Source organism: Ochotona curzoniae, unplaced genomic scaffold (assembly GCF_017591425.1).
Source record: "Ochotona curzoniae isolate NIBS_2020 unplaced genomic scaffold, NIBS_Ocur_1.0 contig_1274, whole genome shotgun sequence".
Lineage (NCBI taxonomy): Eukaryota > Metazoa > Chordata > Mammalia > Lagomorpha > Ochotonidae > Ochotona > Ochotona curzoniae.
In genome coordinates, this window is record NW_024465023.1 from 29681615 (window position 1) to 29825793 (window position 144179).

A 144179-nucleotide genomic window follows, 5' to 3' on the forward strand; every position below is an offset into this window, starting at 1 on the left:
CCTGCTGGTGACCTGGGAAAGCAGTCGAGGACGGCCCAAAGCCTTGGGATCCTGCACCTGTGTGGGAGACTTGGAAGAAGCTCCTGACTCCTGGCTTCGGATCAGCTCAGCATCAGCGGTTGTGGTCACTTGGGGAGTGAACCAGTAGAAGGAAGATCTTCCTCTCTGTCTCTCTTCTTCTCTGTATATATGACTTTCCAATAGAAATAAATAAATGTGGGCCCGACGCGGTGGCGCAGTGGTTAAGGTCCTCGCCTTGCACGCCTGGGATCCCATATGGGCGCCAGTTCTAATCCCAGCAGCCCCGCTTCCCTTCCAGCTCCCTGCCCGTGGCCCAGGACGGCCCAAAGCTTCGGGACCCTGCACCCGCGTGGGAGACCTGGAAGAGGCTCCTGGCTTCAGATCAGCATAGCATCGGCCGTTGCTCTCACTTGGGGAGTGAATTGGTGGACAGAAGATCTTCCTCTCTGTCTCTCTTCTCTGTATATCCGCCTTTCCAATAAAAAAACCACTTGAGCAAGAACCTCAGAGCATGCCCTACATCCGGGACCTGGGGAGGGTTGGAAATTGGGTGGGCCTTCCCCCTTAAATACCCCCCTTTAAACATGAAGGTAACAATATGGAAAACATACTAGTATTATCCACTTTCCTCTAGCCCTTGAACCTTCTTACCCTAATTAACTATGTAAAGAATGTCAAAATAAAATTAAAAAAAAAAAGAAAGAAAGAAATGTTTTTTAAATAAGTATTTTAAAAAACATTTTAAAAATAAGAAACCGTTGAACTTATCTGGACAATAAGATGCTGGACTCTATGCTTGGGCTTGGTATATGCTTGCAATGAAGGAATCTCAACTGAACTTGTACTGTAGTAAAGCAACAAGGTGGATGAATCCATAATTGGGGGAGGGTTAGGGGAGGGGTGGGGGGAATCCCAGTGCCTATAAAACTGTGTCACATAATGCAATATGTAATTAATTAAATAAAAAGTTGTAATTAAAAAAATAAATCATTAAAAAAAAATAAAAGCTTTTTATTCTAGCTGTAGGCAACTGCCTAAGGTTGCCTTGTACCTAGGCAAGTGTTACACTGCTGGGAGAAAAGCTGCCAATAGCTGGCAGGCACTACTGCCTGGTTAATGCCAAGTTTATGGTAACTATACCAGTATGGCAGCATATTTGCTAACTCTTTATTTCCTTCCTTTCTTCCTTCCTTCCTTCCTCGCTTCCTCCCTTTCTTCCTCCCTCCCTTCCTCCCTTCCTTCCCAGCCTGGGACATGCCAGCTAGGTCCCAAGATTGGGGGGATGTAGATTGCATTGGGGAGGGGTTCTCAGGTTATATTGCAGTTGGAGCAGCTAGGGCCATGTTTGACAGGGGAGGAATTATTTCTGCAAAATCCCACACACTGGGCCACTGCACTCACACCTAAGGGAGGGAGCTGACATGGAGTGGTTTAGGGAAGACAATGGAGGGCATGTCTGGGTCAGGTCAAGGTACCTACCCACATGGGAGACTTGGGCGGAGATAAATAGCATCACCTACTGCCCACAGGCACACACAAAACCTGGGGCTGGAGGTATTCCTGACTGGGCTAGGCTACAATATGCACCTTTGAGGGTTAGAGCAGGAGGTGGGTCACATCACCCATCAGAACACGAAAGAACTGGATCTGGGCTCAGATTATGCAGGGGAACTGTGGGCTTACTTCTGTGGGACTATAGCATCTGATGGTTTGCTTCGATAATGGGGGTGGTGACATGATGAACCAGGCTGGACCCCGGAACTCACCTGACAGGAACCCATCTGACATAGGAGCTGTGGTAGGAAGGAGGCCAGGCTGGGCCAGGCTGCAGCATCCACCAGCACAAACAAGGGCCAGGACTGAGGGCAGGTCATGCCAAGCAGGGCTACAGCACCCCACTGACACACATGAGTTCCGGGGCTGGGAGCAAGCCTGGTAGGGGAATTTGGGGAACTTCCCTATGGGGCCATAACTCTGGCTGGGGAGCACAAGAGCTAGGGCTGGAGGTGGACCACTTCCTAACTCCTGGCTTCAATCTGGCACAAATGCTCCTGCAGGCATTTGTGGGATAAACAGCAGAAGAAAGACAACCTTCTCTTTTCCATCTCCTCCCTCTCCCTCTATCATTCTATCATTAATTTTTTACTATTTATTTATTTTTATTGGAAAGGTAGATTTACAGAGAGAAAGGTCTTCCATCCACTGGTTCACTCCCTGAATGGCTACAATGGCAAGAGCTGAGCTGGCTTTTGGCTTCAGATCAGTTCAGCTTTGGCCATTGCAGCCATTTGGGGAGTGGACCAGTGGATGGAACTTCTCTCTCTCCCTCTGCCTTTCAAAATTGAAAGAAATGACTAGATTTGAACTGTAATACTGCAATAAGGTGGAGCAATCCACCATGGGGGGCGGGCAAAAGGAGGGGAACGGGGAACATCAGAGCCTATGAAACGTTGTTGTAAAATTAAATGCAATAAAAAAAGAAGATAAATATTTTTTAAAAATTTATCTCCATAAATGTGTATGTTTAAAAATCCCTTCCTTACTAGTGCATTTAATAGTGCACCAACAGTACACAGAATTTCTAGCCAGTATCCTGAAGCATGATGCTGGATCTCTGGATGCACTGAGGTGGACTTTGTCAACCAGTAAACCTTGGAAAGACTTTCTCAGCCTTGGAGCAATAAAGCCAACACAGAAACCCGCACAGGTTTGCATCCCTCTCACATATATAAGCAATATTAAAAAGAAAATGAACAATAATAGAAATCAGAACGATACTGACACTATTACATATAGGGTATCATAAGAAAATGCAGGTGACAAGATCTGTTTACCTGATACAGTGGGTTCAGGTTAGTCCCAAGATCTTTGCATCATAATTTCAGGAGTAATACACGTAAGTGCTTCTGGACATAAGAAGCCATCATTACTACTATATTATGGTCCCCAAGTTCCTGCAATAAATAGAGCTGAGCAAAGCAAAAGCCAATTCAGAACTCCATCTGGGTCTCCCACATAGACAGCAGGAACTCAAATACTTGGACCATCATTAGTTGTTGGGGTCCGTGCAGTAGATGTGGGGGACTTGAGGGGGTGAAGAGTGTTCCATTGCAGGCAGGGCCGCAAGGAATTTCCCGCTGTTTGGCAGATGTCTCTACAACCACCTGAATGCAGCTCCACCTTCTTTTGCATGGACAGCGGACCACCCTGCGGAAGAATTCTAATCCATCCTGGCATTTGCTACTGCGAGGTTAACCTTTTGCTCAGCCTGAGCTTGGAGGTCAATATCTTGCAAAAAGGGCCCTTTATCATTCCTACTGTCTTGGCTGTCCCCATTGAACCTATGCTAATCAAGGGACCTGTATTTAGGCTTTCATTCTTTTCCTTGATCTTTAAGTTATCCTTTTCTTTGTGATACAAGATTGAATTGTAGGATAAGAATCCTAGCAGGAACTTCTAGGTACTGGCAGCAGGAACTTCTAGGTAATACTATGGCAAGAGTTATCTTTAGAAACACCCACTTGACCATGACGTAAAAAGTCTGGGCCAGAGTTTGACTGATTTTGTATAAATAAAGCGGACAGCTTTTGTGCGTTGTCCATTATGATCATGAAGTCCTAGTGGTCCGTCTCTTTCTTTCCTCTTTGCGCCTCATCCACGCACCCTTCTCGAGTTCCGAACTCAGCTGGAGCTGGACTCCGGCAATTAGTTGCTTCTAAGGGGCTTCCACAGGGTGCTGGATCAGAACAGTGGTAAGAGGACTTAAACTGGTACTCGAATGTGGGATGGGGTATTGAAGGTGAGGCTTAACTACAATTAACTACAATGCTTGCTCATAATTTTATTTTTGGATTCCATTGAACGGCAATTTACAAAAGACATGAGCATAACCTGTACTTGAATTTTTCATTTTTTTAAATTATTTTTTTAATGGTTTATTTATTTATTTATTTATTTATTTTGGAAAGACAGATTTACAGAGAAAACTTCCATCCACTGGTTCATTCCCCAAATGGCAACAACAGCTAGAGATGAGCCCATCCAAAGCCAGAAACCAGGAGCTTCTTTCAGATCTCCCATTCGGGTGCAGGGTCTCAAGGCTTTGAGCCTTCCTATACTGCTTTCCCAGGCCACAGGCAGGGAGCTGGGTGGGAAGTGGACCAGACAGGACATGTCTGGAGTTCATATGGGATCCAGACACTTGCAAGGTGAGGATTTAGCCACTGCACCATTGTGCCAGGCCCAAGACTTATTTCTTTTCTAACAGAGTTACAGAGAGAGGGGGAGAGACAGGGGTAGAGAGTGAGAGAATGATCTTTCATCTTCCATTACTGGTTCACTCCCCAAATAGCTGCAGTGGCTAAAGCTGGGCTGCCTCTAGGCTGGAAGCCTGCAGCTTTTTCCAGGTCTTCCCCCCACATCAGAGCTGAGATCCAAGCAAGCACTAGAGCCACCATCCTCCACTGTTTTCCCAGGCACATTAGCAGGACTCTCCTAATATGCACAAAAGCTGGGACTGGGCTGGGCCAGGCCAGAGCCTGAAGCCAGGAATACAATCAGGTCTCCTGTGTAGATAACAGGGACCTAAATATTTGAGCCATCACCTGCTGCCTCTTGCATTAGCAGGAATTTGGAATAAGGAGCAGAGCCAGGACTCAAACTCAGCTACTTCAACATGGAACATAGTATTTCAACGTCTACTTTAACTGCTAGGTCAAAGGCCTGCATTGGTCGTGTCAGACTGGATGGACCGCAGTACTTCCTGGAAAGTACAAGACCTGGGACTGGGAGTGGGCCTAGTATAGAAACTGTGTGCACTCCTCTGCTGGGCTGCAGCTCCTACTGGTGTGCATGAGAGGTAGGGATAGGGGAGGCTAGACAAGACAGCAGCACCCATCAGCATTCATGTGGACTGGGTCATAAGGTAGGATGGGCTGAGTTAACCTGCAATACCCATAGGCATATATCAGAGCCCAGTTAGGATGTGACACAGACCAAATCAGTTTGCTGCACATACTGGCGTGCACAGGAATTGGGGCTAGGTGTGGGTCTGGTGGGGATTATTGGGGGTTGCCCCAACTAGGCTGAAGTTCCCACTGGAGTGCACTAGGGCCAGGTCTGTGGAATGCTGGGTTGGACTGGGCCACAGCTCCTGTTGCTTTGCATAGGACATGAAGCTGGGGACAGAACTGACCAGGCAACTACAATCACCAGTATGTGAGCAGTCTGATGTGAGTGATGGGCTGAACTGGACCTCGTACTGGTTGGCACTTGCAAGAATCAGCTCTGGGGTCACTTCAAGTGAGGTTTCTTGGGGGACTATCCAACAAGACTACTGTACGCAAGCCGACCACAGGGAAGATCGTAGGATTTATGATCCGACCTTGGAATGCACATGTTGGACCTCCGCAATTGCATCCTTGTAATCTATGTAAACAGCATCAAAAATAAAATATATGTATATTTTAAAGGCCTAAATCTGTGCCTTTAAAAAAATATGTCCTCCGGAATGGGTGCTTATCAGCTAAAATACTGGTTAAGATGCCCACCTCCCACATCACCATATCTAATTTCAATGTCTGGCTCCCACTCCTGACTCCAGTTTCCTCCTATGTCGACCCTGTGGAGCAGCACGGGATGACTCAAGTAATTGAGTATTTTTTAAAAGATTTTATTTTTATTTTATTGGAAAGTCAGATATACAGAGAGGAGGAGAGACAGAGAGGAAAATCTTCCTTCTGATGATTCACTCCCCAAGTGAGTGCAACGGCCGATGCTGTGCCGATCCAAAGCCAGGAGCCAGGAACTTCTTCCAGGCATCCCACATGGGTGCAGGGTCCCAAGGCTTTGGGCCATCCTCCGACTGCTTTCCCAGGCCACAAGCAGGGAGCTGGATGGGAAGTGGAGCTGCCAGGATTAGAACCGGCGCCCATATGGGATCCTGTGGCGCGTTCAAGGCGAGGACTTTAGCCGTTAGGCCACGCTGCCGGGCCCAAGTAATTGAGTTTACTATCACCCATGTGAGAAACCGCAAATGAGATCTGCTTCCCAGCATTGGTCCTGGCTCATTCCCAGTTCTTTGTGGACATTTGCAGAGTAAATCAGCAAGGGAGAACTTTCTTTGTATCTCTCTCCCCACCTCTCAAATAAGTAAATGAAATTTAAGGGGCAGGCATTTGGCTCAGTTGCTAAGTCACCATTTAGAATGCCTGCATCCCATATCAGAGAGCTTAGTCTCAAGTCTCAGCTCTGTTTACAATTCCAGCTTCCTGTAAATGCGCACATACCCCAGGAGAAAGTACATGATTGCTCAAGTGGTCTCTGCTACCCCCATGGGAAATCCAGATGGAATTCTGAGCTCTAGCTTAGGCATCGGGAAACCAGCAGATGAAAGATTCTTCTCTCTCTCTTTCTCTCTCTCTCTCCCCCAACCCCTTTGAATAAAATGAAAAATAATATTTAAGATATTTTATACTTTTAGGGCCCGGCACAGTAGCATAGCGGCTAAAATCCTTGCCTGGATCCTGGCTTTGGATTGGTGCAACTCTGGCTGTTGCAATCATTTGGGGAGTGAATCATTAGGAGGAAAAACTTCCTCTCTGTCTCTCCTACTCTCTATATATCTGATTTTGCAATGAAAATACATAAATCTTAAAAAAATGAAATTTTATATTTTAAAGAATGTAATTGCAATTTTAGTGTAGAAAAAGAAAGTTTGGGGACAGGCATTGTGGCACAGTAGGTTAAGCTGCTGCCTTAAACACCCATATTTCATATTGGAGTGTGAGTTTGAGTCTTGGTTACTCCGCTACTGATCTAACTTCCTGATAATGCACCCTGTTTCTTTCGTTTTTTGAGGTTTTATTTATTTTTCGTAGAAAGGCAGATATAAAGAGAGGAAGATCTTCCATCTACTGGTCCACTCCCTAAGTGACCACAACAGCCGGAGCTGAGCTGATCCGAAGCCAAGAGCCAGGAGTTTCTACCAACTCTCCTACGTGGGTGCAGGGTCCCAAGGCTTTGGGCCGTCCTCTGCTGCTTTCCCAGGCCACGGGCAGGGAGCTGGATGGGAAGCAGGGCGCCTAGGATTAGAGCTGGCGCCCATAAGGGTTCCCGGAGCATTCAAGGAGAAGATTTTAGCCGTTAGGCCACCACACTGGGCCCCAAATGCAAATTCTTAAATTTGAAAATGAAATTATACTCCCAGTAATAGGCAGTTTTGTTGTATTGTCTAGTAAGTGGCAGCTTCCATTTTTCCATAATGTTGTATTTCTAAAATAAAGTTTTGGGAGTGGGAGTTTGAAACACCTCTTTGGACACTTGCATTCCATATTAGGGTCCAGGTTTGAGTTATCCTTCTGCTCTCAAATCCAGCTTCCTGATAATATGCACCCTGGGAGGAAGAAGGTGATGGTCCAAGTAGTCTCTGCCACACATATGGGAGACCAAGATGGAGTCCCTAGCACTTGTCTTCTGCTTGATCAAGGACTGCTTTTTTTTTTCTTTGAGTGAATCCCCAGGTTGGAGTGAATCCGTATGTGCATCATCACAGGGATTTTACCCTCACCCTACCTATCCTTTAAATAAATTTTAAGAATAAATACATTGAGGTAGGCTTGATGGTTCAACTGGCTGATCCTTTACCTGCAGGTGACAGCATCCCATACGGGCATTGGCTTGTGTCTCAGCTGCTCCACTTCCCATCCTGCTCCTTGCTTATGGTCTGGAAAAGCAGAACAAAATGGCCTTGGGACCCTCCACCCGTGTGGGAGACCGGAAGAAGCTCCTGGCTCCTTGTTTCAGATGGGCTTAGCTCCAGCTGTTGTGGCCATTTGGGGAGTAAACAAGTGGATGGAATATCTTTCCCTTTGTCTCTCCTTGTCCTGTAAATCTGTAATCTTCAATATAAATCTTTAATTAAAAAAAAAGAAAGAATACTATGGATTGCTTGGACCCTTAGCACTCACATGAAAAGACCCAGATGGTAGCTGCAGCTTCTGTAGGCATGTAGGGAGTAAACCAGCAGATAGATGATATTTCTCTCTCTCTGCCTTTTACATTTTAAAGCTAAAAGAGCTTGAGGCTGGTACCGTGGCATAGTAGCCTAACCCTCTGCTTATGGTGCCAGTTGGAGTTCTGAGTGCTCCACTTCTGATCAAGTCCCCTACAAATGCACCTGAGAAAGCAGTGGAGAATGGCTCAAGTCCTTGGGACCCTGCATCCATGTGGGTTTCTTTCTTTAAAAAAAATTGTTTTATTTTTATGGGAAAGTCAGATATACACAGAGGAGGAGAGCGAGAGGAAGATCTTTCTTCCCACCCAAATGGCTGCAATGGCCAGAGCTGAGCTGATCCAAAGCCATGAGCCTGGAGCTTCTTCCAGGTCTCCCACACTGGCGCAAAGTCCCAAGGCTTTGGGCCATCCTCTACTGATTTCCCAGGCCACAAGCAGGAAGCTGGATGGGAAGCGGGGCTGCTGGGACTAAAACTGGTGCCCATATGGGATCCTGGTGCATGCAAGGTGAGGACTTTAGCTGCTAGGCTACTGCGCTGGTTTCCTAGATTCTAGTTTCAAACAGGCCCAGCTCCAGCTAATGTGTCCATTTGAGGAGCGAACTAGCAGTTAGAAAATCTTACTGTCCTTCCTTCTCTCTGTAAATCTGCCTTTCAAATAATAACAGAAATTAAAATAGAAGGGCTCAGATGTTTAGGTCAGTTTCTCCCAAGATAATCTATTTTTGTAGTCAGCAGTGCCTGGAACTGTGTTTGCCTTATTAGCACTAGTGTACACTGCTGGTTGGGTTATGGCGATATGGAGGGCCCACCACAAACAGCATGAGTAACGCTGAAGGAGGGAGAGTGCTAATGGGAGTGATGGGGAAGGATCAGATAGCTCCGGGCACTGAGTTGGGCTTCTGCTCTTTCTTCTTACCACATAGCCCTCCAGACAACCGAGCACTCGGAAAGAAGCAAGCCTGTCTACACAACCAATAATGGGAAAGAGGGAAAGCAGCATGATTCCACAGCGTTCAAAGCACTAAATTCTTGTCTCAGATCAACCGAAGGATTTGGAAGAGGGAAACACTAGCAAATAAAGAAAACTCCAGTATCTGACATCAGAAAATATTAGTGAGAGGGACTGCGTTGTCAACAGTCATGACAGGTGGTTCTGGAATAAAGAGCTGGGCTGTAAAAGAACACGAACAGAAAAGGAAAACTGACATGGCCTCATATTGCAGGCTGAAAATAGGTGAAAGGGTGGAGAGCTGTGAGAGCACAGGCAGGATATCAAAATAACTCTGCAATCCACCGCCTACCTCTGCTGCCAGAGCCACACCCCCTCCAGTGCGTTGAGCAATCAGCACAGCTCTCTAACAGAACTCTGGGACGCTAGCCCTACATGACTTGATTTTCCCACTTACCCTTCAAAAACATAAAAGAGAAAAGCAGAATGAAGGCAGTTACCCTGCTTCAAAACTCCACAGTGGTTCCGCATCAGCTGGCTTTAGTGCACAAACTCTCCCTCCATATGTTAGCTCTGCCTGCTAATCCAGCTTTGTCAGCTGCTATGTCTCTGTACTCACACTTGGCACCACTCAGACCCGTTTTACTTCCTTAAAAAGATCAGACTGCTTCACACTTCCAATCATGCCTTTGCCCAATTTTCACCCCTCTAGCTAGAGTGGTCATTCTCTGCCCCCACCCCACCCCGCTGCCCTCAGCCTAGTCAGCCTAGCAAAATCTTGCATATTCCTCACTATCCCCTCCTTAAGGAAAGATATCGGTAAATGACCCAAGATGCCCCTCCTCACTCTAATTTCTGGTCCTCCCACATCACTGTCTGTGGAAGTGACATAACCAGCCATGTCTCAGTCCCTTACCTTTCCCAATAACCCTCCCATCCCACTTCAGTCACAAACACCCACAGCACCACATCTTGAACCTTACTGTGGTACAAAACTGGTCACGTTTCACAAATGCAACTCCAATGTTACAATTTAATCATCTGCCTCCCTTTCCTGCTCCATCAGGCCCTCACTCACATTGGCTATTCTTTCAAAAATGCATTCAATTTTTTTTTATATGATAGGTAGAAGGAAGGGAGGGAAAGAGAGAAATAAATTGGGCTAAGTCAAAGCCTGGAGCCAAAACCTCAATCTAGGTCTCCCCTGCGGGTGGAAGGAGCCCAATCACTTGAAAATCATCCCCGCTGCCTCCTATGGTCTGCAGCAGCAGGAAATTGGAATCAGAAGCTGGAGTCAGGTGTTGACCCCAGGGTCTCTGACATGGGGCATAGGTTATCTTACCTGCTAGGTTAAAAACCCACTTCTCTGTGAGATTCTTTTATCCCTTATGAGCCCCTATAGCCCTTTGAACTCTTCATTTTCTCCCAGCCGTCGGTTCCTCCTGGCCTTATTTCCTTCTCTTCCCAACCTTTCTTAACTCCAGGTTTGATCACCTACATGATTTTGTCATCTGTATCCTTAATTTCCTTCACATCCCTCTCTGTCACACCAGCCCACAAGCCTCCAACCTTCAGGCAGTGCAACAAACCACCCCTTCTCCTTCTTCCGTATGCGTGTTTGCAGCCTGCTATGCAGGAGCCACACAACCATATCAATCACTACCAATGTATGAACTTCAGCCTCAGCTGAACCTCTTCCACAAACAACACTGCATTCACGGCCATCCTTATCTCCATTCCATCTTCAGGTTCAAGGTTCATCCACTCACCTATGCCCTACATGCCCTTCCTTTCAATCTCTTTTAGAGCCCTGCTCCATTAATTACCCCTTCTCTCTCTCATTTTTAAAGAGATAGGTAGTCAGATTTTATTTATTGCTATTATTTTAAAGAATTAATTTATTTGAAAGGTAGAGTAAAAGAGAGGGCGAGATCAAGAGAAAGAAAGAGATCTTCCGTTACCCTCAGGCCACAGCCAGACCCATGAGCTCCATCAGGATCTTCCAGATGGTCAGCAGGGGCCCAAGCACCTGGACCAGCCTCCACTGCTTTCCCAGGTGCATTAGCATGGAGCAGGAGGAGAACAAAGCATTGGGCCTGGCGCGATAGCCTAGCGCCTTACACACCTTACATGCAGCAGGATTCCATATGGGTGCCAGTTCGTGTCCTGGCTGCTCCACTTCCCATTCAGCTCCCTGCTTGTGAGCTGGGTAAGCAATGAAGGACAAAACCTTGGGACTCTGCACTCCCATGGGAGACCTGGAAGAGGCTCCTGACACCACACCAGCTCCCCTTCCTCCACTCCACCCTCCCACGCTGGCCCATCCATTTCACTCTATCATGTCTTTCCTTCACCCTTAAATATGGTTGGGTCTTGGGCCTGGCATGGTAGCCTAGTAGATAAGGTCCATGACTTATACAAACTAGAATCCCATAGGGTGCCGGTTTGTGTCCCAGCTGCTTGATTTCTTATTCTTTCTTTTTTTTTTTTTTTTAAGATTCATTTATTTTCATTTGAAAGTCAGATATATAGAAAGGAGGAAGGACAGAGAGGAAGATCTTCCACCCGATGATTCACTCCCCAAGCAGCCCCAATGGTTGGAGCTGAGCCAATCCGAAACCAGGAGCCAGGAACCTCTTCCGGGTCTCCCCACGTGGATGCAGGGTCCCAAGGTCTTGGGCTATCCTCGACTGTTTTCCCAGGCCACAAGCAGGGTATGGGAAGTGGGGCTGCCGGGATTAGAACCAGCGCCCATATGGGATCCTGGTGAGCAAGGTGAAGACTTTAGCCACTATTCTATCACGCCAGGCCCCCAGCTGCTCCATTTCTCACTTCCAGCTTCCTGCCTGTGGCATGGAAAAGCAGCAGAGGACAAGCCAAAGCCTTTGGACCCTGCACCTGCGTGGGAGGCCAGGAGCTATTTTTGCCCATATTATCACAATAATGTGATCTCTTAACACAAGTTACAAGTTTAACTTTGTGATATTGAAATGTATTTTGACATGACAAAGGCAAAAGTAGAAAACCTAGTATCATAATGTAGGGGTGTATTTATAAATTTCATTGGGAATCTTACTTTTATTTGGAAGTAGAGATGTCTACTGCATTGTACCTTTATGCACCTGTATGTTACTTTCCCTGGTACAGTCCCTCTGTGTGTGTGTGTGTGTGTGTGTGTGTGTATTTCATTCCTCTTTGTGGCTGAGTGTATTCCATTGAGTGGATGTACTGCAATTTCTTTATCCATTCCTATGCTGACAGGCATCTGGGTCTCTGTAAATTAGCCCTTCAAAAAAGAAAAATCCTAAAAAGAAAAATCCAGGACCAGATGGCTACACTGGTGAATCCCACCAAAAATTTGAAGTAATAATAGCCCTTCCGCAAACTCTTACAAAAATGTTGCAAGGTAAGAGTTTTAAAACAATTGTTTGGAAAGTCAGAGGGGGTGGCAAAGGCAGAGGAAAGAGAGAGATCTGATAATTTACTCCCCCAAATGGCTGCAATGGCTGGAGCTGGGCCAGGTCAAAGCCAGCAGCTTCTTTGGGGTCTCCAACGTGGGTGCAGGGGCCCAGGGACTTGACCCATCTTACCTTACTTTTGCAGGCCTGTTAGCAGGGAGGTGGACTGTAAGTGGAGCAGCCAGAATGTAAATTAACATTCATATGAGATGTTGGCACTGCAGGAGGCATCTTTACTCACCATGCCACAGCACAAGCCCCCAAGACTTCTTTATTTAACCTATTAAGATAATACCACTGTGATATCAAAGCCAAAGACACTATAACTACAGACCAACATCTCCTATGAATGTAGGCATAAATATATTCAACAAAGTGCTACCAAACCAAAGTCAGCACCACATTTTTCTCTTGTTAAAAAAGTTAATTATTGGACCTGGTGTGGTAGCCTAGTGGCTAAAGTCCTGGCTTTGCATGCACTGGGATCCCATATGAGTGCCGGTTCTAATCCTGGTAGTCCTACTTCCCATGCAGCTACCTGCCTATGACCTGGGAAGGTAGTCGAGGACAGCCCAAGGCCTTAGGACCAAGCACCCAGGTGGGAGACCTAGAAGTTCCAGAAGCTCTGGGTTTGTGGGTTCGGATCTGCTCAGCTGTGGCTGTTGCGGCCACTTGGGGACTGAATCAATGGACGGAAGATCTTCCTCTCTCTCTCCTCCTCTCTGTATATCTGATTTTACAATAAGAATAAATAAATCTTTCTTTCTTAAAAGTTACTTATTTTGGGGGCCAGCACTATGGCCTAGTGGCTAAATCCTCATCTTATAAGCACCAGGAAATCAAATGGGCACTGGTTCATGTCCCAGCTGCTCCATTTCCCTTCTAGCTCCCTGCTTGTGGCCTGGGAAAGCAGTAGAGGACGGCCCAAAGCCTTGGGACCCTGCACCCACATGGGAGACCTGGAAGAAGTTCCTTGGCTCCTGGGTTCAGATTGGCTCAGCTCTGGCAGTTGTAGCCATTTGGAGAGTGAACCAGCGGATGAAATAGCTGTCTCTCTTTCTGTCACTCTGATTTTCAAACAAAAATAAATCAAAAAAAGTTATTTTCATGTTACTTAGAAGGCAGAAAGACAGAGACAATGAGACAGATCTTATACTCACTGGTTCACTCTGAAATGCTTGCAGCGATGACTAGGCCAGGATGAGGTCAGGAACCTGGAACTTAATCCAAGTCTTCAATGGGGCTTGAGCCATCATCTGCTCCCTCACAGCGTGCACATGAATGGAACGAGGGCTTGAACTCAGGTTCCGTGATATTAGATGCCAGCCACCCAAGTGGTACCCTACTCACTGCACTAAACATCTGCCCCAAGCCATCTTCTTCAGAAGTCTGTGGCAGCATTCTAAAAATATGGTAATAACAAGAAGTAAGCTTCAACTTTCTAGAAGGAGTGGCACAGGTGATAAGGGACAACTAAAGCAGATCTATTCAACTTCTGAAAAGTATCCTTAAGGATCACAACCCTGTAGTTGTGCAGACTCAGAGTTCCAAAGATGTCTGTGTGGTGTTAGAGGGATGGTGCCCATTCATGGCTGTGAAATTGAAGGATGCATCAGTCATATTGATTTCATAGTACCTGGACCTCAGAAAACAGATTCTAACTTATGCAAGGTATATTATGCTTCTAGTGCATAATAATTGTCGAAATGAGTTCACGTATCCTGTATGTGGAATTTTTGTGTCTATATTTTTAGTGAGGTTTGTTCACTTTTCTTTGTGGTGCTATATTCACTGGGTATGGTATGAAAATGAGGCTGACTCTTTCCCTCTCTCCATCCTTGTTTTTTGTGTGTGTGCTGAACTGTTCTTATCCTTTTTAAAATTGTTTGCATAATTTAGAAGTTAAGAGGGATGCACGGCCATGTGGGCCTCTGATCAGGTTGGACATGCTCAGGTATGGAGGAAGGTGGGTGAGACAAATGTTTCAGATTTTTTTTTCCTCCTGTGTCCACAGTGGACATTAGTACCTGGGGCTGGGGGATGATCCTTTAATAATGCCTTAGCAACACCATGGTGCAGAAGAATGCTCTGAGGGTGTTACTTGAATGTTTTTGGTATTTCTAAGACATTGCTGGTTTTGGCGCTCCAGGGCTAAGATAACCTTTCCAAAGCTTATTTGATTCACATCGAGAGACCCATGCTGCAAAGCTTAGCCAGGAGGATTGTACAACCTGTTCTGTTTTTCTTCCTTTGAGAGTCAGTCAATGACCTCTGATGGCCTGGATGAGCTGGCTTTCCTGTCCCTCATATGCATTTGGGCATGCTGTCCACTGTACAGGCATCAGCAACTGAGATGGCCCAGCCCTGATTACATGTACTCTAAGGTCAGACAATATATCCTGTGAATTTTTCCTATGGCTGCGGTCTGCATCCAGTGATCTAGCTGGGGAGTCCCTCAAGAAACCTTGCCTGGGGCAAGCTCAGACTTGATTCTTGTGTGTACGAGTCAGTGAGGAGTCATGGTTGGTCTGTCACCTGTGCCAGCCAATGCACATACTGCTGGATGTAGCTGCCTGATCAGCTCCTCCCCAGCCCCATATGCACACGGACTGACAGGTACAATGGTCTAGCCCAGAGAGAATCAAGATGGCAGAATAGGATGAGGACACTTTTAAATGGACAGAGAAACATTTAATCAGCATGAAGCAGAGAGGGCACATTCCAGGAAATAGGAGAGGACAGAACAACAGCAGAGGGGTACCTGGAGACTGACAGACACAGGAAAGCAGCGGGCACAATGGTGTGGTGTTGCAGTGACTGATTCTCCAGCGGCATTCAGCGAACAGCAATCTAAACTTCACCAGCACCCAGAACTCCACCAGCAACCAGGTGGGAAGGGACTTTCACTGGGAGCTTGGGAGGTGAACCCAGACAAGGAACTGTCTGTCCTGCTGGTCCATTTGATTTGACCAGGAGCAGAGACAGAGCAGCAGATCCCAGATGGGCAGTGTGAGAACAGGGTGGATTTCACAGCCCCGTCAGCCCCCTAGAGCTGAATTGGGTGCCATTTTGTGTAAGGAGACAAAGGCAAAGGAAGGGACTGAGCATACGCTGAGCTGGGAGTGAACTCATTTCTGACTCAGTGAACTGCAACAACATGGCATTCTACAGGTTCCACCCAAGACAGGTCTGGGTAGCACTCAGATCTGACCTGACGGCCAGCAGATCAAGAACTGCAGTAGTGATACGTTAGGCACCATTTTGTACACTATGGCAATAGCTTTAGGACTGCAGGGGACAACAGTGAACTGCACATGTGCTGAGCTCGCAAGAACTCACTGAATTCATTGGATTATACGGGTCCCACAGGAAAACAATACCGACTGTGGCATCGTATGGGTCAAATAGGTCCATGTGGCACCAGACCTAACGGCAAACAGGTTCCAGCAAGATCAGTGCCACCAACAACCTAGCTACATAGGACACCTGTGTCTCTCTAATCCTCCTCCTTCTTTGCAACCACCATATCATGGACTTGAATCTCTACAACTGTGACATAAATAACTTTGTTTCCTTTTTAAAGAAAATTGCCTCCACATAATAGTCATCAAAAAATTATCAATATGCACCTCATGCTTACTGACTTAATGTATTGTGCAGCTAATAGAACTCCCAAAGGTAGTCTATAAATATAATGCAATCTTTATCAAAATGTCAATGGTGGGGGTGGCATGGTGGCCTAGCGGCTAAAGTCCTCGCCTTGAGCCCGGGATCCCATATGGGCACCGGTTCTAATCCAGGCAGCTCCACTTCCCATCCAGCTCCCTGCCTGCTGCCTGGGAAAGCAGTCGAGGACGGTCCAAGGCTTTGGGTCCCTGCACCCACGTGGGAGACCCGGAAGAAACTCCTGGTTTGGATTGGCGCAACTGTGGCCATTGCCATCACTTAGGGAGTAAACCAGTAGATGGAAGATCTTCCTCTCTGTTTCTCCTCCTCTCTGTATATCTGAGTTTGCAATAAAAATAAATGTTTTAAAAAAATGCTAATGGAACTTTTTAAAAAAGAGTTAAATCCTATTTATTAATAGAAAAGTCTATTTGAAAATAGCAATTGTCTCAATTAACACATAAAGAGAGAGCAGGTACATTCTGTGACAAAACTCCAAATTATGCCCAATGCTAGCAGCGCCCAGGCCTGTGCAACTGCACAGCTCACCCACCTCCCATTCACACTGGGGTTAGGATTCCAATTGGGAAAAGTATCTTGGACTTGCCCTATGGCCTTCCTCACAGTAGTTACTTGGTCCTCATGACTAGTATCATCAGCTTTTCCTTCTCTGTCTCATAATAAGAACCACAGACACCGGACCTGCTCTGGTTCCTTGAGACAGAGTGGTATCTGCTATGGTGGCAACCCCTAGGGCTTATCTGGATGAAGAAACACCAATGACTTTTTTTTTTTTGCAGAAACAGACAAACCCATCCTAAAATTCAGATGACACTTAATAATTTCAAAAGAATCAACACAATCTTGAAAAAGAAGCATTAAGTATGAAGATCCATACATTATCATTTCAAAACTCACTGCAAAGTGTACAGTAATCAAAATAGTGTGGGTCGGGCCTGGCACAGTAGCCTAGTGGCTAAAGTCCTCGCCTTGCATGCATGAGGATCCCATATGGGTGTCAGTTCAGATCCTGGTAGCTCCACTTCCCATCCAGCTCCCTGCTTATGGCCTGGGAAAGCAGTCAAGGAAAGCCCAAGTCCTTGGGACCCTACACCTGCATGGGAGACCCGGAAGAAGTTCCTGGCTCCTGGCTTCAGATTGGTTCAGCTCCAGTCATTGGGGATTGAATCATTAGATGCGAGATCTTCCTCTTTGTCCTTCCTCCTCTCTGTATATCTGACTTTCCAATAAAAAAAAAATAAAAATTAAACAATGAGGGGGCCCGGCGTGGTGGCGCAAGTGGTTAAGGTCCTCGCCTTGCACACCCGGGATCCCATATGGGCACCGGTTCTAATCCTGGCGGCCCTGCTTCCCATCCAGCTCCCTGCTTGTGGGCCGGGAAAGCAGTCGAGGACGGCCCAAAGCTTTGGGACCCTGCACCCGCGTGGGAGACCCAGAAGAGCTCCTGGCTTCAGATCGGCATAGTATCGGCCACTGCGCTCACTTGGGGAGTGAATCATCGGAAGGAAGATCTTCCTCTCTATCTCTCCTCTCTGTATGTCAGCCTTTCCAATAAAAAATAATAAAAATAAATCTTTAAAAAAAATAAACAATGAGGGTCTGGCATAAGGAAAGATATACATATATAACAGCATAATAAAATAAAACATCCTAGAAATAAGCCCTCATGTTTGCAGTCAATTCATTTTTTATAAGAATGCCAAGATAATGAGAGCAGCGGAAACAAAGATGTGGTGTTGCAATGACCAGGTACTCTAGTGGCAGTCAGCAAACGGTGATCTGACTGCACTGGCGGCAAAAGCTCCACCAGCAGTCAGGTCAAAATAGGTCTGTGTGGCCCTCAGATATCACAGCCAACAGGTTCTAGCAAGATCAGCACCACCAACAACCTAGTTATTTAGGATACCCGGGGTCTCACTAATCCTGGGAACTTTTCCAACAGGAAGTGAGAGAAAGGTTCTACAGACAACGGTGCAGCTTCAGCACGATATCATGGGAGGTAGAGAGTGGTGAGCCAGGAGCTGGGGCTGCAGAGACCATGGTGGAAGCCGAACATAAGAACCCAGCCCTGGAACTTGTTGGAGAGAGTGGCATTAAGTGACAGCAAACAAAGAGCCATGTACCAACTGCAAGAAGCAAAATTGAATTGTAGATCTGTGGGTGACACAGCTTAGAAACCTGCCCCAATGAGAAGAATCTGATAACCAGAAGTACAATGACTAAGAGCAAAAGAAGAGACAGGGGCACAATGAATATTACTGAAGACTCCCCTGCAAAGGAGCAAAAGCCTCTGCCAACCTGAATTAACTGAGGAATACATTGAGAAAATGAGGGATACAGAATTCAAAACACTTGTTATAAAGCTTCTTATCGACAATGGGAAACACATACAGGAGTTCAAGGAATTTAAGGAATATGTCACACAGGAAATAGCAACACTTAAACAAAATCAGGCCGAATTACTGGAAATGAAGGATGCAATGGAGCAAATTAAAAATTCCATGCGAGGGCCCGGCGTGGTGGCGCAAGTGGTTAAAGGTCCTCGCCTTGCAGCCCGGGATCCCATATTTACAAGGTGGGCATTTAGCCACTGAGCCATGGTACCGGGCCGAGCTGAACTATGAAGTGTTCCTTTGCTGAATGTATATAGAATGGAACCCTGGAAATAAACTGTCAGTTGCCCCAAGAGAGCACTGCGCCCCATTTATTTCCAGTCACATCTCCTCGCCAGGAAGCCGCAAGGTAAACTTGCAGATGTGAGTTAGAAAACTGAACGGGGGCCCGGTGCCGTGGCGCAAGTGGTTAAGTCCTCGCCTTGCACGCCCAGGATCCCATATGGGTGCCGGTTCTATCCCGGCAGCCCCGCTTCCCTTCCAGCTCCCTGTCTGTGGCCCGGGAAAGCAGTCGAAGACAGCCCAAAGCTTTGGGACCCTGCACCCGCGTGGGAGACCCGGAAGAGGCTCCTGGCTTTGGATCGGCATAGCATCGGCCGTTGCGCTCACTTGGGGAGTGAATCATCAGATGGAAGATCTTCCTCTCTGTCTCTCCTCTCTGTATATCCGCCTTTCCAATGAAAAAATAATAAAAATAAATCTTTAAAAAAAAAATTCCATGCGAAGTCTTCATAATAGAATGAATCAGGCAGAAGAAAGAATCTCAGAATTGGAAGACATTCTGTTCAACAATGGAGAAACTATCAAAAAGCTGGAAGCAGAGCTGGGTCAAGCTAAAAAAAGTATTCAATAATTAAGACACCATTAAAAGGGCAAAAGTAATAGTTATCGCTGAATGGGACATGTTTGAACAGAGAATCATTAGCCAGGATGAGGCAGAGAGGGCTCGGTCAGGGGAATGAGAGGACAGGCTGATGGCAGTGACACCGGTAGACCCTTGGGCAGGGGAAGCAAGCAGAGACAGCCGAGTGGTGATGCCATGATCAGATACCCTAGAGGTGGTTAGTGATTAGTGATCAGAGCTCCACCAGCAGCCAGGTGGAAGAGGAGTTCACTGGGAGCTCAGGAGGAGAGCCCAGGCATACAACTGCCTGTCCTGCTGATTTGTTTGATTCCACCATGAGTAGAAGCAGAGTGATAGAGCCCAGGTAGGTGGTGCAGGAACAGGGTGAATATCATGGTTCATAACCCCCTATCAATGCCACATTGGGTACCATTTTGTCTACTGAGGAAAAGGCTCTGGGGCTGAAAGAACAATAGCGCAGCTTTTATTAAAAAGAGCAGCACAGGTATGATCTAGGAGAGAACTCACTTCTGGCCTGATGTGTTGCACTGGTCTCACAGGGAAAACAATACCGACTTGGTATCCTATGGGTTTCACCCAAAACAGGTCTGAGTGGCCCTCACACCTAGCAGCCGGCAGGTTCCAACAAGACCAACCATCCAGGATCGCTGACAACCCACTTATCTAGCATAGCTGATGTCTTCCTAATCCAGAGAACTGCTCAAATCAAGAGTGTGAGAAAGACTGTGCAGGCAACGGTGTGGCCACAGCACAGGATCACAGAGGGTATAAAGTGGTAAGTCAGGAGCTGGGGCTATCCAGACTATACTAGAAGCCTAACACAAGATTCCAGACTTGAAACTCACCGGAGGAAGTGGCACAAGTGACTGCTTTTTTTTTTTTTGAGGTTAACTAAATTTATTTTTAAATTTATTTTTAAAGCATTTCTTACAAGAGCATTACATTCTGCACACTGCTCCGCACAGATGCCATGGATATGTGAACTAGCTGCTTTTCTTCCCTGTCCCACCCGCCAAATATTATAGTGACCACAAAAGCAAGGTGTTCACAATAATTCCATGGGGGAAATTTTTTTCTTTTAAACCACCCACAATGAACAAAAAATAAAATTCCCTCACTCTGCTGTTGTTTTAAAATTTCGATGTTAATTTTTGCACTCCATCCCATATCTATATATATTTTACTTTTGAAAAGTATTATTATCATTTTATGGTACAGTTCTATGGGCAATGGGATTTCCCTTAACCCTTCCCCAAGTCTCTTCTCCCTTGCAACTGAGTTCCCCTATATTTTTACTATAGCATAATTCTTTATAAACAGTCATATGTACATCATTGGCAGGCACGGACAATGCAAGAGTGTCCAGCATCATATTGTCAAGACACAGTTAATAGTTTCATTGGGAGCCCATCTTTGATGCAGAGATGCATACAGCATTGTATCCTCACATCTGGATATGATAGTCTCCATCACACAGTTACTGTACCTCCACTTAAATGAAAAGCCACAATGCAAAATCAACAATAGGAAGAAAAATAGAAATTTACAATGCCATGAAGCTAAATAACATTCTACTGAATATGACAGTCTCCATTACAGTTACTATATCTACCCTAAAATGAAAAGCCACAAAACAAAATCAACATCAGAAGAAAAACAGAAATTTACAATGCCATGAAGTTAAACATGCTACTGAATGACCAATGTGTCGCTGAAGAAATGAAAAATAAAATCAAGAACTTTCTTGAAGAAAATGAGGCTACTGCATGATCTATGAGTCAGTGAAGAATTTAATCAGAAGAAAGTGTTCTGAAGAGATAAAACTAAATAAAAAATCAAAACTAAAAAAAAGAGTTATGGGAGTTCCAGATGGTACAGAAAGAGAAGCTGGGTTTAAAAATGTATTCAATGAAATAATAAAGGAAATCTTCCTTAATCTGGAGAAAGAATTGGGAAACAGATTACAGGAGAGGCACAAAACTCTCAACAGGGTTGACCAAAAGTGAGCTTCACCATGACACTTGATAGTCAAGCTCTTCAATCGAGCATAAGGAAAGGATCCTTAAATGTACACATGAAAAAGATCAATCGGCCAAAAGAGGAATGGCAATCAGACTTACAACAATCTCTACAGGCCAGAAGAGAAAGGAGCAACATATTCCAGATTCTAAAAGCAAAAAAAAAAAAAAAAAGGTCAGCCCAGTATAATGTACCCAACAAAGCTTTCCTTTGTCTTTGAAAATGAAATAAAATTCTTCCACAGTAAAGAAAAGTTAAAAGAATTTGCCTCTTCCAAACCTGCCCTACAAATGATACTTCAAGATGTTCTCTTGACAGAGAAAAGGAAGAGCACCCAACAAAACTAAAGGCAAATGTGAAGAACATCCCAGTAAAACGACAACAGAAGACTAAATCAATGAACAATCCACTGCTAAAATGACAAGACCAAGTTACCACCTATTCATATTAACCCTGAATGTAAATGGCTTAAACTCATCAACCAAATATCATAATTAGTAGACTGGATTAAAAACAAAAACAAAACCCATCTATCTGTTGCCTACAGGAGACACATCTCACCAACAAAGATCAGCAGAATTTATCTCATGGATTTTGATGGTTTTGTTTTTATACTTTCATTTCTTCAGAAGTTTTTCCTCACTGAATCTTTCACTGACCCATAGGTCATACTGTAGCATCATTTTCTTCAAGAAGGTTCTTGGTTTTCATTTCTTCAGCAACATATTAGTCAATCAGTAGCATGTGACTTAACTTTGTGGCATTGTAAATTTCTATTTTTCTTCCTGTTGTTGATTTTGTTTTGTGGCTTTTCATTTAAGGGGACATATAGTAGTAATTGTGTAATGGAGACTATCATATCCAGATGTGAGGATACAATACAGTATACATCTCTAATTCCAGATCAAAGATGGACTCCCCATGAAACTGTTAACTATATCTTGACAATAGGATGCCGAACTCTGTCATTGTTCATGCCCACAATGGTGGACTTATTGTAATAATACAGGGAAATCGGGGGGGGGGGGGGGGGGGGGATTTGGGAAGGGGGTAAGGGAAATCCCAGAGCATATGGAACTATATCATGAAAAAATAGTAACAAATGGGAAAAAAAAAGAATGCCAAGATGATTCAATGAGAAAGGATACTCGCTTCAGCAGATGGTACTAGGGACTCTGGATATCCATAGGAAAAAGAATAAAGACCCTTGGGCCTGGTGCCGTGGCCTAGTGGCTAAAGTCCTCGCCTTGAACACGCCAGGATCCCATATGAACACCAGTTTGAATCCTAGCAGCTCCACTTCCCATCCAGCTCCCTGCTTGTGGCCTGGGAAAGCAGTTGAGGACAGCCCAAAGCCTTGGGACCCTGCACCCGTGTGGGAGACCTGGAAGAAACTCCTGGCTCCTGGCTTCAGATCTGCGCAGCATTGGTTATTGCAGTCACTTGGGAAGTGAATCATCAGGCAGAAGATATTTCCCTCCATCTCTCCTCCTTTATATATATATCTGACTTTCCAATAAAAATAAATAAATATTTAAAAAATGAAATGAAAATCAAACCATCTAAAACTTTTTCATTCTGAACTTGAAGTTTGGAAATGTGTTAAGCAACTTGGAAGAAAAGCTAACAATATTTAAATCTAAAAATTTTAAAAAAGATTTATTTATTTTTATTGCAAAGTCAGATATACACAGAGGAGAGACAGAGAGGAAAATCTTATCTCTGATGATTCATTCCCCAAATGATCGCAACGGCTGGAGCTGAGCCATTCCAAAGCCAGGAGCTCAGATCTTCTTCTGGGTCTCCCAAGTGGGTGCAGCGTCCCAAGGCCCTGGGCCATCCTCTACTGTTTTCCCTGACCACAAGCAGGGAGAGCTGGATGGGAAGTGGATCAGCTGGGACACGAACTGGTGCCCATATGGGTTCCTGGCGCATTCAAGGCGAGGACTCCAACCACTATGCTATTACACCTGGGCACCCAAATTTAAAATTTAATCATGAACAATATCATACACTTTTTATTATTTACAACAGTCTGTGTTATAACATGAATTGTCTAGAACTCTCATGTTTAGATTTTAGTTTTATATTTTATTTTATTTTATAGTATTTTATAGTATCATGAAAGGGCAGTTTATATTAAAGGAAGGTCAAATAACCTGAAAACTTAAGTTTCCTAGTCCTGCCTGAATTTGGAGATGAAGTCAGTCACGTAGTTCTGAGGCTTTTCATCTGTAACAGCTGCTCTCCAAAGCACTGTTTCCAGTCAAAGGTGACAGGGGAAGCAAATTTGAACATGGGGAGGACTAATGGGGAAATGAGAATTTTTGAGAAGTCTCCAAGATAGTTCTGACAAGTACTCCACTCCCCACTTTTTTTTTTTTTTTTCCTTTTTGGGGATTTCAGTTTAATCTGGAGCACAAGATAAATAACTGGTGTTTTAAACCTAACCTAAAGAATTCACAGCAGGGGGCCCGGCGCGGTGGCGCAGTGGTTAAGAATTCACAGCAGGAACAGAATAACTTAAGTTGGTCTACATTTCTATTTATTTAGAATAGATAATAATGACAATAACCGGTATTTATAGAGTGTTTTATTAGGTGCTAGGCCCTAGGATTTTTAGGCAGAATCTCCTTTGATTCTTATCATTGCTGTTGAGAAAAACTTAGTGAGTTCCTCAAGGTCACAAGTAAGCAGTTTAAACATTACACTCAAGCTTCTATTTAAAACCAGCATACTACTACATGGATTCCGAAATGGGATTTTTGTTTATTTATTTATTTTTTAAAAATTTCTAGCCCAGAAAGGGATTCTACTGGAATCTGGAGTTGTAGCTGGCATTTAGAAGGTTGGAGGAGTATAAAGACTTGCAAATTTGCCCCAGGAGTATGATAATGTGTTGTGCTAACTTTTCTATGACACACTGGGCAATCTAGTTTGCAATTTGCTTAAGTTTTTTTGTTAAGATACAGAAGCATTTAAATCATGCTCTGTTGTTCGAAATTTAAGGTACCTTTTGAGGGAGAATAATCTAAACCTCAGTACATAGTTCTCTTTAAGTTAGTTTAAGTTAAGTTAGTTTTCTTTTTTTTAAGTATTTTGTTTTATGGTATAGTTCATAGGCTCTGGGGTTGCCTGTGCCCTTCCCCAAGGTCCCTCCCCTTCAAGTTATTAGTTTCTTAAGCAGGAGTTGTAGACATAATCTGGTATTATATATAAAACTTTATGCATAAATGTATTTTTGGGGACAGTTCATAGCTTTTCTTATAGCTGAAATTTAGCAATATTGGAGAAACCTCACAAAATTGTCCAAATCAGGTATTGAAGGCATTGGGGACAGACACTTGGAAGCTTTAAAAAGAACCTCCCTTTTCCCCCAGCAGGTATCTGACAGGATCTCTCCACCTTGAGAATCTTTGTTTGCCCTGAAAGCTTATCTTAAACTTTCAGGCACACTGGGCAAAGAAACAAAGAAACAGGGCTCAGTAACGCACATACTACAATTGAAAGAGCAGATTAGCAAGGCTCCAGAGCAAGGATGGCATTGCATCTATTCTACATTTTTTAAAGGAAGGAAGGAAACAGGACGGAAGGGGGAGGAATGGTAGGAAAAAGTCATTACTGTGTCTGTAAACTACATTGAATGTTAAAAATTTTTAAAAGAGAAACAAACAATAAGGTTGGTTTGCATTATGCTGGTATTATTTTCAAAAATAGACAAACGGTGCACATTTAGGATTAAGGAATTCAAGAAGTGAATTGTCTAAAACAAATGGCTTCTGATACACTTACTACTGATATATTTTCCAGTTTGAAGAATTGAAGCAAAGTATCTCTGGCACCCTAGTAATTCTCATTTCTCATTTATAAATTCTTTTCCTTCTTAGGTATTTAACTATTTCTCCAGGTTTGGTCATTTATCTCTTCCAATTTTCCAATATAGCCTTTTCCTTCCCTTAGCGTACTTAGTGTATTCTTGATTTCACTGGAAAAGGAAAAAGAAGAAGACAGAGTAATTTTGTGATCATTGATAGGACATGTCCTACATCTATTCAAATAAATTTTAAATCTTGCTTACTACTTACCTATATGACACTAAGTCAACTTTTTGGTTGAGGTAAGTTCTTATAACCTTACGTAATAGACTCACAAACTTAAGATAAAAGCACAGACTTAAACTTTACTGCAAATCAGAATGAATAAATATTTAAAGAAGTTGAAAAGCCATAAGACAAAGCTGCCTAAAAAACACTGGATTTCGAGTCACCAAAGTGTGGTAAACTCAAAACTATGTAGGTAAAATTTAAAAGAAATAATTTTGAGAGTTTTTTACAATCATTTACAGCTTATGCATGATATTTAGAGATAGATGAAATATAAAGAGCAATTTGTTAGTCTAAAAAATGCTTGATAATTAAGTTATGAGCCAAAAAATTGACAAGTTTCTAATCTACCTGATAATTTTAAAATTTTCACTATATTTCCTTCTTTTCTAAAAGATTATTTATTTATTTATTTAATAGAGATCTTTTTTAAAACTTATTTTTATTACAAAGTCAGAGATACAGAGAAGGGGAGACAGAGAGGAAGATTATCTGCCCGTTGATTCACTCCCCAAGTCACTGCAATGGCCGGAGCTGTGCCTATCCAAAGCCAGGAGCCAGGAGCTTCTTCTGGATTTTCCACCATGGGTGCAGGGTCCCAAGGCTTTGGGCCATCCTCCACTGCTTTCCCAGGCCACAAGCAGGGAGCTAGATGGGAAGCAGGCCGCTGGGATAGAACTGGTGCCCATATGGGATCCCAGAGCTTGCACGGCCAAGACTTCAGCTGCTAGACCACTGTGCTGGGCCAGAGATTTCTTTATTTTTATTGAAAGTCAGATTATGCAGAAGGAGATACAGAAACATCTTTCATCTGCTGGTTCACCTCCCAAGTGACCACAGTGCCCGAGACCTGAGCCTATCCAAAGCCTGGAACTTCTTCTAGGTCTCTGATGCAGGTGCAGTGTCCCAAAGCTTTTGGGCCGTCCTCAATTGTTTTCCCAGGCTACAAGTAGGAAGCTGGATGGGAAGCGGGGCAGCTGGGACATGAACCAGTATGCATATTTCCCAGGCATGCATAGCAAGGATTTAGTCACTGAACCATCACACCAGGCCCTCACCAACAGATTATTGCTAATAGTGCTGCTATTACTTAGGGAATATGTGTACCAAATATAAAGTTATGCAGATCATAAATGCATATTCTAAGTCCAAGAATAGAAATGTACAGTGAGAAATTGCTACCTCACTTGACACACACTAGTTTAATAGCCAAAACAAAGGATAACATTCATTTGGCAATGTTGCTCTTTCACAGTTTCTCAAACTCATCATCAATTTGGGTGTTCATACTGTGGGTATAGCAAATTAAGCTGTTGCCTAAGATGCAGGCATCATATACTGGGGCTGGTTCCCTCCTGGCTGTTTCACTTCTAATCCAGCTCCTTGAGAATGGCCTGGGAAAGCAATGGATCTCAGCCCAGGTATGCGGGTCCCTGCCACCCACATGGGAGACCTGGTTTTCCATCTGGCCCAGCCCTAGCCACTGCCATCTTGGGAGTGAGTCAGCAGACACTGTCTTTATTTCTCTGTAATACTACCTTTCAAATAAATCAATCTTAAGTAATTAAGTAAATAAATCTCTAAAACACATCACTTGGCCTATGGTAAAACACAGACTACCGTCTTCCCTAGATTTTCTGATTCAAAAGGGCTAAAATTAGGGTCTAGGTATCAGTGTTGTTGTTAACAAGCATGGCAGTTGTTTATCCTCAAATTGAGGGAAGGAATATGACTGTATTTAGCAAATATTGTACAGAAATTCCTAAGGACACAGAATTGCACAAGGAATAGTAATAGAAAAAAAAAAAAAAAAAACAAGGGGACTGGCACAGTGGCTTAACTGGGTTAATCCACCATCTTGCAGTGCTGGGATCCCATATGGCTCTGGTTTGTGTTCTGGCTGCTCTACTTCCCATCCAGATCCCTACTTATGGCCTGGAAAAGCAATAAAGGATAGCTCAAGTCCTTGGGACCATATACCAGCATGGGAGACCCGAGGAAACTCCTGGCTCCTGGCTTTGCATCAGCTCAGCTCTGGCTGTTGCAGCCATTTAGGGAGTGAACCAGCAGATGGAAGACATTTCTCTCTGTCTCTCCTTCTCTCTGTAAATCTGCTTTTCAAATAAATAAGCAAATCTTTAAGAGAAAGAAATATGGCGTCGTGCAGTAGCCTAGCAGCTGAAGTCCTTGCCTTGTTCATGCCAGCATCCTGTATGGATGCCAGTTCTAATATCAGCAGCTTCATTTCCCATCCAGTTCCCTGCTTGTGGCCTTGGGATTCTGCACTCACGTGGGAGACCTGGAAGAGGTTCTGGGCTCCTGGCTTTGGATAGGCTCAGCTCCAGTCACTGCGCTCACTTGGGGAGTGAATCAACCGACAGAAGATCTTCCTCTCTGTCTTTCCTCTTCTCTGTGTATCTGACTTTCCAATACAAATAAATAATTCTTTAAGAAATGGCATTTATTAAAAAAAAAAACACAAGAAACTGCTTACTTTCATATAGTTTTACAAACACAAACCTAAGATCACTTCCTGGTTCTACCTCACTCCCACTGAAATTTCCCTTTATTTTCAGGATTAAAACAAAAACAGTCGAGGACGACCCAATGCTTTGGGACCCTGCACCCATGTGGGAGACCTGGAGGAAGTTCCTGGATCCTGGCTCTGGATTGGCGCAGCACCGGCTGTTGCGCTCACTTGGGGAGTGAGATTCATTGGACGGAAGATCTTCCTCTCTGTCTCTCCTCCTCTCTGTATATCTGACTTTGTAATGAAAATAAATAAATCTTAAAAAACAAAAAAAACTCAATGGGGTATACAAAGCTCTGTGGCAGGGTTTGTTCCCTTTCAACTGCTTATACTATCTCTGATGGGTATCTTTCTGGCCTTAATTGAAAGGCTGCCTTGGGTCTAAGGCTGATCTCTCTACCTGAACAAGTTTCCTTATTGGAAACGTGGAAATTTTAAAACCTGCTCTCACAGATTAGAATTAAATGTGGTCAAGAAAGTAGAGCACTCTGCAAAGAGGCTGGCACAATAAAATGATAGTTATTATTCAATCAAATCATCCTCCTAGAAACCATCTGTATTTTGTCACATTCAGTTCTCCAACCCACTTGCCATCTGATTTGTGTATCCATCATTCCAAAGAAATGGCTTTCATTTGGTTCACCAAATGCCAAATTTCGTTCGTCTTCTGACTGACCTTTCTGCTGCCTCCTCCATCCTTGGAAACTCTTCTCCTCTGGCCTGCTTCACAACAGCACATTTTCATTCCATTTACTCCTCTGGCCAGTTTAAGAACTATTTTATGGTTCTTTCATTGCTTATCATTTCAAACTAAAAAGATCTCAATTTTATCAAAGTCATACATGCATATTTATATGCAATAGACAGCTACTCAGCAAGGCAGCTCTAAATACTAATGTACTATAACATTAATACCCTCACTCCCCATGTCTCCAATAACTCTTACTCTTGTTCATCGTCTATCGCCCCCAATGCACACTAAACTCTAAGTTCTTTTCAGGGTTCATTTCATTCACTGCTGTATTCAGCTACCCGGTACCTAATAGAGTCAATGACTATTTCCCACATTTCATCAGTCACCAAGTCTTACATCTCCCTCTTAAAAATTCCATCAGATCTCTGCCCATTTACAACTGACTCATACCTTGCTTGCAAGACTGCTGCAACTAAAGTCTACAATTGCTGACTGAAGTCATCATAGTCCTTCTTCAATAGATCTCTACTGTCTTCAGAATCAAGCCCAACCCCAGCTACTTCCAAGAAGCTTCACTTCTTGCCAGCCCCTTCCTTGTACACCACGCTCTCATCCATCCCTCACTATTCACCATTACGTGCTCACTGCATATACATTCTATTTTCTCTGCATGCAATGTTGCCCATTCCCAATGCCTTCTCAGTACAGCTAACTCAACACTAGTCATCCATGGGAAGGTCTTCCGTAGGTCCAGAGTTGGAATTACACCCTCCTCTGTACCTTCAAAGTGCACCGTATGTATTTGATCATTTTATTTATCACACTCTTGCATGGACTTGCCCAACAGCAGACCAGTTTGTATTCACAGCACCTAGCACAGTGTTTGATATAGAATAGTCAAGAAAAGGATACTGAAATGAAAAAAAATCTACCAATTTCTCTGATAATCAGGTCTTCACCTGAGATGGCATTACCTTTTCTGCTTCCATTCCCTGACAGCTGTGTTGCTGAAGCACCTCTGGAGAAGAACCACACAATAAATAGTGTCACTGAAAAACAATAGTCTTTAACCTCACTTGGGGACTGAATACTCATTTTTTAGGGACCCACAGTCAGCTCCAGGTCCCACTTTGCTCTGTGACCATGAAAAATAAATTACTGAATAAAATGTTCCAAGTTAAACAGAACGATTTAGAGTGAAAAGAGAGTCTGTCCCAACATTTTACCTTGCTACTAGATATGCTCACAGTATGAAATATTTTGCCCAGTCTTTTTACACATTCTGTATGGAAATAAGAATTCCTATTTCTTTGTCCTCCAAACAAATGAAACCAATCCCTTCCTACTATTCTAGGACTTAGTTTTAAGAATCTTTGAACACTTAGCACATTGATTTTCCTTTAACAGTTGCACATTTTACAATGAATGGACACACAGTAATTCAACTTTGCTATGGATGGACACTGAGTTTGTTTCCAACTTTTGTTATCCTCCTCAGTGATTCAACACTACTCAACTTCACTTTGTCACAGAATGCTATCACTCGTTTCACAGAGGACACTGAAGCTAGGAACTTCTCTGACTTTCAACTAATCTAACTGCATCCATTTTTCTTCTCCCTATATAAGACACATTTCCATACTGAAGTTAGCTGACATCCTGTTTTTACAGATCCTTCCAATATAAAGCCTCTCTTGTTTTTTTCCAGCCTCTTCTCTACTGGCTTTCTCCTCCTAGGCCTATGTAAAACATACTTATCTCTCATCTTTTATTCTTTACAGCCTGGCTTTCTGTCCAGATCACTTATCATCACTTCCTTACCTCCCATCTGTTCCTCCTACTGTCAATGGCTGGAATTCCAGTTTCACAGCTCTGCTAAAACTGTTGGCTGGCTCAGGTCACCAGGGACCTACTAGTTGCCAAACCCAAAGGTTCTCTCTTAGGCTTTCAGTTTACTTCTCTGAGGTATGTTTTATTTTTCTCCTATACTCCATAAAAACCTTTTCCTTAGGAAGAACTCATTCTCTTCAGATTTTCCATTTCTGATTGTCCCTAAATATTGATTTTGACAAAGACCCCATTCTTCATCCTTTTCTGACTCTATGCATGCTTTCTGGGTGATCTCCCAGGGTTGCGTAAATGCTCAGCTTTATATCTATCATCCTTCAAATTTACATGTTGCAAACTGAAGTTAGCTGTTTCCCCCATCTTCCACTATCAATGTGTCTAGTGAATGAAATAACTTTTTTGTAGTCATCTACATAAGAAACTCAGGTTCCAGTCTCTGCATCATGCAATCACTAAGACATTCCTACTATTACTATCTCACAATTTCTAACATTTCTCATTTGGCATCACTTCTGTCACACTGCTGCCAAAGTGATGGTTCTAAAATGAGCATTTCATCCTGAGCTTATCATCATTATGCCCCAGATATTTTGTTACAGCCACTCAGAACTACTTGTAGTACCATGAACATGTTTTATGCTCCTAAGCATTGTTTTCTCTATTTAGAATGCCCTCCTGTCCTCACTCCTTAAGTGTCTAGTAAACTCCTTTCTCTCTATGATCTTTAAGGGTATCTTCTGTGAAGCCTCTCTGTTCTTAAGTGGAGAAGTCTTCCCCATCATGGGACCTTGCAAATAACTACTTATTTTGCAACGATCACTTTTTATTAAACTTATTTATTCCTTTATCTCTTATTCTGCATAAACAGTAAGTGCCTTGTAATCAGAAATGGCATCTTATTTCCCTATCAGCATCTGGCAAACTGCTCAACTAAATAGTTTGATAACTGCTGAAATAAATGTAGGGATATTATATACTCAATTCCATCTCCCAAACCAAAATTCTGGAAGCTACCTCTCCCTATTTCTTCTTACCCACCCCCAAACACCCTTTGGCCATCAAGTCCAATTTATCCTACACCCTAACGATCTCTCATATTCACCCCTCTTCTCTCCATTTCAGTGCCTCAAATCTAGTCTGACATCCACTCCCCTCATGAACTAAATATGCTCCCCTCCAAACCATTTTCCACACTAGTGCTGTAATTTTTTAAAGTTTTATTATAAATAATACATATTTATTAAAAATTCAAATACAGAAATAAAAGCACAAATCCCACCCAGTATACAGACAGCCACATAAATCCCCTTCCCTCTAATCCCATTCCCCAGAGGTTATCACTGTGAACAAGTTAAAGTATATCCTTTGAAACATTTTCCTTTGTATATACAAGTATATATAAACACACATAAATGTACTTTTGCCTTTTACAAAAATGAAATCATGTAAATGTACATATTAATCTTCAATTTCTATCTTCATTCAATATACAAAAAATTCACAACATATCTGATTATCAGTCCTCTTGGGTTCGTTTTCCATTATATAAAATTCATATTCAAGCATCAAGTACAAAACTCTTAATAATATAATTCCTGCCATCTTTGAGTCTCATCTCTAACCACTCCAGTATGAAAAGACTGGAACATAAATTACCTTAAATTCTTCCTGAAACAAAGGCAGTACAAACAAACAAACAAACAAACTAGGAACACACTCTGTCATTCCTAGATTTTGGCCTTTTCACTTTGTGTTACATTCTGCCTGGACTTTTCCATCTGGCAAGTCCCTAAATCTTCCAACAATCAGCTTAAAAATGATCTCTAGAAAACAAAACTTCCCAACTTTTTTCAAGACATAATCACTTCTCTATTTACCCCTATACTTTATAGCTAGCTTCTCCATTGTACTTATCTCACAGTACTGCAGTAATTCATTTACATGTTTTGAGTTACCTTTCCATCCAAAGGATCTGATGGAGTGTTTATCTTGGAGTAGGTACTCAGTAATTTAACTGTTGAGGAATCAATGCTTTAGGAACATTTGCTGAGTACCTATTATGCACAGAACCATATCCCAAGCATGAAAAGAAACTTACCATTTTGTCCTAAGGAACTTACCATTTTCCTATTATTTCCCCTGGGTGGATGGGGGAGGGACAGAACACATTTATTATAAGACCACATATTGCTTCTGACATATAGTTGGTTTCAAAAATCTATAGTCATTTGCCTCAAATCCATTTAGGAACAAGGCATTGCATAATCAAATAAATCACAAAATCACGTGTAGTTTGTCCAGCAGGTCTGTTAAGTGTGGCACAGAGCCTACCAGATCCCAATTCTCTGTCCCAGCAGGGGAACTCTCACTTGTTCAGCCTGCAAATTAGAAAACTGAGATGATATTATGCTAGGAAAGTCCTAATACATCAAGAGGACATAATCAGTCCTTTTATAATTTCTCCTTCCCAGAGGAAAAATTAGATCAAGGGCAACAAATGAAGTTAAAGGAAGACAACGAAGAATGAGCTTGTTTTCTACCTGGTAGTGGTAGGGGAAGGGAGTTGCTTTGTTTTGATCAGAGGGTAACATTGTCCCAGACCAGGAGAGATGATTTATTCCTAGTTACTCACTATTTTTTAAAGGCTAAAGGTGTTAGTTATTCTAGTGATTTCAGGATCAGACAGTATACAAATAGAAACAAATTAAATTGGGGAATGGTGAATCACCTAGGCTGGAGAACAGGGAAGGCTGACCAAGGAGGCCCAAAGGAAGCCTCATTCATCAGAGTCCAAGTCACTGTCCCCAGCAATGGAGTGGAAATCCTCACTGTCCTCCTCGTCCTCTGAGAGGTGGACCTGGCTTAGTACACTCGGCCCAGAGCGCTGCTCTTCCTCCTCCTCATCGTCTTCCTCCTCTGATACCTCATACCCACCGATGCTGCTGAAGCTTGTGTCTTGGGTGTTCGACTTGGGGTCAGGCTCCTCATAGCTCCCATAACTGAGAAGAAAAATATGTCATCTCTCAAGCTCGGGCATCGTCCGCTAACTGACCATTCCCATTCTCATGCCATCAAGGGATCAACCCATCTCACTTCCCCTGGACACTAAAGTGATCGTTTCTGGACTATTCTACAGATCCTCAAGAGAAAAAGGATCCTGTTCAAAAACATCAATTTGCCAACATCACATACACAAGAATTTGAATGGAAGAAACTCCTCTATACGTGAACAACATACACTTCCAGCTAACTTAACCATAAACACTCCGACAGTTTCACCTACCACTTAAGTTTAACTTATCTATGTAATCAATTAGTCATTAATTCTGAAGATTCTTTCTCCAAATATATCTTGTCTCTATACCTTCCTTTCCATCTCTACTCTCCTGCCTTAGCTTACTGCTTTGTTACTTCTGGTCTGCAATGCCAAAATAACGCTTCATGGCTCCAGTCTTTCTCTCCTCCAATTAATTCTTCACACTTCTACCAGAGTGCTCTTTATTTTTTTGTTTGTTTGTTTATTATTTTAAAAATCACAAGTAATGCACATTCACTGGTTAAAAAAAATTAGTACACATGCAAAAATAATCACAAAACAACAGCAACAAAAAAGGGAAAAGTTACCAATAACTCCACCATCCAGAGATAACCTTTTGGTTATATGACCTTTCAAACTTTATCTATACACTTCAGCAGTTGTTTAAACATTTTATTTACAAACTTGGGATTCTCTATCATACTCTTCAGGAATCTTTTTTTCACTAATAACAAACATCTTTTCATGTCAGTGAACATACATCTATAGCATTTTAATAGCTGCATGGTTCCACTGTATGGTTGTAATATCAACAGTTTTCCACTAGAACATTTACACTGTCTCCAGTTTCTCTATTAGAAAACAACACTCTGATACACATGCTTATACAAACGTCTTAACGAAGGTGTTTTATTACTCCCATAGAATACTTTCCTAGATATGGAATTATGGGGCTAAAGAGGATGGACATTTAAAAACTTATCACAATAATAAATTGCTATATCTCTCCTCTACCCATCCTGTCTTATCATTTTTATTACCATCAGTAATTTGAAAATCATATCCCCATGGTCTAATCTTTACCAATTTGACAGGTTATAAAACTATACTTATTTTACTGCATTTCTATTGTTAGGGAAACTAATTTTTAATATAATTATTGGCCATTTACATTTCCTTTGTGAAATACTAGCTCATGTTTTTTGGTCCATATTTAGGGGGGATGGGCAAGACAAAGAGCAATCTCATTCAATACCTGCCCAAAGCTTTGGGCTACCTACCTCTTCAAATTATTTCTATGGTAAAGATCATCTTACAGGGAATAATGAAAAGCTGCAGACATGCTGAGTGAGACTTGAGTTTTCTCAAAGTGTTTTATGCTTCTGATCTTCACACATGCTGTTCTTGGTCTCCGGGCTGTCTGTTGCTTTCTTCTTCATCTAGCTAACTAATATTCCTGTTCTGCTCAGTTTCTTTCTTTAACCACCTCTCTTCCTCCTCCATCCATTTTATATTCCAGTCCTTTTAATCATGTTCTACTTTGACTGTTTGTTCCAATTTTAAGTTTTATGCTAGACTTAACTCTGAAAGTGGCCATGTCTTAGTTGCTTTTGTACTTATGGTAAGAATTATTGAATGAACAATAAATAAATAATAAATAAAACACTGCCAACTAGATGTATCATATAAATATTAAATCCAACATGTCCCTGAAGCAAATTCATATTTTCCTCCTTTCATATCACATCTAATATCTGCTCTTCCTTTTTATTTCAGTGACATTCCTATTTATCATTTACCTGAACTCATTATCTCCTAGATCCAACTGATATATCTTTTAAATAGCCTCTGGATAAATACGTCCCTTTATTTCCCTTTCTTCCTGAAGATCTCTGCTGATATTCTCAAATCTGCTCAATATTGCACTAAGGGTTATTTAGTGGGTAAGATATTATTTCCTTTTCCTAAAAGTAATGACTCACTATTACTTACAGAAAAAATCCAAATGTCTTAGCGTGCCATTTAAGGTCCTCTACAATGCTAATTCCTTGCTACTTCTGCTTCTAAACTGGCCCCCTACCCCAACCTCCCTTTGCTCTGTAACATACTTTATATTTGTCCACCTTTGAACATACTGTTATATCCCCAAGAATCTTCCCACCCACGATAAATATATCTACTTGGAAGTGGAATTCTATTCATCCTCAAAGCCCAGTTCAAATGTTCCTTTCATTTGTGAATCTTTCTCCGAGCACAATGAGACACTTCCTTCTCTTAGAGGTACCTTGGCACTCTGAACTTACTTATATTGTAACACTTATCACATTGTACTGGTTATCATTTGTTTGTGTTAGTCTTTTCCACTAAACTGTAAACTCCTCAAGGGCACTGTATATGTCTTGCTCCTCTGTGTATCCCCAAGGCCTATCACAGTACACAGCCCTAGTAGATGCTCAGAAATTCTTTGATGATGAAAGTAATCTGAGGCTGGGCCCTCTGACATCATAGTTGGGCACTGATGCCACTGCCCTGTAGCATGTTGCTGCCCATTACCTGATGTTGCTATCCTCCAAACCATGGGAAGCCTCCCCACCGTCTCCCTCAAAGGACATCATGCTTTCTTCATTTTCCATGCCCATTCTTGTGTTCTCCTGAAGCACACGGGGCTGTTTAGGTCTTACACCACCAGATCCCACATCAGAGTCACTTCCACTCTCACTCAGCTGGATAGCTGTAGAAAGACATAGATCTTCGTTCATCAAGAGATAAGCTTAACAGAATGAACATAAAGGCTTGATCTTTCAAAACAAGTTACATTCACACATCTATAAAGACATCTTGACTATATTCCTCATCTCACAGATCTGTTTTGCAATTGCCTAGGTTCCACAGTGGCAAGATTTGTGTTTTAGAAACTAAATCAAAATAACAGCCTCCTTTTTCCATCTCAATTTGTTTCTTATGCCCTAGGATCTCTTCAAATACTATTCCCCTACCACTGGCATTAACCCACAAAACATTCTCAAACAGGATATTTTCCCTTACTTTTTCTTCACTGTAGTCACATCTAATATTTGTTCTCATTTTCAGTAGGTACTCAGGTCAAAATTGGGCATTCCCTTTTCCAACATCTTCTGTACCACCTGTGTTATATTTTTTCACTTCCTCTTAAGTTGATGGACAAGATCATCTGACTAGGCCCTTCAGTACTCAGGTCTATTAACTTCAATAAAAGAGGTTGCTTCTGCTCACAGCATATAGGGCCAACAGCCTCCTCTGCATGTCTAACAGTGTTATTGTGAGCTACTCAGGAACAGAAGTGAATTATCAAGACTTACCAGAGAAAGGATTATCTCCTTCCTCATCACTTCCAGCATCTTCCTCATCATCTTCTCCTTCAGACATAAGCAAATCCTCATATAGGACACTGGCTTGAGAGTGTTGCACAGTTCTCTCCTCTTCATCTGCAAGATCACCATCTCCATTTTCAGATTCCTGAATGAGACCAGTTGGGGGTCAAATTCTTATTAAAATGACCAAATCAACAACCAGAAGCCACCACCAGTAACCTTTTTTGCATCATAAGAAGGTAAGTAACTTTGGATAGACTCATTCAGCATTAAAGTCAGATTGGAGCTTATAGGAAGATGTTTAATAGTAACCTGGGATTTGGCTTGCCCTATACCACAGGGACTCTTACCATATAAGGGTAACCATAAGCCCTTTATAAGCATACTCACTGGCACTGTAGTCTTAGGTTTCCCATCCTCCTCCTCCTCCTCACATCTTTCAATATCTACAATAGTTTTTTTGACCAGCCTAACTTGGCCATGGCACATGAGTAAGGGACATCATTAAGGGATATGCCTGCAGGAGTTAACCAAGGGCTCTCACCCAGGGTGGATGCTCCTGGTATCTCAGCCAACTTGACTGCTAGTTGGGGCTGTTAACACAGCTCAAGGCATGTGTATTTTCCCAAGTCATTCTTTGGAAATCACTGCCAGAGTAAAAACACCAAAGAACAGGAAAGCCCCTTGGTCTGTTCTTACTATATAATCATCAAAAAAAAAAATGACTATTCCTTTCTTTAAGAGAAAAAAATTCATTCATTAAAAAGGCAGAGTTTAGAGAAAGGAAGAGACAGAGAGAGTTGCCATTTGCTGGTTCATTTCCAAAGTAGTTATAATGGCAAGGGCTGGCCCAGGAGCCTGGACCTCCACATGAATCTTCCACGTGGGTAAAAGGGCCCAAGTATTTGGGTCCTTTTTTGCTGGTTTCCCAGGCAGATTAGCTGGGATTTGGATTGAAAGTGGAGCAGGTAGGGCCCAGCATGGTGGCCTAACTGCTAAAGTTCTCGCCTTGAATGCACCGGGATCCCATATGGATGCCGGTTCTAATCCGGTCAGCCCCGCTTCCCATCCAGCTCCCTGCTTGTGGCCTGGGAAAGCAGTAGAGAACAGCCTAAGATCTTGGGACCCTGCACCCGCATGAGAGACTCGGAAGAAGCTCCTGGCTTCAGATTGGCTCAGCTCTGGCCATTGTAGTCATTTGGGGAGTGAATCATCAGATGGATGATATTCCTCTCTGTCTCCCCTACTCTCTGAATATATTTGACTTTGCAATAAAAATAATAAATCTTTAAAAAAAGAAAGAAAGCAAAAGAAACCAAGAAAGCAAGAAGGAAGGAAGGAAGGAAAGAAAGAAGGAAGGCAAGAACGAAAGAAAGAAAAAAAAAAGAGGAGCAGCAGACTTCAAATGGTACCCATATGGGATGCTGGCATCACAGTGGCAGTTTAATATGCTGTGCGATAACACCAGTATTTTTTTAAAAAAAATAACTATTTGACCTGGCTAGAACCTTTTTTTTTTTTTTTTTTTTTTGGTAAGACACTTATTTCAAAGGAAGAACTTTAAACAGAGAAGGAGACAAAGACATCTTCCATTGGTGGTTTATTCCTTAAATGGCCACAAATGTTAAGAGTTTGGGCAAGCTAAAACCAGGAGCCATGACAGTGCCATATTTCACTAGTCTCTCTGGCACATTAGCAGGAGGACTGCTCCTTTCTTTTTTATTTCTTTCTTTTTATCGGAAAGGCAGATATACAGAGAGGAGGAGAGACAGAGAGGAAGATCTTCCATCCGATGGCTCACTCCCCAAGTGACTGCAATGGCTGGAGCTGAGCCAATCTGAAGACAGAAGCCAGGAGCTCTTCCAGGTCTCCCATGCGGGTGCAGGGTCCCAAGATCTTAGGCTGTCCTTGACTGCTTTCCCAGGCCACAAGCAGGGAGCTGGATGGGAAGCAGGGCCGCCGGGATTAGAACCGGTGACCATATGGGATCCCGGCGCATTCAAGGCGAGGACCTTAACAACTACACTATAGCGCCGGGCCCTGTTCGTTTCTAATTCAAACTTTCTTTATAGATTGTGCCAGACTCCATGGGATAAAAAAATTGTCCTGAATTTTGTACTAGTAAAATCCTGAGCATAATTTTCTGATAACTCCAGAATAGGCCCATTTTCAAAATTTAGTTTTACAAATAATTTTGTGTCATACAAAAAGTAGCAAGCGAATAATCTGAATCTTTCTTGAGTACAGTTTTTTTTTTTTCTGTTACATCACTCTGATGCTTTGAACTCATTTTCACACTTGCACCTTTCTCTGAAGTTCTGCTACATTGGACTCTGCCCATGCAGACAGAGGACAGTGTCAGTGATGCAACTTGTTCATCATTCCATCTTGACATCATATCTTTAAGGCTTCATCATGAGGGTCAAGGGGCCCAATAACCCTTAATGTATGGCACATACGATCTCCACTTTCCAGGATACTATCAATCTCATAAAGAGAAACAGAACATCCTACCTGAATTACTGGCTTTTCTGCAGTGGCAGTGGGAATATCCAGGACAGAAATATTGCTCTCATCTTGATATACAGAGGCATCTCGAGACATACTGAGGGATGTGCTGGTATCATACAAATCAGGAGGCTGTGGCACAAAACATACAATTTAGCTCATATTTAGGGAAGGAAAAGAAATGCAGATAACTCTCCTATAGAACAGTCATTCTAAAAAGGTTACGCAGAGCAACCCAGCTGAAGACAAACGGAGTTTGGCAGAGCTTTATGGACAGGCTTTGGGGACTCATAGAAATGGTGACTAGCAGACATGTATCTGTTGTATGTGATCAGAAGCCTGCAGCAGAAGGTCACCAACACTAAGGAGCACTTTTATGTCCTAACAGCCTCCCTAGTCATTGGCCTAATTTTTTTCTAAGTTTTCCCACAATTTTTTAGGGCCAGGGCTTTTATACATGTGTGATTTTGACTGTTTAACTTAAACCTAAGAGGAAATGAAATAAACGGATTTCAATTTTATTGAGAGCATGGAATGGTTTGACAGTTTATGAGCTTATCATAACATGCTACAAAGCAAAACAACATGATAAAAAGCCACGAACTTTGGAAAAACTGTCCTGGGTTTGAATCCTGGCTCTATTATTTCACAGCTGATAACTTCAAAAACTATTACTTGGTTACTTTAACTGTAACACATAGATGATACTATCACACAGAGTTGTGACAATTAAGATAGGTATACCCAATGCCTACATTCATAACTAACATTCTTTTTCTTCTTCTCTCTCCTGAAAGAAAAATTTATTAAATTAGTTATCTGTGAAAGAAGGGATTAAATAAAGTGTATATAATCTAATACAAAGGGAAAAGAGCAAAATACAAAATCTCACTTGTTAATCTCACTTTAAAAGTATGTCCATAGCACAAATGACATATAATAGGTATGTAAAGAAACATTTAGGCCCGCCAAGATGGCTCAGTAAGCTAAATCTTCACCTTGCAAGGCATGGGATCCCATATGGGTGCCAGTTCAAATCCCAGCTGCTCCACTCCCCATACAACTCCCTGCTTATGGCCTGGGAAAGCAGCAGAGAATGGCTCAAGGCCTGGGAACCTGCACCCACATGGGAGATCTGAAGGAATCTCCTGGATCCTGACTTTGGATCGGTTCAGCTCTGGCCACTGTGGCCATTTGGGGAGTGAACCAGAGGATGGAAGATCTTTCTCCCTGTCTCTCCTTCTTTCTATAAATCTGATTTGCCTTTCAAACAAAAGTAAATAAATAAAAAAAAGAAACACTCCAAATATTCACAGGGGTTGGTGTTCTTTCTGAGTGGTAGTACTAACTACAAGTAACTTACTTCCCATTTTTCTTTTCCAATTTTTCCTAGTGAACATGTTGTTTTTATCAACAGAAAATGCACATGTCTGTTATTTTGTGAAGAATTAAAAAAAAGAAAAAATAAGAAAGACTGATTCAGATGGTTTTGGGAAAGAAGCAAATAGAATTAAAAGCATTAAAGGGGTCCTGACACGATGGCTCAGTGGCTAAATCCTTGCCTTGAAAGCACTGGGAACCCATAGGGGCAGTGGTTTGTTTCTGGGAGGCCCTGCTTCCCATCCAGCTCCCTGCTTGTGGCCTGGGAAAGCAGCAGAGGACGGCCCAAAGCCTTGGGACCCTGCACCCACATGATACCCAGTAGAAACTTCTGGCTCATGGCTTTAGATGAGCTTAGTTCCGACTGCTGCAGCCACTTCGGGAGTGAATCAGTGAACAGATATTTTCAATAAAAAATAAGTAAATCTTAAAAATCTTAAAATCTTAAAAATAAAAAAGCATTAAGTAGCCAGTGTAAATCAAAAGGGAAATGAGGTAATGGCATTTCTGCAAAATATAACATGGTATAGCAAGTACGAAGACCTGTGTGGGAAACTATAAGTTTCAGACAAAGTATTAAGTAGAATGCATGTTGCAATGGAAGCTAGGTGCAAGCAGTCTAATGAAAATACATCACTGACTGCCATTATTTAGAAGTGGAATGTAAGGGATGATTACCATCATGTTCCTGTACAACCAGAATTGCACTGTGACAGTCAAAGAGACATAAAAACTAATACTTGGGGTTGGAGAATCTTAGTATGCAATGTGACTCATGCACATCTTCCCCAGATTAAAGTACAATGATGAACTAGACTTGCTGTTATTTTAAACAGTTTATATGTAAGTGAAGGGAATGAGAGGGTGGACAGGAAAAATGAAGCAATTCTTTCTACTGCACGTTTCATAATGAAGCTAACTGAATCAACAAACTGCTACTTAAAAGGGAGACCAGTTGACATCTTTCCCCAGCTGTATGAAGTAGCATGGGCAAATAGATGTAAGAAACGAAGATGACATTTGGTTCGTCAGCTTTGACTCACCACAGGATCAGGTTACTCATTATCCTAGACCCTGAGCAAACCACTGGCACTCAACGGGCTAGACTCTCCTGGTGAATGATGGCTTTAACTTACCAGAAAAGTGCCTTGCTGAAGCTGTGGGCCTATTAGCATATAGGTACTTCTTGAACAACATCACTCACCCAAAGCCCCTTTGACCCAATTTGCCCACTTGTTCTGGGCCTTGAAGAAGTACCTGAGGGTTCTTTATACCCGGCCCCTCAGGAACCTGGGTTTGGGGATGAAAGAAAGTAAAAAGTAGGGAGCATGACCGAGACACAGAGACAGCAATAACCCAACAGAGATCACACAGGTGCATTAGGTCAGAATGAAACATAGCTAGAATAAACAAACAAACAAACAAAACAAATAAACAAAAAACCCCTTCTATTAGAAATTTGGGCCTGGAGCAATGACTCAATTGGCTGGTCTTCTCCCTTCAAGTGCTGGGGTCACATATGGGTGCCGGTTTGTGTCCTGGCTTCTCCACTTCCCATCCAGCTCCCTGCCTGTGGCCTGGGAAAGCAGTGGAGGATGGACTAAGTCCTTGAGATCCTGTATCACATGTGGGAGACCCAAAAGAAGCTCCTGGCTCCTGGCTTTGAATCGGTTGTTGTGGGGGCCATTTAGGAAGTGAACCAGCAGATGGAAGATTTTTCTGTGTCTCTCTGTAGACCTGCTTTCCCAATAAAAATAAATCTTGGAGCCTGGCATGGTAGCCTAGTGGCTAAAGTCCTCACCTTATATGTGCTGGGATCCTGCTGCTTCACTTCCACCCCCCCAGCTCCCTGCTTGTGGCCTGGGAAAGCAGTGGAGGACGGCCCAAAGATTTGGGACCCTGCACACGTGTGGGAGACCTGGAAGAAGCTCCTGGCTCCTGGGTTAGGACTGGCTCATCTCCAGCCATTGTGGCCACTTGGAGAGCAAACTAACGGACAGAAGATTTTTCTGTCTTTCCTCTGTAAATCTGCTTTTCCAAAAAAAAAAAAAAATTTAAATAAATGTTTAAACATTAATAAATAAATCTTAAAAAGAAAAGAAATTGGTAAATTTCTGCATTAAAATATCTGGTTAAACTTTAAAGGGCGCCCAGGGACTTGAGAGATAACTTTCATATAGAAAGGAAACAAACGTTTACTGAATGGCTACCATGCCTCAAGTAAATTAACTCAACTTGTGTTTACAGCAATCTTGAGAATTAGTTTTTGGAGAAAAGCAAACTGATAAAACTGAATTACTGGAGATAACAAAATCAGACAGCACCAGAGCTGAGATTCAAACCCAGGTCTGTTTTTTGTGAAACTTCACATACTTTCAACTCTATTACACTGCCTCCAACGCAAACACCAAGTACCAGATCATGTCTTCATTTACTAGGCGAGAGGATCAATCTAGAAAAATGGGTAACATCTTGATTTATACTAAGATACCTCTGAAAAATAAATAATAGGTCTATAAGTAACAGGACAAATATGTGTGACTGAGAAGTCTGCGCTCTAGAGCCCCCAAATTCAAGAAGGAAACTTTAGAGACGTGAGATGTCTTTGCCTGTAACAGTTGGGAATTTGGTATCCTCAAATGCAACCTAAACTCTAAGGCACACTAAGGCCCCACCCCACTCGTTCATCCCACAGCTGTTTGTTCTGGATTCACCAAGGCCACCAAGACCCACAGCCCTCACTCACCTTAGCCTTTGAGAAGACAAGAAAGCACACGAAAGGCATATGAAGAAGGACAGAGAAGAATGGTATCTCAGTAAATAGATCCATTAATGCATCCCCAATTTCCAAATATAAAAAAAATCTGTTAAGATAAAGTTCCTAGTCTTCAGACTCACCTGAGGTGTGTAGGGCCCAGGAGTCATAGGGTCCAGGCTTTCTAATTCTGCTTCCTCCAATGCTGCTTCTTTAGCCGTACAAATATCCTTCTCAAGTTGAGTCAAGTGCTCATCATACTGAGAAATAAAATCAATGAATCCATTCAACATGGATTTTAGGTACAAGGGTATAGAAGCAAACAAGAAAGATGAGACTTCGGTCATCATAATCGAGTGACAAGGCACAGGTGGTAATCAGAATAAATAAAGTAAAGAAGGAAAAAAGGAGAGGTGGAGTGAGGATGGGTAGGGCAGTAGGAGAGTCAGCGAATGCTCCTCACTTCAGGGATTTCAGAGCAAGATCCCAAGGGAGCTGCATCTTTCCCACCTACCTCAGTCAATGTCTGGTAACAGACATTCACGATTTCCTGAGCAGTCTTAGTATACTGACTCTCGGGCCCTACAAATAAAATAAGAAAATGTCACTGACTCTGCAGTCTTTATACTCTTCATATTCAGAACTTTATATTTTGTTACTGGCATTGTGACCCATTATCTCAGACGCAGAATAATCACCTTTCAGCTTTAACTTGGATTTTTGGTGTGAACTATAAATATAGTAAATATATTAATACATAGCAAACCTATACACCAACTTCTCAGACTACTCTCAAAATAGTTTGAGGCAAATTCCAGTACCTTCATCCACGCTGTTCACTATGAGTCTTGAGGAATTTAAAAAAAAAAAAAAAACGTTTATTTATTTGAAAGTCAAGAGTTTAACACAGAGAGAGGACAAAGAGAATTTTCATCTGCTGCTTTACTCTCCACATGGAAACAAGGGCCTAAGTCCTTGGCCTCTTGCACCCACATGTGAGATCCAGATAAGGCTTCTAGCTTTTGACTGGCCCAGTTCTGGCTGTTGCAACCATCTGGGGAGTGAACCAGAAGATGGAAGATTTTGTCTGTCTCACTATTTCTGTAACTTCTTTTTTTTAAGATTTATTCTATTTTTCATTGGAAAGGCAGGTATATAGAGAGGAAGAAAGAGTAGAAGATCTTCCATCCAATGATTCACTCCCCAAGTGAGCGCAACGACCAATGCCAGGAGCCAGGAGCCCATTCCAGGTCTCCCACACGGGTGCAGGGTCCCAAGGCTTTGGGCCGTCCTCCACTGCTTTCCCAGGCCACAAGCAGGGAGCTAGATGGGAAGCAGGCCGCTGGGATAGAACTGGTGCCCATATGGGATCCCAGAGCTTGCACGGCCAAGACTTCAGCCGCTAGACCACCGTGCTGGGCCAGAGATTTCTTTATTTTTATTGAAAGTCAGACTATGCAGAAGGAGATACAGAAACATCTTTCATCTGCTGGTTCACCTCCCAAGTGACCACAGTGCCCGAGACCTGAGCCTATCCAAAGCCTGGAACTTCTTCTAGGTCTCTGATGCAGGTGCAGTGTCCCAAGGCTTTTGGGCCGTCCTCAACTGTTTTCCCAGGCTACAAGTAGGAAGCTGGATGGGATGCGGGGACGCTGAGATTAGAACTGGTGCCCATATGAGATTCCAGTGCGCTGGCAAGGTGAGCCACTAGGCTACGGCGCTGGGTCCTATTTCTGTAACTTACATAAGATTTTTTAAAAAATTTTTTATTTCTTGAAGATTTACTTATTTTTATTGGAAAGGCAGGTTTACAGAGAGGACAAAAGAGATCTTCTGTCCACCAGTTCACTCCCCACGTGGCTGCAATGGTCAGAGCTCACCCCATCTGAAGCCAGGTCTCCCACACAGGTGCAGAGTCCCAAGGTTTTGGGCCATCCTCTGTTGCTTTCCGAGGCCATAAGCAGGGAGCTGGATGGGAAGTAGAGTAAACAGAACACAAACCAGCGCCCATACGGGTTCCTGGCACTTGCAACGTAAGGATTTAGCCACTAAGTTATCCTGCCAGGCCCTGTAATTCTTTTAAATAAAATAAATCTTTAGGGCCAAGTGCAAGGAATAAAGGTGTCAATTCTCCCCCAAAATGATATGTATATAGTTAATTCTATTCTTATCAAATTCCCACTAAGTCTTTTTTGGGGGCGGTAAAGGGAAGCTCCTTACAACGGGTTATGTAGAATGGCAGAACAGCAAGAAAAGAAAATTTTTGTAAAAGAGGAAGGGAGACTCTGATAAGACTTCCTAGATAGTTACTACAGAAATCAAGGCAGGGCCCGGCGCGGTGGCGCAAGTGGTTAAGTCCTCGCCTTGCACGCCCGGGATCCCATATGGGCGCCGGTTCTAATCCCGGCAGCCCCGCTTCCCTTCCAGCTCCCTGCCTGTGGCCTGGGAAAGCAGTCGAGGACGGCCCAAAGCTTTGGGACCCTGCACCCGCGTGGGAGACCCGGAAGAGGCTCCTGGCTTCGGATCGGCATAGTATCGGCCCGTTGCGCTCACTTGGGGAGTGAATCATCGGATGGAAGATCTTCCTCTCTGTCTCTCCTCTCTGTATATCCGCCTTTCCAATAAAAAATAATAAAAATAAATCTTTAAAAAAAAAAAAAAAAAAAAGAAATCAAGGCAGCATGCAAGAGGACAGACACGGGTGTCTCTCCCCCGCCCCTTTCGAGAGGCACCCCACCCCCCGGCTTTCCCTGCAGAGCTGCTTTCCCCTTCGCTCTCCCTTCCCTGGTCCCTTCGCAAATAAACTTTTCTGTGTGAAAAAACAAAAACAAACAAAAAAAAAAACAAAAAACACAGACAGACACAAAAATGGCACAGCACACTAAACTGTTTTTGATAGAAGCATACAAAGTAATCAACAAGGGAAGGATAGCTGGAAAACTGTACACCCTTAGGCAAAGAAAAAAGGTATTTCAAACTAAACTTCATATTATGCACAAAACTTAATTCATATATATAAAACACTATACCTAAATATAACTCTTTAGAAGGAAATGTAAGAGAAAACCTTTATGATACCGGGTAAGGCAAATACATCTTAAGAGACAGAACACCAAGAACACAATTCATGAAAAATTGACAGGGGCAGATGTTGTGTTATAGCAGGTAAAGCCGTCTCTTTCAACATGGGCACTCTATATGGGTGCGAACTTCTGAGTTCTATCTGCTTCACTTTTTTTAAAAAAAGATTTATTTATTTTATTGGAAAGGCGGATATACAGAGAGGTGAGACAGAGAGGAAGATTTTCCACCCAATGATTCACTCCGCAAGTGGCCGCAACGGCTGGAGCTGAGTCAATCCGAAGCCAGGAGCCTCCTCCGGGTATCCCACATGGGTTCAGGGTCCCAAGGATTTGGGCTGTCCTCGACTGCTTTCCCAGGCCACAAGCAGGGAGCTGGACGAGAAGCGCAGCTGCCGGGATTATAACCAGTAACTATATGGAATCCCAGCGCGCAAGGCGAGAACTTTAGCTGCTAGGCTATCATGCCGGGCCCTGCTTCACTTTTTTTTTTTAAGATTTATTATTTATTTTTATTGGAAAGTCAAATATACAGAGAGGAGGAGAGACAGTGAGAAAGATCTTCCGTCCGATGAGCCACTCCCCAAGTGACCACAAAGGCCGATGCTATGCCGATCCGAAGCCAGGATCCAGGAACTTCTTCCAGGTCTCCCACACGGGTTCAGAGTCCCAAGGCTTTGGGCTGCCCTCGACTGCTTTCCCAGGCCACAAGCAGGGAGCTGGATGGGAAGTGGAGCTGCCGGGACTAGAACTGTTGCTCATATGAGATCCTGGCACATGCAAGGTGAACACTTTAGCCACTAGGCTACTGTGTTGTGCTCAAGGCTGCTGCACTTCTAACACAGCTCCGTGTTAATGAGACTGGAAGGAAAATGATGATGGACAAGTACTTGGGGTTCCTGCCACCCATGTGGTAGACCTGGATTGACTGGATAGCCTAGATGGAGCTCAGAGTTCCTGGCTTTAGACTGGCCTAGCCCTGGCTTTTGCAGGTGTTTGGGGGAGTCAACCAGAGGATGGAAGATCTCGCTCATTCCACATCACCCTCCCTGCCACTCAGCCATTCAAATCAATAATCAATTAATTGATTTATCAATCAACCTTACACTCTTTTTAAAGACTATGGCAGTTTCTTACAAAACATACATTTAGAATTCTACCCTTGGGTATTTACACGAAACTCTATTGACTATTCATGGTATTTATATTTATGTCAACAAAATACCAAAATTTCAACGTCTTTCAAAGAATCAATGATTAAACAAACTTTGGCACACTCATTCAATGGTATAATACTTAGCAATTAAAAAGATCTCAAACAGAACAAGGTTTTGTGAAAAAATTCAAAAATAGTTGCATGTAGAATGTGCTCAAATAACAAAAACATGGAGATTGAGTACAGATAAGTAGAACGGATAAAACAGAATGGACAAAGTGTGGGGATGCAAATAGAAACAGCAGAAGCTTGATTTGTGGCAATTGAAGACTTTCCAATCTTGATTGTAGTATGGGTTGCACAAATCTATATATTGTATAAAACTCCATATATTAACCACGCTCATACACAGGAAAATAGATTTTTCAAGCGTGAAAACTGAGTAAGGTCTGTAATCCAGTTACCAGCAACATAAAAATACCGGTTTCCTGGTTTTGCTATTCAAAGACATCAACACTGGAAGAAACTAAATGAAGAGTAAAAGACTCTATATTAGGGCCTGGTGGCTAAAGTCCTCGCCTTGAACACACCAGGATCCCCATATGGGCGTCAGTTCTAATCCTGGCTGCTCCACTTCCCATCCAGCTCCCTGCCTGTAGCCTAGGAAAGCAGTTGAGGACAGCCCAAAGCTTTGGGATCCTGCATCCGCTTCGGAGACCAGGAAGAGGTTCCTGGTTCCTGGATTCGGATCGGGGCAGCACCGACCTTTGCGGTCACTTGGGGGAGTGAATCATCGGATGGAAGATCTTCCTCTCTGTCTCTCCTCCTCTCTGTATATCTGACTTTGTAATAAAAAAAAAACTCTATAATCTTGCAGTTTCCTAAACTTGTAACTAACTCAAAATAGTTAGAAGAGAATCAATACCTTCAATAAGCAAAAAGAATTACAGAATATGTATAAAGATGACAGTTTTATAAAACTAAACCAAGTATCATTTTTATGAGACTTAAAAGAATTATTTGAGACAAAAATTCAGGCACTCTCATTGCTACTATCAACACTATCACCACCACCACCACCATAAACACCACTTCCCACTTGTTGCTTCATTTGCAAAATGTCAGCAACAGCCAGGGCTTGGCCAGGCCAAAACTAAAAACCAGAAACCCAACCCAGACCTCTAGCAAACATGGCAGACCCTCATTGTAGAGCTGTTGCCTCCCACAGTATCCATCGGCAGGCAGCTAGAATTGAGAGTGGAGCTGAAACTCAAACCCAGGGACTCTGATGTGGGATGTATCTTACCTGCTAGACCAAATGCTCATCCATTGATGAGACAGACATCAAGGTCACTCAAACAGGAAAAAAAGTGACCAAATTTACTTTATCTGCAGAAAACATGACATCATACATACTTGCATAAGAACCTAAAGACTCCAGCAAAATTGACATAAAAACCAGTAGCTAGGGTCTGATGCAATAGCTGAATGGTTAAATCCTACCTTGCATATACTGTGATCCCATATGTATGGCAGCTCATGTCAGAGCTGTTCTACTACTGCCCGTTTAGCTCCCCGCTTGTGACCTGGGAAAGCAATGCAATGCCCCAGAGCCTTGGGACCCTGCATCCATGTGGGAGACTTGGAAGAACCTCCTGGCTTCAGATGGGCTCAGTTTTGGCCATTGTGACCATTTGGGTGTGAACCAGTGGATGGAAGATCTTTCTGTCCCTCCTTCTCTATAAATTTTATCTGCGGGCCTCGCGGTTTGGCCTAGTGGCTAAAGTCCTCGCCTTGAACGCACCGGGATCCCATGTGGCACCGGTTCTAATCCCGGCTGCTCCACTTCCCATCCAGCTCCCTGCTTGTGGCCTGGGAAAGCAGTCGAGGATGGGCCAAGGCTTTGGGACCCCGGACCCATGTGGGATACCCGGAAGAAGTTCCTGGTTCCTGGCTTTGGATCAGCATAGCATCAGCTGTTGTGCTTACTTGGGGAGTGAATCGTCAGACAGAAGATCTTCCTCTCTGTACATCTGACTTTCCAATAAATAAATAAATCTTTAAAAATAATTTTATCTGCCTTTCCAATAAAAACATATTTTATTAAGATTTATTTTTATTGCAAAGACAAATCTACAGAAAGAAAGATCTTTCATCCACTGGTTCACTCCCTAAGAGAATGCAATAGCTGGAGCTGAGCTGATCTGAAGACAGGAGCCAGGAGCTTCTTCCAGGTCTCTCACATGGGTGCAGGGTCTCAAGGCTCTGGACCATCCTCTGCTGCTTTCCCAGGCCACAGGCAGGCACCTGGATGGGAAGTGGAGCAGCTGGGACACAAACCAGCCCCCAAATGGGATTCAAGGCATGCGAGGGATTGATTTAGCCACTAGGTTATCACTTTGGGCCCAAAAATAAATCAATCTTAAAAAAAAAAAAGTAGTTGGGGACAGCATTCTGGTGTATTAGGCTAAACCAATACCTGTAGTTCCAATTTGAGTCCAGGTTACTCTGCTTCCAATCCAACCCTTGCTAATGTACCTGGCAAAAACAGTGGAAAATGGTTCAACTGTTTGGGCCCCTGCACCCATGTAGGAGACCTAGATCCTGGTTCCTAGTTCTGGCTTGGCCCAGCCCTGGTCACTGCGGCCTCTTGGGGAATGAACAAACAGATAGCAGACCTCTTTCTTTGTAACAAATAAGCACATCTACAAAACCAAAACCAAACAAAAAACCAGTAGTTTTTTACACATCAAAATGGAAATTGCTTACAAAGAAATCAAGAAAATAATCTCATTCACAATAGTCTAAAAAAGAATGCTTAACCAAGGAAGTGATGAGAGAAACAGAAGACGTTAGTCACAATAGCCAACATACGAAATCAACCTACATTCCATCAGTGGATGAGTGAATAAAGAATGTGTGGGCAATTTATATAATGGAGCATTATTCAGCCATAAAAAGAATGCATTTTTGTCATGCAGTAATTCTAATGGGCCTGGAGGGCAATATTTAACATAAGACAAGTACAGAAAGACAATTACCATACAAATAGTTACATGGAAACAAAAAGTTTATCTCAAAAGAGATTTACAGAATAGTAGTTACCAGAGTCTGGAAAGGATATGGATGAGGAGGAGGAATTGGAGAGAGAATTAATGCGTACAGGAGTGTAGTTGGGTAGGAAGAGTAACTTCCAGTAGTCTGTCACATGGGTAGGACAACTTGGCAGACAGAAGGTAGTTGTATACTCCAAAACAGCTAGTGGGGATGAGTCTGAATGCCCCCAACAGAAAGAAGTGACAAATGTACTAAGTGATAAATATTGAAATGTCTTATTATATTGTATATATACAGACAATATTTGTCAATTAACACACACACACATACAGAAGTCTGACAGGAATGTAGATGAGATATTAGAAGGAATCAAGTAGTGACATTTGGATTTAGGGACTTAGGAAAAGAATGAAGAATTTTTTGAGATTTCTAGTTGTAGCTATTAGGTGACACTAATGCCCTACCAAACAGACTGGAAATAGTACATCAATTGTGTACAGAAGAGAAGGAGAAAGTAGGAATAAAGGATAGGGAGGGGGAAGAAACACTAATTTGAGTTTGAGATATATTTCAAGTTATACTGGGACATCTAAAATCACACATTCAGTAATTGATTAGGGATGAATCTTTGTCTAGAACAGTTATCAAAAAATAAAAAATAGTAGTACTTTAAATTACAGGAACAGGGCTGGCACTGTAGCATAACAAGTTAAGCCTCCACATGCAGTGTTGGCATTCCATATGAGCACTGGCTTGAGTCCCGGTAGCTCTGCTTCTAGTCTAGTTCCCTGCTAATGTGCCAGGGGAAGAAGCAGCAAAAGATGGCCCAAGTTCTGGAGTCTCCACACCACCAAGCTCCTGGCTCTTCCCTGGTTGTCACATCTAACTTCTGAACTTCTGGTTCATCTGGCATGAACCAGAAGGTGAAAAATCTCTTCCTCTGCCGCTCCCTCTCTTTTTTTAAACTCTGCTTTTCAAATAATAAAATAAATCTTAAAAAATAGTTACAGGAACATGCAAAGGTTTTTAAAAAATGAAATGCAGAAATATGTTACAACATGGATGAAATCTGAAAATAGTATGCTAAATGAAATAATCCAAACACAATAATACAAATACTTTATGCATTGCATGATTTTACTTACATGAGGTACCTGGGACAGAAATATTGACAGAAATGAGATTATTGTTTGATGGGTATAGCTTCTGTTTGGGATAACAAAAAAGTAGTGAAAAGGGATATGATAATAGTTGCATAATATCATGTATGTACTTAACACTACTGATGCATACATTTTAAAATGGTTAAAATGACAAATTTTATGTTCTGTATATTTTACCTTAATATGAAACAAGGAAGTGAAAGTCTGGCTGTGAAGACAAAGACAAAGGCTAAAGCAGGACTGAAGGAGTTTTTGTTCTCTTCAATGATGTGAAGAGATTTATCCTTTATATGGCAGTTATCTCAGCCTCAATCACGGACAGGAAAAAAGAACCTTGTCATTTGATAGTGGCCAAACCTACACTGTAGTGCCCTCACAGCACAGACTTAGAAACTACTATTATGGAAACACTTTAAGCACTATATTCCATATGAGCCACAATCAATCAATTATTCATACACATCAAACTGACCAAACATTGAGACTTAAAAACCAGTTAGAAAAAAAACACACATATGTATAACTGCAGCAAAACTTTAAATTACCTAAACTCAATAACAAAAAATAATAACAAAATTATAAAATATATACGAATAACTGTATATGCAAAGATGCTTAGGAACTATACAATGAAAATTAAAAGCCTTTATTAAGGAATGCAAAAGAAACGGAGAAATCTAAGGTCCCAAATAGAAAAAAAATTATTATAAGGATACATATTCTCTCCAAATAAATACACATATTAAAAAATTGATTGGGGACAAGTTAGACTCTACTAAAATATCCTAGAGGAGATGTTGTGGCGTGGTGGGTTAATAAGCTGCTTCTTAGAACTGCTGCATTTCATATAGAGATGCCTGCTCTGATTCCCAGCCAGCCCTGATTCAGCACCCTGCTAATGTATCTGGAAAGGCAGCAGATGATGGCTCAAGTACTTGAGTCCCTACCATCCATGTGGGAGATCCAGTTGGAGTTGCAGGTTCCTGGCTTCATTCTGGTCCAGTCCTGGCTGTTTATAGGCATTTGGAGAGTGAACCAGCAGAGGAAAAGTCTCTCTCTCTGCCTTTCAAATTAATAAATCTTAAAATAAAGTGATCCTAGAATTTATTTAAAATAATTATGTGAAGAATCCCAAGAAATTTAAAAATATAAAGCCTTAGTGATAAATATAAAAAATGTAAAAACAATGATATTATCTAGTGATACTGACACCAGTTCCAACTAATAGTTTGAGGTAGAAAAGAAAGTGCCCAAAGAATTTCAATAAAAGAACCTTCAGTAAAAGAGGTTCAATATAAGAACCTTACAATATTCCTACAATATAAGGAGTATTGTAAAGTCTCTGTTTCAATTACATCAGGACAGTCTCACAAAACGAATCAGATACTTTGGTTCAACATTTCAGGAAAAAAATCTTGATTATTTATCTTATACTAGAGCTTGTATTTAAAAATGTAAAAAAATGTACATTTAAATATGGCAATTTTAAAAAATTTTTTATTGCAAAGTCAGATATACAGAGACAAGAGACAATGATCTTCTATCCATTGACTTACTTCCCAAGCAGCCACAATGGCCAGAGCTGCGCGAATATGAAGCTAGGAGCCCACAGCCACTTACAGGTCTCCCACACCGGTATAAGGCTTTGGGCCATCCTCAAATGCTTTCCCAGCCCACAATTAGGGAGCCGAATGGGAAGTGGGGCCACTGGGATTAGAACCAGTGCTCATATGGGATCCTGGCACATGCAAGGCGAGGACTTTAGCCACTGAACTACCACGCCGGGCCCGAAATATGTAATATATTATATGAGGGGCAGTTGGCATAGCAATTAAGACTGGATACCAGTATTCCCTATATACCTGGGTTTGAGTCCTAGTTTTACAGCAAACTTAAGCTTCCTGCTAAAGTCCAACCTGGGAGGCAACAGGTGCTTGGCCTATGCCACACAATGGGAGACCTGGATTGAGTTTCAAGGTGTATTGCTTCAGCCTAGCCCAGTCCAGGCTGTTGTGGGCATGTGGGGAATCAGGGGATGAGAGATGTCTCATTTCCTGCTTCTCAAATAAATGCTTTTAAAAGATTTATTTCATGTTTATTTGAAAGGCAGAGAAAAGCAGAGAAAGAGTGATTTTCCATCTGCTGGTTCACTCTCCAAGTGGCTGCAGTGGACAGTGCTGGGCTGATCTGAAGCTAGGAAGCTTCTGGGTCTCCCAGACGGGTTCAGGGAGCCAAGGACTTGAGCCATTCTCTGCTGCTTTCCCAGGCTGCAAGCAGCGAGCTGGATGAGAAGTACAGCAGCTGGGACTTGAATCGGTGCCACATAGGATGTGGGTGCCAGATAGAGACTTAGCCTACTGTGTGATGGCACTGGTCCCTCCAATGAATAAATATTTTAAAATATTTTATATATCAGAACAAAATACAGTAGGCTATCTTAAAAATTGGGAATGACTGTTAAGCAATTATACCCCAAAACAAGAATCATAAGGGAAATGATAAAAGCCACCTGCATAAAGGTTTCTGTATGTAAGAAAAATGCCATGATGAAATTAACTACTATGGGATTAGTCCATAAACACTGGCCCATGTGATGTCTAAGGAAAGGGAAATAAAGGCTTTCTGTTGCAGGTTTCTGTTGAGGCTCTGTTAGCATTCACCTGAACACCAAGCTGCACATGGATATGATGTTACTTCACAAAGTCAGGCACAGGGTTAGTGTTGTTTTTTCCTATTACTATAGTATTTTACATAAATTAATGAATTTTGGGAATAAAAATATTCACTACTGTCAGTCAAGTGAAATCAAAACTGTGTTTATAACATTCAAAAGAAAACGTGCATTATGGACAAACCAAGCACAGATTCAAAATATTCTGAACCAAAATAAACTTCTCTGATAATCCTATTTTTCTAGAAGCTTTTAATTCATTTACATTTTTTTATTTTGAAAGGCAGAGAGAAAAAAAGAGAAAGAGAACTTTTCATTTGTTGGGTTTACTCCTCAAATGGTCCCCAACAGCAAGGGATGGGGCAGGGCAAAGTCTGGTGTCTGTAATTCCATTCAAACTGAACTTCCCGAGCCATCACCTATTGCCTCTCAGGATGAGCAGTAAACAGGTCGCTGGACAGGAAGTAAAGAAGCCAATACTCAAATCAGGCCTTTTGATAAGGTATACAGGTGCCCCAAGCAACAACTTAAGCCACTTTGCCAAATACCCTTCCTGCAAACTTTCTGAAATATTCTCATATAATACTTGCATTATGAATTATAAACACAGTTTAAAATTTCTCTTTATGAATATTCAAAAAAGCAGTACATGAAATGTCACTTTGGCATTTCTATTTTCGAAGCTTGAGAAAATGATAAACTGATTCATTTGTAATGCAATTAAATCACTTTCTAAGACACCATTATAAGTAGAAAGTGTTTCTTTTTAAATGTTCTATCTTAAGGCAAGAAATGATATACAAATACTCTTCATAAAATCAGTGAATTAAACTAAAAGAATCATGGTAAATGGATGAAAATAAAAAAATTCTACTTTATGAGGAAGACACACAAAGTTTTTTGCAGTTGACTATAGCAGTGTGTAAAACTGGCTTTTTAAAAAGACAATTTCATTTAATAAGCATATTAACCTTTGAAAATAATTAAACCTTTTATCAGAACAAAAATGTAGAAAAACCAAAATAGAAAAAGAACTAGCAAACAAAAAGCACTTAGAAATTCTGTCTTTTTCAAAAAAAGAAATCTTGTCTTTTTCTTCCAGAAAAGGTAAGGGCAAGAAAGTAATTTTTTATGATTAATTCATGAGAACTTATACATGGAAATGGATAGTAAGACTCACAGTGACAATGGCAACCTTCTGATCCTCCCAGATGCTTCTTACTGGAGTTATCTTTGGTATTAAGGACACTAGAGGAAAAACTCATTCTATGTCGTGAAGTACACTGTCAGCACTTAATCAAATACAAGACTGATTCCTCTAATACGTGTTGCAAAATTCCCCACTTGCAGTTCTATATGGAGTTTTATGTCTAAAGACCCTAACTTTACTGCTAAGTACTCTGGTTATATATAACGCATAAGCTAAGTATGTGACTAATAAACCATGTATTGTTAGAGTCAAGGTAAAGTGCTGTGGAAATATGAAGTATCTGAATGGAAACAGTCAAAAAATATTAATTAGAGATACCACTGTACTGATTGTGCCTGACAAAATTTTGGAAAATAAAAATCTTGAAGTACAGAGTAAAGTCCAAATAAAATTTGTTACTATTAATCAAAAACAGAGGCAAGAGCATAGGTGTTTGAACCAAAAAAATTGTAAACAAATGTATTTATACTACTGATAGTAGGAAAAATGCTTTATTTCCTCCCAATGACTCCACCATGCCCTAGTACAAAAGATATCACCTTTTACACTAACTTTTACAATCCTATTTAGAAAAACTTCTACTCTCTATTGCTGGTTAAGGGGGGGTAGGGAAGGGATGACATCTATTTGCATTCCATATTGCGAGTGCCAGTTCAGGTCCCAGCTGCTGTTCCTAATCCAGATCTTTGTCGATGTGCCTGCGAAGGTACTGCAAGATGGCCTAAGTACCTGAGCCCCTGCCACCTACCTAGGAGACCTAGATGGATTTCAGGGTTCGGGCTTCAGCCTGGTCCAGCCTAGGTTGCTTCAGCCATTTGGAATGTGAACCAGCCCAGGGAGGGAAGTGGTGAGGTGTGTGTGTCTTTCAAATAAATAAATGTTAAAAATAATAAGAAGGTAAAGTCAGCCTTCTAGGCAATTCACTGCCGCTAAATCATTACTGACTTTTTCATGAAAAAAAAATTCCTCCTACACTAAGGCCTCCTTTCTACTAAGCCAAAAATTGAAAATTTGGAATCATATTTGGCCTGCAGAGAATGTTTTCCTTTGGTGCAAAGGGTTATAAAAATTCCAAATCAGGACAGTGTTGTGGTAGAGTGGGTAAAAAACTAAATGTAGGGCCCGGTGGCATGGCCTAGCAGCTAAAGTCCTAGCCTCGAACGTGCCGGGATCCCATATGGGCACCAGTTCTAATCCCAGCAGCTCCACTTCCCATCCAGCTCCCTGCTTGTGGCCTGGGAAAGCAGTTGAGGATGGCCCAAAGCTTTGGGACCCTGCACCCGTGTGAGACCCAGAAGTTCCTGGTTCCTGGCTTTGGATCAGCATAGCATCAGCCTTTGTGGTCACGTGGGGAGTGAATCATCGGACAGAAGATCTTCCTCTCTGTCTCTCCTCCTCTCTGTATATCTGACTTTCCAATAAATAAATCTTAAAAAAAAAAAAAAGAACTAAATGTAGACTTAAACTGTGGGCACCAGTTTAAGTCCTACCTGCTCCACTTACGACTCAACCCATTTTTTTTTCCCAACAGCTCCCTGTTTGTATGTCCAGGAAAGCAGTGGAAGACAGGTCAAGTACTTGGGTCGCTGCCACTGATGGTGGGAGACCCAGACGAAGCTGGCCAAGCCCTGATCGTTGAAGCCATTTGGAGTGTGAACCCAGGGAGGAAAGATCTCTCTTTGCTTTTACCTCTCCTTTTTATTTTGTCTTTGAGATGAACAAAATTTTTAAAAAGATTTAATTATTTTTATTGGACAGTCAGATATACAGAGAGGAGAAGAGACAGAGAGGAAGATCTTTCATCTGTTGATTCACTCTCCTCCCCTCAACCCCCGCCAAGTGGCTGCAACTGCCGGAGCTGAGCCAATCCGAAGCCAGGAACCAGGAGCTTCTTCTGGGTCTTCCATGCATGCAGGGTCCCCAGGCTGTGGGCTGTCCTTGACTGCTTTCCCGGGGGCTGCCAGGGCACAAACTGGTGCCCATACGGGATCCCGGTGCGTGCAAGGTGAGGACTTTACCTGCTAGGCTGCCATGGCAGGCCTTCAAATAAATAATTCTTTAAAAAATACACTAAAATTCCAGAACTCCAGCTTCTGCAACAGTTTATTCATTACATTAGGACAAAAATGAGATGGAGTAAAGGACATGCCTCTTTAGGATTATTTCTTCTTGAAATTTATCACAATCCCTACCTGGCCATGTCATGCCTTATTAACTTATATTACTTGCCTGTCCCCTATAAGTTGTTAATTTGTTGTGGTCTTGGTTCATTACCTTTATGTACAGCAATTTATTTTTTAGCTTTTTATTTCAGAAGCAGAGAGATGGAGACAGACAAAACATCAAGTGAGTTCCCATCCACAGATGCCTGCAATGGTCAGGACTATGCCAGGGTCAAAGCCAAAAGGCAAAAACACTACCCAGGTCTCCCATGTGGGAGGCAGAAACCCATTTACTACACTCACCAATGCTGTCGTCTCTCTGCATCAGAGGGAAACCGAAGCCAGCAGCCTAAGTGTGGGATCTTGCCTAGTCACTGTATCATGAGACATGAGTATCTTAACCACTAGACTATAAGCCTGCGCCTTTAAATTATCATTATTGACTTCTTCACAAAATACCTTTGCTTCTGGCATAATTTTCCTCACCCCAAACCCTTCCCATCACTGATGGATTACTCTGAGTTACTCTGATATTTTAAAAGTATTACCTATCTCCAATCCCCACAAATATTCATGCCAATGATTTGCACCTACTTTTTCTTTTATGAAGACAAAAGTTTATAGAATGGCTGACATAATGGTCCAAACCCACTTGGGCAACTTTCTGCTGCTTTTCCAAAAACATTATCAGGGAGCTGGCTCACAGGTGGAATAGCTGGGATTCTGATCGTGTCAGCGTTACTCGCTATGCCACAATGCTGGTCCCTCCCATGAACTCTAAAGATCCCACGCATGCATGGATTTCAAGTTTTGTTTTGTTTTTGCACCAATCAAAATTCACCTTTTGGGGCTGTTGCAATGGATTAACAGGCTAATCCACAATCCTCTGCCTGTGGTACCGGCATCCCATATGTGCACCAGTTTGAGCTCCAGTCATTCCACTTATTATCCAGCTCTCTGTTTATGGCCAGGAAAAGCAGCAGAGGACAGTCATGGGCTATCACCAAGGCATGAGCCCCTGTACTCATATGGGAGAACCAGAAGTTTCTAGCTCCCATCTTCAGATCAGCCCAGCTCTGGACATTGCAGCCATTTGGGCAGTGAACCAGCAAATGGAAGATCTCTCCTTCTCTGTGTAACTCTGTCTTTCAAATAAAAATAAATCGGGCCTAGCACAGTAGCCTAGTGGCTAAAGTCCTTATTTTGCATGTGCCAGGATCCCAAATGGGTACCAGTTCTAATCCTGGCTGCTCCACTTCCCATCCAGCTCCCTGCTTGTGGTCTGGGGACCATGCACTAGCATGAGAGACCCAGAGGAAGCTCCTGGTTCCTGTCTTCAAATCAGCTCAGCTCCAGCCATTGTGGCCACTTGGGGAGTAAACCAGTACATGGAGGATCTCTCTGCGCCTCTCCTCCTCTGTGTATCTGCCTTTCCAAATTTTTTAAAACACCAAATAAATCTCAAAAAAGCCTCATCTATTAATTCTATTCTCCAAGAACTTTTTGACGACAACTATGTATATAAGTATATATAAGAAAACTTCAAAAACTTCATGAGAAAAAAAAATGGAATCAAAAGTGTGAATTTTGGGGTGCACACATAGCACAGTAGTAGTAATTTGGCACTGGCAAACCTAATTCCTATTAATGTACACTCTGGGATGGTTCAAGTATTTGGGTCTCTGTCATTCCCACAGGAAACCTGATTTGATTTCATGGCTATTGGCATGGTTCTGGTTCAGCCCTGGCTATTGTGGGCTCTGGCAGTGAAACAGTGGATGGAAGATCTTTTTCACTGCCTTTAAAATACCAAAACAAAACCAAAAACAAAAAGGTGCAGTGAGCCCAGAGTGATGGCTCAGTGGATAAATCTTCACGTTACAACTGCTGGGATCCCATATGGGCACTAGTTCCTGTCCAAGCTGTTCCACTTCTCTTCTAGTTCCCCCTTGTGGCCTGGGAAAGCAGTAGAGGATAGCCCAAAGCCTTGGGATCTTGCACTCATGTGTGGGAAACCTGGAAGAAGCTCCAGGTTCTTGGCTTCCACCTTAGGATCAGTTCTGCTCTGGCCATTTGTGGCCATTGATGGGATGAATCAGCGGATTGACGATTTTTCTCTTTATCTCCTCTCTGTAAACCTGCCTTTCTAATTAAAAAAAAAAGAAATAACAAAACAAATCTTAAAAGAAAAACAGTGGAGCAGCCAGGTTTTGAACCTGTGTCCCTTTGAGATGTTGGCGTTGTAGGCAGAGACTTAAAATGTATTATGAGTGCCTGGTACAGTAGCCTAGTGGCTAAAGTCCTTACTTTGCACATGCTGGGACCCCATACGGGTGCCAGTTTGTATCATGGATCCTCCACTTCCCTTCCAGCTCCCCACATGTGGCCTGGAAAGCAGTTGGGATGGCCCAAAGCCTTGGGACCCTGCACCTGTATGGGGGACCTGGAGTAGGCCATTTCGGGAGTGAATCAGCAGACGATCTTTCTCTCTGTATCTCCTTCTCTCTGTGTATCTGCCTTTCCACAGTGCCACCAAATGAATGCATTTATTTAATAGATTAAAGCAAATCACATATATTTCCAATGCAATTTAATCTTTAATTACTAGTGCAATGGAATTGCTGTTCATATTTGTTACTCATCTTTCATTTTCTCTGATTTGTTCACCTGGCATATGCTTATTTTTCTATTAGCATCTGCTGGATTTTTGTTAGATTTACATATATTCCCCCTAAGTTTGTCCTATGTCTTTTTTCTTTTTTACTAAATTTATTTGAAAGGCAGAGTTAAAGACAGAAAGGAAGAAGGAAGAGGGAGAAAGAGAAAAGGGGAGAGAGAGGGAGTGAGAGAGAGAGGAATGGAGGCAGGGAGGGAGGGAGGGAAGAGGGAGGCAAGGAAGGAGAGAGAGGGAGGGAAGAGAGAGATGGAGAGAAGCAAGGAGGGAGAAAGGGAGGGAAAGAAGAGGGGGGGAGGGAAGGAAGCAAGGAAGGAAAGAGTGAGAGAGCGATTGTGAGAGAGCAATTGTGAGAGAGCGAGAGATATGAGACAGAGAGAGAGAGAGAGAAGGGAGCGAGAGAGAGAGAGAGAAGGGAGAGAGAGAGGGAGAAGAAGGGGAGGGGAGAATGCCAGTTAGAGTCTTTCACTGTTGTTTCACTCCCCAAATGGCTGCAATGGGTAGCGCTGGGCCACAGCAAAGCCAGGACCTAACTACTTTTTCTTGGTTTCCCATGTGGGTGTAATAGGAGCCCAAGGAATTTGGTCATCTTCCACTGCATTTTCCAGGCACAACAGCAGGAAGCTGGACTGGAAGTGGAGCAGCTGGGAACTAATAGGAGCCCACATGGACTCTGGCATTACAGCAGGTGGTTTAACCAGCTATACTGCACTGCAGCCTCCATGCTCTGTTTTAAGTCAATTTTCACTAGGCCCAGCAGTCTTTGGTTAAAACTTTACTTCTTTTAAAGATTTATCTATTTGAGGAAGCAACTTTACATACACACACACACACACACACACACACACACATTCACACAGTCTTTCATCTACTGATTGCTTTCCAAATGGCTACAATGACCAGGACTCAGCCATGTTAAAGCCAGAAATCTGGAACTCCATCCTTGTGGGTGCAGGGGCCTAAGGACTTGGGCCATCCTCTGCTGCTTTCCCAGGCATATTAGCAGGCAGCTGGGATAGAAAGTGGTAGTGCAGCTGAGACTTGAACCAGTACTCATAGGCATAGTAGCCCCCACTGTGCCACAACACCATCTTCAATATTTTCTTGCTTCTTACTTGCTATATATAGTCATAAAAACTCTATAGCCTATCAATATTTAATTATTGTCTGAGAGGCAGATAGACAAAATTTCCTCTACTAATCTACTCCCCAAATGTCTGCAACAGACAGGACTGGGCCCAAAGCTAAGAGACAGGAATTCAATTCAGGTTATTAACATGGATGGCAGGGACCCAAATACTTAAGCCATCACCTGCTGCATCCCAGAGTAACCAAGGGCAGGACTTGGGCCCGGCGCTATAGCATAGTGGCTAAAGTCCTCGCCTTGAATGCCCGGGATCCCATATGGGTGCTGGTTCTAATCCTGGCGGCCCTGCTTCCCATCCAGCTCCCTGCCTATGGCATGGGAAAGCAGTCAAGGACGGACCAAAGCCTTGGGACCCTGTACTCGTGTGGGAGACCTGGAGGAGGCTCCTGGCTTCGGATTGGCTCAGCTCCAGCCGTTGCGGCCACCTGGGGAGTGAACCATTGGATTGAAGATCTTCCTCCCTTTCTCCTCTCTGTATATCTGCCTTTCCAATAAAAAAATAAATAAATCTTAAAAAAAAAAAAAAAGAGCCAGGACTCAAATCCAGGCATTCTGATATGGGATGTAGGCATAGAACAGCATCATTAAGCCAAATGCCTGACTCTTACCAATACTTACTACCCAAACTCTAAATGATTAGCTTCAGTATTTTCAGACAACCGTACCAAAGAAATAATTAGCCTAATGAGAACATTTCAGCTCTCTAATTTCCAATTAGTAATAAATGCATAAGGGTAAAGAAGATTCTCCTTTTTAGATTTATTTATGTTAAGTTATTTATGTGAAATGCAGAGTTACACACACGCACACACACACAGACAGAAGGGTCCTCCATTTGCTGGTTCATTCGCAAAATGGTCACAATGGCCATGATGGGCAAGGCCAAAACCAGGAGCCAGGAGGTTTTTCTGAGTCTCACATGTGGGTGCAGGGACCCAGGCACTTAGGCCAATTTCTGCTGCCTTCCCAGTTGTCAAACAGAAAACTTGAGCAGAAGTGGTGCAGCTGGTACTTGAGCCGGCTCACATATGAAATGCCTGCACTAAAGGCAGTGGCTTACTAGCAATGCCACAATACCCACCCAAAAGTGCATCATTAACCCAATCCAGAAGAAGCAGTCACAGAAGACCGATCCTCTACAGCTTACCTCAGTGAATACATATGATCTAATAAAATAAAGGTGTAATTTGAAGAGTTCATGGAAAATGGAATTAAAGATAAACTTAGTGCAAAAAAATTTTAATATATATATGCACATATGTATTTAGTGCAAAAATTTTAAAATCTATGCATACTTTCTCAACAATATGTATTTTCCATGAAGTTCTAACAGGCTTCTCATATAATTACCTGAATTTATCCTGTTTCTTTACTCCTCCATGATACTGAACATTTTGTTCTCTGCTCAAAATGTTCATTTTGTCCTGTCTTTGATTGTCCCTTCCTTCTCCTCCATACAGTTATGGCTCTTTTAACCTGACAAATTTACAGTTACACTTCTTAAGTTGCTTTACAGGAAAGGTTAGGCATTGTGGCACAGTCAGTTAAGTTGCTACTTGGGATTCCCACATCCCTTATCAGATTGTGCAGCTGTAATCTTGGGTACCCCATTTCGCATACAGTTCCTGCCAAGGCATCCTAAGAAGTTCAGGTGTGTGGGCTCATCACCCATGTGGAAGACTCAGATGGAGTTCTGGGCTCCTGGTGATTGCCTCATAGTCTGGAAATTTTCGGGGGTGAATCAGCAGATGGACAATCTCTGTCTCTCTATCTCTCCGCAAGTATATGAAAATTAGCATTCAGAAAGAAACATTACAGGAGTCACACAATCATGCGAACTCTCAGGTAAGATCTCAGTATGCTAACTACTCTTAAATGCCATTAGCTCTCCTCTTTCATTTTGATTTTTTCCCACTGATTAATTCTGTTTAGCCACTCACCAACAGGCCATCCTAACTGCAATGTCAACGAGTTTCTTAAACATATCATGTAATTTCTTTTTATTTTAGATTTTTTTTTTATTAGAAAGACAGGGCAGAAAAGCATTTTCACATCTGGAAAATCAGTGTTGGCTTAAAGTTAATTAACTGTTTTCTTTTTATTCACATCTCATTTTTCTGCTAAAATTTCAAAAGCAATTATATATGGAGCTTTCATCATTAAAAATGTAATTGTAAATGTTACAGAATACACACCAAAAATACAAGTTTTCTAAAAAAAAAAAAAAATCACTTGAGTGACTCAAGTCAGCTATCACTGCTCAACGCTGCTTTGCGTAATTTAACATTAATAATGCTAATCAAGTATGATGGATAAAGGATGGAAAGATTAATAGAAGAGTAAAAAAAGAGAAGCACCCACCATTATACTTAACACTATTTGCCAGAATAAGGTTTACGTCGTCTAGAAAGCTCTCCCGACTCTGGTACTTGTGTTTGGAGATATTCTGTGATAAAAAGAATTGGGCACTCAGATATATGTACAAAGTACTTAATTACAAAAAAAGCATTTATAAGACAAAATCACTCACCTTACGAATAGTTTCGAGATCCATTGGGCTTACAATCACTTTGTAGTAATCTGGAACAAACTTCTTATTAACTGGGTGATGAAATGGCCAAGACTAGCAAAAAGAAAGTAGGAGAAATTACATGGAAAGCATTCTTCATACCAAGGATTCTTAGCTTTCTTCAGGTCACAAACATTCCTAACAAAGGCTATGCACTCCTTTCCCAGCAAAACATACAGTACTATGAAACTTTGTAATATTTAAGGAGTTCATATGACTTTAGTATTCCCATGTCCTGACAGGGTAAGAAGCCCTAATTTATACTCCCAGTTAAATTTTTATTCTCCAGTTATATCCAGAAGCATTTACATCATTATGTAGATAAGAACACATGCCTCCCCAATATAAAACACAACTCAGTTCAGAGTTTCTAGGCTGAAATAGAGCAGCTGGAATTTGAAGCAAGACTCATGTTGGATTTGGCATTGCAAGCAGTGACTTAGCCCATAAGCCATGATGCCACCCAAAACCTGGGTTTCTTTGAATGATAATGCACTCACAAAGAAAAAGGTTGGAAGTTAAAATTATACAGTAGTTTTAACTGACATACACTACTGTTAAGGCTCTGCAACATGCATGTACATGTAAACCTTGTCCTTTTTTTTTTTACATTTATTTTTTATTGGAAAGTCAGATATACAGAGAGGAGAAGACAGAGAAAAAGATGTTCTGTCCGATGATTCACTCCCCAAGTGGCCTCTATGGCTAGAGCTGAGCCAGGCTGAAGCCAGAAGCCAGGAGCTTCTTCCGGGTCTCCCACACGAGTGCAGGGTCCCAAGGGTTTCAGCTGTCCTCCACTCTTTTCCCTGGCCACAAGCAGGGAGCTGGATAGGAAGTGGGATCACTGGGATACAAATTGGAGCACATATGGGACTTGGTGAGTGTGAGGTAAGGACGTTAGCCACTAGGCTACCATACTGAGCCAAACCTTGTCCTTTCCCTATATCACTCTGTTTACAATATTTATCACAAACCACTTACATCTGGAACTGCCATCATTTTCTGTGTGACAATGTTGTCCAGAATGAAGGAAAATGCCACTTGGTCATCATCATCCAGCAAGGGATTGATAGCTTTCTCTAAGCGAGCTAATTTGTCTTCTTTCTGAAATGAAAGAAAGCAAAAACATGGGTTTTCCTAAAGTGTGATCACAATAGAAAAGGATAATTTAAGATTCTGCTGGGCGGCTATTACCCTTCCCCAAAAAGTTTAACTCTGAATTGCCTGTTATTCTAGGGCCCAGACAAATGATAATCCAGTTAAAATGATCAAAAGGAATGTGTCAACAACTTCCTTAGGTTTCTACATTCTGTTCTTGTACAACAGCATATACATCCCTAAGTATCAACAGCTTAAGCCTTAACAAAAAACATTTTCATCAACTTAGGTTTTAATATCACGCTTTTTGTTACTGAAAATTCCTGATGAAATTCTGAGCATTATGACTGATTAGTACCCATCACCCCCCTGCACCTTAAAGTTCCACCACCTTTCTTTCATTCTAAAATATCTTACCTCTTTGAGTTTCTCATCACAGAGATCCAGCATGGACTGAGAAATCTGGGTCAATGAGTGCTTTGGCCCTAAGAGGAACAATAACAAATGGGATCTTTAAAAATGAAAAAACGATAACCGCCAATACCTTGCTATCCTTTTAGTCCATTGACTTAAGAACCCCTTTGAGGAGGCTGTTTTATACAATGCTTAAGTTACTGCATGTCCAGGACACCTGCATCCCATACCAGAGTGACTGGTTGAAGTCCTAGATATCTCAGCTTCCAATCCAGCTACCTGCTTGGGTCCTTGCCATGGGAAACGGATTGAGTTCCAGCCTCTTGACTTTGGCCTGGCCCATCCCTAGCTGTTGTGGGATTTTGGAAAGTGAATCACCAGATGGGTGTTGCTCTGTCTCTCTGTGTATATGTATGTATGTGTTTGTATGCCTTTCAAATAAATAAATAAATATTTTAAAATCTTTGGAAAACATATCTTGGGCCCAGCGCAATTGGCTCAATGGTTCAATCCTGCCTTGCATGCCTGGGATCCCATATGGGCACCAGTTCATGTCCTGGCTGTTCCACTGCTCATCCATCTTCCTGCTTATGGCCTTGGGATGCTGCAACCGCATGGGAGACACGGAAGCAGCTCCTGGCTCCTGGCTCCTGGCTTTGGATGGGCTCAGCTCTGACTATTATGGCCACTTGGGGAGTGAACCTGCGAACAATCTTTTCCTCTGTATTTCCTTCTCTCTGTAAATCTGCCTAAAACATTAAATAATTCTATAAAAATATCTTAACTATCACTTATAATAAGCATAATTTACGGCAGCATACTTAGAATGTAAGAGACCGATCAGAAAATTTAAAAATTTCTGAGATTCCTATAAAGACTTGTAGGAAAGTTGAAGTAATTGTCTAAAGCATGAAATTCGTTTGTAACAAAGGCTATTATGCTTCTAATTAAGCTTTTTGCTAATGTGCATCCTAGAAGGTAGCAAGTAAAGGCTCAAAATACTTCGAATTTCTGCTTTCTGCATGGGGGACTGGGACTGAGTTCTAGGCTCCTGGCTTCGGCCTGGCCCAGTCCTGGCTATTTTGGACATCTAGAAAGTGAAATCAGTGGGTGGTACCCAACTACTTGAGGTATCACTGCTGCCTTCCTGAGTCTCCATTAGCAGGAAGTTGAAGACAGAAGACATACAATCCAGGTACAGGATGCAGATAAATGCCTCACTCAACATCAAAAGAATTTTACTAGCCAGCAACTCCAACTACTTGCTTTCAGTATCTTTTACTAGGTTATATCCTATCTATCCTTTTGTTTTGCTGTTCCCCACAGCCTTCACCTTAGCCTTATTTGTGAGTACGAATTATTTCATTCAGTATCCATGATCAGTCATTCAAAAGCATTCAACTATCAATGACATGTTCAACCACCTGAATATGAAGGAAAAAAGTAATTAGTTCCTGCCACATAAAATCATTTTGTTTAATCAAAGAAAATAACTTGAAAATAAAACCATGGTTGGGGCTGAGAATGTAACAAACCAAATGACAATAGCATTTCATATGGTTATCAGTTTGAGCCCTGGACATTTCACTTGCAATGCAGCTCCCTGCTCATACGCCAGGCAAGGAAGCAGAAGATGTCCAAGTGCTTAGAATCTTGTTACCCATATGAGAGATCTGGATTGAGTTATAGACTTTTGGCTTTATTTCGCTTTGCTCAGCACTGGCTTTTACAGTCATTTAGGGAGTCAATCATCAGATGGAAAATCCCAGTCTCTCAATCTCCATCTGCCTCACGTTGCTTTACAAATAAATAAAAATAAAATTTAAAAATCCCTGGAAGACAACAGTACAAGTATTTCAAGTACCTGTGGATGAAATGACACAAAATCTGGAACTGCATACTAAACAAGACTGAATATGGATTGACAAATTGTTGAACTGAATAACTGGGTGTATTGTTATTTTCTATTTCTACAGTTTTTTTTAAAGGTATTAGTACCAATAGAATATGAAACACTGTGTCTTAAGTGGCATTTCAAGCACTATATGATAAGACTGCCCTATCTACTACATATTAAGTTTATTTGTTTTTATTTAAATTCACAATAGAAAAATGTGTGTGTGTGTGTACATATATATGGAGAGGGAAGGAGGGAGGGAGGGAGAGAGAGAGAGAAACAGAGAGACTTCAGTCTCCTGGTTCCCTTCCCAAATGCCCACAAACAGCTGTGTCTGGACCAGGCTGAAGCCAGGAATCCTATTTAGACCTGCACATGGGTAGTATGGACAACATAACTTGAGCGTTCACCTGCTGCCTTCCAGTGTGTACATCAGAAGAAAGCTGGTTTGGAAGCAGAGATGGAATTTGATACCAGGCACTCCAACATGGGCCACAGGTGTCTCAAGTGATGGCTTAAACCACTGTGCAAAGACATCTGCCTCCCTCCTCCCCCTGGAATTACATTTAATGAAGCTATTTAAATAGGAAATCAAAGTTGGAATTTCTAAAATTTCTATCATTTAATAACATCTCCACCTCCATCACACATTGGGATCTCAAATTCCATATATCTTCAAAGTCAATTCTTACCTCTCTCATCCTCCCCCAAATTTGATTTTCAAAAAATGATTCTTCTAATCTGGACCTTACAAAAACTTTCCTTTGTACAAGGATATGGCCTTTAAAATTATTTATTTGAAAAGCACAGTGACGGAGAGAGGAAAAGACAGAGTCTTTTCCCATCTGCTGGTTCACTCCCCAAATGGCCACAACATCTGAGGCTGGACCAGATGGATGCAAGGAGTAGGGAATTCTACCTGGATCTTCCATATAGGTAGCAGGGGTCCAAGTACTTGGGATATTTTTACTGCTTTCCCCATTAAGCAGATGGACTGAAAATGAAGAGATGGACTGAAAATGAAGCAGCTGAGACTCGATTTGGCACATATATGGGATCCCTGAATTGTAGGTGGTGGGTTAAACTGCTGCGCCACAATATCAGCCCCATGAGTATACTTCAAAAACATCATAGGGGGCCAGGCACAATGGTGCAGTGGTTAAAGTCCTTGTCCTGAGCACACTGGGATCCCATTTGGGTGCTGATTTTAATCCTGGCAGCTCTGTTTCCCATCCAGCTCCCTGCTTATGGCCTGGGAGGGCAGTCGAGGATGGCCCAAAGCTTTGGGACCTTGCACCCACACGGGAGACCCGGAAGAAGCTCCTGGCTCGTAGCTTCAGATCGGCTCAGTTGCAGCCATTGCGGCTGCTTGGGGAGTGAATCATCGGACGGAACATCTTCCTCTCTGTCTCTCCTCCTCTCTGTATATCTATCTTTCCAATAAAAATAAATAAGTCCTTAAAAAATCATTGGAAAAATGGAATTCAAAGTTTATATTTTAAAACTAATTCTATTTTCTTACAAAAAAAAAATTTATAGGGCTAGAATGGTGGCTCAACAGACTAATCCTCCACCTGCAAGCACCAGCTTCTTATATAGGTTTCAGTTTGTGTGTCAGCTGCTCCACTTCCCATCCAGCTCCCCGCTTGTGGCATGGGAAACAGAGGAGGGCCTAAGCCTTTGGGACCCTGCACCAACAAGGGAGACACAGAAAAGGCTCCTGGCTTCAATCTGCTCAGCTCTGGTCATTGCAGCCATTTGGGGAATGAACCAGTGGATGAAAGATGTTTCCATCTCACCTTCTGTAGAAATCTGTTTTTCCAATAAAAATAAATCTCTAAAAATTAAATAGAAAAGATTTTCAGCATATATTTGAAAAGCCAAATGACACAGGGAGAAACATAAATTAAGATAGCTTGCATGTACTAGTTCACACCCCAAATGACCACAATGGCCATGTAGCTCAGGTATATTAGCAGAAAATTGGATGAGAAAAATAGCCAGGGCTGGAAACTGTACTCTGATACTGGACACCAGTGACAACCTGGTAACTTAACCTGCTGTGCCACGATGCTAGCCCCAGTGCTAAGCTGGTTTTCCTACAAAATTTTTGAAATCGTGCATATCATGAACTTTTTGAAGACACCTCATATATTTCTGTCACTCTGCTAGTCCTTGGGAAAATAGGAACAAACAAGATGTACTCCCTCTAGGAGGATATAGTCAGTTATATAAATAATTATGCCTGTGCTCAAGAATGAAGAGAGTTGATTTAACTATTTGCGGTGGGGAAGCACAGAGGATGCAAAAATGGTTATTTTGAGTAATTTGGTTAGTCCATGAAAAAAACATAAAGCAGTCTAAAAGTATGAGTGGGAATTTAGCACCGAAGGGAAGAAAAAGCATCACAGAGAGAGGACAAAGACTATAACGACATCTGTAGAAACAGCACAGGATATTTAGTACACAGTGCCGATGTGCTAAGAGTCTGCATCGGCTATGGGAACCAGGCATTGCAGATGGGACTGCATAGATGGGACTGCATAAATGGGTTTGGCTTTCTTCTGAAAGGTTTTAAAATCTAGGTGCTCTGTCTCTGGTACCATGCTTACAGATAAGAAAATTGAGGAGACTACGAGAGCTTAAACAATTTATCCACAATAAATCAGTCAGTAAGTAGAAGAGCCATGATTGATATTCCATTTGTATTCTGTATCCCCAGGTTTATGACTCTATGCTCAATGAGGCAACTGAAAACTGAAAAGCTTAATCCCTCACAAGCAGAAGCTGAATTATTTTTGTTCTTTCCAATACAATATATAAAAATCTGAAAAAAAAAAAGACCCAGAAATAACCTCCAGCACTGTGATACAAGGGGTCACGTATTATAACACTAGCATTCCATATCTAAGGTGGCAGTCTGAGTTTCAGCTACTCTACCCATAGACCAGTTCCGTGCTCATGCACCTGAGAAGGAAGCAGAATATGGTCCAGGTGCCTGGACCCCTAACATCCATGTAAGAGACCTAGACGATGGTCTAGGTTCCTGGACTCAACCCTAGATCAGCCGGCTTTCAGTCATTTGAGAAATGAACCAGCAAATGAAGATTTCCATTTTTCTCTCTCTTCCTTTCTCTGTCACTGTGCATTTAAAAATTTTTTTTTCTTAAAAATTTGCTTTTTCGGGCCCGGTGCTATAGCCTAGTGGTTAAGGTCTTCGCCTTCAATGTGCCGAAATCCTATGTGGGTGCCGGTTCTAATCCCGGCAGCCCTGCTTCCCATCCAGCTCCCTGCTTGTGGTCTGGGAAAGCAGCCGAGGACGGCCCAAAGCCTTGGGATCCTGCACCCGCGTGGGAGACCTGGAGGAGGTTCTTGGATCCTGGCAGGGAGCTGGATGGAAGTACAACAACTGGAACATGAACCGGAGACCATTTTTGATCCCGGTGCTTGCAAAGTGAGGATTTAGCCACTGAGCTATCTTGATGGGCCCCTTTTCTGGTTTTCAAGAAAAGTGGATATATAATAACCTCTGTAATGAATCCATAGATCAAGCCAAAGACTCACACACAGCAAATATGTTGACAAACACACACTCTGTACAAGTTGCACTTCCACTAAACACCTCTCTGATATTTACCTGAACTCATTCCTTCCCAGCACTACTCTTCACTCAGCTGTTTTCATTTCCCCTGACAAACTGAGACTATATTAAGCCGTGGGAATTTTCAAAAAGGCAACATTTACAAGGGGGCTTCAAAAAGTCATGGAAATTTCACATTATCTCTTAATTCCACTTCCTACAAACTTTTGAGAATTTCTCACATTAAATGCCTGAAAATGTATTCATTTGATATCCCTAAATGAACTCATACATTGCAGTCCTAAAATTCAGTCTGATCTATTCTGAATTTAGGACAGTAAGTAACAAGACCAATCTTGCCATTGATCTTCCCAGTCAAGGAACAGTTGAAGTGATTCTTACCATTATAGGTGGCACTATTTTTCACAATCAGCTCCAAATGCTCTCTGAATTCTTCCCTAGATGGGTAGAGGCGTTTGCGTACGTTTTCACGGAGTGTTTGTAGGTCCATCGGTCGAGTGATGATTTTGTAGTAATCCTTCACAACTTTGGCATTGACTGGAGTGTGAAAAGGGTAGGTCTGTGAAAACAAAAGCCAAAAATCACTCATGAGCAAAGACTAGACAACTCCCATCTTACTTCTCTATTGCGCTCTCTACTCTCAATGGAATCTTTGAGGTTTGAGTAGTTCCTCTTATCCCCTCTACTAAACTGCTAAAGCAAAACAACCTACACTCAAAGAATTAGAAGTTCCAGGTACCTTGGTCTATAAATTACTACCCACCAGCTGGACTCAGAACAAAGGGCCTTATCATCCTTATTGTAGGTATCTGATGCAGTGACTCACATTTGGAAGATCTCTCATGTCATTTATGATTGACTCCAAGATGGATGACAATGTCACCATAGGATCTGTCCGGCGCCGGTGGATGGACTTATGAGGTTTCTAGGAAGAAATTGGAACCCTTTGTTAAGATCTGAAAATCCAATGCTTTTAAAATAGACAAACATATCTTAGAAATTTTGCAATGAACAATACAGCTAAATCTCTAGGGAAAGCCAAAGGGTGAATCTAAATCTAAGTGTATCAGAGTATTTACAGCACACGAAGTTGGAAAAATTGATGAGAATTAATTGATCAGAGGGCACTAATGCACTCACATTCAGATAGTCACAGTGAACAGTGGTTCCAACCCGCCGTTTCTTCTTGGGAGGAAGCTGCTGTTTAGGGAACTTCAGAACCAGTGACTTTCTGCGAACCTCATCGGCGCTGCAAGCAATAACACTTTCTCAGTATACAGCACTATTTCCAGTTCCCAGAGGAAAAAAGCAATTACAATGAAAAAGTGCCCAGTACCTGAGCATGAGCCTGGGACAAGAGCAAGAACCAAATCAAAGGCTAGACATCAGGGCAGCTCTGTGGTGTAGTGCATAAAGCTGCCACTTATGGGCATTGGCATCCATATGGGCACTGGTTTTAGTCCCAGCTACTTCCAATCCACTTTCCTGATAATGTGCATCGGAAAACAGCCGAAGTGCTTGGGACCCTGCACCCACATGAGAGACCTGCTGAATGAAGCTCCTTATTACTGGCTTTAGACCAGCCAGCTCCAGCTGTTGTGGCCATTTAGGAAGTAAACAACAGACGGAAGATCTCTGTCTTTGCCCCTCACTTTGTAACTCTGCCATTCAAACAAACTATATATATTTATAAACATGAACCAGGCATCACCTTCTAAGGTTCTTATCAGGCAAGGCTTCATAGGATTTCCAAATTAACAAGGAATCAGGAAAGTCAGATCTTTACCTTAGTTTCCCATTTGGAAGAAGAGAATTAGGCTAAAGGAATTCATTTCAACATCAGAGAGAGAGAGAGAGAGAGAGAGAGACAGAGAGAGACAGAGAGACAGAGAGACAGAGAGGAGATAGAGACAGAACACTCCCTAAATAGCCAGAATGGTTAGGGCTCAGCCAGACTGAAACCAGGAGCCAGGAGCATCATCCAGTTCTCCCATTTGGGTTCAGAAACCCAAACACCTGGGCCATCTTTTGTTGTTTTCCCAGGCCATTACCAAGGAGCTGGATTGGAAGTGGAGAAGCCGAGAAACAAACCTATGTCCCTGTAGCATGTTACTATGATACCACAGTACACACTATTAAAGAAATTTCTGAGAATCCTCCTAGCTAAGCCTTTATGCTAAAGGGCCAAAACACTTGAATAATTCACAATAACAGTAAGAAATAAATTAAAACCCAGCTTAAATAAAAAGGTTTTTCACCAGTCACTGAAGACCAACACCTTCTTCCCTTCCACTGTAAGAGATCAAGATAATAAATTTTTTTCTAATGTGCTTTGAAAGAAATGACCATTACTGATGATTGATAATCAATAAGGATGGAAAAAAGAACCTAAAACTAAACACAAATAGGAAATAAATCAGTCTAAATAGAGCAAAAGGATTTTTAAATTCTATACAAAGAGTTAAACTTTATTTTGAACATAATGCCCTGATTACATAACTTGTGCATATAATCTAAGATCAACAAACTACAAAGAACACAATAAGCATTGTGACACAGCAAGTTAAGGTGCCACCTGAGATGCCTGCTTTGTGCTTCCCATATAGTTCCCCGCTAACAACAAGTCAGGGAGGCTGTAGATAGCGGCCCAGGCACTCAGGTTTCTGCCTCTCACATGCAGGAAGCAGCTGAAGTTCCAGACTCCTTGCTTCAGCATGGCCTAGCCTTGGCTTTTGCGAATGAACCAGTTGAAAAGATAGCATTGTCATTCAAGTCAATCAATCAAAACAGGAAGAAAAAAAAAACTTTCAAATAAAAACTACCTGAAATTGATTTCTTTTGGGTAGTACTATGGGTATAGCAATTCTTTTTCCATTGTTATTCCAAGTTATTTTACAAAATATTACTTGAAATGTAGAGAGAGAGAGACAAAGAAACATCACCATCACCTGCTATCTCTCACGATATGCATTAGCAGGAAGCTTGAATTGGGAGCGGAGCCAGGTCTCAAACCAAGGCACTCTGATATAGAACAGGGCATCTCAAATGGCAACTAAGCTCTACACCAATGCCTACTGTCTGGTACAGCAATTCTGAAACTATTCTATACCAATCACTGTATAAAATTAATGAATTGTGCCTTGATGCAGGGAATAAGAAAGAAGGATACAAATATGAAATGCAGATAAATACAAAGTTGTACCTTAAAATAAGTATTTCCTAGCTCTGTTCACAAAACAGCCTATAAGCAATGACATCTCATTGGCAATGAGTATACCTAATACCTATATCTTGGTTTCTAAATACTACTCCCTGATAAAAGTAACTGGACTCTTACATGAAATGGCCAATTATAGATCAGGGAGAAGGAAAATTTAAGGTCAGTTTGTAAAACCTTGTGCAAGAAAGCCAAGACCATTCTCAAAGATTTATAGATCATTTAAAACAAAACAAAACAAAAAAATAGTATTAGGGCCTATACAGTGGTGCAACAAGTACTGGTATCCCATATGGACACCAATTCATGTCCCAGCTGCTCCACTTCCAATCCAGCTCTTTGCTTATGGTCTGGGAGAACAGCAGAGAATGGCCCAAGCTTTGGGTCACTCTGTCCATGAGGCTGGACAGAAGCTTCTGACTCCCAACTCTGCATCTGTTCAGCATTGGACCATTTGGGGAATGAACCAGTGGATGAAAGACCTCTTCCTCTGTCTCTTATTTTCTCTGCAAAATCTGCCTTTCAAATAAAAATAAATCTTCATTTTAAAAAATACAGGTCAGGGCCCAGCACAGTAACCTAGTGGTTAAAATCCTCATCTTCTTGCATGTGCTGCCTGGGTCCCACATGGGTGCCATGTTCATATCCTGGCTGCTCCACTTCTCTTCCAGCTCCCTGCTTGTAGCCTGGGAAAGCAGTGGAAGATAACCCAAAGCCTTGGGACCCATTAGCCACATGGAAGACCAAGAATAAATCCTGATTCCTGGCTTCGGATTGGCTCAACTCCAGCCAATCCGGCCACGTGGAGAGTAAACCAGCAGATGGAGGATCTTTCCGTCTCTCCTTCTCTCTGTAAATCTGACTTTGTAATAAAAATAAATAAATATTTTAAAAAAGAATCAAATTTGGGACATTAATATATTAGCATCAAAATTAATGGTGCTAATGAGTTATATTAAATTTACAAAGGAAAGAATTTCAGTAATTAAAGTAATACTTAAATAGGGACAGAAGCAACCTTATTATAAGAAAATGTCAGCTAGTACATAATACTAGAATTAGGAAAATCACTATTCTGTAACCTCAGTAAATTACTGAGTCAGGCAGTAATTACTAATGGGTGCTAAAGTTATAAAAAATTGTTAGGAAAAGGGATATTCATTTACATGTTCACTAGAATGGAAAAATATTATTTACTAGGATCTGGTTATCATCATTTTTAACAACATGATCAAAATACTGGGAAAGCCTAATTCATGTACTTTCTGATTTGGTACAGCAAAATACATAATATTACATGATGTTAAATATCACTCCCAAAACATACTATCTGAATCCAGTCAATGAGAAAACAGTAAGACAAAGCCAAAGTACAGAAAACTTTCAGACTACAGTGGCCTGAGTTCTTCAAATAATTTAATGACATATAAACAATAAAGAATGGAGAGGACAGTTCTAAATTATGATTCAATGTGGCTGGTGTTATGGTGTAGTAGGTTAAGTTATCACCTATAATGCTGCCGACATCCTACATGGGTGCTAGTTTGAATGTCAGCTGCTCTACTTCCAATCAAGCTTCCTGCTAATGTACCAGGGAAAGCAGTGGAATATGGTCCAAATCCTTTGGCCCCTGCTGCCCACATGGGAGACTCGGAAGAAGCTCCAGGCTCCCAGCTTTGGCCTGGCAAATTTCCAGCTGACACAGCCATTTGGAGTGTGAACCAGTGGCTGGAAGACCTCTCCTTCTCATTCTCCAACTCTCTCTGTAACTTCCAAACAAATCCATCTCAAAAATTGTTTTTTGAAATATATCTTTATATTAGAACTACACCCAGAATCCAGGGAAGGTGACATTAAGACAACACAGAAAGTATAAGATCTACATATTAATATTAGTGATTTAATGTTAATTTCGTACATATGATAATAGTATATTTTTGCTATATCCTTATTCTTAGAAAAGATTCGTGTCCAAAAAATTAAGAGGGAAATGTTATGGTATCTGCAGATTTTTCCCAATTAGTTCAGTCCTCTCCACAAAAAAAAGTCTGAAGTATAGCAAAGATAAAGCAAATGAAAAAAAATTTCGGGCCCAGCATGATAGCAAAAATCCTCACCTTGAATGCGCAGGGATCCCATATGGGCACCAGTTCTACCCCGGCAGCCCCGCTTCCCATCCAGCTCCCTGCCTGTGGCCTGGGAAAGCAGTTGAGGACGGCCCAAAGCTTTGGAACCCTGCATCCATGTGGGAGACCCAGAAGAGGCTCCTGGCTTCGGATTGGCTCAGGTCCAGCGGTTGTGGCCACTTGGGGGAGTGAACCATCAGATGGAAGATCTTCCTCTCTGTCTCTCCTCCTCTCTGTATATCTGCCTTTCCAATAAAAATAAATAAATCTTTCTTAAAAATGTTAACAAATAATCAACTTAGGAACAATGTATTCTATTCTGAAGGTTTACAGTTTTCAAACTAAAAAGAAAATAACTTAAGCTTCTCCAATGTATTATCTACTAAACTCTTTGCTCTTTGAAGACAAGAATCATGCTTAAGTATCATTTCTTTCCTCAGTCTTGGGACGGTCCATCACTCTGAGATTAAGGACCTCACAAATACTGAGTACGTAGAAACAGAATAGCAAGAGGAAACTAGCATCTACTGAGGAACTGCTTGGTATGACAAGCACTGTACTCATATCGTCCATCTGTTGGTTCCTTCTCAAGATGGCCATGACAACTGGGGCTGGACCAGGCTGAAGCCAGGAGCTTCTTTCAGGCTTCCCATGTAGATAGCAGGAGCCCTACTACTTAGGCCATCTTCAATACTTTTTCTGGGCTATTAGGCAGGGAGTTGGATCCAAGGTGGATTAATCAGGATTCAAATCTGACTTTCCAATAAAGAAATAAATCCTTAAAAAAAAAAGAAATTTCATAACTGGCCACAATTAATAACAGAAACCCATCCAAACTTCTGTAACATCAATTCTACTTTGGAGAATACATCCCATTTACCCTTGCCACCCACCAACATCACCAACCTCCAGCAGCTCTCCCCTGCAGCACTTTCTATTTCTCACCTCTCAATTAGCTGTTTCCCCAAGACAATCTTGGTCCCTTCAACCTTGATAAGTTCTTCATTATCATTATGAATGACTGTCTTTTCCAACTCCTCCTCTTGCTCCTCTGTCATGGCAACAGGGTTGGAAGGTGGAGCATTTGTTTGATAATAAAGAGGACAAAATTTGTTTGTCCTCATGTGCCCAATTGCACCACAGGCACCACATTTCAGCTGCAAAAGAAAAGGTATCAACACGTCAGAAGCAAGCAGTTAGCAAGGAGAGTTTCAGAGCTTCTGCTCTAGTACAATGTTTATGTACCAGAAGCCACTAAACAAAGCACACATACAGAGAATGACACATGAAAAATAAAATGAAATCCAGAGACTAAACATTTATTTGAAAATCAAGGAACAAAAGGAACAAGATTTTCATCCCAAATCTAGGCTTAAAAATTTAGAATACCCACATCTTATATCAGAATGCCTTGTTTCAGTACTAGCTTTTCTGAATCTAACACAGTTTCCTACTTATGTGCCTGGGAGGCAGTAGAAGCTCAAGTATTTAGCTCCTCATCACCCATATTGGATATCTGGTTGGAGTTTCTGACTCTTGGCTTTGGCCTGGCCCAACCCTGGCTGCTGCAGGCCTTTGGGGGGAGCGAACCAGTAAAGTGAAGATCGCTTTTTCTCTCCCTGTCACCCTAACCTTTATCTCTGCACTAAGAGACTTTGGTAAACTAGAGTCTAGATTTATCTGTCAAATGGGGTCTATATTATATCACACTTAATACCATACATAAAAGCAGGAAACATTAAAGTACTTACTGACTTTAGCATATGTTAAAAGCATTTAACATCTGCTACATATTTTATACTTTATAAAGTACTTCCCATGTATAATATTATTCACTACAACACTGTGATACAGGTATTTTATTGAAGAGAAAACAGGTTTGAAAAGACAGGGCTACCAAAGACAGACTCAGACTCAACCTAGAACTTCTGTTTTGAAGATTAGGGCTCTTCCATAACTTACACAAAAATAAGCTGTGTGGTATGTCTTAATCAGCACTTGTAAGCAGAGGATTAGCCAATTCAGCTACCATGACAGCTGCCTGTTGCTTCTTTTAATACATATAAATTTTACAAAGTATGTATATATGGGTGGGTGTTTGGTGAAATGGTTAAGACAGCACATGGTGAGGGTGGGGGGGCTCGGTACAGTGGCCTAGCAGCTAAAATCTTTGCCTTGAACACACCAGGATCCCACATGGGTGCTGGTTCTAATCCCAGCAGCCCCGCTTCCCATCGGGCTCCCTGCTTGTGGCCTGGGAAAGCAGTCAAGGACGGCCCAAAGCCTTGGGACCCTGCACTCGTGTTGGAGACCTGGAGGAAAGTTCCTGGTTCCTGGTTTCGGATCGGCAAAGCAGCGACCATTGCAGTCACTTGGGGAGTGAATCATTGGATGGAAGATCTTCCTCTCTTCTCCTCTCTGTATTTCTGACTTTGCAATAAATATAAAAAAAAAAAGATAGCACATGGGATGCTCTTGAGTTCAAGTCACAGTTCTGCTTCTGACTCTAGTTTCCCACTGCTGCACATCCTGGGAGGTAACAGGTGATGGTTTAAGTACCTAGATCTCTGTCACCTATGTGGCACACCTAGACTGAATTCCCAGCTCCTGACTGTATCATGGTCCAGTGTCAGCTATTGTAAGCATTTGCATAGTGAACTAGCAGACTGAAAGTCTGTTTTTCTGTCTGCCTCTTTTTGTGTCCTTCAAATACAAATTAATAAACAATTAAAAATAGGAGCCAGTGTTGCGTTGTGGTGGTTTAAGTCACTTCCTGTAGTACTAGCGCACCACATAAGAGCAAGGGTTTGAATGCTACCACTCCATTTCCAATTTATCTCCCTGTTAATAAACCGGGGAAAGCAGTAGAAGATGACCCAAGTACGTGAATCTCTGCCAACTGTATCGGAGACAGAGATGGAGTTCCTGACTCACAGCTTTGGCATGGCCCAGCCTCTCCCGTGTTGGCCATTTGGGAAGTGGACAAGCAGCTTGAAAATATGCCATTCAGTGAAATACTGGCCAAATGGAGATTCTATGATGGACTATGTCAATCAGTGGATTCTTCAATGACCTCATTGTGTTTGGAGTGGCAAGATCGGCAGCAATTCATAACAGGTGAACTATCAAAACCACTTGAGCAAGTATCTCGGAGCATGCCCCACATCCGGGACTTGGGGTGGGTGGGAAACTGGGTGGGGCTTCTCCCTTAAAATCCCCTTTACTCCAGATACATGAAGGAAGCAATATGGAAATAATAGTCTTACCCACTTTCCTATAGCCCTTGAACCTTTTAATGCAAATTAACTATGTAAATATTGTCAAAATAAAATTTTTAAAATGGAGAAAAAAGAAAATACGCCATTCAAATAAAATCTAAAAATAACTATTTAGAACACTAAAAATAAACCTATTCAAAGAAAAAGGTACATGAGGAGCAGACATCATAGTACAGTGCATTAAGCCGCTGCCTGGGATATCGAGATTACACACTGGATTAACTGGATCATGCCCCAACTTCTCTAGGCTTCCTGCTAATACAGCAGATCGTGGTCCAAGTACCTGTGTCCCAACTTCTTTAGGCTTCCTGCTAATACAGCAGATTGTGGTCCAAGTACCTGGGTATGGCTACCCACGTGGAAAAAGTAAATGTAGCTCCTGGCTCTTGATATCATTCTTGTCTAGCTCTGGCTGTTGCAGGCCTTCAGTAAATGAACCAGAATATAGAAAATTTCTCTTTCCCTCTATCACTCTTTCCTCTTGGAAACACAGATTTACAGAGAGGAGAGAAAAAGAAAAAGATCTTCCATCCTTTGGTTCACTCCCCAAATGGTTGCAACAGCCCAAGTTGAGTTGATCCCCAGGTAGCAGCCAGGAGCTTCTTCTGAGTCTCCCATGCAGGTGTAGGGTCCCAAGGCTTTGGGTCGTCCTCGACTGCTTTCCCAAGACACAGAGAGCTAGATGGGAAGTGGAGCAGCTAGGACACGAACAGGCACCCATATGTGATTCTGGTGCTTGCAAGGTGAAGATTAAGCCACTAAGCCAAAAATCTCTAAATAAAGTACACACATACATACATACATACACACACACACACACACACACACACACACACTCTCACACCTACAGATGTACATGTACAATTATTCACCGTGGGTGATACTGTGGCACAGTAGTTAAACTACTGCTTTTGGCAATAGCATTTCTTATAGTGCCAGTCCAGTATAATCCAGCTACCTGCTAATGAACCTGGAAAGGCAGCAGAGTTCCATTTATTTGGGTCCTGCTACCCAGTGGGATACCTGAATGGAGTTTTGAAGCTATTTAGGGAGTGAAGCAGCATATGGGCTATCTCTGTCTCAGATCCCCTAACTTGCAAGTAAGTAATTTTTTTAAAAAAGAAAAAAAATCTAACCTATCTCACTTCCTATAAAATATTTCAAAGTACAAATGAAACCAAATGAGATCAGTGGCACTAGATAATGCCAAATGCTATGGAAAAGGTACAATTTTTTCCCTTGCTTTGTTAATTGTGATCATGTCACATTATACTTACTTTTAGATCAGGACGCTCCTTCATTTTTTTGGGCTTTTTCTCAGGAGGACCCTTAAGCTTCTCCTTCTCCTGGTTCCTCTTAAGCCGCCTAAGTTGCTCTTGAATCCTCCGCCGTTCTTTTCGCATCTCTTCTCGATGCTGTTCATCAAAAAGAGCAAATTTCCGACTGCATGGGCGAGATGGTGGGGAGAACCACAAAATCATAAGCAATCTCAGAGCAAGAAAACTGCCTTCACAGCTAACATCTCTAACTAACAATCATCCATCTGGGCAAAAACAAAAGGAACTACCTGCCATTCCCAGCTCCCTAGTCACTAGTCCATCCTCCACTTGCAGAGAGGTACCTTTCTCAGAATAAGTCCTGAATAATCCCTAAAATTTTTGCAAACTGAGAAACCAAAATGCAAAGGGATCAGCTTGAAGTATGCTTGCCTTTATTTTCCCACAACTTTCCCTGCGATTTGGTTACTTACACCGAAAGCTACAAAGGCAAGATAATTCCCAATTACGACAGACTTTCAGGGGCAACTATGCTGAATCCTACAACTTAAGATCTGCTCACTCACCTCCCATCCCATTCTTCACCATTTTTTAAACTATTCACGCATCATTTTTTTTTTGAAAGGCAGAGCTTCAGAGACAGAGGAGGAGATGAGGAGAGATATCTTCTCTTTGTGGGTTCATTCTTCAGATGGCTGCAATTGCCAGGACTGGACCAGGCTAAAGCCAGGAGCGCCAGAGCTTCCCAGGCTTTCCATATTGGTAACATGAGCCCAAGTACTTGAGCCATCTTCTGCTGCTTTTCCGAGGCCGTTAGTGGGGAATTGTATCAGATGTGGAACAACAAGGCCTCTAACTGGCACCCACATGGGATGTCAGCATTGTATACAGTTGCTTTACCTACCCTGCCACAACATCAGCCCCTCTAAGTATTATTTTCCCTATCACATTAAAAAGTGGTGAATCTGGGGGAGGCACTTGGCATAGCACTTAAAGACGCCGCTTGGAACTCCTGCATCCCATATCACAACACCTCGGTTTGAGTCCTGACTGCTTCTGAGTCCAGCTTCCTTCTAATGTACACCACGGAAAGCAGAGAGGAGAGGGTTCAAGTAGGTGTATCCCTGTCATCCACATGGGAAGAGAGACCAAGACTGTCTCTGGCTTTGGACTAGCCCAGCCCCAGATGTTGATGGCATTCGGGAGCTCTGTGCCTGTCTCATTGCCTTTCTAAATAAAGAAATAAACAATACAAGTGCCAATTCAAACGTACATGAATTCTTCATCTTTCGTGGTCCGTATGCGCACATATGCGTCAATGACAGATGGTTTTCGGACAGTCTCACAGCGTACATATTCTTTTCCTTCTTCATCTCGAAATGTACGATAAATCTTGAGACAACGACCAGTGGCAGAAGAGTTTAGGCTAGTCACGGAAGCTGTGTCATCATCTCTGTGGTTGTTTCCTGATGCTGCTGAGCCTGCTGCTGTAAAGTAGAAAAATATTTCCAAATATCCCCCCACCAACAAAATGGCTGTACTCTTGGGGTTGAGCAGAGACATCAAAGTCCAAATGGCAACAAAACTGGTTCTATAGAAAGCATCAAAGACATCACTAGCCACAAGAGCACACTGATTTGTGATTTCCTGTCTTCACTTCCCCCACTGCCAATAGCCATGGTTTTAAACGTACACAAGGTTTTGAAAGAACCTCTTCCTCTTTATTACAGAGGATAAGGGAGCAGCAGCTAAAATGTTCTGATTCGTTTGAACAACACGACAACAGAAAGTCCAAACAGGAACTAGTTGATAGTCATATAAAAGAATAGTACACGTGGGAGACCTGGAAGAGCTCCTGGCTTCGGATCGGTTCAGCTCCAGTCATTGCAGCCACTTAGGGAGTGAACCATCGGATGGAAGATCTTCCGCTCTATCTCTCCTCCTCTCTGTATAGCTGCCTTCCCCATATATACATTATTGAAAGGCAGATTAACTCAGAGAAGGAAAGACACAAAGATCTTCTGTCCATTGGTTCACTTTCCAAGTGGCCACAAACAGACAGAGCTGAGCTGATCCGAAGCCAGGAACTTCTTCCAGGTCTCCCACAAGGTGCAGGGTCCCAAGGCTTTGGGCCATCCTCTACTGCTTTCCCAGACCACACACAGGGAGCTGGATGGGAGGTAGAGCAGCCAAGACAAGAGACGGTGCCCATATGGAATTCCGGAGCCATGCAAGGCAAGGATTTTAGTCACTAGGCTACAGTGCCACACACAAATTCTATGCTTTTTGCTTAGTGTTTTTTAACTTTATAGGGATTCCTTTGAGAAATCTTCTGAATCATGATTCTTCCCAATATACATATTTGAAGGACTGGCACTGTGGCACAGCTGATAAAGTCACTGCCTGCAGCACTGGCATTCCATATGGGTGCCAAATAGAGTCTAGCTGCTCCACTTGTGATCCACATCACTAGTAATTAACCTGGAAAACCAGCAGATGATGCTTCAGGTCCTTGGAACCCAGCACCCACATGGGAGACCCAGAAGAAGCTCTTGGCTTCTAGAGCTTCTTGGCTTCAGCTCTGCCTACTTGAACCATTTGGGGTTTGAACCAGTGGATGAAAGATCTCTTGCAAATAAATAAAGTAACTATTTAAAAATACATAAATTTGCACAGAATATTACATATAATGTTAGAACCTATACATGGGTTCTGCATTCTTCCTTTACCTCTGGGATGACTTCAAGCAAGCTCATTTGAAACATTAACACACGGGCATAGCATGGTACCCTAGGGGTTCCAGTATAATTTGTAGGAATCTCTCCTCCCTCATCTATACTAATTTCCTATTATTTCTACCTCCAGCTTCGCCTTAGTTATACTCTGAAGTTATTTATATTCTTTTTCAAACTTTATCTTTCTTATCTGTGAAGCCAGGAGCCTCACCCAGTAGCATCCGCTGAAGTTCTTTCCGCTCCTGTTCCTCCCGTTCACGTGACAGCTGAGAGCTAGTTTTCTTGTTCTGTAACATGTTTTCAATGTTTTTCCCCATTTCTTCAAAGTCACTGTCTTCAGCTGAGCTGCTGTCTGTGTCAGTTGATAAAACCTCGGTTGAAGACAAAACTCTAAAAGAGAAGAAGCAATGATAAATTAAGATCGGGGGCAGTGACCCTTTTGGGTGCCGGTTCTAATCTTGGCGGCTCCACTTCCCATCCAGCTCCCTGCTTGTGGCCTGGGAAAACAGTGGAGGACGGCCCAAAGCCTTGGGACCCTGCACTCGTGTGGGAGACCTGGAAGAAGCTCTGGCCTCCAGGCTTCCAATCAGCTCAGCTCTGGCTGTTGCGGCTGCTTGGGGAGTGAAGCATCGGATGGAAGATCTTCCTCTGTCTCTTCTCTCTGTATATCTGACTTTGAAATAAAAATAAATAAGTCTTTTTAAAAAAAAGATTGGGGGCAGAAGTTAGTGTGGTAGCAAATCAGGTAAAGCCATTATGTGCCTTTACCACCAGCACGGTTGCTCCACTTCCAACCCAACTCCCAGCGAACAGCCTGGAAATAAAGCAGAAGATAGCCAAAGTGTTTGGAACACTGTCACCCATATAGGAGACACAGCTGAAGCTCCAGGCTTGCGGCTTTTGTTTAGCCCCGCGCTGCCCACTGCAGCCATCTGGGGAGTAAATCAGTAGATCTAAGCTCTCTGCATCTCTCCCACTCTCTCTATAACTGTCTCAAATAGATATATAAATCTTTAAAAATATATATATCAGGGAAACACAAAAGTATAGAGAAAACTAAGGAAAGAAGGTTGCAAACGAGAAGAAAATTGGAGCATCAATCTTAAAAAAAAACATTCAAAATCCACTAATGTGGGGGACAGCACTGTGGCATAACAAAAAAGCCACTACCTGTGACATCAGCAACCCACGTGGGCGTAGTTTGAATCCCGCCCACTTCACTTCTTGTCCAATCCCCTTCTAATGGCCTGGGAAAACATTACAAGATGGCCCACGTCCCTGTGCCCCTGCACCTACATGGGAGATCTGGACGGAAATCCTAGCTCAGCCCTGGCTGTTGCAGACAACGAGGAGGAACCAACAGATGGTTTTTCAAATAAACTAAAAACAAAATTTAACACTATTTTTAAAGATTTATTCATTTTATTGGAAAGTCAGATATACAGAGAGGAGGAGAGACAGAAAGGAAGAACTTTCATCTGTTGATTCACTCCTCAAACGGCCTCAATGGCCGGAGCTGTGCTGATCTGAAGGCAGGAGCCTGGGGCCTCTTCCGGGTCTCCCACGTGGGTGTAGGGTCCCAAGGCTTTGGGCCATCCTTGACTGCTTTCCCAGGCCACAGGCAGGGAGCTGGATGGGAAGCAGGGCCACTGGGACACAAACCAGCGCCCATATGGGATCTTGGCACGAGCAAGGGAAGTTCTGTGACCATTACGCTACTGCACCGGGCTCCATTAAAAAAAACCTTTAAAAAAATTCACTTATGCACAGGGTTCTTATTTTAAATAAATCTGGCAAAATAATCAAAAAAGAAAATTTCTACAAAGTTTTCCTAGACATTCAGTCAGGACAAGTTTCATTAATTTTTAAAGACCTTATTTGAAAGGTTGAGCTAGAGAAAGAGAAACAAAGATCTTCCATCTGCTGGCTCACTCACAAATGGCTACAATAGCCAATGCGGGAACAGGTGAAAGCCAGAATCCAGAAACTGCATCTGGGTCTCCCATGTTGGTGGCACATGGGCCATCTTCTGGGGCTTTCCCAGGTGCATTAGTAGGCAGCTGTATCCTAAGAAGAGCAGCTAGGACTTGAACCAGTTTCAGTTTCTACTTAGAATGCCAGCATCACAGGCAGCAGCTTAAGTTGCTATTCAGTGCCACAATGTCGGCCCCAACAAGGAAGGTTTAAAAAACTCATTCACAATTCCTGGAAACAACTTGAGAAACAAATCGGTACACTAGTTGTTTGCAAATAGCATATTACTATTCTCTCAGAACTATGCTTTCAGAAAATAAGTCTACCACTATTACCATGGTTCTGGCTCAAGGCCCAAGTAGGCTCCGAGAGCTTCAATGGGACCTAGAGCTTGAGACTAGCACTTCTGGCCATTCAAAATCTTTGCAGGAAACTGGTACTCTAGTGATATCATTATTAAAGGACACCCATCTTGACATTTCAGATACCCGACCTGACAGTCTCATCAAAAATTTAGTTGATGTGCTCGCTTCGACAGCACATATATACAAAAATTTAGTTGACTACCTCTTTCAGCATAAAAACAGTGTCAAGGGTGTTCAACGTGTGGTACAGTAGGTTAAGCTGCCACCTGCAATGCCAGCATCCCATATGAGCACCAGCTCAATTCCCAACTGCTCCACTACTGGTTCAACTGCCTGCTAACAGGCCTGGGAAACAACAAAGACAGCTCAAGAGCTTGGGCCCCTGTCATCCATGTGGGAGACCTGGATGGAATTCCAGCCTACTGGCTTCCCTGGCCCAGCCCTAGTCCACTGAGGCCACTTGGGGAATAAACAAACCAATGAATGGAAAATCTGTCACGTTCTCACAATAAATTCACCTTTCAAAAACTAAATATTTGCATCTTTTCTTAAACAGTAGTGTCTATGACCCCTCCCTTCTCCAGCTTGGATTTTTAGCAATGTTAATATACTTGTTCTGCAGGTCAAAGATGCGCTGACATTCCTCTTTATAACGTTCTTGATGCTCAGCCACAGAAAACCTTGATCCACGGGCAAATTTACTCATGGGTCCTTCTCCAGAGCGGGCCTGTTCTGTTGACATTGTGCGCACCACATCAATCACTTCCCAGCGGGACAACTTTTTAATCTAAGAGAAAACACATCCACAAATATACCCATACAAACCACTTAGAGATTTCAAAATGTAAATCAAGGCACTCAATAAGAGATAGTACAACAATAAAAATCATCCTGAGGGTTTAGTGCAGTAGTATGGCACGTTAAGCTGCCATCCTGCAATACCAGCATCCATACATGACCTGGTTCAAGTTCCTGTTGCTCCGTTTCCAACATGGGTCACCGCTTATGTGCCTGGAAAAGCAGCAAATATTCCAAGGACTTGCACCTTTGCCATCCATGTGGGAGACCCAGAGAAGCTCCTGATTTCAGCTTGGCCCAGCCCTTGGCTATTATAGTCACAGGGAAGTAAGCCAATGGATGGAAGCTATCTTCTCTGTCTCTCCTTCCTACTCACTTTGACTTTCAAATAAATAAATAATTTTTTTACAAAGGTCATCTTGGGGGCCCAGCCTGATAGCCTACTGCCTAAATCCTCGCCTTGTTTCCGCCAAGATCCCATATGGGCTTCAGTTTGTGTCCCAGCAGCTCCACTTCTCATCCAGCTCCCTGCTTGTGGCCTGGGAAAGCAGCATAGGATGGCTTAAAGCCTTGGGACCTTGCACCCACGTGGTGGGATACCTGAAAGAATCTCATGGCTCCTGGCTTCAGATCGACTCAACTCTGGCCATTGAGATCTTGGGCCAATGAAGGGACATAGCAAGTAAAGCCACCATCTTGGACACCAGCATGTCATATGGGTGCGGGTCAGTCCCTGCTTCTCCACTTTCAATCCAGCTCCCTGGTAATGTGTCTGAGAAAAGCAGCAGAGGATAAACAAGTGTTTGAGCCCCTTCCACTTACAAGGGAGACTTGGATAAAGCTCCTGCACCTGTCTTTGGTCTGGCTCAGCCCTAGCCATTGCAAGCACCAGTGTAATGAACAGACAGATGATCTCTCTCTCTCTCTTTCCCTCCCTCTTTCCACAACTAACTTTCTTTTTTCTTAAATTTTATTGTTTATAATGATTACATGGTTGATCAGGGTGGGAAGGAACAAGGTTTAGGGAAAATTGCGTGAACTTATTCTTTCCAAATTTGCTATTTCTTCTTGTTGTTTCTGGGGGAAGGGGAGAGACAAAGGGGAAACCACTCTTCAGTTTCCAAGCGTCCTAGTTCCCAGGGATGAGGAACTGCCACCTCATATCAACCCAGGGTCTCCATGTGTACATATTCCGAGGCTTCTGCCCAAGTGGTTTGGATAGTTCAGAAATGTTATCGATTTCATCAATTCAAGGATGAAGCCACCCTCCCGATGTACATTGGCTGACATAGCAATCCTCAAATTCCCATTCACTGAGATGTTTTGCTGTCATTGTTTGACTTGGGTAATTCTACAACTAACTTTCAAATAAACTTTTTTACTTAAGGACATCATCTTAAAGCAGATTAAACAGAAAATTCTTAAAAAGCTAAAAATGACAAGATCTGGAGTACAGCAAATTACACTAGAAAGTTCTCTAGACAGTTTCTTACATCTGCTTTGCAGCCTTCCTTGTTCAATCTAACATATTTAGGAATCTTTAAATTGTCCTTTCCAGCACCTACCTCTTCTTCTGGCACACCAAATTTACGCAGAAGCTGCTTGGCATTTTTCAGAGAAAGGCGACGAAGGTCTGCATCTGTTCCTGTCACTGTCTTCTTCACTGGCTGAGGCTCCTTATCGTCCTAGATCAAAGAAAGAGTGGGAGTCTTAGGGCTCCTTAGAATCTTCGCAGTCAATATTTATATTATTCTGCCACCTTAACCTCTCTCCAGGCTTTCCACTCCATTCATCTCTGCTCTTTAACCCCCATTTCTTCTTCCACTGATTTTTTGTTAAAAGAAACTCAGACAATCTCACCTTCTGTTGTGTTGGTTTGTTTGGAATCTTCACATAGGAGAATCCTTCACCACACCCTGTGGGATCTGCCACCCCAGTGACCTCCAGAAGACACTTGCCCTTCATAGCAGCAATGAATGCCCTAGTTGTATTCCAAGGAGCAGTGCGAACCTGAAACACAGGAAAAGACAGAAAAAGATAGTTTCTCAGAGCTATAGAAACTAAGTGTTGAGTATCTAACTGCTGCCTAGAATAGAAGCAACATAATGAATGATTTCATGGTTTCTTATATTGGCCACAAAGATCAACAATAAAATATGGCTGCCTAAACTCAAGTTCTTCTTTCCTATGACATTAAAATCATGGTATCTAGAAGTCAAAAGTTCAGCCAGGGTGGGGGCCTTACAGCAGGGTAAGCCATCACTTGCAGCACCTGCATCCTATATGGGTGCCAGTTCAAGTTCTGTCTGCTCCTCTTCCAACACACTCCCCTGATAATATGCCTGGTAAAGCAACGGAAAATGGTAAAATTGCTTGGACCCTTGCACTCATATGGGAGACCTGAAAGAAGTTCCTGGTTTCTGTCTTGAGACTGGTCCAGCTCTGGCCTTTGTGGGGAGTGAATCAGTGGAACCAAACTCTCTGCCTCTGTACCTCAAATAAAAATAAGTACATCTTTACCAAAAAAAAAAAAAAAACCAAAAAACACACAAAAAAAAAACCTTCAGACAGGATACAGGGTTAAAGTAAGAGGAAAAGCGACATCTCTTCAGCCTCGTATCTTTTGGGCTTTATTGAGTATTCTGAAAGCATTAAACCAGTCCTCATGACATACAAACTTATGAGTAATGAATTGACCAGCACAGTAGCCTAGCAGCTAAAGTCCTCGCCTTGTACATGCCAGGATCCCATATAGGTGTCAATTTATGTCCCGGTGGTCCCACTTCCCATTCAGCTCCCTACTTACCGCCTGGCAGTCAAGGATGGCCCAAAGCCGTGGGACCCTGCACCCATGTGGGAGACCTGTAAAAAGCTCCGGGCTCCTGTTTTAAGATCAGATCAGCTCTGATTATTGTGCTCACTTGGCGAGTGAACTATTGGACGGAAGATCTTCGTCTCTGTCTCTCCTCCTCTCTGTATATCTGACTTTCCAATAAAAATAAATAAATCTTTAAAAAGAGTAATGATTACATTTGACTGTTGAAATACTCAAATGGCTTCTTTAAAATATCACTATTATTCTCAGATGATCTACATGCTTTGCAAGTACTGGCCCCAATCCAAGCAGCACTAAATCAAAACCAATTTACCTCTGCTACTGATTTAGCCAAAAAGATCTGCCTGCTCCCAGGATCCCAAATTTTATTTACTGATCTTACAAAGCAGAAAATTGAGACAAGGGGGTCAATGTGTTTACCCACAAAAATCAGTTAAGAATATGCATGATTAACTAGAAAATGATCAATTCTCTATTCAAGATTCAATCCTTAATGCTATCATTTCTTAACTGAATTCTTAAACTCTGAAATTCTGATATGCAGTAGTTTTTCATTCCAACTTCAAATAGTACACTTAATAGTAGACTTAATCTTCTGGTGATTATTAAAATTACTCATTTAAATTTAACAAATATTCATGGAGTATCTATTACGTGCTATGTGCTACTTTTCATGAACCTCACAATTAGTGAGAGAAAAATAGACTAAGTTAAATACTATATAATCAACACCATGGCAGCAAACTTTAAGGTGTTATTTAAAGAAGGATGACCATTCCACCCAATATGAACCCAGAGTGGGAATGAGAATAACAACCAGGAAAATGTTCCAGGAAGACACACTTTGAGGGCCTGGTGATGGGGGCTCAACATGCTAATTCCCTACCTGCTAGTGCCAGCATTCCTCAGGGGCAAGAGTTTATGCCCAGGGTGCTCTAGCTCCCTGCTTACAGACTAGGAAGACACCAAAAATGGCTCAGGTCCTCGGAATCCTGTATCCACATGGGAGGCCAGAAGAAGCTCCTAGCTCCTAGCTTCGAATCTGCTCAGCTCTGGCCATTACAACCATCAGGCTGAAGATAACCTGTCTCTCCTCCTTTCTATATTTCTGCCTTCCAAATAAAAAATAAATAAAACTTAACAAAAAAATAAAATACAATCTGAAGATGAAATATGGTAGAAGGTTAAAGGGAAAAAAAGGAATTTCAGGAAGGGGCCATAACAGGTGCAAACATTTGGAAGACTGGTGCCAATGTTGTGGCGCAGCAAGCAAAGCTGTCACCTGCAATGCCAGCATCTCATATAGGTACCTGTTTGAATCTTATGTGCCCCACTTCCAATCCAGCTACCATTTAATATAAAGTGAAAAGCAGTGCAAGATGGCCCAACCGTTTTGGGCAACTATCATCTATGTGGGAGACTTGGAAGAAGCTCCTGGTCAATGCAGCCATGTGGGGAATGAACCAACAAATGGAAGATTTCTTTGTTTCTCAACTTTTTCAAGCACTAAAACAAACAAAACAAAACAAACAAAACAGAAGGGCCTGGCTCAGCAGCCCAGGTGGCTAAATTCTCACCTTGCATCCAGATCCCATATTGGTGCAGGTTCATGTCCCAGCTGCTCCACTACCCATCCAGCTCCCTGCCTGTGTTCTGGTAAAGCAGTAGAGGATGGCCCAAAGCCTTAGGACCCTGCATCCGTATGGGAGACCCGGAAGAGGCTCCTGGCTCCTGGCTTTGGATTGGCCCAGCTCCGGCCATTGCGGTCACTTGGGGAGTGAACCAGCAGACAGAGGATCTTTCTCTCTGTATCTCCTCTTTGTATATATACCTCTCCAAATAAATAAATAAACAAACAAATCTTTACCAAAAAAAAGAAAGCCATGCTGGAATAATGGGCAATTCATACACAGAAATGAATCTTAACCGATACCTTGCATCCTATGTAAAACTGCTGGAAGATGGATCTAAATACAGGATCCAAAACAAAATTTTTAGTAGAAAATATAAGAAACTGTGATTTGAGGTTAGACAAGTATTTCTTAGACAACTCACTGAGAAAGTAACAAAAAATACTGATAAGCCATACTTCAGTTTTCCATAAGACTATTAAGATAATTAAATATAAGCCACAGTAGCTAGAGTGTTGACACAGCAACCACTTGTAATCCAGCACACCATATCACAGTGCTGGTTCTAATTCCAGATATTTCACTTTCAATTCAGCTCCCTAACACTCTTGAGAAGGCAGCAGAAAATGGGCAAAGTACCTAGACCCCCTCCCATTCATGTGGGAGGCCAGGATGGAATTTTCAGACGTTGCAGCCATTTGGGGAGCAAAACAGAAAAAAAGATCTGTCTTGCCTTTCAAAAAATATTTAAAACTTAAAAAACAATAAGCTACAGACTGGGAGAAAATACTGTAAATCATACTCTTTATAACCAGCTTTCTAGGATGCATAAAGTGAGACTCCCAAAACTCAGTAAGAAAACAAGCACCCAACAACAAACTAAACATGGGGGCCGTGCTGTGATGGTTAGCGGCTGAGTCCTTGCCTTGCAAGCACTGGGATACCGTAAGTGTGCCAGTTCATGCCCCAGCAGCTCCACTTCCTATCCAGCTCCCTGTTTGTGGTCTGGGAAAGTAGTGGACGTTGGCCAAAAGCCTTAAGACCTGCACCAACATGGGAGATCCAGAAGAGGCTGGATCCAGAAGCTCCTGGCTTCGTATTGGCTCAGCTGCAGCCATTGTGGGCATTTGTACAGTGAATCAATAGACGGAAGATCTTTGTCTCTTCTCTGTTTATATGCGACATTCCAATAAAAAAATAAAATAAATCTTTAAAAACACAAATCAAAATAAATAACTTGTGCCTGGTGTGGTAGCCTACTGGCTAAAGTCCTTGCTTGCATGTGCCGGGATCCCATATGGGCGCCAGTTCATACCCCGGCTGCTCCACTTCCCATCCAGCTCCCTGCTTGTGGCCTGGGAAAGCAGTGGAGGGCGGCCCAAGGCCTTGGGACCCTGCATCTGACCCTGCACCTGCATGGGAGACCTGGAGGAAGTTCCTGACTCCTGACTTCGGATCGGTTCAGCACTGCCAATTGGAGCAACTTAGACAGTGTGCCAGAGGATAGAAGATCTTTCTCTGTCTTACCTCCCAATAAAAATAAACAAGCATTTTAAAATAAAAGATTAAAAAATAAAAAACTAAACGTGGGGCTGGCACAGTGGCTCAATAGGCTAATTCTCCAATTGCGAGCACTTCATCCCACACTGGCACTAGTTCCTGTCCCAGCTGCACCACTGCTAATCAAGCTTCCTGCTTGTGGACAGGGAAAGCAACAGAGGATGGTTGAGGGTCTTGTGAACCCTGCACTCATGTGGGAGATTCAGAAGAAGCCCCCGGCTCCTGACTTTGCATTGGCCCAGCTCCAGCTGTTGTGGCCATTTGAGGAGTGAACCACGGGATGGAAGACCTTTCTGCATCTCAAAATTGTGGGTTTCCCTATGGCTCATCTGACCTCGGAAGTGCAGCAACTCCCTTGAATACAACGCTGCCCCTGGAGAAGATGGAACCCTCAATGGAACCACCTCTAAGAACTGAAAAACTAAATTTGTTTAATATTCCGCTTGTTCCACTACAGGTTAGAAGTGCAGAGGAATTCTCCACCTTCTCAGAATGTCTGAGGAAGACTTTAAGTGTAACTTATTATTTATAGATAACAAATTCTTAACGGCCTTAGACATTAGAAAAATCATGAATTTTATGGCGGGATCCAAGAACAATTCTGACACCCTCTTACAAGGAGGTTGTGTGTACAGAGCAGGAGGAGACCTCAGGGTGGAACAGGAGGATAAGAGGAGGTCTGTGTCCTAGTCCCGGAGACTCCCGGAGGCCTCCCAAGTGCTTTCGCCACAGAAGCAATGGATACATCGTCGAGGATTGTCAGTGTGGCCACCAAGAACCATATACCGACTGCCTAGAAGATCACAGGGAATGTGAATGCCCTCATAGGCCGAGAACTCTGAGGTCAGTCATTTCCTATCGGATTTCCCACGTGGGATGGTAGCAGCCCCAAACCCTCTCACAGGGTCTGGTGACATCAGAACTACAGCCAGGAGCCCCAGGTGGTACTCAGAGATAAAAAGATTGTAAATTTCCTTCTGGACTCAGGAGAGGAGCTTTCTCTGGTCCTTATCTAGTTCCAGTCTTGGCTCCCAGGCCTCTCTTACATCGACCATCAGCATTGCTTGTGAGCCCCAAAATTAATTCAGATAGAGACTAATAAAGGTCAGCTAAGGGCCCGGTGCAATAGAGTAGTGGTTAAAGTCCTTGCCTTGAATGTCCGGGATCCCATATGGGCACCGGTTCTAATCCCGGTAGCCCTGCTTCCCATCTAGCTCCCTGCTTGTGGCCAGGGAAAGCAGCGGAGGACAGCCCCAAAGCTTTGGAACCCTGTACCCATGTGGGAGACCCAGAAGAGCTCCTGGCTCCTGGCTTTGGATTGGCTCAGCTCCAGCCGTTGCAGTCACTTGGGGAGTGATGGAGGATCTTACTCTCTATCTCTCCTCCTCTCTGTATATCTGCCTTTTGGTAAAAATAAATAAATCTTTTTAAAAAAATTAAAAATAAAGGTCAGCTGGTTGATAATCACACAGCTTGTACCTTACTGATCAGGCTTCCCATTTGGCTTTTCAGATAGACAGAGAGAGACATATAGATATAGAAAGTCTGGAACAGCCAGGGAAAAGGCCAACTAGCCTATAATCGCTCAGCCTGTACTGACTGGTCAGGCTCCCTATTTGCTTCTCCTGGACTTTACTAGGTAGGATGTAGAGTTAAATTCTTCCTCACTCACTGGGTTGTTGGGGATTTCCCTGCTCACCTGCCTAAAACTTTTCTATTCTTCAATTGTTAAAATGCAAAGTTCTGTAAAACCATGCTTAATCACTCTATACAGCAAAGTTTAAATTGTGGCTTAAGATTCTCCCAAAAAAGCTTTATCAATTTATGTCTGTTAATGCTAAACAAGATGTAACTGCATAGAAACTCTGATGTTAAGTTTGTACTCAGCTGTTATAGATATGATGGATGTTCCTTCCACTGTTCCTGTGCCACTCTGATTTAGGTTAAACTTAAAAACATGTTAGCTTGGGAGAAAAAAGTTTATAGCAGCAAGTTGTATATATATTAAAATTGAGATGCCAAGGAAGTAGTTACAGGATGTGGTTAAGAACTTGCATTTTCTAACATACTGGTCACTCAGTACCATGTTAATTAACTTCATGATACGGTTAATTTCAATGTTTCTTCCTGTTGTTGAAGTTGTGTAGTGACATCTCATTGGAGCAGATGATATTCTACCAGCTCCACTTTCAGACCAAGGATAGTCTCCCAATGAAACTGCTGAATTTATCTGGACAATAAGATGCTGAACTCTCCGCATGGTCCATGCCCGCAATGAAGGAAGCATGACTGAATACAATCTGTACTACTGTAACAATATGAAGGGATTCAATATGGGTGTGAGGGTTTGGAGAAGGGCTGGGGGAATCCCAGAGCCTATGAAACCAATTAAAAAAAAAAACAACAACAAGATTAAGGAATGAACAACAACATCCTTCCAAAGGCTCCCAGCAGGCAGGGCTGGGCCAGGCCAGAGCCAGGAGCTGAGAGCTCCCCCACGGGGGCTGTCCCCCTGCCACCTCCTGGGTGGACGGATGGACAGTAGCAGAGGAGAGCTAGAAGCTGAACCCAGGCGTTCTGCTGTGGGATTTGGGATTCCCACGTGGCGTCTTAGTCAGCATTCCACATGTCCACTCTGAACTCTATTATGTAAGTCACCTTTGGTCCAGCCAAATGAAGTGCTTCATACTGTATTCACCCTCTGTGTGCACAGCACTCCCTGCCTTGTGGTGCTGTAAACTCCGGGGTACCAAGGGCAGGTGCCTGGGCTTGGAAGGTCACTGTGCAGAAGTGAAGGCGCAGAGTGGACTTTTGGACCCATTCCTATGAGATGGCATCTGCTGACATTTGTAGGCTGAGACATTTTTGGTGCTACATGCGTAACTAAAAATCATGCAATCTATAAATCAAAACTCCACAGCCTCTGTACGCTTACAGGCACATGTGCCAGATGGTCACAGCACAATAAAAATCAGTGGGTTTGTTCTCTTTTCATTTGTGATTTTAAAAGTAAGCTTTGGGGGGCCTGGCGCCATGGCCTAGTGGCTAAAGTCCTCGCCTTGAACACACCAGGATCCCATATGGGTGCCGGTTCTAATCCCAGCAGCCCCACTTCCCATCCAGCTCCCTGCTTGTGGCCTGGGAAAGCAGTGAGGACGGCCCAAAGCCTTGGGACCCTGCACCCACATGGGAGAACCGGAAGAGCTCCTGGCTCCTGGCTTTGGATCGGCATAGCATCGGCTGTTGCGGTCACCTGGGGAGTGAATCATTGGATGGAAGATCTTTGTCACTGTCTCTCCTCCTCCCTGTATATCTGCCTTTCCAATGAAAATAAATAAATCTTAAAAAAAAAAAAAAAAGTAAGCTTTGGGGCCCAGCGCAGTGGCCTAAGGGCTAAAGTCCTTGCCTTGAATGCGTCAGGATCCCATATGGGCGCCGGTTCTAGTCCTGGCAGCCCCACTTCCCATCCAGCTCCCTGCCTGTGGCCTGGGAAAGCAGTCGAGGATGCCTTGGACCCTGCACCCGTGTGGGAGACCCGGATGAAGCTCCTGGCTTCTGGCTTTGGATAGGCTCAACTCCAGTCATTGCAGTCACTTGGGGAGTGATTCATCAGAAGGAAGATCTTCCTTGCTGTCTCTCCTCCCTCCTCCTCTCTGTATATCTGCCTTTGCAATAAAATAAATCTTTTTTAAAAAAGAAGAAAGGGAACTGACACACGTTACAACACAGCTGAACTGTGAGGATATCAGATTATTCACTAAGGACAATATCATCAGTCATTGAAGAAAAAAACTCTCGAGTCCAATTGTATCAGCTATCTGTAATAGTCAAACTCACAGAAACAGAGAATAGAACGGTGGCTGCAGGGCGGCTGAGGGCAAAGGAAAATCACAGGGAGCTGTTCTGCTCTTTGATTACAAAATAACGTGTGAACATACTGAATACCAATGAACTAAACTGTAGAGTATATACTATATTATTTCATTGACCTAAATTTCTAGAAAAGGCAAAGAAATCTACATTGCCAAAATCTAGATCACTAATTGTCACGGAACAGAGAAGGCAGAAGGAAAAAGGGAGGCAAAAAAAAAAAAAAAATAGGTTACAAAACTCCACCAAAAAAACTTTTAGGGGTAACAGACTTGTTTGTTATCTTGTTGCACGGATATCCTGGGTATAAGAGCAAGTCAAAATATAACAAATAGTATATGTAAAATATGTGGTTCACACCCTTTACCCCAGATGCAGGGGGAAAAATGTGGAAATAATAGTCTTACCCCCTTTCCTGTAGCCCTTGAACCTTTGTGCCCTAATCAACTATGCAAAGATTGTCAAAAATAAAAAAAAATAGTAGAATAAAACAATTTTAAAACAATATGTGGTTTATTACATTTAAAATTGATCATTGATCTCAAAAGCAACTTAAAAAAAAAGGATAAATGAGGGGGTTACCACTTGCAACACTGACATCCTATATGAAAGCAACAGTTTGGATTCTTTTTTTTTAAAGATTTATTTATTTTTATTACAAAGTCAGATATATAGAGAGAGGAGGAGAGATAGAAAGGAAGATTGTCCTTCTGATGATTCACTCCCCAAGTGAGCATTACGGCCAGTGCAGTGCCGATCTGAAGCCAGGAACCAGAGACTTCCTCTTCCAGGTCTCGCATCTGAGTGCAGGGTCCCAAGACTTTGGGCTGTCTTCCACTGCTTTCCCAGGCCACAAGCAGGGAGCTCAATGGGAAGTGGAGCTGCTGGGATTAGAACCGGTGCCCATATGGAATCCCAGCACGTTCAAGGTGAGGACTTTAGCCGCTTGGCCACAATGCCGGGCCCAACGGTTTGGATTCTATCCTGGCTACTTGGCTTCTAGTCCAGCTTCTAGCTAAAGAGCCTGGGAAAGCAGCAGAAGTAGGCCAAGTAGTAGGGCCCCTGACACTCACGTGGAAAATGATGTAGCTCCTGGCTTCAGCCTGGACCAGTCTTGGTTGTTACAACTCTTTGGGGAGTGAACCGGAGATGGAAGATTGGTTTCTTCCTCTCACTCTTTTCAAATTAGTATTTTAAAAAGGTGAAATGAGACATATTCACAAGAACTAATGTAAGGGCCTGGCGCAGTAGCCTAGTGACTAAAGTCCTTGTTTTGCAAGTTGCGAGATACCATACGGGCGCCAATTCATATCCCGGCAACTCCACTTCCCATCCAACTCCCTGTTTGTGGCCTGGGAAAATAGTCATGGATGCCCCAAAGCCCTGGGACCCTGCACCCGCATGGGAGACCAGGAAGAAACTCCAGCTCTTAACTTCGAAACGGCTCAGCTCCAGCTGTTGTGGCCACTAGGGGAGTGAGCCAGCTGATGGAAGGTCTTTCTTCTTGTATATCTTTTCTGTAAATCTGACTCTCTAATAAAAATAAATAAATCTTTAAAAAAAAAAGAAAGAATTAATGCAATCTTACCTCATCATCAATTTTCATCTGGAAATCTTCTTCATTTTCTTCTTCTGGAGCAAAAAAAGACTTCTCACCATAGCCGGCATCCTGACAGTGAACAAATTCATATTTAAATCAATTAAAATGCAAATTTTAATGAATACCAAGTGCAGAACAAAAAAGGTATTTGCAGAGAACAGATTCTGTCTTGTGTTCACCAGTGAGCATCCTTCAGCTATTAGAAGATACATTCTCACCACAGCCAGGGAGCTTCCCAGCTCATGATTCAGCTCTACAAGGAAGCTCACCAGCAACGTGCATCCACTTACCGGAACAGAGCTATGTTTTCCCACCAAAGCTGAACCTTTTCTGTAATAGCCTAATAAGGAAGGACATTCTTCCTCTGTAAACCACACACACAGCACCACCATTGCCTCTGCTCATCTGAGACGCTGACAAGTACTTTCTGTGCTTATATACTCCTCTTGCAAAGAAGACATTATTGACCACCCAAGGGGACCGGCAACCATTTCTAAACCAAACAGTATGCCCTAACTTCCTCATTACACATTTTACGGATATTTATCTATATTGTAGCTTTCTCCAGAACTCAAAAACACAGAAAGTACTTCATTTACTTGGTCTTTTTTTTTTAAGCCATGGACAATAATCTAGCAATCATCATCTCTAAGCCAGTCTTCTCTCATTTCTCTAAAACCAAAGCCCACGGGCATGCGCAATGCTTAAGAAGGTTACCTTCAGCCGCTGCTCTGCAGCTATCATGCTATAGTAAGCACAGCACTGCTCTGGTGACACCATAGCTCTAATCTCCTCTTCGGTTGGTAAACGAAAATCAGACTTCAACACCCACCAATTGGAGTCCATCCCTAGTAAGATACAGAAAGACCATTCTGAATTCCAAAGGTCCTGACATTCACTGACAGCAACAGTAACAAGAAACCAATACCAAACCAGGTTACACCCTTGTAATAGGCTGGGCCATAGTTAGTATGATTATCTAGCCAAGGACACCCTTGCTGCTGGGTCTCCTATATCAAGACATGTAAAAATCATTTTGAATTTCCTGGCAACAATATCAGAAAAGCAATCAGAGCCTCCACAGTTAGATTATGTGCTATTTTATCCTTTGCATGACTATCAATATCTTTTATTAGCAGTATACTAATCCTTTAACTGAAAAGCCATAATAATTCATTTTGGAAAGACAGACACATAGCTAATCATGAATGATGACCTGTGCGTTTGAAGTCGGCACAAAGCTTTAACCTCTTCCGGATGCTGCTTTCTGAATGGGATGGAAAAGCTTTTTTTATATCTTCCATTCGGATCCGCCGTGGTCGATCTTTGCTTTTCCAGAACAGGCGGTATATAAAGACCTGCCCAACAAACCAAACGCATTTCATTGAGCACAGTAAGGGATGAAAAGATCAGATCAAGGTCCCTACCCCTAACCTCCAATTTGTTCTCATCTTTCCTGACTCATCCCCAAATTCCTTTTCATGTGCACTGCTGCTTTCCCACTCCTACCCTGCTTATACTCCCATTCTTACCTGTAGAAAGTCCCGAATATGTGTATTGGCCCTTTTGGAGTTAGGTCCAGGAACTTCAAACAAGGGGCACTGCTGGCCAACCACAAAAATATCCACTAATTCCCGAATATAATAACCCTGTCTTGTTCGAATGATCAAGAAGTCAGTTTCTGGCATTTTATGAAGATAAATCGGAGCACGGAAAAGGTTGTTCTCAAAGGCCTAAAAGAAGTAAAAAAACGTAAGAATTATGAACAAAGAAGCTCCAGAAAACGCAGCCAGCTAATGATATAGGAAAAGCAAGCCTGCTGCTCTCCATCTTCCTTCTGCCATCTCAAATCTGTATCTAGTAAGTGATTTTTGAGTATTAGGTGGAAATATGCAATTTTTGAGCCACTATCTCTTTTAGAGTTAGCACAAAAAAAAATCATGATTTGGACTCATTAACTATACATTGACAAATTATTGTTACTTTTTAAAAATTTTTATTTATTATTATTGTCATTTTATGATGTAGTTTCATAGGCTCCTGGGATTTCCCTTATCCCCTCCCTAACTCCCCCCCTTATTGTTACTTTTTAAACATGTAACTTCTTTATATAAACAAATTTTAAATTTTCTAAGCTTATATTTTCTTCATCTACAAAATGGGAGATACTTACAATGCCTATGCCTCACACAAAACTATATGTGAAAATCATTTTATAAACTAAAATATCTTAGACCTCAAGTACCTTTATAAACCAGCAAGTACTTTACTACTCCAACACAGCCTCTTATAACAGGTGAGATTAAAAAAAAAAAACTATGGACTATATCAGTGAATTAATAAAAAACAAAACAAAAACAATCATGTGGAAAGTATGCTAGAGAGGACAGAGTCAATAAAAGAAATCAGAAAGACAACAGAGCAGAAACATTAGAGCCAGTTTAAGTAGAAACCAAATAAATTTAAGAAACTACAAAAGCAGTTACAAAAAGGGGATGGGGGCCCAGCACAATGGCTCAATTAGCTAATCCTCCCCTTGCAAGCACCGGCACCCAAAGCTGGTTCATGTCCCAGCTGCTCTACTTCCCTTCCAGCTTCCCGCTTAGTCTAGAAAAGCACTTGGGATGACCAAAACCTTGGCACCATGCACTCATGTGGGAGACCCAGAAGCTCCTGGCTTCAAGTCAGCTCAGCTCTAGCAATTGCAGCCATTTGGGGAGTGAACCAGGGGGTGAAAGATCTTTCTCTGTCTCTCTTTCTCTCTGTAAAATTCTTCTTTTCCAATAAAATTAAATAAATCTTTAAAATAAAAGGAGGGGACATGAATTGATGGCAAATTTCACAATGAAGTTACAGAACAGGATTGCCAAGAACACCACAAAGGTAATACCCAGAACATGGTAGGAAGGATTACTGCTATAGTACAGCAAGTTAAGCCACTGCTTATGATGCCGGCATCCTGTGTTTGAGTGTCAATCCATGGGAAGCCACAGAAAACGGCCCAAGTGCTTGAGCACTTGTCATGCATTCTTGGCCCCTGGCTTCTGCCTGGTCCATCCCTGGCCACTGAGACCTTTTGGAGGGTGAACTATTGAATAAAAGCTTCCTCTCTCTCTTTCAAATTGAAAAAAGTAAAATAAATCCTGGTGAGAAATGGAATGCAGATATAAAGGATAAAGGGAAAAGTGGGTTTTTCAAATACTTTAGGAGAGTAAGGAATATTAACAGTAGAATAAACCTGATATATGAGGGAAAGAAGAACATGAGCCTTGTGTAAGCCACCACTCAGGTTACTTGCATCCCTTATCAGTGCCAAACCCGAGTCTCAGCTGTGTGCTAACACACCTGGGAAGGATGCAGATGATGGCCCAGGACTTGGATCCCTGCCATCCATGTAGGAAATCCAGGTGGAATGCTAGGCTCCCTGGCCCAGCCCCAACTGCTACAGGCATACAGAGGACGCTAGTGTCCTCCCTCTTTCTTTCTGTCATCCTGCCTTTCAAATACATATAAAAACACTTTCCTAAACCTTATATTTAGCCTAAAAATAACATACATTGGAGTCAGTTTTAAAAGACTTTCTACAAAACATTTTTGTGTTATATCTACTTGATAGTAAGAATAGTATATGAATCAACTAGAATCGCTTCCTTCTATGCTAGTTGTGAACTTCCTCAGGAAAAAGTAAAAACAGGAAAGAATGCCTCACCTGCAATAATTGGCCAGGATGGAGAGAGCCCAGGAAAGGAGATGTGTGGCAGTAAACAGTTTCCCCATATTTACAATCTGGGGCTCCAGGATCTTTTCCAGGTTTCTACAAGGAACACAACAGAACTAGTTACTACAAGTACAATCAATAAACCTACACAAAATATTCCATTATCATAATACCTACTTATATCACTAGCTGCAATGCCATTCTCCCAAATATAAAGATATATATAACATAAATAGTATATAATTATATATGACACATATGCATTTTAATATATTACATATATATAAAGATATGGATTGAGGATTGGCCCTGGTCTAGCAATTAGGACACCAATGTCTTATGCTGGAATGCAATGTTCAATCTCTGGGTCCAGCTCCTGATTCCATCTTACTGCCAATGCAGATCCTGGAAGGCAGCATGTGATGGCTCAAATACTTGGGTCCCTGTCACCTACTTGGGAGACTGGATTGAGTTCCAGGATTCCTGCTTCAGCTTGGCCCATTACTGGTCACTGGGGGTGTTTAAGGAGTAAATGAGAGGAAGGAAGTTTTGTGTCTATCTCTTTTCCTCTACCTTCGGAAAAACGTAAGAAAAAAGCGCATGCTTATAGGTTATCACTAGCTATCTAGCTATAGCTATAGTAAAATTTTTTAAGCACACTCACCCGTTTGTAGTAGTTTTTTATCTTGGTTGCCATACCAACTTGCATCATTAAGGGTCCATTTTCCTCACTGTACTCTGCAAGAATGAGATCTCCATCTTTCCCTGTGAGGTCCTGAGGTGTACGCATAAAAAACATCTCTCCACCACCTGATGCTTGCCTCTCTTGTTCTCTCATCTGTCAGAACAAAGAAAATAAAGTCCAACTCCTGACAGTACAATAAACACATAAGAATATCCTTCAATTCAAGTTGAACCCATCAGCAAGGACTCTACTTGCTATTTTTAAATTTCACCATTAAAAAAGTCATAAAGTTTAAAGTACCATCAGTATCTATTATCTCATCCTCAGATGTAACTGGTTTTATCTTGCCACATTTATTTTTAATTGTTTCTACAGATTTTGTTAAACCATATTTGAAAGCTGAATTCATTATTAACACCACACCTTTAAGTAGTTTCATATGCATCTCCTAAGAATATTTTCAGGGATTACTGCCGTGGCATAGCACATTAACCTGCTGCTGCAGCACCAAGATATCATATGTCTGTCCGATGGAGTCTCAGCTGCTCCACTTCTGATCGAGCTCCCTACCAGTGGCCTGGGAAGAAAGTGGAAGATGGCCTAGGACATGGGTCCCTGCACCCATGTGGGAGCCCCAGAAGAAGCTTCTTCCTGGATTGGCCCAGCTTCGGTCATTGCAGCCATTTGGGAAGTGAACCAGCAGGTGGAACATCTCCCCTTTTCCCTCTCTGTTTCAAGTAAGATAAATACATGTTTAAAAAAGAATGTTCTCCTAAATAACCAAAATGAGATTCTATCACATCTGAGAAAACAATTGAATATTTAAAACATTTCTCAATTTGTAACCAAGTATATTTATAGCTATTGTTTTTCTAACCAGACTTCAATTATACCTTGGCCTTCTTTTTGATATGCTTCAGCAAAGGCTGGACTGAGTGGGGACCTGGCTGAGACAGTGCTCCAAAGGAGTACTTTTTCAAAGGTGGACGATGGAACTGTCGCAGTTTGATAGGCCCCATATGGGTAGGAAAGAAGGGCTGCCGTAATTCCACAGCAGGAATTGAGTGCTGAAACAAGAGACCGAAAGGTTAAAATTAAGCACTAACTCCAGCCTAAGTAGAACTCATCTCATATCTTCTACCAAGAATAATGCTGTGTGTTCCCCTTCTTCACAAAAGGCACTATCTGTACCTGAATAATATTTCCTCCAAAAGTGCCTCGAAGACCTTGTTGTTTGGGATAGTAATATTCATCATTGGAGAGATTCCATGGATCCTTCACTTCTGGCTGAGACATGTTCTAATGATAGACCATCAAATAAACCTGTTAGATTATTTTCTTTCTTTATTCTAAACACCAAGCCCTTCCTCTCTTCACAGACCTGCTGTGGTTCCTCCTTGATGACTCCAGTTTTCCCTAAAAGGATTCGGCTCTTCTTCAGAGATGATTCTTTCTTACTTTCCTTGGAAGGGGAATTAGAGGTAGCTTCTTCCTTCTCATCAGGAATCTCTGAGGATGAAACAAAGAATCACACTGGAATTGCTATCCCCTGACCTGAAGAGCCAAATTGTTTAATAACATATTTGCAGTTGCTTTATTAGAGATCTTTCATCCCACGCCCAGATCATGATTCACTCTGAGTAACTATACTCCGAATAACACAAGGGTTAACTTTTCAACATTCCAACATAAAGCTTCCCTAAACAATACACAAATACTAAAATCCAACACCACAACTCCCTCTCTCCAACAAAAGTTTCTAGGTTAGATCTCAATTAACATCAACAGTAAGACGTTTGGTTGGAAAAGAACATGTATGTATGTGTCTATCAATAACATACCCAAAATGAGATTTTCATCATTGGGGTCAAGTGTCAAAACAGGAGGCTCTAACAGCCGGGGCATGGCCTGAGCATCCCAAATAATATTGTCCTCCCAGCGTCCATACACCAAATCTTCATTGTCAATGGGAAAAATAGAGTACCAAGGTTTGTCATCATCCAGAGTAGCTGTAAAACCTAAAAAAACAAAAGGAAATAAGAAAATATTTATGTCCCTTTCACTGAGGATAACATGTGGTCACTGAAAAGGAACCTAATGGATATTAATTTTCGCGTTAAAAAATATCACGGGGGCTGGTGTAGTGGCATGGGAGGTGGGGCCACCACCTGCACTGCTGACATCCCATATGGGCACCAACGCAACATCCAGCTGCTCCACTTCTGATCCAGCTCCCTGCTAATGTGCCTGGGAAAGTAGCACAGAGGATGGTGCAAATATCTGATCACTGCACCCACATGGTAGATGCAGATGAAGCTCCAGGCTTCTGGCTTCACCCTGGCACAGCCCTGACTATTGCAGCCATCCGGGGAGTGAACCAGCACATGGAAGAGCTTTGCGTCTCCCTCTCTCTGATTCTACCTTTCAAATAAATAATTTTTTTAAAATCTCAGATAAAACTGGGATATTGCAAGATTATACATTAAGAAACATACATCAGGGCCCGGCGCGGTGGCGCAAGTGGTTAAAGGTCCTCGCCTTGCACGCCCGGGATCCCATATGGGCGCCAGTTCTAATCCCGGCAGCCCCGCTTCCCTTCCAGCTCCCTGCCTGTGGCCTGGGAAAGCAGTCGAGGATGACCCAAAGCTTTGGGACCCTGCACCCGCGTGGGAGACCCGGAAGAGTCTCCTGGCTTCGGACCGGCATAGTATCGGCCCGTTGCGCTCACTTGGGGAGTGAATCATTGGACGGAAGATCTTCCTCTCTGTCTCTCCTCTCTGTATATCTGCCTTTCCAATGAAAAAATAATAAAAAAAAAATAAATCTTAAAAAAAAAAAAAGAAACATACATCAAACAGTCTAAATTTTATCAAGGAACTGTTTAAGTTAGGTTAACAGGCAAAATGGAAAATAAGCTAACAATAAATAAAAGATATATCAAATGTGATAAGCACTGGCAAATAAAAAACTATGAAATACATCTGTAATATGCACCCAAAAAGCGTTTTGGGGGACGAAAGGGGAAAAATCTGGTCTGTTTAATTATTTATTAAATAGGAACTTGTAAAAAATATTTATATATATTTTTAAAAGATGTACATATTTTCATTGGAAAGCCATATACACAGAAGGAATTAGAGATCTTACATTCTCTGGTTCAATTCCTAAATGGACAAAAGACCAGAACCTAGCTGATCCAAAGCCAGGAGCCAGGAGATCTACCGGGTCCTCCCACGTGGGTGCAGGGTCCCAAAGCTGTGGGCCGTCCTCGACTGCTTTCCCAGGCCACAAGCAGGGAGCTGGATGGGAAGCAGGGCTGCCGGGATACAAACCAGTGCCCATTTAAATGCTGGCATTTGTAGGTGGAAGATTAGGCAAGTGAGCCATTGTGCCCAGTGCAATCTTTATTTTAAACTGACACAGAAGAAAGACTTATGTTCCAAAAATAAAAAAATAAAAAGTCTTACATTCTATGGATTCCCATGAAATATTTCAAAACATGTAAACATTATGCAATGTCCAATCAGAGTAAACCTATCTACTCAAAATCTGACCATTTAGCATCTATGATGAAAATTCAAAATCATCCTTTTTCAAAAACAAAAACTAAATTATTATCTATAAGTCCTCCTACTATGCAATAAGCCTTTCTTTTAGATACATAAAATTTATGCCTTGTTTTCTCTCTGAACTACAAAGGTAATCAGGTTAACTTACAAAAATTCAAAAAACACAGAAAGGTATAAAAAAACCAAACTTTTAAATCTTACAAACCAGAAATAAACACTACTAATCCTTTCATTTATTTCCTTTTAGATAGTTTTCCATGTTCATGTAGTCTGCTTTTGTTTAATTTTTATAAATGAAATATCAGGGGTCTGGTGTGACAGCCTAGTGGCTGAATCCTTGCCTTGCATCCACTGGGATCCCATGTGGGCACCAGTTTGTGTCCTGACTGCTCCACTTCCCATCCAGCTCCCTGCTTGTGGTCTGAGAAAGCAGTGGAGATTGACCCAAAGCCTTGGGGCCCTGTACCCATGTGGGAGACCCAAAGGACATGCCAGGTTCTTGGCTTCAGATTGGCTCAGCTCTAGTAGTTGTGGTCACTTGGGAACTGAGCCAGTAGATGGTAAATCTTGCTCTGTTTTTCCTTCTCTCTTTAAATCTGCCTTTCCAACAAAATAAATATTTTTAAAAATATATGAAATATCAAATGTGCTTTAATATCTTATTATCCAATGAACTTCCTGTGTCAATGTTATTTTAGGAACAACTTCATATGACACATAAAAATATTTGTAAGTAAAAGGCACAGCACACAAGACTATACATATAGAATAAGTTCAAATACAGGGCCGGGCGCAATAGCATAGCAGCTAAAGTTCTCGCCTTGAATATGCTGGGATCCCATATGGGCACTGGTTCTAATCCCAGCAGCCCCATTTCTCATCCAGCTCCCTGCCTGTGGCCTGGGAAAGCAGTCGAGGACGGTCCAAAGCCTTGGGACCCTGCACTCGCCTGGGAGACCAGGAAGAAGCACCTGGCTCCTGGCTTCAGAATGGCTCAGCTCCAGCCTTTGCAGCTGCTTGAGGAGTGAACCATCAGATGGAAGATCTTCCTCTCTGTCTTTCCTCCTCTCCATATATCTGCCTTTGCAATAAAAATAAATAAATCTTTTTAAAAAAAATAATAGGTTCAACTAGAAACATATAGAAAAGACATATGACTGAAAATATGCCAAAAAGATAACAGTTGATAATTTCTATACAGATTATCAGTGATTTGAGACACTAGACTATATTTTCAAAGGTTTTTACATTAAGAGTGGAACATATTTTTAACCTATTTAAGAAGAAATTAAACAAAATTAAGAATTATAGAGTTTTGTAAACCATAATATACTTCATAGTTTAAAGAGTTAACCTCAGGAGCCAGCATTGTAGTACAGCGGGAAAGGCCACTGCTCGCCAACACCGGCGTTACCACATGGGCTCAGATTCATGTTCTAGCCATTGCACTTCAGATCTAGCCCTCGGCTAACAGCTGGGGAAGATAGCAGAAGATGGCCCAAGTGCTCGGGCCCTTACCAGCACATGGAAGATCTACATGGATTTCTTGGCTCAGGCTTTGGCCTGCTTCAGCCATGGCCATCGTGGCCGTCTGGAGTGAACTAGCACACAGAAGATAAATAAATCTTAAAGGTAAAAAAAGTTAAAGTAAAATTGGCTTTCACATTTTTCTAATAAGAAACCGGACTCCATCATGGGTCAAAAAAACTACTACAGCTTGGGATCAAGGCTTACACATTAAAGCATTCCACTATCACTCAGCAGCCCCAAAACCTTATATTTAATCTTACTTAAATAACCAAGATGAAAGGTAGTGTGCTAGACACAGGCACAGAAGCGCACCTTGCTGAACGTTGTAAGCCATGGCATTCCTAGTCATGCTGGAAGGAAGCCAGCCTGCCAAGCTTGCACGCTGAGGTTTTGTCCCTTTGTGTTTGACATCCTCCCCGTCCCAGATGATATCATCTTCCCAATGCAGCTGTGTCACCATCAGAAAGTTTTCATCAGCCAGAAGATCAGTAGTATTGTTTTCCTCAAGTTTTTTCAAGTCCTATAAAAGTAGGAAAGGAATAACAAACCCGATTGGTCACTAGTGAAAGTTTCCACTCCAAATTTCACATCAGAGATACATGAGGCACTTCATAAGAGTTGTATCTGCCCATTTTGAACTGTATCTGGTCTGGAACAGAACTTACACACAAACAAAATGCCTGGACTATGGCCCAAGCAACCAGGGTGATACAATCACACAGTAAACAAAAGGCTTCGGCACCTAAATCTACCAAAGTCACCCTCTCTAATATCTACCCAACTGAAAAAATAAAAAAAAAAAGATAGTAAAAGCTGTGTACAGCCCTGGGCACACTGATTTCTTTCTTATGTATCAATGTTGCTTACCTCCACCACTCTACATTTCATCACAGGTTCATGTTCAGTCTTCTTCAATTTGAAACCATAGTCAAATCCACTGCCATCCTCAGGGACACCCAGCATATCATACCACAGACGAGCAGGCCCGTAACGCCACTCAGCCACTCTTGGTTTGGTATCTGTTACTTTATCTATATCTCCAGTTGCCTGAGAAAACTTGGACTCCACAGGAGCCATCATTGTGATCTGTAACAGAACAAAGTTGTGGGGGAGTGGGAGGGGGGATAGATTTCCCAATCCCAGATGTTCTAAGGCTACAGGAAATTACAAGTCACAAAGGGGGAACTCAGAAGAGCCACAACAAAGATTCTTCAACAGGAATCTTGGCCTGGCATTAGAGTGCAAGCGTTTGGCCTATCATACAAATCTGCCTATTTACCAGTACAGAGTATCCGACCTCCTCCCCTTGCCCCGCCCTATACTTTCCTGTAGTAAAAGGGGACAGCCAACTGGGATAAAATTACTGATTACTCACTGGTATTTAGCACAAACTTGTGCCTGCTAAGGTGCTACTTCTAATTTTGACATACGTTAGGGAGATTTTATTTCCCTTTGTTAAACCTTATTCCCAGGGCTCTATTTTGCCTACTTCATCATCAGAAAGACACTGTTCTGGAGGTGGTGGTGGAGCGTAGTCATAGTCCCATAAACACTTCTGCTCAACTTCTGATTCCACCGAGCACTCTGTCTCTTGGATCTGCTCCTCTTGTATCAGCTCCCGGTGCTTTTTTTTCCTCTTTCTCCGAGCACTCCGCCAAACAGATGGGACATTCTTTCCTGGTCCAAAAAGCCGAAGGAAGCGTAAAACCTGGAATATAGAACACACTATGATGTGTTGGAAATTCAAATATCAGCTATGAAAATGGCCCCTTGCCTGGAAATTCTTCTGAAAGACCTTTTCAACTGTATGGGAGGTATCCTAGGTGTTCTGCATTTGGACTTATAACATCTGCCACAAAAGTAAAGGAGTGGTCTCTTAACAATTAATTCAAATTAAAACCATAGGACAATTTCCAATGAGTACAGCTTACAACACATTTATCAGCATACAACAACATGCATTAGTGTGTATAAATTCTAAAAGACTCAATATAATTTAAACAGCTCTTAAGTAGCCAATAATGTCACTAAATAAAGAAATACTTAAATTTGTATCCATTTTCATGTTCAGCATCTTAACAGAGCTTTCAATTTGGAAAAACTTAGAAACATGGGCATTATCTACACAAGGTACCTTTCCAGGCCGAAACTCTGGAAAAAGTTCTGTAACACTCGGCAACAGCTTGGTGGCATCGTGCTGCATAATCCCGGCCAATGGGAGGGTCAGCTTTCCATCGTCAGATTCTGCCTGTGCTGCTTCTTGAGGTCCCATCTCAGATTCTGAGTCAGAGGAACTACTGAACTCCACTTTCTCTGAGGCCAAAGAGGAAGGGGCAATGATGGAGGGCAAGATGATGCCTTCTCCATCTTCTGACACTGCAACAAGGAAAAGAAATCCCTTTGGCATGTAACTGTGAACATATTTCCTCAAATTCAGCCAACGCCCACTCTAAACTATATGCTCAATGGCAGGGGATATAGTCCCAAGCACCCACACTACTTTATGCAACCCAGAAAACTCCTTCCAACTCATTAGCTCCCACAATCCCCAACTCACCTTGTACCTGGTACCCTAGGGTTGTGACGAGAGAAAACAAACACTATTACTACGTTCACTACTTTCTATAAGTGACTAACATCGTGATCAAAAGCAAAATTACATAATACTTCACACCAGTCAGGCCCTGTTATGCCCAGTCCAGGGAACCCAGACACCGGGGATTTTTTTTTAAACACACAAGTTAACAATAAAGATTATTTGGCATAAAATAAGGTCTATGACACAAAGTTAACAATTCATATTTAACCTGCAGCCTAACATTGAAAATAACTTAAACTCCTTTAGAAGGAATTTAAGTTACTGTAAACCAAAACACAGCAGATCAAAGGTGCTTCTCCTTCCGTAATTTTCTACCCTAAGGAAAACAGGGTGATGACCAGGCCCCAAAACATCCTCCAGAGAAATGTCTTTCCCATGATGAAATAGGCAAGCCTTTGAAGTTTCTGAATCCCTGCTAGCTGATACTCTATGATGCACATGCATACATTCTAAGCTATCTTATCCATTTAACCATTTCATTTAAAGAAAATCATTTGCACAGGTAGTTCCCATCATTACGCAGATAAGCTGCATTGGAAATGACTTGAAAACATGTTAAAATTGCTGCAATCAACATAGATCTTTAGAATCAGACTCTAGGAGTAAGAATCAGATATGTATATTACTTCAAAAGACTTAAAACTGATTCTTCTAAGAAGCCAGACTTCAGAACTGATAATCTAAACTACTTTTTGAAAACATGTAAAAATACTATTACTAAATGTTTTAAATGTAAAACTTCCCTTCAGTAATAAAATGAGACAGTATGAAGCATTTTCTGATGTTTTATTTTTTCCTAGTAGTATAATTTTAAAAAATAATCTATGGATATGCCAAAATGTCTGAATTTATGAATGAAAATGACTTCCTTAGACAAAAATTGACAGTCTCTAACGTACCACCAGTAATAGCATCCTGATCCTTCTCCTTCTTTACTGGTCCTAGGGGTGGTGGTGGTGGAGGCATCAACTTGCAGTCAATGTCTTCACAATCAGCATCATAATCATCTTCATCATAATCTAATAAAACCAAGAAGGTGATCGCATCAGAATCCCATGTATTCAACAATCTTGAGCTCCCCTGCCATTCAAATTAAAGCACCACATGCATATCATTTAAGAATCCAAAGGAGGGACCTGCATTGTGGCATTGTGTTTAGCCATCAGCTGCAATACCAGCACCTCATATGGGTGCTGGTTTGAGTACCAAATGCTTCACTTCAGATCCAGCACCCTGCTAAAGGCCTGGGAAAAGCAACGGAAGATGGTCCAATTGTTTGGGCCCACATGGAGAACTAGATGAAGCTCCTGCTGCCTGGCTCCCACCTGGCTCAGCCCTGGAAATTGTGGCCATCTGCAGAATTAATCAGCACATGGAAGATCTCTCTCCCTCTTCCTTACTCTCAGTAACTCTGACTTTCCAATAAATACGCCTCTAGGAAAAAAAAAATATAAAGATACTGCTTCTGTCTTCAGAAAGAAATGACATCATGACATAGCCAACACCATAATATTAGGCATATCTCAAACGTACTGGGTATTTACAAGAGCTGTTCAAACTTCCTTCTTTTTCTGATTATACTGCTTATATTTTTTTTTTATCCTGTGGAATTAAAACTGAACGTTTTTCATCTTTTTCTATTATTTTTAGTCAAATGGATTATCTTTTCACTTCACAAGCCTTTGACACATTTTTTTCCATCTATCTTCTGCAGTACTATTCTTTAGCCACTGGCATGATTCAATGCTTGGTCCTGAAAACTTCATTATTCTCATATACACACATCATTTCCTTTCTCAGGAATCATCTTTACCTAAAATTAAACTCAAGTCTATACATCTTATTGATTTACCACATCTGATGTTCTACCACACTTGTTGCCTAAAGAACATTTCCACTTATATCTTATAAGACACTTGAACTTCACCTCTTTAGTTTGTTTTTGCAATCCCACATCCAACCTCACTTCCCCAGCTTATATAGTCTATTTTCTCTTCCACTGATCTTTTAAACTGCAATGTGTGTTTTCAATCAATCATTAACAGTAATAATTACACCAACTTCCATTTTTATTGACCCCTTATCATATGCTGGGCATTTGTAACTATTCATATACCATCCTCCCAATAATGCTGAAACACAAGAATTACCCAGAGACACATACATTAAGTGACTTGCTCAATAATACAACGTTAAGAATCAAAGAATTTTGAGACTGGTTTTAATATCAAGTTTGTCCAACATACTTCTTCACCAAGTCAAAACAGATGCCTCACCGCTAACATTCAAGTTTGGTCCTGGCTATCATTTTCCACAACTGTTGTCATCCTTTTCCATACCCTGGTTTCTAGACATGTAATCCATAAGAACAGTCTACTAGTAACTCTGTCACTTAACTCTTGTTAATAGAGACTACAGAACAGGACAGGAACTGTCCTAGTGGTTAAATAAACAGTTGAGATGCTTACGGCTGCATATTTCTTTAAAACTCAAAAGTGATCCTTCAATCACTTTTTTCTTCAACATCAGAGTACTTGAGTGGTTCAATATCCACATCGGGATTCCAAATTCTACCCTCCTCCTAGTGTCTACTGTGAGAGACAGCAGTGATGGGTTAGCAGCTAAGCTCCTGTCACCTATAACAGGAGACTTGAATTGGGTTTCCAATACCTGACTTCAGCCACCAGCTGCACGCATTTGTGGAGTGAACCAGCAAACTGGAATTTTGTATCTCAAATAATTTTTTAAAATGTTAAAAACAAAAACTCAGAGTAACAATCACTTTTCTAAAGCCAGGTAAAATTTACAGAGCATCTGCAATACTACACTATGTAGTTGTTTACATATCTGAGGATAATGAACTGAAATTCCCATAAAAGCATATTACTTTTATTATAGATAAGAAAATGAAAAGTGGAATAGACAGGACTTAAACCAATGCCCATATGGGATGCTGGCATTGCAGGGAACTGGCATAGTGGCATAACTCTCTGTACCACAATGTGGGCCTGGAGATCACACACATAAACCTTTTTAAATGAAATCCTTAAGATAAAGAATGGCTTCATGCCATCATTGTTCGCTTTGAAAAAACATGTAAAAGAAGTGTCATGTGGGGGCCCTGTAGGCACTCAAATACCAAGTGACAAGAAGGAAAGTATTCTAGGCCCGGCGTGATGGCGCAAGTGGTTAAGGTCCTCGCCTTGCACGCCCGGGATCCCATGTGGGCACCGGTTCTATCCCGGCAGCCCCGCTTCCCTTCCAGCTCCCTGCCTGTGGCCTGGGAAAGCAGTCGAGGACGGCCCAAAGCTTTGGGACCCTGCACCCGCGTGGGAGACCCAGAAGAGGCTCCTGGCTTTGGATCGGCATAGCATCGGCCGTTGCGCTCACTTGGGGAGTGAATCATCGGACGGAAGATCTTCCTCTCTGTCTCTCCTCTCTGTATATCCGCCTTTCCAATAAAGAAATAATAAAAATAAATCTTTAAAGAAAAGAAGGAAAGTATTCTTCCTTATCATTGAGCAGGTATTTGAGCAGTATGAGGAACAAAAGCCTGAGCATGGTAAAACTTCGCTAGAACACAAAGGACAGCAGCTACTTAACTGACAAAGGGTGAAAAGTAAAGGTACAGAGCACCAATGACAGCAAAAAGCAAGAACCACAGCCCAAGCCAGACTGTGGCGAAACGCAGCGGACCAAAAACACACCTGGATGGCAAAGGGGCTGCAAGCTCCCCATTGCCTGCTGATGTCTTCGGCTTTCATCTTCTGCCACTTCGTTGATGTCAGAGTAGTCTACAGCATCTTCCGTGCTCCTAATCCAACCTATAAACAAGAGGGAGAGGATATCTCAACAAAGAGCAAGTAGTTAATTCTCACTGCCTCAACCAATTCTTTTTTTAAGCTTTATTTCTTTTTATTGTTAAGACAGATTTACAGAGAGAAGGAGAGACAAAGATCTTCTGTCCACTGGTTCACTCCCCAACTAGCTGCAAAGGCCAGAGGTGAGCCAATCCAAAGCCAGGAACCAGGGGCTTCATCCGGGTCTCCCACAGGGGTGCAGGGTCCCAAGGCTTTGGGCCGTCTTCGACTGCTTTCCCAGGCTACAGGCAAGGAGCTATAAGAAAAGTGGAGCAGCTGGGACATGAACCAGCACCCATATGGGATCCTTGTGCTTGCAAGGCGAAGATTTAGCCACTAGGCCATCACATCAGACTTAGCTAATTCTCACTTAAAAGTATATGGAATGGACCCGGTGGCGTGGCCTAGCAGCTAAAGCCCTCGCCTTGAACATGACGGGATCCCATATGGGCTCCGGTTCTAATCCCAGCAGCTCCACTTCCCATCCGGCTCCCTGCTTGTGGCCTAGGAAAGCAGTCGAGGATGGCCCAACATTGGGACCCTGCACCGAGGTGGGATACCTGAAAGAAGTTTCTAGATCCTGGCTTCAGATCGGCACTGCACTGGCCGTAATGCTCACTTGGGGAGTGAATCATCGGATGGAAGATCTTCCTCTCTGTCTCTCCTCCTCTCTGTATATCTGACTTTCCAATAAATAAATAAATCTTAAAAAAAAAGTATATGGATTGAGGGCCCAGCATGGTAGCCTAGCTGCTGAAGTTCTCGCCTTGCATGTACTGGGGTCCCATATGGGCATCAGTTCTAATCTCAGCAGCCTTACTTCCCATCCAGCTCCCTGCTTGTGGCCTGGGAAAGCAGTAGAGGATGGCCCAAAGCCTTGGAACCCTGCACCTGCGTGGGAGACCAGGAAGAAGCTCCTGGTTTCAGATCAGCTCAGCTCCAGTCATTGCAGCCACTTGGGGAGTCACCAGTGGACAAAAAATCTTCCTCTCTGTCTCTCCTCCTCTCTGTATATCTGACTTTCCAATAAAGTACACCTAAAAAAAAAGTACACAGATTAGGATGGGCATTGTGGTACCACTTGCAATGCCCACATCCCACTGTGGAGTACCTGGGATCAAGGTTCAGTTTCACTTATGATTTAATTCCATGGTAATGTAGATACCCTTAGAGGTAGCCGGAGATGGTTTCTTCCACTCATGTGGGAGACCTAGGCAGTTGCTTGTCCCCAGCTTCAGTCTGGTCCAACTCCAGCTTTTGTGGCTATCTGAGCGAAGCAGTGAACAGAAGATCTCTGTCACTCTGCCTTTCTAATCAACTAACCAATGTTTAGGAAAAAAAAGACATAAAAAGTACCCATATGGTAGGTGGCGATCCGCCTTCCCCACCTCATTCCCCATGACCCAGACTTCACCTTCATCATTTACCAAAGCACCATCACTTCCAGACAATTCTTCATTTGCAGTGAGTTCAGTGATGAGGCTGCCGAGGCCCAGGGCCCCCAGGCCTGCTAGGTGCTTTTTGCACTCCTGCAGAAAAGACAGCAGCAGAATCAAAGATCATAACTAAACCACACAGGGCTTATTCCTCTGTTCCACCACCAAAGCCCCCCCCCCAAAAAAAAGACTCTGCAGTGTACTCAAAGGGGCATCATACTCAAGAAATGCAAGGTACACCTGACACTGAACTGCACATGCATCAGCAACATGCCCAACTGCATCACTGCACCTTCTTTTTTTTTTTTTTTTCCTTAGGCGGTCCTTTATTCCAACAGGGCAAGAACGGGAGCAGGGTGTATCGGAAGACAGCAAGAAGGGAAACATCTCCTGCCATGGTGGCAAGATGGGGGCGGGGACTGCCAGGGCACAGGAAAGGGCAAGATGGAGTGGGGTGGGGGGAGAGCCAGGTAAAGGGGAAGGGGGACCGCACTTTCAATATAAAAACATCTTCAAAGAACCACCAAAGAGATGCAAGGAGTGCAACAGTAACTTTCTGAATAGAGAACAAGGCAAGTGAAAACACTGGAAGCACAAGAGATTCTCCCTCCCCCCACCCCTCCACCCCTCTCCACGGGGTATGTTCCTGTTGCAGGGGAGGAGGAATAATGATCAGCTAGCTTTAATCGTTGAGAAAATTTAAATGAAAGTACAGGAAACAATTTCCTGAACGCTAGTGAACACGCCAGGAAAGGTACTCAAATAATACACGGAGACGTCACAGGTCTGCCCCCCCCCCGCGCGGTCGACATTCGCGTTTCTAACACCTGTAGCCAGAGCACAGGATCGGCTGCAGGTTCAGGCCACTCCCCCGCCGCTAAAGCCACCTCAGATCAGCGACGGCAGAAAGCAGTCCCCAAAAAGCAGAGTCTCCAAAATGTGCCCACGGTAACGGCCGGAAAACTCTCTCACCTGGTTAAACCACCCATTTGTTCTGTCCGATTAGGCAGAACGTTATGCTCAACTCACCCAACCCCTGCACCCAGGGAGGGCTTACCCACTGTTCTTTCTCCTTTGTACCCTAAGGCCGTGCCCTCTCTTCGTGACTCCTTCAAGATGCGATTCTCTCAGGTTAACTGCGATCTCCTTACAAGGCAACTCCCGAATGAGCCCCGTCTATTCCCGTTACCGCACCTCCCCTCCATTACGGCTCCACTCCCAAGCCCAGCCCAACGCCCAGCCTTACATCATCCAAGACGCTTTCTCCTTCCAGCTGCCCGGCTCCATTTATGTTTCCGAAAAGGAAACCGGCTAAAGAAAATGGGCCGCCTCCAGTAGAATCATCATCGCTGTCTGTGTCTGACATGATGGCGATACCGCCACTGGCAGCAGCCAGAGGCAGCGGCAAACACAATCTGGGCCCTGGCCCGGAAGTTCAAAGAATTCGTCGCACAAAAATGACTAATAGAACCCTTTCACCCTATCACGTATACCACCGGAAGAGAACTGTAAAAATACGTAGCGAGGGAAAAAGGACAATAACCGGAAGAGCCGGTTGTCTTTCCAGAAAGAAGGGAGTGCTACTTTACTAACGGCTGTTGATTGGAGGACGCGCGACCAGAACGCCTACTCTGTGGGAAGCGATTGGTCAAAGGATTGCTTAGTCCCGCCCCCTTCGGCTTATTTCCTTAGGGGCATTCTCAGTGGCACCATAAAAGAGCGTCGGATTCTCCTCCAATGACAAGGCGCCAGTGGAGTCACGTGGGCAATGTCCCCAGGTCATGACGTAACAAAATACGGAAGTGAAAGTTCGAACCGGTTTGACCGTTCTGGCTCAGCTTACTTGTACGACGGTGCGTTCCAGACGAAAACTTCCTGTAAATTGTGCAGTGCTCAGCTCAGCCCAAGGTACCTACGTAAATATAGTTGAGTAGACATTTCCTCATAGAAGTAGACCCGGGCCCGGTACCATGGCTCAGTGGCTAAATGCCCACCTTGTAAATATTTTTTTTTTAAAGATTTATTTTTATTATTATTTTTTTTATTGGAAAGGCGGATATACAGAGAGGAGAGACAGAGAGGAAGATCTTCCGTCCAATGATTCACTCCCCAAGTGAGCACAAAGGCCGATGCTATGCCAATCCGAAGCCAGGAGCCTCTTCCGGGTCTCCCACACAGGTGCAGGGTCCCAAAGCTTTGGGCCATCCTCCACTGCTTTCCCAGGCCACAGGCAGGGAGCTGGAAGGGAAGCGGGGCTGCCGGGATTAGAACCGGCGCCCATATGGGATCCCGGGCGTGCAAGGCGAGGACCTTTAACCACTTGCGCCACCGCACCGGGCCCGTAAATATTTTTTATAAGACAAAAGTTGGATAGTAATACCCTAATTACATCAAAGAGGTCTATTTTTAGGAGCCAAGAAAAATGCCTTCAATCCATTGTAAAAATCAAGAAAAGTTTTTTTTAAAGATTTATTTATTTATTGGAAAGTCAGATATACAGAGAGGAGGAGAGACAGAGGAAGATCTTCCGTCCGATGATTCACTCCCCAAGTGAGTGCAATGGCCGGCGCTGCGTTGATCCGAAGCCAGGATCCAGGAACTTCTTCCTGGTCTCCCATGTGGGTGCAGGGTCCCAAAGCTTTGTGCCATCCTTCACAGCTTTCCCAGGCCACAAGCAGGGAGCTGGATGGCAAGTGGAGCTGCCAGGGTTAGAATCGGTGCCCATATGGGATCCCGGTGCGTTCCAGGCGAGGACTTTAGCCACTGGGCCCTTCTTTTTCAATCACACAGATTTTGAAAGGCATGATCACAGTGAGAGAGCTTTCCACCCACTGTTTCACTCCCCATATGTCAGCAGTCACATTGGCCCAGTCGGAAGACAGGAGCCTGGAATTACTGCCGGGGCGCCTGCGTGGCAGGGTCCCAAGCACTTGGCTTGCTATGTGCTGCTCTTCCAGGTACATTAACAAGGAGTGTGGCCAGGACTGATAGTACCACTAATGTAAGGGACAGAGGCAGTGCAGGCTCGGGCTAACCTACTGCTGCCACTTGAGGCAAAAAAAAAAAAAAAAAAAAAAAAAAGAAAGAAAGAAAGAAAAAGAAACTCAGTAAAATACTAAGAATTTTAAGTTTAGGTGAAGAGTTGGGTATTGAATATATAAATCTTGTATTTTCACAAAATAGAATGTTGCATGGTGCGGAGAAAACCTACTTTTTTTTTCTAAAGTTTTTTTTTTTTTTTTTTTTTGGAAAGGCAGGAACATAGAGAGGAGAAACAGGCAGTGCCGATCCGAAGCCAGGAGCCGGGAGCTTCCTCCAGGTCTCCCACAGGGGGTTCAGGGTCCCCAGGCTTTAGGCCATCCTCAACTGCTTTCCCAGGACACAGGCAGGGAGCTGGATGGGAAGTGAAGCAGCCAGGATACAAAACGGTGCCCATATGGGATACTGATGCATGCAAGGCAAGCACTTTAGCAGCTAGGCTACCGCGCCCGGCCCCACTATCCATGTTTTAAGTCAGTGTTATTTATCCTACATTTCATACTTTGTATATCCCTACTTCTAATTTGTCGCATTTTGCATTTTATCCAACACAGTGTCCATTCAAGGTTTGTTGTATTTGGTAATCTTCCTTTAGCATGGAATCCACCTGCCTTGCATTTCACTAAGTATTTTTAGAGTGGTGCAGGAGAGTTTTCTTGAAACCATCGCATGTTTGAAATGTCTGTTTGCTGCTTCATCAGGTTGGATATTTCCCTGACCATCAGAAGGTACAGTGTCAACTCTAATAAGTTAATGATCTTTGGGGTGATAATTTGAGTCTGTTTGGCCTGTTCCCCATCACCCTTGCACCCATTTGTTTTATTGTCCATGCATAGTCAGGTGACTGAGTCACTTACATTAGGAGAGTGCAAAAGGGTGATTTCTCTAATTCTTAATTACTTCCTACATTCATTAACTGAAATTCCCCAGGAAAGAACTTTTACCCTACAATCCTTTTGTGGTTCCTAAGCGTGTCGATTGGGTTGACACACGGCTGTGTGACACGTGCCTCCCTCCAACCTTGTTACGACATTGGCACATTACCCATCTGACATGAAAAGAAGAAAGAACTTTCCCCTGGGGGCTGGGTTTGGTGCTGAGGCTGCTGCCTGCCACGTTGGCATCCCGTGTGAGCACAGCTTCCGGGCCTCGCTGCTCCACTCCATCCAGCAGGCGATGACCTGAGCTCTCAAGACCCTGGCTATTGCAAGCACTTTGGGGATGAACCAGCAGATGAATGGCGCTGCTGTCTGTCACTCTGTAGCTGCCTTTCAGATAAATAAATGTTTTTAAATACTTACTGTATTTTTATTTGAAGTGCAGAATTACAGAAAAAGCAAGCTTGTATCTGCTCTTTCACTCCCCAGATGTTTGCAATGGCCAGAGCTAACCGAATCAGAAGCCAGGAGCCTGGAGCCTTTTCCAGATCCCCCAAGTGGGTGCAGGGTCCCAAGGCTTTGGGCCGTCCTCTACTGCTTTCCCAGGCCACAGGCAGGGAGCTGGATGGAAAGTGGGGTGGCTGCACCTTGAACCAACGTCCATATTGGATCTGGCACTGTAAGCAGAAGCTTAGTCTACTACTCCATGGAGTCGGCCCCAGATTAAATATTGAAAATAAAAAAAAAAACTTTCCCTTTGTTTACCTTATTTCTCATATTTTTCTTTACTTCAGTGTGTTATCCCTAGCACCATTATTATTTTGGGTTTTTTTTTTTAAGATTTATTTCCATTGCAAAGTCAAATATACAGACAGGAGGAAAGACAGAGAGGAAGATCTTCTGTCCAATGATTTACTTCCCAAGTGACCCCAATGGCCAGTGCTGCGCCGATCTGAAGCCTAGAGCCAAGAACTTCCTCCAGGTCTTCCACACAGGTGCAGGGTCCCAAGGCTTTGGGCTGTCCTCGACTGCTTTCCCAGGCCACAAGCAGGTTGCTGCATGGGAAGCAGGGTGCTGGGATTAGAACTGGTACCCTTTATGGGATTCTGGTGTGTTCAAGGTGAGGACTTTAGCCCTTAGGCCACCGCACCAGGCCCCTATTTTCTTTTAAAAACAAAATGACAGGGCCTGGTGTAGTAGCCTAGTGACTAAAGTCCTTGCCTTGCATGTGCCAAGATCCCATAGGGATGCCAGTTCTAATCCCAGCAGCCCTGCTTCCCAACTAGCTCCCTGCTTGTGCCCTGGGAAAGCAGTCAAGGGTAGCCCAAGGCCTTGAGATCCTGTGCTCACGTGGGAGACCTGGAAGAAGCTCCTGGCTCCTTGCTTTGGATCAGCTCAGCTCCAGCCGTTGCAGTCACTTGGGGAGTAAATCAGCAGACAAAACACCTTGCTCTATGTCTCTCCTCTCTGTATAGCTGACTTTCCAATAAAAAGAAATCTTAAAGAAAAAAACGTCAGAATGACGGGGTGGTGGGGAAGTGAGTTCTATTTGCTGATTCACCCTCCGAGTGACAGTTGCTGGGGCTGAGCCAGGCTGAATCCAGGTGTGGATGTCCTATGCAGGTGGCAGAGTCCCAAGCACTTGGGTCATCTTCAGCTGCCTTCCCAGACACTTGAGCAGGGAACCGCATAGGAAGCAGAGCAGCCAGGACGCTAAGCAGTGTTCTGAGCCAGGAATGCATGAGCTGCTGGAGCACGACACTGTCCCTGCCTCCGATATGTCCTGTGGAAGCAACTCCTACATCCTCTCAGTGTGACCACTATTCACTGAGCACTTTCCTCCTTTTTGGCATACAATAGTTCGGGCTTTTTCTGTACATTAATTCTCTACTTAATCAGCCATTTCTCCTAAGAGCCCTCGTTTCCTTAAGATTCATGTTTAGGGGCCCAGCAGTGTGGCCTAGTGGCTAAAGTCCTCGCCTTGAACTCACCGGGATCCCATATGGGCGCCGGTTCTAATCCCGGCAGCTCCACTTGCCGTCCAGCTCCCTGCATGTGGCCTGGGAAGGCAGTCGAGGACGGCCCAATTCTTTGGGACCCTGCACCCGTGTGGGAGACCCAGAAGAAGTTCCTGGATCCTGGCTTTGGATCGGCATAGCATCAGCCGTTGCGCTCACTTGGGGAGTGAATCATCGGATGGAAGATCTTCCTCTCTGTCTCTCCTCCTCCTCTCTGTATATCTGACTTTCCAATAAATAAATAAATCTTTTTAAAAAAAAAAAAAGATTCATGTTTCGAATCCAAAACCGAAGGTATCATTCCCTGTTTCAGTGGAAGTAACATAAAGAAAGAAAATACGCTAATTAAACCTCCAATTCAAATTTAGTGTCACAAAGTTCTCCCTCATTTCATATTTCTAGCTTCTCAACATATTTATATCTCTTAATATAATTTATTTTTGAATATGTGAGCCTTACATTATTCAAAGTCAGAACTATAGAAAAAGGCATCTCCAGATAATTCTTGACCCAATACCTATGCCCTCTGCCCCACTGTCACATATCTTTATAAATATCCTCTCCCCGAGGCAAGGTTGTGGTGGAGGTGGATACAGCACTCTGTGATGCTGGCATCTCATATGAGCACCAGTTTACATCCCAGCCACCCCACTTCCAATTCAGCTCCCTGCTGCTTTGTCTCAGGTAGTCCGAGTTTAGGCCCCTGCCATTCACTTAGAAAACCCAGATAAAGCTCCCGACCTCTGACTTCAGCCTTCAGCTTGACCTAACTCAGCCCTGACCATTGATGGCCATCTGGAAATTGAACTAGTAGATGGAAAAAATCTATCATTCCCTGGCTCTCTGTAACCCTGACTTTGAAATTAAAAAGATTTTGTGGGCCTGGGCTCCACCCGCCGCCATCCTTGCATGGTGGAATGGATTGGGGAGTGGGCAACCTTGAGGTCTGGGGGTTAAAATTTCCAGCAGCCTGTTGGCTGCTGGTGGGTGCCAGGCTGAGTCTGTCTTCATGCTCGGAGCCCTGATTCCAGCCACCGTGTACACGCAGTGAGCTGTCCCCAGGCCTGCCCGAGCTCCAGAGGCCACTCCCTTCATGGTGAGTACAATGAAGGGGGAAGTCTGGAGAACAGGGTGGGCCTGGGCCCCACCCGCCACCATCATTGTGTGGTGGAACGGATTGGGGAGTGGGCAACCTTGGGGTCTGGGGATTAAAACTTCCAGCAGCCTGTTGGCTGCTGGTGGGTGCCAGGCTGAGTCCGTCTTCATGCTCGGAGCCCTGATTCCAGCCACCGTGTACACGTGGCGGTGAGCTCTGGGGTTTGGGGGCTTTGAATTGCTGCTTAGGTAGCTCCATGTTGAGCCCACTGTGCTTCTGGGATGTGATTCAATCCTGAAGACTCCCAACGACAGAGTAACTTTTCCTTTGAAGGTAAGCAAGGGTACTGAGATCTGGTAGGTTGGAGGAGAGGGACCAGATGATCTTTATGAGTAAGACTGATACACCAGCCTCCTTTGAATCCTGTGTAGAACTTGTAATCACTGATCAATGTTAACCACTGAAACCAGTCCATGCAAAAGCTAAGGCTCGGGGCTTGTATAGGAGGATCATATATTATTACCTGACATGATGATAGATCAGGAGACGGGTCACATTAGCTAGGGCCAAGACATTAACTAGCACACGAGAGAACCATATCCGGGGGTAGATTCTGTGGGGGATGTGTGGGCCAAACCCTGCAGAATTACTAGCCCACTGGTGAGCTCAAGAGTTGGGGTGGTGGGGCCCCGGTGCCATGGCCTAGTGGCTGAGGTCCTCGCCGTGAATGCGCTGGGATCCCATATGGGCGCTGGTTCTGGCCCCGGCAACTCCACTTCCCATCCAGCTCCCTTCTTGTAGCCTGGGAAAGTAGGCGAGGATGGCCCAAGGCCTTGGGACCCTGTACCTGTATGGGAGACCTGGAGGAAGTTCCTGGATCCTGGCTCCAGATCGGCACAGCACAGCCGTTGCGGTCACTTGGGGAGTGAACCATCAGATGGAAGGCAAAAAGGTGGTTTATTCAGGTTAGCCTAGGTAATCCAAGCCACGGCCTAGTGGCTGAGGTCCTCGCCATGAATGCGCTGACCTCAGACTTGATACTTGGGTGTACTAGCCAGTGCAGGGTCAGGTGCAATTTGTCCCATTCACCAACCAATACACGTACTGGTGGATCTAGCTGCCTGGTCATTTCTGCACCAGCTCCATGCCTCATGTGCACCAACAGGTGCTGGGCCCAGCCCAGCCAAACCACCACAGACCAGGTCTCCACATATACCAGTAGGTGCTGTGGCCTAGTCGGGGTGGCCCCCATAATCCCAATTAACCTCCTGCCCTGTAAGCCCCAATTTTTGTGTGTATCAGCCTCTCCTTTGGCCTAACCTATTCCAGTTCACATTCCATCTTGCTCTACTGACCACCCATGGGTGCTGCAACTTAGCCCAACCTGCTACCAGACCTGGCCCTCACATGTAACAACAGGTGCTGCCGCCTGGTGCATACTGGACCGTCCTGGTTCTCATGCTAACCAACTAGCGGTACATCCTAGCAGTGGAATGTTCACAGTTCCCCTCAAGGCATGCTCCCAACCCTGGATCTGCCTTTCCAATAAAAATAAATATTTAAAAATTAAAAAAACCAGGGCCTGGTATGATGGCTTAGCAGGTAAAGTCCTAGCCTTGAATGTGCCGGGATCTCACAGGGGCGCAGGCTGTAATCCAAGCTGCTCCACTTCCCATCCAGCTCCCTGCTTGTGGCCTGGGAAAGCAGTCGAGGACAGCCCAAAGCCTTGGGACCTTGCACCTGCGTGGGAGACCCGGAAGAGCCCCTGGCTTTAGATTGGCTCAGCACCAGCCATTGCGGTCACTTGGGGAGTGAACCATCGGACGGAAGAGCTTTCTCTCTGTCTCTCCTCCTCTCTGTATATCTGACTTTGCAATAAAAATAAATAAATCTTTTTTTAAAAAGGAAGAAAGAAATAAATAAAGAGAAAAAGATATAGAAATAAACAGCTATTTTTTAAAAGGTTTTTTTTTTTTTTAATTTGAAAGGCAGATCTATGGAGAGGCATAGATGAAGAGGAAGAAGTGTCCACAAAGACCAGAGCTGAACTGATCTGAAGCCAGAAACTAGGAGTTTCATCCAAGTCTCCCAAGCTGATGCAGGGTCTCAAAGTCCCAGGCCATAAACGGAGCTGGGTGGACAATGGAGCAGCCAGGACAGGAATTGCCATCCATATGGAGATACCAGAGCTTGAAGGCAGAGGATTAGCTAATTTAGCCATCGTGCCAGCCTCCTTCCTCATTTTTTAAAATGGGACATTGCACAGATATCTCACGCAGTATTTTAACACTAGTTACATTTCCAGACCAGACAAAGTGTGCCAAACATGCTGAATTGCTGCAGTTTGGTAATAACGTCAGTAGAGGGGGCTGTTGTCAGCGTCATCTGTGACACCAGCATCCAGAATGGGTGCTGTCTCCCTGCCAACAGTCCCTGTTTGGGCTCCTGTCAGTCATTAACTAGATAGAGCTCCTGCCACTTGGATTTGGTCTGGCCCAGTGCTGGCCGTTGTGGCCATCTGGGGAGTAAATTAGCAGGTTTACTCTTTCAAAATAACTCAATCTTTTTTTTTCATTTTCTTCAGTCTTTCTAAAAACAAGAATACTGTTGCTATATTAATATTTAAACAAAAAATGGAATCTTTTCTAACGTATAGTATACTGCCTCTTAGATGCTCGTATTTGAGAAAAAGCAGATTCAGTGAGACATAGATAAAGCCCTCTAGGATATGGCAGGAAAGTTAAGATACTATCAGTACCTCTCTTGACTGAAGTATGATTTTAAAGCCTGGCGCAGTAGCCTAGCAGCTAAAGTCCTCCCCTTGCGGGCTCCGGTTCTAATCCTGGTGCCCCCACTTTCCATCCAACTCCCTGCTTGTGACTTAGAAAGCAGTCAAGGACAGCCCAAAGCCTGGAGACCCTGTACCTGCGTGGGAGACCCAGAAGAGGCTCCTGGCTCCTGGCTTCAGATCAGTTCAGCTCCAGTCATTGCAGCCACTTTGGGGTTGAACCAATGGATGGAAGATCTTCCTCTCTGTCTCTCCTCCTCTCTGTATATCTTACTTTCCAATAAAAACAAATATTTTTTAAATTGTATGATTTTAGATAAATTTCCCACTTGACCTACAAGCTCCAGTCCTAGCTTCATTTTTTTAAGATTTGTTATTTATTTTTATTGGAAAATCAGTTACACAGAAAAGAGGAGAGACAGAGAGGAAGATCTTCTGTCCATTGATTCAATCACTCCCCAAGTGGCCACAACTGCCAGAGCTGAGCCAATCCAAAGCCAGGAGCTTCTTCCGGGTCTCCCACGCAGGTGCAGGGTCCCAAGGCTTTGAGCCGTCCTCGACTGCTTTCCCAGGCCACAAGCAGGGAGCTGGATGGGAAGTGGGGCTGCCAGGATTAGAACTGGTGCTCATATGGGATCCCGGCGTGTGCAAGGCAAGGACTTTAGCTGCGAGGCTACTGTGCTGAGCCCTACTTAGATTTTTAGAAAGTGACAGATTCAGTAAAAAAAAAAAAATCAGAAAAGTTTATTAGCATTCATTAAAGATTTATTTGTTTTAGATCTTCCATCTTCTGATCCACTCCTCAAATGGCCACAACTGCAAGAGCTGAGTATATCTCAAATATTGCGTAGTACATATGCCAAATTATTTGTTGTTTGAAGTTCCAATTTAACAGGGTATTGTGTGTTTGATCTGTCAATCCTGTTCAGTTAGTTCCTTTAGCCGAAGGCAACTGATTAAAATAGCTTGTAACAGCAACAGGGAGCAAAGCACAAATGTTGTACCCAGTGCATAGACCCATGTGGTCCTTTAGCTGTGTTTCCCCAGCTTTGAAAACCCAATGCTGCTTGGCAGGATGGGAAGGTGGGTACATGGGGGAACCAGTTGCAGCAAGTTTTCCTTCATTAGCAAAAGTAGAAAGCGCAAAATACAACTTGGAGAAGCAGGCCCACTGGGAGATGGGGTGTAACTTCCTGTCTCGTGACAAGCTGGATCACAGCAGCGATGCCTGCACGTTCTGTAACTAAGCACAGAGGAACAGCCTCGAGGTGTGCAGATTTGAGTCCTACGTATTCCAACTCTCTCAGAATGACCAGAAGACTGCGAACCGCAAACAGTGCTGAATAAATAGGGAGGTGTACTGAGAAGGGAGGGTCAAGGAGCAAGCAAGGCAGCCTTCATAGACCCAGAGCAGCCAAGAACAAACATGCAGAAGTCTCAGAGGGAAGTCCAGAGCTCTGATGAGGACTGGCAGGATAGTGCGTTTCTTGTTTTATTCAGGGGATTAACCTGGAATGGTGTGTGTATCCCTAAAGCACAAAGTAATAAGTTAAATGCTTCAGAGAGGCGCCCGGCGCAGTAACCTAGCAATTAAAGTCCTCCCAGTACATGCTGGGAACCCATATGGACACCAGTTCTAATCCCGGCAGCCCCACTTCCCATCCAGCTCCCTGCTTGTGGCCTGGGAAAGCAGTGGAGGACAGTTCAGAGTCTTGGGACCCTGCACCCGTATGGGGGACCCAGAAGAGGCTCCTGGCTCCTGGCTTCGATAGGTGCAGCTCCAGCCGCTTGGGGAGTGAATCATCTGATGGAAGATCTTCCTCTCTGTCTCTCCTCCTCTTTGTAAAAAGCTTCAGAGAAGACATGCAGCGTTCTGGGAGAGTGGTAATTCCCAGTCAGCAGGCCCTGGGTGTAGTTCTCATCATGAGTTGCTGAATGCATTTCTTGAAGAACCAGTAACAAGTCATGCCTGATAAACATCTGTCGAAAGAGTGAGAGGCGGAAAACATCAAAAATAGCACATTATGTTTCTTGGCTTTCTTTGCAGCCTCCTTTTTGGGAATTCCTAGTTCCCATTAACTCAGCTCACCTGAAGCTGTGTTATAAGAATTATTAATAAAAAGGTCAGTAGTGAGACGAGTGTGTGTTCATATGAAGTTCTAAAGTCCTGCTATAAAGGAACCTGTTCAATTTTATCTAAATTGCTAGTTCCTGAACTTAATTAGACCACAGAACCCTTTTTAGGAAACATTTGTTAACCTCTCATAGAGGTTTAGAAAATGGTGTTCATTTGTGAAAATGTCTCAAGAACAGGAGGCACAAGTCAACACAGAACTCAAAAAAATACAAAGCAGTGATTTGAAAACTGGATAAACTTGTCCTTCTGTGAGGTTTCTTTCTTTCTTTTCTTTTCTGTTTTTTTTTTTTTTTTTTCTGTGAGGTTTCTGTCCCAGGGTAAATACAGCACGAAAGCTGCCGTTACCTTTCAAAGCAGACAAGTCAAGGCTGTAAAGGTCGCAGCAGGCTGTTCGGCTCAGACGTGAATGTGGTGTATCCCATTACCACTTTGACACTGGAGACAGATACACACACACACACACACACACACACACACACTCTTCCTCTAAAAGGTTCAGGCCAAACTCCAAAGCAGCCATGTACAAGCCAGCCTGTCTTATATTCTGAAAGATGAATAATTCAGGGCCCGGCGGCGTGGCCTAGCGGCTAAAAGTCCTCGCCTTGCACGTGCCAGGATCCCATATGGGCACCGGTTCTAATCCCGGCAGCTCCACTTCCCATCCAGCTCCCTGCTTGTGGCCTGGGAAAGCAGTCAAGAATAGCCAAAAGCCTTGGGACCCTGCACCTGTGTGGGAGACCTGGATGAAGCTCCTGGCTCCTGGCTTTGGATTGGTTCAGCTCCGGCCATTGCAGTCACTTGGGGAGTGAATCATCGAATGGAAGACCTTTCTCTCCATCTCTCCTCCTCTCTATATATCTGCCTTTCCAATAAAAATAAATAAATCTTTTTTTTTAAAGATTTATTTTTATTATTTTTTATTGGAAAGGCGGATATACAGAGAGGAAAGACAGAGAGGAAGATCTTCCGTCCGATGATTCACTCCCCAAGTGAGCCGCAACGGTCGATTCTATGCCGATCCGAAGCCAGGAGCCTCTTCCGGGTCTCCCACGCGGGTGCAGGGTCCCAAAGCTTTGGGCCGTCCTCGACTGCCTTCCCAGGGCCACAGGCAGGGAGCTGGAAGGGAAGCGGGGCTGCTGGGATTAGAACCGGCGCCCATATGGGATCCCGGGTGTGCAAGGCGAGGACTTAACCACTTGCGCCACCGCGCCAGGCCCAAAATAAATAAATCTTTAAGAAAAAAAGCTGCATAATTCCCAGGTAGTCTAGGATTTCTAGAGAAAGAAACAAATGGCTCATGCTGTCAGAGGACTCCTCCATTCTGTTCCTTAGGTACAATTTCTGGTAGCACCCAAAGAGTATAAAAGAACACACTTATTGGTATTGTTCTTTGTGGCAGGGACTGCATGGACAGCTTCCAAAAAATAATTGATGTACCCATCCTACAACAAGGCAGAACATTCCAGAAGCTTTGCAGCCCCCACCTGCTTAGTCAGAGAAGTGCCTTGTTGTGGGGTCGTGGGCAATAGGCTTTGTGCCTTCAATTTTGTCAGTGTCTCCAGGTCACTCCATAGAACAGGAAAATTAGGGCAACGGTGGGAGATCTCTAGGTACCCCTTATGCCTCACATTGGCATAAAAGGATGGATTGCCAATGGAAAAACAAATCACAAAGATATTAGTCTCAGGCCCGGCGCGATAGCATAATGGCTAAAGTCCTCGCCTTCCACGTGCTGGGATCCCATATGGGCGCTGGTTCTAATCCCAGCAGCCCCACTTCCCATCCAGCTCCCTGCTTGTAGCCTGGGAAAGCAGTGGAGGACGGCCCAAAGCCTTGGGACCCTGCACCCATGTGGAAGACCTGGAAGAGGTTCCTGGCTCCTGGCTCCTGATCAGTTCAGGTCCAGCTGATGTAGGGAGTGAACCAGCAAATGGAAAATCTTTTTTTTCTTTTGGTTTTGAGCTTTGTATTTCTTTATATATATATTTAATTTTATGACACAGTTTCATAGGCTCTGGGATTTCCCCAGCCCGTCGCCAAGCCTTCCCCCCCCCCTATTGAATTCCTGCAAGTGGAAAATTTTTTTCTCTTTCTTTCTCTGTAAATCTACCTCTCCAATAAATAAATATTTAAAAGAAGAAGAAATGAACTGCACAGTTCTTAAAGAAAAGCATTCATACACACATGGGCACGTATGTTACATTTGATGGAGCAATGATGCATTTTTGTCTCGTGCCTGTGTGACTGAGCTGACAGCAGTCCCAACTCCCTAGGTTCCTTCTCAAAGGATCCTTGGCTGATACTTCCTCTTCCCTCCATTTCTTCTTTACCAGCAATACAGCCCTACCCACAGCCGCTGACCACGATATACAGTCCACCTGCTCCCACAGATAAATACCCCAGCCTCGGAAGGAAGAGGTGCCCACCATCTTCACCACTATCCTCTGATTTTGAATAAAGCTGCACTGACTTTGTGATCTACCTCCTTTTTATCTTGCTTTGTCTCCTCTTTGTTTTTGATCTTAAGACTTTATCAAATAGGGGCATGTGCAGTGGCTCAACATACTAATCCTGTGCTGTGCCTGTAGCATCCCTTATAGGCACTGGTTCTAGTCCCGGCTGCTCCACTTCTGGTCCAGCTCTCTGCCTGTAGCCTCATAAGCAGTGGAGGACGGCCTCAGACCTTGAGACCCTGCACCCACATGGGAGACCCGGAAGAAGCTCCTAGCTCCTGGCTTCAGACTGGCACAGCTTCCGCTGTTGCGCCCATTTGCGGTGTAAATTAGTGGATGGAAGATCACTCTTTCTGTCTCTACTTCTTTCTGTAAATCTGCTTTTCAAATAAAAAGATACATCCTTTTGTATAAAATATTTATTCTTTTTTTTTTTTCTGGGAAATCCATTACATGACCACTCTACTACAACTGAGCCATTAATCTTGTGGCTTCATCAACATTCACAGGTTCATTTTCATGACTCTGCTGAGAAATCAGCTCTTTGTGTAAAAGTTCCAGAGAAAGGCCCTTTCAGAAGTGTGCAAGTTCCTTTGACTATTTATAAAAGCTTTATTCATTCTGTTAATGCTGTCTTCATTCACATTGTTTATCTTCTTCAGATTATTAATAATTGGTCTTGCTTTGTTTTTATCCTTAAACTCTTTGGCTGGCTATGAGAAGTACATTCCTGCACTTCTGTCCTCTTCATTTGTTCGTGGCCATTGTCTTCGGTACCCGCATATCACAGCTCAAGTTCCAGGAGACACCATCTGCACGTCCGTGGTCCAGGAAGTTCTGGGGAGAGGGAATAAATACATCTTTGCTTTTTTCAAAGACCTGGGCCTGGTGCAATGATTCAGATAGCCAATCCTTCACCTCCAGATGGCAGGGACCCGATATGTGTGCCAGTTCATGTCCCAGCTGCTCCACTTCCTATCCCACTCCCTGCTTGTGGCCTGGGAAAGCAGCAGAGGACTGCTCAAAGCCTTGGGTTCCTGCACTCATGAGGGAGACTCAGAAGAGGCTCCTGGCTCCTGGCTTTGGAGTGGCTCAGCTCTGGCTGTTTTGTCTGCTTGGGTAGTGAACCAGCAGATGGAAGATCTTTCTCTTGGTCTCTGCTTCTCTGTGTATGATTTTCCAATAGAAATAAATAAATCTTTTTTTAAAAACCAGATCTGATCTGTCTCTCCCTCTCTGTGTAACTCTTAAATAAACAAATATCTTTAAAAATACATTTATTTTTATTGGAAAATCAGATACACAGAGAGGAGAAGACAGAGAGGAAGATCTTCTGTCTGTATGATGATTCACTCCCCAAGTGGCCACCAGGGTCGGAGCTGAGCTGATCCAAAACCAGGAGCCTGTGTGGGGTCTCCCACATGCTTGCAGGGTCCCAAGGCTTTGGGCCGTCCTCGACTGCTCTCCCTGTCCACAGGCAGGGAGCTGGATGGGAAGTGGAGCTGCTGGGATGTGAACCGGGACCCATCATGCAAGGCAAGGACTATAGCTGCTAGGTTACTGCGCTGGTCCCAAACATCTTTTTTAAAAATATTAAAAAAAAAAAAACCCTCCATTCCTGGAAACAGTGACATAATACAGAAGACGAGTAGACAGTTACAGCTCAACCACACAGAGACGTAATTAAAAGTCAGTGTTCCAAAGTTACACAGCCTGGGATCAAAAATCAGTCCTCCCTGTTCCTAATTTTGTGAATTTGGACACTTTCACCTGAGTGCTAAGTGCAAGAAATCAAGTGTAATACTTGCTGTTGTCCTGTCCATCAGGAAGCATACATGCGGCTTTGCAAGCTACTTTATCTTCTTATAGTCTCTACCGGTCTCCTACTGGAGAAGGCAAACAATACATAGTTTTACTCAATGCTAGATAAACATGGCTCTCATCCATTCCCACCTTACCTGAGTAAAACTACAGCATGTAACAGCACCATGCTCTTGTCCCTTTCTGCATCATCAATATTTCTGGCTAAATAACAGAACAGAGATGACCTCCAAGAAGTACGTTTACTTTAACCTCCCTTTTATTCATTTTATTGCAAAGTCAGATATACAGAGAGGAAGAGAGACAGAGAGGAAGATCTTCCGTCTGATGATTTACTCCCCAAGTGAGCTCAACGGCCAATGCTATGCCGATCCAAAGCCAGGAGCCAGGAACTTCCTCCAGGTCTCCCACGCGGGTGGCAGGGTCCCAAGGCTTTGGGCTGTCCTCGACTGCTTTCCCAGGCCACAAGCAGGGAGCTGGATGGGAAGTGGGGCTGCCAGGATTAGAACTGGCATCCATATGGAATCCCGGTGCTTTCAAGGCGAGCACTTTTAGCTGCTAGGCCATGGCACCAGACCCTAACCTCCCAGTCTTAAACTCCCATAATAATATTCGCCCTACTTCAATTTAGGCTAAAAAGCACTCCAATTTTTTATATATATATTCTTAACTAATGCTTTAACTGAAGACCCGATCCAAAACTTTTTTTTTTAGATTTTTTAAATTTAAAAGATCTACGAGAGGAGGAGAGACAAGAGAGGAAGATATTTTGTTTGCTGATTCACTCCCAAAGTGGCCACCAGGGCCAGAGCTGAGCCAATCCAAAGCCAGGAGCCAGCAGCCAGGTTCCAGAAGCCTCTTCTGGGTCTCCCACATGGGTGCAGGGTCCCAAGGCCTTGGGCCATCCTCCACTGCTTTCCCAGGTCACAAGCAGGAAGCTGGTTTGGAAGCAGGGCTGCCAGTTAGAACTGGCGCCCATATAGGATCCCAGTGCATGCAAAGTGAGAACTTTAGCTGCTAGGCTTACACACTGGGCCCCAAAGCATTAATTTCTTAAAATATCAAAACATGGCGGAAAGGTAATAAAGAGACATAAGTATTGGTTATTTTTTAAAGATTTATTTATTTTTATTGGAAAGGCAGATTTACTGAGAGAAGGAGAAACATATTTTAGCTTCTCTGATTCACTCCCCAAAGGGCTACAATGTTTGGAGTTGAGCTGATCTGAAGCCAGGAGCCAGGAGCCTCCTTTGGGTCTCCCATGTGGGTGTAGTGGCCCAATGATTAGAGCCATCCTCGACTGCTTTCCCAGGCCGTAATCAGGGAGCTGGATGGGAAGTGGAGGTGCCAGAACATGAACCGGTGCCCATATAGAATCCTGGCACTTGAAGGTGTAAAATTAGCCAGTTGAGTTACTGAGCTGGCCCCCGGGTATTGGTTATAGAAAAAAATATGAGAATCTTTCACCTTAGGAATTTGGGGAAACAGATAAATTTCTGCATCTTGTTACCACATTAGCAGAAGTCTACATTAGGTCAGTTGAATAATAATCACCTCATTCCATGGGAGAATAAGAAAAGCTGGCCTTCAAGAGTATGCTTTACAGCTGCCCACTAGGGGTCGCTCTCTCCCAACAGCCATGCCCATCACTGAAGCCTGCCTTCAAAGCCTTCCCACCCTGCAAGGTTTTAGCCTACTTCCCGGCAGGTAAAAGAACTCCAGAACACAATTCCCTGTAGTAAGCAACCACTGTATGGTATTCAGTGGCCATCAGCTCTGTCTTTTCCCCACCTAGAACCAAACATAATGATCAAACCCACAGGCTGATGGAAACAAGGTAAAGTCATTACCACATGCCTTTAGAAGAGATTTCCTGACTTGCCCAGTCTGGATTAATTTCTTTGCCCTCTGAATTCCTGTAGTAATTACTGCCTGTATGCCTCATCATTGCAGCCATCGCTGGATTAGCATCCAGGAGCCAACACTTCTACTCAGAGGGATCGCTATCAGGACAACAGTGCAAATCCGGGAGTTGCTGGGCCAGAAAAGCCTGGGACATAAGGACTACTTTGTACCCAGTTCATGTCTCTAAACCAGGTGAGAGCACCGACACTCTTTTCTACTTATCAATATCATCAAAGCTGCCGGCATATACTGTCTTCATATAGTGAATACTCACTTGCCGGAGTCCAGCTCCAGCTGAGTTCAGAACTCGCGAAGGGTGCGTGGATGAGGCGCAAAGAAAGAGAGAAAGAAAGAGACGGACCACTAGTAACTCTTCATCATCATAATGGACCATGCACAAAAGCTGTCCGCTTTATTTATACAAAATCAGTCAAACTCTGGCTCAGGCTTTTTACGTCACGCTCAAGCGGGGGTTTCTAAAGATAACTCTGCCATTTGTTTCACCTAAGGCTAGGTTGCTGTTCATCTGGCACCTGGCGCCTGGCTAGGAAAAGGTTTTCAACAGATGATGCATATCAGTCAGTAGCACATTCCTACCACAATTGGTCTTGAGATAGTCAAGGAAGGAAGGGGCCTAAAAGATCAAAGAAGAAGGAAAGAATAGATTCCCACTACACCTGAAGGCAGAACTCTCTTGATTAGCATAGGATCAAAAGGGGGAGTTAACACTCTTGATTAACATATTGCCACAGGACGCAGCCCTAACAGCGATAGTAGCTCTTTGGCTAAAAACGGCACTAGCAACATTAGCTTCTAAGTTCCTATTGACGTTTAACAGTAACTCCGCAGAGGCAGGCAATGCCTAAATAGATTACAGAATACTCAGTGGGGTTGTCTGGTGTCCATGCAAAGGGAGGCAGAGCCGCAGTCAGGTGTTGTAGAGACATCCGCCAGGCCTTGCCACACAGCGGGAAGTTCCTTGCGACCTTGCCTGCAAAGGAGCCATGCTCTTCACACCTTCCTGTCTTCCACCCCCATCACACGGACTCCAGCACTCACTCAGGCACTGATGGCTGGAGGGACGTATGAGTAAACCCCATGGAATTAATCCAACATTCTCATGCATAGCAAACTACGAAAGGGAGGAAAATGAAGTCACAAGTATTTTGGGGGGAGGGACCTGCTCTGTACACTTACTTGTTCACTCATATATTCACACTGTATTTTCTCTGTGTGTATGTATGTTTGAGTTACACTTGAAAAAGTGTAAGGGCCAGAGTTGTGGCATAGCACGATAAGCTTCTGCCTGCAATACCTGAATCCCATATTAGTGCCAGTTTGAATCCGAGCTGCTCCACTTCTCATTCAGCTCCCGGTTTGTGGCCTGGGAAAGCAGTGGAGGATGGCTCAAGTCCTTGGGATCCTGCAACCATGTGGGAGACCCAGAAGAAGCTCCTGGCTCCTGACTTCAGACTGGCTCAGCTCCAGCCATTGTGGCCATATGAAGAGTGAACCAGTGGATAGAAGATCATTATCTCTCTTTTTTGCTCTCTCCTTCTCTCTAAATCAGACTTTCAAATAAAAATTCATGATTTTTAAAAAAGATTTTATTTTTTTAATTGATAAGTCAGATACATAGAGAGGAGGAGAGACAGAGAGGAAGATCTTCAGTCTGTTGATTCACTCCCCAAGTGCCCACAATGGCTGGAGATCCCTGCGCATGCAAGGCAAGGACTTCAGCCACTAGGCTACCGTGTCGGGCCTGATTTTTATTTTTTAAGTCACAAAGCATAGCAGGGGAGGGGGAACTCTGAGACACACCTAGGAGTTAACTAAAAACAGCGAGTGTATTGAATTGCTCATCACCAATGTGGGAAAAGCTTGTTCACCTTGGCGCTAACATCTGCCACGATGCTATCCTAATTAAGGATCACCATGCTGGTGCTGTGGCATACCAGATAAAGTTGGGGCCTGCAGTGCCAGCATCCCATATAAGCACTGGTTCTTGTCCCACCTGCTCCACTTCCAGTGCAGCCTCTGGCCTGTGGCTTTGGAAAGCAGTGGAGTATGGCTTAAGTGCTTTTGTCCTTGCACCTGCACAGGAGACCCAAAGGAAGCCCTTGGTTCTTGGGTTCAAACCGGCCCAGCTCTGGCTGTTGTGGCCATCTGGGGAGTGAGCCAGCAGATGATGGAAAACCTCTCTCTCTCGGAAATCTGCCTTTTTTTTTTTTTAAAGATTTTATTTTAATTGGAAAGACATCTACAGAAAGAAAGACAGAGAGATCATCCAACCACTGTTTCACTCCCCAAATGTCTGCAATGGCCGGAGCAGAGCTGATCTGACGCCAGGAGCCCCCTGTGGGCCTCCTATACAGATAGGGTCCCAAGGCTTTGGGCCATCCACTAATGCTTTCCCAGGCCACAAGCAGGAAGCTGGATGGGAAGTGGAGCTGCTGGGATATGAACCAGTGCCCATATGGGATCCTGGTGCATACAAAAGGAAGATTTAGCCACTAGTCTATCGTCCTGGGTGCCTAAATCTGCCTTTCAAAAAAAAGGATCAGGGCCCAGCGCAATAGCCTAGTGGCTAAAGTCCTCGCCTTGCACGTGCCAGGATCCCACATGGGTGGCGGTTCATGTCCCGGCCACCCACTTCCCATCCAGCTCCCTGCTTGTGGCCTGGGAAAGCAGTTGAGGATGGCCCAAAAGCTTGGGACTCTTTACCTGTATGGGAGACCTGGAAGAGGCTCCTGGCTTCAGCTCAGCTCAGTTCTGGCCTTTGCAGTCACTTGGGGAGTGAATCATCGGATGGAAGATCTTCCTCTCTGTCTGTTCTCCTCTATGTATATCTGACTTTCCAATAAAAATACATCTTTAGAAAAACACAAAACTATCTCCCATAGCTTTCTCTGCTTACCATTAGCAGTCTCTACATACTCTCCCAGTATTTTTTTTAAAGGATTTGAAAAAAATAGCAGAGAATGGGACAGGCAAGAAAGATTCCCTGAGTGTTGAGAACAAGTTTGGCAGCAAAGGTAGGCTCTGCATGAAAAGGCAAATACACAGTCACGCGTGAGCTGGGGGCGGGGTGTTTGTGATGGTGATGAACTTGCTCTGGGAAGCAAAGGGAAGCTGCAGCTGCTGAGCCCACGGCAGGTACTGTGCTCGACACTTTCACACACTGAATTCACCTCATCAACAAAGCGCCCTTCCTCCTTCCCTGGCACGGTGTGCCCAGAGCGTAGCGGGCTCTAATGCTGTTTCGCAGTGTCCCTGTTGTTTCACCTTTGCCACAATCCAGGTATCCATGCATTTGAAATCACTTGCCATCACTTTCTGTGGCCAGAACTCCACAGGAATCTCCATTTTAACAAATAAGGTAGTTTCTGCAATTTTTTTTTTTGCTGTCTACTAGCTAGATACCACTTTCCCCACAGAAGAGAGGGTGAAAAGAGGTCAAAGAGCCCTGGGAGAGGGGATGAACCAGGACACAGTGAGTCTGCATGCTCCTTCCACCCTTTTCTAAGGAAGGGAGCTGTTGCCAGGACCCCACATGGAGCCCGGGCTGGGACACCCCATCAGATCCCAAACAGGAAGAGCTGGTTTGGTCTCTCTGACAGATACACACACACACCCCTCACTCCAGCCTCCCAGGAGTGGCATGTACACTAAAGAGCCCCTCCCGGGGCATGCACAGGGATGCTGGGGAGACTTGGTGGGGAGGAAGCTGGAGTTTGTGCTCGCCTGGAATATGTCTCAGTCAAGGTTACCTGGCAAAGTCCTGACATTGCCCAGCATCGTTCCACACTGCCAGCTGTGAGCGCCTACCACAGGGCCAGAATCAGACCCCATTGGTTCAGTGAGATCCGAGCCACATCCGGGTAGTGACTGAGTCCCACTCAGTCATCCGATGCAGTCTCTACCTGATGTCCCAGAAGCTCCTAGAAAGTGGAGTTCTGGGCTCTTTAAGTCATAGGCTTCGAACAGCACTTTCAAACAATGCAGGACTAGTTAGACCAGGGACAAATTATCTAGTAGAGCACTCCCAAGCAGCCCCCCTTCTCTAGGTCTCTGTTTTCTCCCCAGGACCAGTATTAATATAAAGACCCAAAATCTGAGAAAGTAGTTGAAAAAAAAAACAATGGGAGGAAATGCAACACTGAGCCATTAGAATGGTTGTTACTGTGTGTGTTTGCTGGAGTCTTTATAATATGTACTTTAAAGAAAAGATGTGTTTTTATTTAAAAAGCAGAGTTACAGTGAGAGAGGGAGGGACAGGAACAGAGAGAGAGAAAAAAGAGAGATCCTCCATTTACTGGTTCAGTCCCCAAATGGCCACAACAATCAGGGCTAAGCCAGGAGCCTTCATCCGGGTCTCCTGCTATGGTGGCAAACACTTGGACCACCTGCTGTTTTTCCTAGGGGCTGGGAGCTGGATCTGAAGTGGAGCAGCCAGAACATGAACCAGCATCGTATGGGATGTAGGCACTGCAGGCAGCAGCTTAGCCTGCCTCAGAGGCAGTGAATAACATGGACTTTTAAAATAGCTTTATTGAGATATGTATTAAAATATCATGTAATTGACCCATTTAAAGTGTATACATGGTTTTGCATGTCTTAACTCCATATATTGTGGTAAAATATAACACACTTCTGCCACTTTTAGCATCTTTTTTATTATTATTATTAATTGCATTGCATTATGTGACCCAGTGTTATAGGCACTGGGATTCCCCCCACCCCTCTGAACCCTCTCCCCATGGTGGATTTCTCCACCATGTTGCATTACCACAGTTAAAATTCAGTTGAGGTTCTCACTTTTAGCATCTTAAGATGCTTAACAATTGTTAAAAATGTTAACAATTCAGAAGCATTAAGTACATTTGCAACATTATGCAATCAATACTACTCTATTTTCCTCTGACGCCTTCTTAGGCCATAACAAGGAACTGGATTAGAAGTGGAACAGTTGGGACTCAAAACAGCACTCATATGGGATGTTGGCACTGCAGGTGGAGACTTAGCTTGCTACACCATGGTGCAAGCCCCTTATCTATTTTTATTTGAAAGAGAGATCTTGTATCTGCTGGTTCATTCTCCCACAGGCCCCCAACAACCAGGACTGGTCCAAGCTGAAGCCAGCAACCTGGAACGAGATCTGAGACTGACATGTGCGTGCTAAGAATCTAAGCACTGGAGTGATTACTTGTTGCCTCCCAGGGTGGGCACTGGCAGGAAGCCAGAGTCTAAACCAGAGCCAGGGCTCAAATCTTGGCACTCCGAAAGAAGATGCAGGTGGCCCAAGTGGCATCTTAATCCACCCTCCTATTGTTATTCTCCCCACCTTTTTTTGTTGTTGTTGTTATCAAAATGAGAGTGAACCATCGGACAGAAGATCTTCCTCTCTGTCTCTCCTCCTTTCTGTATATCTGACTTTCCAATAAAAATAAATAAATCTTAAAAAAAGGGAGAGACAGATATTTTCCACTTCCTGGTTAGTACACTCCAAATGGCTGCAGTGACTAGGGCTGGGTCTAGGCCAAGACCAGGAGCCTGGAATTCCAATTGGTCCCCCATGAGGTCCATCCATGAAGATGCCAGGGCCAAAGCAGTTGAGCCATCTTCTGCTGCCTTCCCAGGCATATTAGCAGGGAGCTGTACTGAAATTGGAGCATCTGGGACACAAACCGATTTTCTTTCTTTTTTTTTTTTTAATTGTTGTTTACATTGTATTATGTGGTACAGTTTTATAGGCGCTGGGGATTCCCCCCACCCCTCCCATACACATCCCCCCATGGTGGATTCCTCCACCTTGTTGCATAACCATAGTTCAAGTTCAGTTGAGATTCATTCCTTGCAAACACATGCCTAGCATAAAGTTCAGCGTCTTATTGTCCAGATAAGTTCAGTGGCCTCTTGGGGAGACCTTCTCTGGTCTGAAGGTAGGGCTAACAGAGTAAAGATCCGGTCAGTTAAAAGCCCCAACAAAACATCAGCATCAATATACAACGTTATGGAATTAATTGACATAGTATTGGGTAAACAAACCGATTTTCATACAGGAACTCCGGCACCACAGGTGGCAGTTAACCTTTTGTGCCATAATACCAAACCTGATATTTGACATTCAGGTATGAGTTCCCTTCATTCCTAAAAAGCAGCATACATGTACAAGTGATTAAAATGAAAAATAAACATCATCTAGCCATTGACTCACTCCCCAAGTAGCCACAACAATCAGAGCAAGCCAATCTGAAACCAGGAGCCAGGAGCTTCTTCCAGGTCTCCCACACAGGTGCAGGGTCCCAAGGCCTTGGGCCTTCCTCGACTGCTTTCCCAGGCCACAAGCAGGGAGCTGGATGGGAAGTGGGGCTGCCAGGACAGGAACCAGCACTCATATGTGATCCTAGTTTAAGGTGAGGACTTCAGCCAATAGGCTACCGTGCTGGGCCCCTCTCTCATGCAAAAAAATATTTTGGGGGTAGGTGCAGTGGTTCAACAAGTTAATCCTCCACCTTGTAGCCCCTGGCTCCTGGCTTTGGATGGACACAGCCCCGGCTGTTGCAGCCATTTAGGGAGTAAACCAGCAGACAGATGATCTCTCTGTCTCTTCTCTCTGTAAATCTACATTTCAAATAAAATAAAATTGTAAAAAAAGAATGTCAAACACTGGAATATCACATTCATTGAGGTAATACTCAAATCTATCTGTAGTGCTTAGTTTTCTCCAATTTTGTATTCATACCTAACTTCCTGTTAGGATTTCAACTCAAGTTTTGTTACTATTTTAAACTTACATCTAAATAAAAACACTATTCAAGGAGCTAGCGTGATGTAATGAGCTAAGCTGCCGGCATGCATAATGCACCCTGGAAATCGGCAGGTGATGGTCAAAGTACTTGGACTCCCTGTCTGCCACATGGGAGAAGCAAATGGAGCTCGGGCCCTGACTTGGGCCTTGATCAGACGTGGCCCTTGTGGCCATTTAGGTAGTGAACCATCAGATGATATTCATCTGTTATTCTTCCCTTTAAATAAGTAAATCTTTATTAAAAGAATATACATATATTTTTTTAAATATTTATTTTTAAAAATTTTTATGGGAAAGTCAGATATACAGAGAGGAGGAAAGTCAGAGAGAAAAATTTTCCATCCATTGATTCACTCTCTAAGCGGCTACAATGGCCGGAGTGGAGCTGATCCAAAGCCAGGAGCCTGGAGCCTCTTCTGGGTCTCCTGCATGGGTGCAGGGTCCCAAGGCTTTCGGGCATCCTTGACAGCTTTCCCAGGCCAAAGACAGGGAGCTGAGCTGGATGGGAAGCGGAGCTGCCGGGATTAGGACCAGCATCCATATGGGATCCTGGCACTTGCAAGGTGAGGACTTTAGCTGCTAGGCCACTGTGCTAGGCCCATCCTCTTTCTTTCTTACACCTACATGTGGAGGATGAGCTGTTAGACTCACAGGATGTATAAATCTTGATTTTGCTACTTGCTTATGCATTCTTTAGCTCCCTTGTAGTTTTTTTTTTGAAACTGGCAGCTGGACCCAAATACTAAATTGAACTCTGATTCCATTCCTTAGGTATGACTATAGGATGGAGAAATGTCTAATGTACATTTTTATGGTTTTAGAAGTCCTTGACACTATTCATATGTTCGTTTATTGAGGATTAGAGAATTTTATCAGGCCCAGTGTAATTGTCAAAGGATAATACTCACCATGCAATCACCAGCATGCCATACAGGTGACCGTTTGTGTCCCGGCAGCGCGGCTTCCCATCCAGCTCCCTGCTTGTGGCCTGGGAAAGCAGTCAAGGATGGCCCAAGTCCTTGGGACCCTGCACCCACGTGGGAGACCCGGATGAAGCTCCTGGCTTTGGATCGCCTCAGCTCTGGTCATTGCAGTCATTTGGGGAGTGAGCCAGTGGATGGAAGATCCTTTTCTGTGTCTCTCCTCCTCCATAAATCTGACCTGCCTTTCAAATAAAAATAAATAAGTCATTAAAAATTTTATTATTTTTTCTTTTTACTCACTGAAATAGTTTTGTGAAATTATATACCTAGGAAATGCAGGATACATCTTGACTCTTTTTTTTTTTTTAAGATTTATTTATTTTTATTGGAAAGTCAGATATACACAGAGAGGAGAGGCAGAGAAGATCTTCCGTCTGATGATTCACTCCCCAAGTGACCGCAGTGGTTGGTGCTGTACCGATCTAAGCCAGGAGCCAGGATCCCCCTCCAGGTCTCCCACGTGGGTGCAGGGTCCCAAGGCTTTGGCCTATTCTTGACTGTTTTCCCAGGCCACAAGCAGGGAGCTGGATGGGAAGCGGTACTGCCGGGATTAAAACTGGCACCCATATGGGATCCTGGCACGTGCAAGGCAATGACTTTAGCCACTAGGCTACTGCACTGGGCCCTACATCTTAACTCTTACTGACCAGTTTTAAAGATAATTAATTGGTTTCCTACCTGGGTTGAGAGCTGAATGACAAGAACCAAGTATTCAAGTTCAGGAGGAAGAATATTCTACAGATGGGGATCACAGGCAATATGGAAAAAGTGAGCTATATATGTCAAGGAACAAACAGGAAAACAAAAATACCTAAGGAACTATCTAAAAATCTATCAACATTCTCTATTTTTAATATCATACCCATTAACTCAGGGGTCTCGTCTTTCTTCTCTTCTTGGAATGGCTACAATTATCTTTTGGCTGAGTTTACTGCTTCCAAGCTTCTCTTCTACCCTGTTTAACTCCTTTCTCATCAGCTTTCAACTCTGAATATATTTTGAGAATACATCTATTTCATAACAGATACACTGGCAAAACAACAATCTAACATTTCCTGGTTGCGTGACATTGGAAAATTATAATAACTCCCCTAAGCCTCCACATCCATATTTAAGGGGCTAGCACTGTGGCATAGTGGGTTGAACCTCTCACTATAGGGCCGGTACCACATCTTAGCATCAGTCCACATCCCAGATATTCCACTTCCAATCCAGAGCGCTACTAATGGCCTGGGAAAGTGACAGAATATGGCCCAAGTTCTTGGGCCCCAGCCAGGAGTAACAATGGAAGATCCAGAAAAAGCTCCTGGCTTCAACCAGACCCACCCTTAATGTCGCAGCCATTTGGGGAACAAACCAGCAGACAGAAAATCTGTCGCTTCCGCTCCCTCTGTAACACTAACTTTCAAATAATAAATACATCTTTAAAAACAGGAAAACTTAAAACCCTAAAAAAAGGATCAAAAAAAATTTTTTAATGATAGTGATGCCTTTAAATACACTTTTATGTATAGAAGAATTAAAGCAGCAAATATCTATATGTATATATAGAGAAAATATACTAGGGAACGCCAAAGAGTCTATAGAAAAATAATTTAAGCCACAACATCACATGACTCCTAGTTCAAGTCCCAGCTACTCCATTTCCAGATCTAGCATCCCACTAATGCACCTGGGGAAACAGTAGTAGTTAGGCTGAAAGCTTGGGCTCCTGGCACGCCTGTGACAGACCCACATAAAGCTCCTGGCTTCTGACTTTAGCTTGGCTCAACCCTGGCCATTGCGGCCATCTGGGGAGTAAGTAACTAGATGGAGTATTTGTTTCTTTCTCTTTCAAATAAATACATTTTGATATGATAAAATACTAAAAATGTCAGTTTTTGTAAAATTTTGTACAAAATTTTAAAACCCATATCAGCTTTTCTGTAATGTATACTTTTTGCAAGTTTTTTGAAGTCTACTCATATTCATGGATCTCAAAAATTTTGTACCAAAATCTACTTTCCAGTGTTTAAGGTGTGTGTGTATATATATAATTATTATTGTGACTGGATCCTAGTAAAGGCACGATAGCT

The 144179-nt window shown here is 43.1% G+C and overlaps 1 protein-coding gene, 1 non-coding gene and 1 pseudogene across 4 annotated transcripts; 1 reads left to right on the forward strand and 2 right to left on the reverse strand.

The window, feature by feature from the left end:
* Positions 1-31784: 31784 nt before the first annotated feature.
* TAF1 (TATA-box binding protein associated factor 1) lies at positions 31785-117647 on the reverse strand. 3 transcript variants are annotated; one of them, XM_041000491.1, is made up of 39 exons: positions 117422-117647; positions 116154-116268; positions 114587-114703; positions 111779-111898; positions 110415-110656; positions 109770-109988; positions 109148-109366; positions 108593-108800; positions 105023-105199; positions 104563-104690; positions 104373-104480; positions 104075-104248; positions 103161-103334; positions 102488-102592; positions 100311-100511; positions 99995-100136; positions 99496-99626; positions 98767-98847; positions 89142-89291; positions 88847-88966; positions 87095-87270; positions 84356-84534; positions 82683-82896; positions 81410-81575; positions 77800-78011; positions 72652-72760; positions 72338-72436; positions 71893-72070; positions 66017-66084; positions 65483-65605; positions 64463-64555; positions 64294-64378; positions 44127-44194; positions 43756-43872; positions 43604-43609; positions 39484-39609; positions 36958-37114; positions 36173-36350; positions 31785-33581 (listed from the first exon to the last, which is right to left on the reverse strand). In XM_041000491.1, the coding sequence occupies exons 1-39, from the start codon at positions 117539-117541 to the stop codon at positions 33359-33361; spliced, it is 5628 nt and encodes a 1875-aa protein (XP_040856425.1). In that variant the 5' UTR covers positions 117542-117647; the 3' UTR covers positions 31785-33358. The 3 variants fall into 3 exon arrangements, with proteins under 3 accessions (XP_040856425.1, XP_040856434.1, XP_040856415.1); XM_041000500.1 differs by lacking the exon at positions 43604-43609 and having other exon boundaries at positions 110415-110593; XM_041000481.1 differs by lacking the exon at positions 43604-43609.
* Positions 117648-120164: 2517 nt separating this feature from the next.
* LOC121171956 lies at positions 120165-120268 on the forward strand. Its single transcript, XR_005886187.1, has one exon. It is a non-coding gene; the product is annotated as a small nucleolar RNA U13 (small nucleolar RNA).
* Positions 120269-131049: 10781 nt separating this feature from the next.
* Positions 131050-131349, reverse strand: LOC121170804 (annotated as a pseudogene).
* Between the last annotated feature and the right edge of the window lie 12830 nt (positions 131350-144179).

Excerpts from the sequence above, each read along its gene's own strand:
- TAF1 (XM_041000491.1), bottom strand. The coding sequence starts at position 117,541 with ATGTCAGACACAGACAGCGATGATGATTCTACTGGAGGCGGCCCATTT. Across the intron at positions 109,367-109,769 it reads AGTGTCTTTCTGATGATGAA|ATCACAATGATGGCTCCTGT; the intron begins GTAGGCAAAATA and ends GTTCTGTTACAG. Across the intron at positions 81,576-82,682 it reads ACGAAAGATGAAGAATTCAT|TCGGAAATTTGCTCTTTTTG; the intron begins GTACGTTTGAAT and ends TCGCCCATGCAG.